The following is a 135,414-nucleotide window of genomic DNA, read 5'->3' as shown; positions in this document are numbered from 1 at the left end:
TCTCGTGGTTGGCCGTGGCATCGAGAAAAGTAAGGATCTCGTGGTTGGCCGTGGCATCGATCATACGATCGATATTAGGCAGTGGAAAAGAATATTTGGGGCACGCCTTGTTTAAATTCTTATAATCTACACACATTTTGAGTTTGTTCCCTTTTTTAGGGACTACAACTACATTGGCTAGCTATTCGGGATATTTCACCTCCCGAATGGACCCTATTTTGAGAAGTTTAGTTACCTCGTCCTTTATGAATGCGTGCTTTACCTCAGACTGGGGTCTTCTCTTTTGCTTCACCGGTTTGAACCTAGGGTCCAGGCTTAGCCGATGCGTCGTTATCTCCGGTGGGATCCCTGTCATGTCTAAATAGGACCAAGCAAAACAATATATGTTATCAATAAGAAATTGAATAAGCTTTTTCCTGAGTTCGGGGGTTAATCCTGTTCCCAGGTATACCTTTCGCTCGGGTAGGTACTCGATCAATATAACTTGTTCCAGCTCTTCGACCATTAATTTGGTGGCGTCAGAATCTTCGGGAACAATAAAAGTTCGAGGGGTCATAAAATCCTCCTCTTCTTCTTCTATCTCCTGCTTCCCTGATTCGGTCGAGGCTGGTGGCTGTGATTTCTATTTGACTTCATATTTACTTTTGATGTTCGACTTCTCCGAGGTTGACAGTGTCGATACCGGCGTTACCTCATCGACCGCAAACATTTCCTTTGCAGCATGCTGCTCCCCGTATACTATTTTTACATCAGCCGACGTCGGGAATTTAATCATTTGGTGGAGAGTCGAAGGGACTACCCTCATATTGTGGATCCAAGGAATTCCGAGTAGGGCATTATACCTCATGTCGCCCTCGATTACGTGGAACTTGGTATCTTGAATGGTTCCAGCCATGTTCACCGGTAGACTAATCTCCCCTTTAGTTGTTTCACTGGCCATATTGACGTCGTTTAAGACCCGAGCTGCGGGCACAATTTGATTTTGTAGGCCGAGCTGCTCTACGACCCTCGATCGGATGATATTCGTCGAGCTACCTGGATCCACTAAAACACGTTTAACTTGAACTTTATTCAACGATAGAAATTAGCAGAGCGTCATTGTGGGGCTGAGAAATGCCTTCTACTTCTTCGCCGTTGAATGATAAAGTACCTTCGGGCACATAATCTCGGGTTTATTTTTCTCTAGTGATTGATACCTTAGTGCGTTTGAATATGGGTCCCTGTGGGATATCGACCCCACCGACGATCATGTGAATGACATGTTGGGGTTCCTCCTATTCACTTTTCCTATTGACATCCCTTTCTCTGAAATGATTATTGGCTCGATCGCTGAGTAACTCTCGAAGATGGCCCTCATTAAATAGACGGGCTATCTTCTCCCTTAATTGCCTGCAATCCTCGTTCTTGTGACCATGCGTGCCATGATACTTGCACATCAAATTTGGGTTTCTTTGGGAAGGATCAGTTTGTATGGGTCTGGGCTACCTAGTATCTTTGATCCTTCTGATTGCGGATACAATGCCCGATGCATCGATGCTAAAGTTATATTCTGATTTTCGAGGTGCCTCTGTGGGACCGGCATACTTTTCAAAACCACTTTTGCCCATAAGTCCCTGAGAACTCTGTCCTCGATCACTTCTTCGATCGCTCTGGGCGGAATTGCATCCTGAACCATTGTTCCTTCGATCTGCGATATATGGTTGATATCGGTCTCTGTTCGACCTTGGCTCCATGTCGACGTCCCTCTGGTTTTAACTGCCGGCCTGTTTGTATGTACTAAACTGGAAGGGGTTTCTAATTGGTCGTCCTCGACCCTGATCTTCGATTGATATCGATTGTGCACATCTGCCCAAGTTACAGCTGGATACTCGATCAAATTTTGTTTGAACTGTCATGATGCTATCGAACTTCGCTCGTTGGGTGAAAGCTTGAACGGCCCAATCATCTGTGACCGGTGGAAACTCCATGCATTCCATTTAAAATCGGGATACGAACTCCCTCAGTGTTTCATTATCCCTTTGTCTTACCTTGAAAAGGTCAGATTTCCTCGTTGCGACCTTTATGGCCCCGACGTGTGACTTTACGAAAGAATCTACTAACATGGCAAATGAGTCAATGGAATTTGGTGGCAGGTTGTGATACCAAATCATTGCTCCCTTCGAAAGGGTCTCTCCGAATATTTTCGACAACATAGATTCGATTTCATCATCTTCTAAATCGTTACCCTTGATGGCGCATGTATATGAAGTAACATGCTCGTTGGGATCGGTGGTCCCATTATATTTGGGTATGTCTGGCATACGAAACTTCTTTGGAATAGGCTGCAGAGTCGCACTTGGAGGAAACGACTTTTGTACAAACTTCTTTGAATCCATCCCTTTCAAGATTGGCGGTGCCCTATGTATATGGTTAACTAGAGAGTTGTATGTATCCACTTTTTTATCGTTGGCTTTGATTCTCTTCTCCCCCGATTCAATTATTTTGGAGAGCTCCTCGAGCATTTTCATTCCCGTAGGATCAGTCCCCGATTCGTTACCATTCGACCTTTCCGGTACTGGCTCGGTACGATAATTAATTTCCGGCTCGACCCTGTTCGGAGCTCTATGTTGATTTTGTAATTGAGTAATAGCGGCTTGCTGAGCCTGAAGCATCTCGAATATCACTTGGAGACTGACTCTTTCATCTCCTCTGCCCTGTGTTCCTTGGTCACTAGATCGGCCTTCTCTGCGTACGCTCCCCTTGAGACCTGGGCCTAGGTCCACATTTAGAGCAACGTGCGAACTGACATCGACTGGGTTGGCAACCGGTGCTCCCTCGAAAGTAGTTTGTGGCACCTTGACTCCTGGAGCAATCACATTTTCGTTTTCACAGTGAAATCCGAGGCCATTGTCACCATGTATGGATGCGTTTTGTGAGTTTGACATGTTTTAACCTGAAAGCAAAGATACTTGACAAGAATAAGCGTACAATAGTGCGTTTTACCAGAATCAGTACTAAACAATCACTATTATCCTTAGCCCCACGGTGGACGCGAAACAGTTTACCCTCAAATATGAGTAATAATTAAACTTATATTGTGGTTTTAAGGATATGTGATTTAAACCAGCACCAATTGATAAACAACCAATTAAATAGATAAATTGGACAGTAAAATAAATCAAATCGATCTGCAAACAATGCCTCGACCTTGATTCAAGATAGTCTCAAGGTTAGTTAATAAGAACAACAGAGGATGGAACAAGCATTGATAAATAGTAAGGAAGACAAAGAAAGCAATGTATATGTATATTTTTATCAGTGAATCATGATGCCCTACAAATGATTAGAACTCCTCTTTATATAGTAGAAGAAACCTAATTATGGTATGTCTCTAATTTTAGAAGGAAATCGTATAAACAGCTAGTTAATCGCTTCTGATTTGGTCTGTTCCGAGATTCATGCCATGATCATCGGCCAATCACGGATTGTTGCTGGTCTCAGTCTCAACGTACACTTCGATCTCTAGGCTTGATATCTTATCTTCTAGCTCGAGTCTAATTTATTACGGGGCTATCCCCGATGCAACTCCCTTGTCTCGATCAAATAACAAAATCGGGTAGGCCCAATTTTGACCGTATACAATCTATATCTATTCAATCAAAATAATTTCATAGTTTACTTCTTCTTCGAGGCCTAGACACACGAGAATACTATCCATTATGCAAATAGATTTTTTATAGCAATTTAAAAGAGAGTGCGAGAGAGAATTAAAGTTGAGACTTGAGAGAGAGAGTTGTGTATGAAAAATAAATAGGGGGAGGGGGGGGGTATTTATAATATTCAAAAGGGTAAGGATGTAATTTTTTAATTTTTAAGGGTGGGGGTGTTATTTTTTTTAATTCTCGAGGTTAAAATGACCAATTTTGTAAAAACAAAATAGCCGTTGGGCAATGGCCAAACCAATTTTTGACCGCCACCAATGCTCAAAAATATAAAAGAAAAAAATAGTGATCGTTATACCGGGTCGGGGCCAGGCCAAAGACACGATAAGAAATTGGTAATTTCTTACGAGGTTTACCAGTTTCGTAGACACCGTAAGCTAATTTGAACCGACATGACCCTCGGTTTTCATAAAGGTCGACCCAGCCCCACTCCTTTTTTCAGGCCAGTCCGATTCGATCTCATCGATTAATACTGGGTCGACCCTACTCCTCAATACCTTTAATGCAAAAGTTGAAATCTATACCTAAGTTGCCCCATTACATCTTAACAAATTAAAAAGAGATATTTTACATGATAAAGGATCCTTATCTTGCAATGGTATTTTATTTGGTTTATTGAACCATTAGACAATAACAAACGTGTGTATCCAACTTTTAGAAACCAATAATCATATTTTATTTCTCATTCTTCTGTAAGTAGATAACTATGGCTGTACAAAATTTATCAATACAGTGGGGCTCTAATAGATTTTCTCTCCTTTAAATTAATGTTTTTTCCTGTCAAGTTGAGTATAATTTAAGAAATATAAGTAAAGGTTTTGACAATTCATGTGTATTAGGATTGCAATCTAATACTATATTACAAACGCTCCATATGGTGCATTTATGAGAAACTTTAACTTTCAACCTCAAGCAAAAGGCATTTTGTTTATAAAATTGGTATAAATATATTAACCTTTCATTCTAATGTGGTGCAACTTCAAGAAAGTACTCCTAGTATTGCAGAAGTAACATCCAAATTAATGGTGTAAGATTCAAGTGCAATACACTATAAACATTTTTGATCTATGTACGTTGAAAGATGTAGCTAGTCTCCTTAATGTAACTGATTTATTAAAGTTTCATAATTGTCGATGTCGTCCTTATGCTGGTGGGGGAAAAAGAATTGTTTTGTCTACTAGGTTGTTACCAAAAATTATAGAACCACTTAAAATTTATTCAAGTTAACGATGCTATTTACGGTAAATTTAAGTACAAACATAACATAAAAACTATTAGTAATTGTTAAGAAACTAAACTCAAAGTAACAATACGAAACAATAAAATAGATAACATATGTAGAGAGAAAGAGAGAACTATCTTATTTCATCAAGTGTTTTCCAAATAGTTTCCAAGTGTACACAATATGATGCCCAAACCCTTTATTTATAGGATGATATTGAGGTATTACAAATGGATGTCATGAAAAATCACACATTTGTTGTGTGTTGAGTCACTCACTTTATAAGTTGTTAATATTTTGGTATGACTTAAATCAATAATTGATAGCCTTTGTAGAATATCATAATAATATGACAATACCCTCACATGCAAATAGATTGCTTGAAGAACGAACTTCTGCATTTGCATAATCAACAAAACCTTAGCAATATTTGTTAGAATAAACAAATCTATATCAAGGATTCCTTTTGCAATATAATACTAATCGTATTCTAATATCTCCATATAGGAGTAAAACTATATCTCGCTAGCATATTGTTATATTCATGATTCTAGCAAGATACAAAAGTGCACCAATTGCACTAAAAATAAATTATGTACGCTATGATTGCTTCAATCCATATAAGGATTTGCTGAAATTTTATTTAATAAATTTCTTGAAACCCTTAATATTCTTCAAACAATGTAACTTCTTCAAAGATTTTCATTATATGCATATCAAATGTATTGTCAGACCAAAACCTAAAACGACTGTATCTACCATAGGAGAATATGTCTCCATATAATCAATGCATGATATTTACAAATCTTCTTGTGTCACAAGTTATTTTTATGTCTATCGACTTAATTTTTATTTATCTTTTGGCACAATAACTCATTTATACCTCTCCATTAGCTTTATACTTTCAGGTATTGGGACTATCCGTTCAACTTTACATTTTTCATGTGAAGTCAATTTTTATTGCGTACTTTTCATTGGCCAATCATTTATCTGTCCAAATTTCATGACAGATTTGAGCTCAAGATCCTCGTCAATATTATTAATATTGAGCATTATATTATATCAACAATATCGTCGACGATTATTTTACATCGGTTCCATTATCACTCAATAAAAATATAACTTATCGAGATCTCATTATTTTCATGTACCTGAGCTTCTTGTAGAGCACTTGCCTCCTTATTATGACCATCTTGATCATTTGCTCATCTCCTTCTTCAAGGAGTTCTATCATTGAAACCGATTAGTCTATTACGCTTCATGCATGCCATAGACTATGTTCATCATGAACTTTATTCTATTTGGAGCATTAGCAGCTAAAATATGACATTTAAATTTGGGTCAGCAAATGTGCCTGACAATATTTTGCAATTGAATTATCACTTGAATTTCAAGTTCATATTTTATTGTACGAGGATCAAGATGTACTCATAAGTAATTCATTTCATGCATTACTTTTTCAGCTGCCCATTTTCTCCCCCTAATATTGGGATCACCAACACATATCTCCAACCTTCTTTGGGGGACCCATCTTTGTGCATTGTGGTAGAATAATTAAATTATATAGCACATCCATATTAACTTGAAAACTGTTTACACTTATAAAGGCGTAATTTATTCAAAATTTTAGATTACAGATCGATTCATATACAAAATATTCTATTTGTCTTTTTATTTTAAATACAATTGTGCTTAGATAAGATAATTTTTATGATAAATATAATTTATTTTATGATAAGCATATAATCATAAGTTATAATAATTAATAAATTGACAAAAGTTTCTCGGTAAAAAATAAACATATATAGGACAAAAATATTTGAAGAAAAACAAGCATTGTCTTCGTCACCACAACACTTAGAAAGCAATACACCAAAATTTTTATGTGTCCTCATTTATTACATATAGTTCAAAGATTAATACACAATCACATAGATACAAATATGCAAAAGGAATAGAGAATTTTCTTATCTTAAATAGAGAATTTACTTATCTTAAACTATTGCAGACTTGAAAGGGGGGGAGGGGGGGTTGTAAAAATACTTGAGGCAATGAGTATCGATGTAATAGTTTTGTTCTAAAAAGGAATATTTTAAGGATAAAATAGTAAAAATTTTGGTCAAACTTAAAGTACTTATAAGCTAAAAATTCATAAGCTGAGGGTGACCAACTTATGGCTTTTGGCTAATTGTTGACTTATAAGAACTTGGCTTATAAGCACTTTTAACTTTACCAAACTCGTAGCTAAGCCGAAAAGTGCCTATAAGCTAGTTTGACCAGCTTATAAGCTTAGCCAAACACCCTCTATATTTCATGAACACATGGAATTTTAACATAGAAATTAGTACAAATTGGGAGATTTTGAAAGAAACCTAGAATTTGGTATTTTGGATTTTTGACCACAAAATTGGACATGGAATTGAGAATAAATTATATATTTGAGTTCGTAATCTTATGGGTAATGTTTATCTTCTAATATTTTCGGAATCCGGGAACGTGTGCCTGAGAGTTGACTTTATTGACTTTTCGAGCGAAGTTGAAAATTGTTCTAAATTGATTAATTATGGGTAATAGAGTATATATTTATGGATTTGCACATTTGTTTAACTAGTTTTGGAGAGACATGCATCGGTTTGAGGTGTTTGAGAGGTGTTTGAGCCGGTTATGGAACTTCGAAGCGAGGTAAGTCTATTGTCTAACTTTGTGAGGGGGAAACTACCCCTAGGTGATGTGTTTGATATGTGCTACCTATTGCGGGGGCTACGTACGCATGAGGTGACGGGAGTGCGTACACAACTAAATTCATGTTATTGTCTGGGTATACTTAGGTTCACACCATGCTATAACTGTACTATTTGAGTTGTCCCTTGTCTATTAAATTCCTTTATTTTACATTACGACTCGAGACTAGACTTGCGTAGAGTGATAGACTTACTATTGTAGAGATTTGACAGGCTTCATAATTAGCCGCGGAATAATTGTACTCCTCTTACGCATTTCTCTCGTGCTATGCGTTTTTATCGAAAATGTTTCCTTAAAGTTCATAACTCGCACGTTTATTCGTGAATGGGGTCAAGGACCCGTTAAAGCTTCTTATTCTAATGGAACCGGACTGTTCGCGTCGGCAATATAATATATACATCTATGGTTCGTGTCATTCGATCCTCGGCAGTGCGCACATTATGATGGGATCGGGCCGTTCGCCTCAACAAGATTACGTATCACACTCTCATGGGAGCGGGCCGTTCTCCTCGACAATATAATAGATGTATCTATGGTTCGTGTTGTTCGACCCTCGGCAGTGCACATATTATGATGGGATCGGGCCATACGCCTCGACATTTCTATAAAATACTCTTATGAAATCATGCGTAATATTTGACAAGAAGCCAGTGTATCTGTGAGTTTTTCCTGATTTGAATTGTGACGACCTATTTGGTGAGGTCCATTATATATATACTCTGGTTGAGAAGGTAACATTTTATATATACTCTGGTTGAGGAGGTAACTGCTAATTGAGAGCTTGCGTTTACCGTTCAGAGGAGGATTGTACCTCGTATTTATATTGGTTTATTTTCACGACCCGATATCCCACCTTAGTTACTTCTCCTGTATCTGTCTTATTGGACCACTAGTAAATGTCGATGTCGACCCCTCGCCACTACTTCTCTGGGTTAGGCTAGATACTTACTGGGCACGCGTTGATTTACGTACTCATGCTACACTTGCTGCACGTATTGATTTACGTACTCATGATACACTTCTGCACTGATTGTGCAGGTATTTTTGGTGGTCATTGGGGCGCATGAGCGCATCTATTGTGAGGACTTTACGGTGAGCTACATTCCATGTTATGATCTGCAGCATACAGAGTCTCTAACATGTTCATTTATGTTGTCTTGTCTATTTTTACTCCAGACACATATTGTATTTTATTATATTTATTAGTTAATGCTCATGCACTTGTGACACCGAGTTTTTGGGGTTCCTACTAGTTATTCGCTATTGTGGTTCACGTAGTTATTATCATTTTACCCCGTAAATTCTATTTTATACTATTTAATTATTGGAGATTATAATTTCGAAAGTAATAAAATGAGTAATTAAGTTTATCAATCACCGTTGGCTTTCCTGACGTCGACGTTAGGTGCCATCATGACCTTTAGTGGATTTTGGGTCGTGACAGATGGTGACAGAAGGGGGCAATTGTCGCAAATGTGACTTTCACTTCGCATTTGTGAAGGCAGCAGATGATGATTATGATGTTTGTACCTTCCACCCATCTGAATACTCGATTGGTAGGTGTTATTGTAGGCAAACTCCGCAAGCGGCAAGAACTGATCCCAAGAACCCTCGAACTCCATAACACATACACGAAGCATATCCTCTAATATCTAAATGGTGCGCTCGGACTATCCGTCTGTATGGGGGTGGAATACTGTACTCAACTCAACCCGTGTGCCCAAATCACGTTGTATGGCTCTCCAAAAATGTGATGTGAATTGCGTGCCTCGGTCAGAAATGATGGATACCGGCACGACATAAAGTTGGACGATCTCGCGAATATAGATCTGAGCCAGCTGCTCAGAAGAATAGGTAGTTACCACCAGAATAAAATGAGCCGACTTAGTCAACCTGTCCATAATCACCTATACAATGTCAAATTTCTTGTGAGTCCATGGGAGCCCAACAATGAAGTCCATGGTAATACGCTCCCATTTCCACTGAGGAATCTCAAGTCTCCGAAGAAAACCTCCTAGCCTCTGGTTCTCATACTTCATCTGGTGACAATTTAAGTACCGAGCTATATACTCCACTATGTCCTTGTTCATTCTCCTCCACCAATAGTGCAGCCTCACGTCCTGATACATCCTAGCGGCAACCGGATGAATGGATCACCCCAAACTGTAGGTCTCCCTGCATTTGCAACACACCGTCATCTCTGATAGAAACCTTCTTGGCATTGCCGTACTGTATCGTGTCCTTAAGGACAAGCAAATGGGGGTCGTCATACTGACGCTCTCTGATGCGATCATCTAAAGAAGACCAAGAAACTACGCAAGCAAGAACTTTATAGAGTACATGGGGTTGGTTGTAGTCATACTACACTTCTGCGCTTCTTATGCAGATTCCGGTGTTGGTCCTGGCGGCGCATAGAGGAGATTGCTCGGATAGGATCTATCCAGGAGACTTGACATAGAGCTGTACAGCGTTCGCAGTCCCTGATGTCCCCTTCCTATCTTATTTTACTGTTTATCTTGTTTCGGACAGTTGTATTTCATTTCAGACTGTCTTTGTAGCATTCTAATCGCTCATGTACTTGTGACTCCGAATTTATGGGATTAGTATAGAAAACATTACTTATGGATTTATTATATGTATTTAGAGTATTTTGGTCTTTAATTCTTAATATCTTGCTTTTAAATAGTTAAATTGGTTAATTATTTAGCTAACATTAGCTTGCCTAACAATCGGATGTTAAGTGGCATCACGGTCCCGTGGTTGAGATTTTGGATCGTGACATAATCTTAGCGCATGAATTGTGTTTTGTCTAATATTTTATTTACATTCAAATTAAGATTCATTAGTCGCCCTTAATGCTCCAAAACACCCTATCGCTTGCATGAGCAACGGCCCCTAGCGTCCAGAGCAAGCGCCTTTAGTGTTCCCGACCGCCTGCCTTCAATAAAGGTCTCTCATAAATTAAATTGTAGTGCTAACTTCAATCTGCGAGCCAAATTTTGTTGGAATACTCGTCTTGACCATAAATTCACAGGAAGAACAGAGAAACACTTATAAATACATAGGGGAGTTTATAATCATATCCATAATTAGGAAGAAAAGGGTAAAAAATGTGTCAAAAGAGAAAGAAATATTGTGATATATCACTTCTTCCAATGCAACTGTCATTGTTTCAATTACACGCCCACAACAAAAAACATATCCACATAATTCTAAACTAAATACACCAATAATCACCAAATATAACTAAAACTACTTATATGTCTTTTTACTTAATCATGATAAATTTTTTATGATTTGGTGTAAATACACAATAACCTACTAAATATTATTTTAATATTATTTTTTCTAATATAAATTATTTCTTCTAGACACGCATACTTTGAAGTGGAATATAATATAAGTTTAACTGTTTTTCGACATATTTAAATGAGCATGCAAATTGAGATTGAGTAGAAGAATGAAGAGGGTCAATCAAACACACAGAAAGTGAACAAGGTTAGTTTTTAGGCATGCACTTTCTAGTAGACAATATTAAGAGATGGGTACGTAATGTTTGATTTTTGAGTGCTCACCAAATGTTATAATTTTCAACGTCCCCGTTATGGAAGTTTCTTTCCCCCTCCCCCCACTCGTCCAAAATCCATGCGTAATTATCTTTTCTATTTTCGTTCGTCTTCTCACTTTCTTTTCTTTTCCTTTTGTTTCTCGTTTTTTTTTCTTCTTTCTAAAGTCTAAAACTATAGTAAAAACTAAAGAAAGAGTACTATCGATAAATAAGAAATTAACTAAGCACCTAATCAACAGAAAATTTTGGAAGGAAGCGATAATTACTCTAACCCTCCCCCTGACCTCCACTTGGAAAATAATTTTATAAGATTCAAACACTCAAAAATAACACACTCAAGAGTGATAATTGGTCTCGATATAAAGAAAAACAATAACAAGTTCGTATCACTAAGACACTTTACAAATCTATTTATCCAATTCTTTAATAAAATCTCCAGCAATAACAATACTGAAAAAAAGACACAAGTAGTTATTTCCAACAAAGAACAAGAACCAAACTTCTTGTCTGAAAATGAAAATAATGGCGATGGCCTATATGGTCATGAATCTGGTCATCTTTCTCCTTCCACCATCACTACTAATAGTATAGAAAACCCTTACAAATAAATCAACCTCGCCACCACCCTAACTAATAATATTCACAATAGCAAATACCTTCTCAAGAATTACAACACTGTGGCCCATGTCACCGTCTCAACGAACGACCACAACAACAATAACGATGAAGAGTACAAGAATACTGATAGTACTAATAACAAAAACAATAATAACAGGGAGTACTACAATGGCGGCAATACTAACAACAAAAACTACAATGGGGAGTACTACAATAGTGGTAGCATTAACAAATAAAATAACAACAATAGGAAGTACTACAATGGTGTCAATAGTAACAACAACAAGAACAACGAGGAGTACTACAATAGTGATAGTACTAGCAACAACAACAACAATGATGAGGAGTAAAAGAATAGCGGCAATACTAACAACGTAAACAACGACAAAAAACAATACTATAATGATGGTAATACTAACAACAACAACAATGATGAGGAGTACAAGAATAGTGGCAATACTAACAACGTAAACAATGACAAAAAATGAGCACTACAATGGTGGTAGTACTAACAATAACAACAATAAGGTGTACTTCAATGGTGGCAATACGAATGACAACAACAACAATAACAACAACAAGTACTTCAATGGTGGCAGTACTAACAAAAATAACAACAACTAATGCAACGATAACGAGGAGTATCACAATGGGGGTAGCATTTACTACAACAACAACAACAATAATAAGGAGTACTATAATGGTGGCAGTACTAACAACAACAACAACAAACAAAAATTAATGGTGACAGTACTAACAATAACAATAACAATAAGGAGTATCACAATAAGGAGAGAACTCATTATAACAACAACAACAACAATAACAACGAGAAGTATCACAATGGGGATAGCACTTACTACAAAAACAACAGCAATAATAACAACAAGGAGTATCACAATGGGGGTAGCACTAACCACTGTAACAACAATAACAACGAGTACTAAAGTGATGGCAGTACCAACAACAACAACAATAATAACAACAACAACAAGGAGTACTATAATGGTGGCGGTACTTAAATCACTAAATACAACCTTAATAAAAGTCATGTTATAAATATTATTTAAATAATGTGTTTGAACTATCAAAGAAAAAAAAATAAAAAAAAATTGAGTTTTTGAAAAGATGAATTATTATCGACCCTATTTATCTGAATCCTAAAAAATAGGTGTTATTATATTAATGTAGTAGTTGAATGAAAAGTAATTGAATATATATTGGAATGAATTTTGTTACCAAGTTTTCATATTCTACTATGAAATTTTCCCCAATTTGTTTTAAGAATTTATAGATAAAGTACGTTCCGAGCTAATGAATATAATTAGTTTTTTTATATAGTATTGAACGTTCAATTAAGAATATAGATAACTATAACGACCCTACCAGTCGTTTTGAGCATTTGTATTACGTCAGCTGTTTGAAGTCTTGAGTAGATTCATGAGAAGTCTTGAATCGTCGGTTTAGGTTTTCATGTGATTCGAGATTGATTTGGAGGAATGATTCTCAACTAGAAAGCTTTAATTGGAAGAGTTGACCAAGTTTGACTTTTATGTGTTTGACCTCGGATCAGAGTTTTTATGGTTCCTTAGGTTCGGATGGTGATTTTGGACTTGGGCGTATACCCGAGATGTTTCGAGAAGGTTATGGCTCTAATTGGTGAAAGTTGGCAATTTGAAGGTTTGGAATAATCGTAAGTTTGACAAGGAGTTAACTTTGATGATATCTGATTCAGATTTTTGATCCGAGAGTTGGAACATGCTCTTTATGTCATATGAAACTTGTGTGTATAATTTGAGGTCATTCCGAGTTGATTTGGTATGGTTCAGCTCGCGTTTTGGAAGTTGAAAGATCATTAAGTTTTATTTGAGGTGTGATTCATGATTTCGGTATTGTAACGAGTGATTTGAGGCCTCGAATAGGTATGCTTTATGTTTTGGGACTTGTTGGTATGTTCGGATGGAGACCCGAGAGGCTCAGGTGAGTTGCGGACAGGTTTCAGATCATTTTGGAACATTTTGGTTAAGGCTGGTTTGTGGCCATATCTGGTGTGATCGCACCTACGGAGCTCTTTGCCCAGGTGCGGTGTTCCCAGGTGCGGAAACGTGGCCTCAGACGCGAAAAGGTCTGAGTTTGGGGATCTCTGCAGATGCGTGATTTGTGACACATATGCGGAAGCGCATAAGCGGTCTTTTGGGCGTAGAAGCGGGAAGAGGCGCAAGAGCAGATTTTGGCTTGCACCTGCGATGTCACAGAAGTGGAAATGGTTCCGCATATGCGAGAGGTCGGGCTTCAGTGATTTACCGCAAAAGCGGCTGGGTGATCGCAGATGCGAAGATGCCTGGGCAGTTTGTATTTATTCGAGGGTTGAGTTATTTTATTTATATTTTGTGATTTGGAACTCGATTTGTCAGGCAATTTTGGAAGGAATTTTCACCACATCGATTGGGGTAAGCATTTTGGACTTGATTTTGATTATATTCCATGATTCCATTTTTCAATTTTAGAATTTGATTGATCATTTTAAAAGAGAAATTGGGAGGTTTTGTCTAAAATTTTCTAAAATAAATAATTATGATTTGGACATCGATTCGGAGTTAGATTTAAGTAAAGTTAGTATGATTGGACTCGTATTTAAATGGGTTATCGGAATTTGTGAGTTTTGTTGGGTTACGAGGTGCTGGACCGGGTTGACATTTTGGTTGACTTTGAGTATTTGACTAAATATTCGACCTTTATCGTCTGGGTTTGTTTCCTATGGTATTATTTGATATTTTTGAGTTTCTTTTGGATGGTTTCGTTTTGGTGGTTGAATCATGCGGGATGGCATCTCTAGAGTGTTGTTTGGATTGCTCGGTATTAGTTGGTTGAGGTAAGTATATTATCTAAACTTGGCTGAGGCACTAGTTGCCTGAGTTATTTGTGATAACTACGTGCTATGGGTGCGCATATGTATAGGGATTGAGTCTATGTGCGAATACCAGGGTATTTATCCATGCTCGGGGTAGTGCTTACGCTATGCTATGCCTTGAGTTGACTGTTAAGATTTAATCTATGGTGCTTTTCATATTTGTAACCTTGTTGTGAACTATTTGATCCATATCTAAGGTTACATAGAGGCTAATTCCCTGAATGAACTTGATAATTGCTATTTCTGTGATGAAATCGCCGATTGAACTATGATAGCACACTTTGCACATCCCTACACTTTAGCATGTCATTATACCAGTCTAGGAACATGAAATCTAATATTCATTCATTATATCCATGTGCTCTTGTATATTTGCTTCTGTGTGATATGAATTGGACTGGATGCCAGTAACCACGCCGGGCGGATTGAGTTGTTATGCCTGTGACCACACCGAGTGGATTGTATTGTTATGCATGTGATAACGCCGAACGGGTTGTGTTGTTATGCATGTGACCACGCCAGGCGGATTGTGTTGTTATGCTTATGACCACATCGGGAGTATTCCGATATTGAGACTGTGACCAAGCCAGACTGGTAGGACATTGAATTGCATGTGCTTGCATGTGGATACGGATCCATCCCCTAGGGTCTCCCTCTCATGTTTCTCTCTTGATGGTGTACACGCGGATTGTGAGAAACCGAAGGGTTTTTGGTTAATGTGAGCTCTGGGAGAGCTGGTTATTATTATTTGTATCGGGTTGCACGTCGTAACAGGACTTATTGGCTTATTGTTATTTGGATCGGGTTACGCGCCACAACAGAATGATATTTGGTTATTGCATTTCATCTTTACTTGAAATTTCCTTGATTGTTTACCTGATTTACTTGTATATATTCCTTATATGTTGGATTGTTGAATGAGTAGAACACTTAAAACAAAGAATTTTGAGCACCAAGGTGGTTTTACTTGTGTTTTCTTGATTTGCTCATATATATATGTTCTATACTTGTTGGATTTAAGAACTTGTACAGGTGATTGGCGAGTATCATTTATAATTCTTGCTTCTATTACCTCGCTGAGGTTAGTTATGATACTTATTGAGTACATGGGGTTCGTTGTACTCATATTACATTTCAGCATCTTGCGTGCAAATCTTGGAGCTGATGTTGCGGTACATGGCGAGAGTTGGCATTGAAGATATACCCCTTGTCCGGACATGGCTACCACTTGTTCTTGGTAGTCTTAGATTTGAGTCTATTTATGTATTTTCAAACAAATGTTATATTACTTCATACTAATTTTGTAAATCTAAGTCTTAGTGGCCTGTGAATTGTACTACTAGTCCTTGGTGTATTGTATAAAGTTTGAGTTGTTTCATTTATTGATCCCTTATTATTCTCAATTGAATTGTGTTGATTGTTAGTTGGCTTATCTAGCGGGTTGGGTTAGGTGGCATCACGACTAATGAATTTTGGGTAATGACAAGTTGGTATCATATCTCTAGGTTCATAGGTTTCTATGAGTCATGAGCAAATGTCTAGTAGAGTCTTGAGGACCGGTATGATGACGTCCATACCTATCTTCGAGAGTCTACATGGAAGTTAGGATAAACTTCCCATCTTTGTTTCCTTTTCGTGCGACATTGATTCAGCTTAAAGCGTATCTCTTGGAATTACTTCCACTCACTCGTATGTTATTGTAGGAAAACTATGCAGGCGGTAAAAACTATTACCATGAACCCCCGAAATCCATAACACATGCACGTAGCATATCCTCTAAGATCTGAATGGTGCGCTCGGACTGCTCATCCGTTTGAGGGTGAAATGTCGTACTCAACTTAACTCATGTGCTTAACTCACTACAAGGCTCTCCAGAAATGCGATGTGAATTATGTGCCTTGATCGGAGATAATAGACACCGGCACACCATGGAGACGAACAATCTCACAGATATAGATTTGATCCACTTGCTCTAAAGAATAGGTAGTCACCATCGGGATTAAATGTGCCGACTTGGTCAGCCTATCCATAATAACCCATCCTGCATCAAATTTCTTCAAAGTCTATGAGAGCTCAAAAATGAAATCCATGGTAATACGCTCCCATTTCCACTCGGGAATCTCAAGTATCTGAAACAAACCACCTGGCCTCTAATGCTCGTAATTCACCTGCTGACAGTTCAAGCACAGAGCCACATACTCCACTTTTACTTTCTTCTTTCTTCTCCACCAATAGTGCTGCCTCAAATCCTGATGCATCTTTGCGGTGCCCGGATTAATAGAATACCGCGAACTGTGGGCCTATTCAATAATCAACTCACACAACCCATCTACATTGGGTACACAAATCCGACCTTGTATCCTCAATACCCCATCATCTCCAATTGAAACCTCTCTGGCATCGTTGTGCTGCACTATGTCCATAAGGAAAATCAAATGGGGGTCGTCAATACTAACGCTCTCTGATGCGCTTATATAAAGAAGACCGAGAAATAACGCAAGCAAGAACCCAGCTGGGCTCCGAAACATCCAGTCTTACAAACTGCTTGGTCAGTGCCTGAACATCCATGGCTAACGGTCTATCACCAATCAGAATATATTCAAGGCTACCCATACTCTCTGCTTTCCTACTCAAGGCATCGGCCACCATATTGACCTTCCCCGGATGATACAGAACAATGATATCATAGTCTTTTAGCAGCTCTAACAACCTCTGCTGCCTCAAGTTTAGATACTTTTGCTTAAACAAGTGTTGTAGACTCTGATGATCTGTTAATACCTCGCAAGACACGCCGTAGAGATAGTGCCTCCAATTCAATGAGTGAACGATAGATGCTACCTCTAGATCATGAACGGTGCAGTTCTTATCATGGGGCTTCAACTGGCATGAAGCGTAAGCAATCACCCTACCCTCCTGCATTAAGACACACTCAATACTAATCCGCAAAGTATCACCATAAATCGTATATGAACCCGATGTTGAAGGCAAAATTGGAACTGGAGTTATAGTCAATGCAGACTTGAGCTTCTGAAAGCTCTCCACACACTCGTCGGACCACTTGAATGGAGCACCCTTATGGGTCAATCTAGTCAAAGGTGTAGCAATGGACGAGAAACCCTCTACAAAACGACGATAATATCCGGCCAAACCAAGAAAACTCCGAATTTCAGTAGCTGAAAACGGTCTGGGCCAACTCTAAACTGTCTCAATCTTCTTCGGGTCTACCTTGATCCCCTCATTATATACCATATGACCCAAAAACTCCACTGAGTCATGCCAGAACTCACACTTTGAGAATTTTTCTTATAACGTTTTCTCCCTCAAGGTTTGGAGTACGATCCTCAAATGTTGCTTATGATCCTCCCAACTCGAGAATATACCAAGATTTCATTAATAAACATGATGACGAATGAGTCAAAATATGGCTGGAATACATTGTTCATCATGTACATAAAATATTGTTGGGGCATTGGTCAGTCCAAATGACATCACCAAAAACTCATAGTGGCCATATCGAGTCTTAAAAGGAGTCTTCGGGATATTCGGGTCCCGAATCTTCAGCTAATGATATCTCGACTACAAATCAATCTTCGAGAACACTCTGGCACCCTGAATCTAGTCAAACAAGTCATCAATGCTCATTAATGGGTACTTGTAACTTTGTTCAACTAGCTATAATCAAGGCACATCTGCATAGTATCATCCTTCTTCTTCATAAACAGAACCGGGGCACCCCAACGTGACACACTAGGCCGGATGAAACCCTAATCAAGAAATTCTTATAGTTGCTTATTTAACTCATTCAACTCCACTGGTGCCTTACGAGATGGTAGAATAGAAATGGGATGAGTGCCCGACACCAGGTCTATACCAAAATCAATATCTCTATTAGGTGGCATGCCTAGAAGGTCTAATGAGAATACATCGAGGAAATATCTCACTATCGGAACTGACTCAATGGTAGGAGTATCAGCACTGACATCCCTCACAAATGCTAGATACGCTTCACACCCTTTTCCCAACCATACGATGTGCCTTAAGAAAGGACACCATCCTGCTAGAAATATAATCCAATGTACCCCTCCAATCCAACTGCGGCAAACTTGGTATAGCCAAGGTCACGGTCTTGGCGTGATAGTCCAAAATAGCATGATAGACGATAACCAGTCCATGCCCAAGATCACATTAAAGTCTACCATATTAAGTAGCAATAGATCAACCATGGTCTCATAACCACCAATAACAACTAAACACAACCGATAAACATGGTCCACAACAATAGAATCTCCCACATTTATAGACACATATATATGAGCACTCAAAGAATCACGTGATATATCTAGATACAAAGCAAAGTAATATGATACATATGAATAAGTGGATCCCAGATCAAATAAGACTGATGCATCCCTATGACAAACCGGAATCATACTTGTGATGACAGCACCCGATGTAACTACCACTGTCCTACTAGGAAAAGCATAGAAACGAACCTGACCTTCCCCTTTGGGGTGACCTCTACTTTCCCGATCTCCACCCCTAGCTGGCAGTGCAGGTGGAGCAGCAACCATGCCATGTGAACCCTGTGGAATTCGTGGAGCCTGTGTAGTCTGTAGAGGTGCACCTCCTAAGTCTGGGACAGTCCCTCACCATACGACTAGTATTACCGCACTCAAAACAAGCTCTTTGTGGGCGTGGCTGCAAAAACTAACTCTGGCCTGGTCAGCTAGACTGACCGCTGAAGGCACCCCATACATAAGTTGCACTGGATAGTGGCTGATCAAAATGGGAAACCTGAAACCTCGGATAAGATGGAGCACTGCTAGTAGAGGGAAGTGCTTAATGGACTGGCTGACTCATATATCCCCTGCCATGTCAGACTGTAGCTGCAGAGTGTCCACTACTAAATCCCCCTGTACCTCGAGGCCTCTTGGCCTCCCTATCCTCTCTATCCTAGCCTCGCATATGCTCCAACCTGCGAGCAATCTCCGTGACCTTCTGAAACGGGGCATCCATCTCCAACTCCCTAGCCATGCTGAATCTAATACCATAACTGAGCCCCTCGATGAATCTGCGGACATGATCTCTGACTGTAGCAACCAAATCATGTGCATATCCGGATAACTCACTGAATCTGAGGGCATACTCTAACACTGACATAGTCTCCTGATACAGATGGTCAAACTCTATGCGTCATGCATCCCGAAGGGTCTGGGGAACAAACTCTCTCCAAAACATCTCTGAAAACTAATATTGGGCTACCCTTCTCGTAAGCCTGCCACCACCTGTAGGTTGCTCCTAACAGCTAAAAAGTAGTAAAGGCAACTCTGCTCGTCTCCACAATATCCATGGTGCGGACAATGCGGTGGCACTTTTCTAGAAAACCCTACGCATCCTTGGTAGATTTGCCACTGTAAGTAGGAGGGTGATACTTATTGATCCTCTCAAGTCTGAGATGCTCCTCCTCAGATGCCTCCGCCCTAACCTCGGGCTGAACTGAAATAATAGGCTACACTGGCATAACTCCCGGGACTTGATCAACATGGACCCGCTGCTGTGGAGTACGTGCCACGGGAGTCTGAGCTCCTCCCCTAGCTTGAGATGTAGTTGGCATAAGGGAAATCAATCCCTCTTGAGATAGAGTGTCGAACATGCTCAAAACCTATGCTAAGGTCTCCTGAAGTACATGGGTGGCAACAGGCGCCTCGGGAGCCTATCCCCCAACCGGAGCTACTGGTGGCTCCTCAGTCACTGCTCGGACAGGTGCTCTGGTTGCAGCACGTGCCCCGACCTCGCGCTGCTTCAACAAGGGGCGCATGTGTCTGATCATCAGATCCAACAGTATGTGTCCTTACCATTTGTGAGAGAATACAAACACAAAGACTTAGATTTTGAAATCAACAATTCACATTATAAGGAATCAAAGAAGTGGAATTTTCCTAACATCCTCTAACCTCTCGAAAATAAGTAAAGTTGTCTCTATACTGATCCGCAACACTCTACTAAACTTGCTTATGACTCGTAACATCTTTGAACCTAGAGCTATGATACCAACTTGTCACGGCCCCAAATTCCCACCTTAGGATGTTGTGATGACACCTAGTCTGTAAGAATAGGTAAGCCTAACAAACCAGAGAATATGACAGAAATAACAACTGAAAACATGATATAAACTGATAAGTCTCATAATCATATTAACGTTGAATTGCAGCTATAATTGTACCAAACCCTGGTGAAATTGAACCATAAGCTCTACAAAAATTTATTAAAATTTATAATAGAATAATGTCTGATATTAGAATAAACAGTAATAAAGAAATGACGGAAGATGACTTCGAGGCCTGCAAGCGTCGGGCAGGTATATTTTGAAGTCTCCGGAATGGTTGAATGATCACTAACGTTCGAAATGAGCAGATGTACCTGGATCTGCACACAAAACAATGTGCAGAAGCGCAACATGAATACACCATAACGGAATCTTATAAGTATCAAGCCTAACCTCAGTAGAGAAGTGACGTGGCCAAGTTAAGACAACTACTATGACTAGAAAATCTAAACAAAGTATAGTGCATTCAAATAAAGGAAAACGAGGAAATGAATTACAATAAGGTAGTTCAATAACGTAAGCTAACAACAGAATTTGAAAGCAAATAAGGCAACTATAATGAACGTGTGATAAGAACAACAAGAAATCAACACGGACAAATACAAGTAAGGTAAATGAAGAGATAACAAAACTGTTCACCTAGCAAAACCTTTTTAACGTAGAAAGTACAACAAGACTCACAACTGAGGTACCACGTTTTATATCTACAATTCACAATTTAAAATCACAACCTCTTCTTATGCCGCCGCATGAGCCTTACATTTAGATATTTTTGAAAAAACATTTTTTTTTCGAAATAACTACATGCACTTTAGCACCCTTATGTCGTCATGTGGCTTCATGTAATTCCCTTACTAGCAACACGCACATAAATCCCACCTTATGCCGTTGCATGCATATTAACCCTTATCCTTATACCTCTGCATGCGTATCAAAATCACAACATAATAAAAACCTGCACCACAAGTGTCGATATGCCACAACTTGACAAATATCAACAATACCAAAGTTACCACAACATATAGCCCACGGCTCAGCCACAATGTGAACAAGAATCTCAATAATAACAAAATGAATGAGAATAACTCAACACAGAAAGATATATCCATAATCAACAACTTCAACCTCAATGTGATAATAGCTTTCATAACTTCAACTTCAACAACTAAAAACGAAGGCATTCCCACGAAAAGACAACTTCCAATTCAATTATATATCATAAGATTAACAATGAAAACAATACTATGAAATAGCAACTACGTCTAAATGCATGGGAATAATTCAACATGAAGAGACATCATGGAATAACAACTTCAAATGAGAATAAATTCACAATTAAAAAGGCACATGACGATGAGAGATATAACAATATCAATTAAGGCATATAAAAAGCATGTTTGACAATAAAAGATAGAGCATGTGATAATAACATCAAGTAAAACATGCAAGAGCAATTTAACAATTAAAGATATAACACGATATTATATTTTCTAATTAAATGCATGAAAAAGCCTAAGAGTCTAATCCGGTCAAACTACCACACATAATCATGTGTACACACTCTTCACCTCATGTACACATCTTTCACATGATTCAAATAACACAAATCAACCCGAGTCCTAAGGGGTATTTCTACCACACAAGGTTAGACAACATACTTACCTCAACTAGGCCAAATCAACCCTCGAAAATAGCTTTTTCCCTAAAATTTGCTTCCACGCGGCTCAAATCTTATAAAATGAGTTAATAACATCAAACAATGCAAGAGAAACCAATTAATATATATAAAGCTTTGATCTTTACTCAATTCCCCAAAAGTCATCAAAAATCAACCCCGAGCTTGCCCGATCAAAACCTGAGTTCAAGGGTAGATTCCGACTATCCATAATCCCACGATTTTATATATGTGTTTTGTTTTCAAATGCGAGTCCAAATCGACTCTCAAAACTCAAATCGTCATTTTTTAAACACTTTGACAAAAATCCCCAAATTTCCTCTTTGATTCTAATACAATTGCTGTTAGCTATAAAATATAATCATGAAATATAGTTGAAAATTGATTAGAATCACCTACCCAATATTTGTAGATGAAAATTTCCTCTCCAAATCGCCTCCTACCGAGTCTAGGGTTCTAAAATTAGAGAAAATGATTCAAAATCTCGACTCCTAGCCCTTTTGTTCAGTTATAGATGTCGCAATTGCGACAATGGGTTCGCAATTGCGAACCCTGTTCCCATATCAAATGCGACAAATTATGTCGCAATTGTGATTCTACCCAAATCTGCCTATGTACGCAATACAAGTGTGGAATCACAATTGCAATACCTTACCCTCCCCTGCTCACTTCACATTTACGAGGCTGGTGCTCGCAATTGCAACATTTGAGACACCAGCACACAAACAACCTGTTATCAGTCCAAAACTTTCTGAAACACGTTTGAGACTCACCCTGAGCCCTCGGGGCTTCAAACCAAACATCCATACAAGTCTAAAGACATCATACAAATTCGCTCACGGGATCAAAACACAAAAATAACATCTAAAACTATGAATTAGACATCAAAACGCATGAATTTCAAAGAAAAGTTCAAGAACCTCTAGAATTGAAACCATGCATCTGAATCATATCAAATCAACTACAAATAACACCAAATTTTGTAGACAAGTTTCAAATAAAATAACGGTCCAATTCCAAGTCCCAAAATCAAATTTCGAACCCGATAGTCAAAAATCAGCTTACGGTCAAACTTTGAAAATCTTCTAACCCTCAAATTGCCAACTTTCGGCAAACAAGTCAAATCAACCTAGGGACTTCCGAATTCGATTTTGGGCATATACCCAAGTCCAAAATTACGATACGAACCTATCGGAGCCATCAAAATACCGTTCCGGAGTCGTGTTCACAAAAGTCAAACTTTGGTCAACATTTCTAACTTAGGCTTCTACGCCAAGAATCAAAGGGTCCAAATAAACCCAAAACCTTCCCGGAACGAAACTAACTAACCCCGCAAGTCATAAAATTACATATACACATGTGTGAATAATAAAAAGGGAAAACGGGGCTCAAGTACACAAAACAACCGGTGGGGTCGTCACATTCTCCCCCTCTTAAAACAAATTTTCATCCTCGAATGTGCATAGAGACACACCTAAAGTGATGAAAAGGTGAGGATAACGACTGCACATGTCGTGCTTGGTCTCCCAGGTTGCCTCCTTGACCGTATGACCCCTCCATTAAACCTTCACTGAAGCAATGCACTTTGATATCAACTTCTAGACCTATCTGTCCAATATATCAATCGGCTCCTTAACATAAGTCAAATAATTATCCTATTGGACTGAGCTGAAATTTAATACATGGGACGGATCACCATAATATTTTTGGAGCATAGAAACATAGAACACTGGGTGAACTGCCGATAAATTGGGTGGCAATACAAGTTTGTGGGCCACCTCACCAACTCTCTCAAGGATCTCAAAAGGACCAATATACCTAAGGCTAAACTTTCCCTTCTTCCCGAACCTCATCACACCCTTCATGGGTGAAACCCAAAGCAAATACCTCTCTCCCACCATAAATGCTACATCACTAGCCCTCGACTCAGCATAACTTTTTTTTCTAGACGGTGTTGTACGAAGCCGATCCTGAATCAACTTGACTTTCTTCAAGGCATCCCGAACCTATTAGTGCCCAATAACCTAGCCTCACCTGGCTCAAACCAACCAACTGGATAATGAAACTGTCTCCCATATAAGTCCTCATAAGGAGCCATCTGAATACTCGATTGGTAGTTGTTGTTAAAGGCAAACTTTCCAAGCGGTAGGAATTGATCCCATGAACCCCCGAAATCCATAGCACATGCACGTAGCATATCCTCCAAGATCTGAATGGTGTGCTCGGACTGCCTATCCATTTGGGGGTAAAATGTTGTACTCAACTCAACTTGTGTGCCTAGCTCACACTACACGGCTCTCCATAAATATGATATGAACTGCGTGCCTTGATCGAAGATAACAGACACCGACATGTGATGGAGATGAACAATCTCAGGGATATAGATCTAAGCAGTTGCTCTGAAGAATAGATAGTCACCACCGGGATGAAATGTGCCAACTTTGTCAGCCTATCCACAATAACCCATACTGTGTCAAATGTTTTCAAAGTCCACGGGAGCCCAACAACAAAATCCATGGTAATATGCTCCCATTTCAACTCGGGAATCTTAAGTCTCTGAAGCAAACCGCACAACCTCTGATGCTCGTATTTCACCTGCTGACAGTTTAAGCACCGAGCCACATACTCCACTATATCTTTCTTCATTCTTCTCCACCAATAGTGCTGTCTCAAATCCTGATACATCTTTATGGTGCTCGGATAAATGAAAAATCGCAAATTATTGGCCTCTTTAAGAATCAACTCAAGCAACACATGTACATTGGGCACACAAATCCGACCCTGCATCCTCAACACCCCATCATCTCCAATAGAAACCTCCTTGACATCGTCGTATTGCATTGTGTCCTTAAGGACAAGAAAATGGGGGTCATCAAACTTACCATCTCTAATGGGCTCTTATAAAGAAGACCGAGAAACCTCGCAAGCAATAACTTGGCTAGGCTCCGAAACATCTGGTCTCACAAATTGGTTGGCCAATGTTTGAACATCCATGGCTAACGGTCTATTAATAACCAGAATATATGCAAGGCTACCCATACTCTCTGCCTTCATACTCAAGGCATCGTCCACCATATTTGCCTTCCTATGATGATACAAAATAGTAATACCACAAACGTTTAGCAGCTGTAACCACCTTTGATGCCTCAAGTTCAGATCCTTTTACTTAAACAAGTGATGTAGACTCTGATGATGTGTGAATTCCTTGAAAGACATGATGTTCCTCCAAATATTCAATGCGTGAATGATAACTGCCAACTCTAGATCATGAACGGGGTAGTTCTTCTCATGGGGCTTCAACTGGTATGAAGCGTAAGAAATCACCCTAACCTCCTGCATCAAGACACACCCAATACCAATCTGCGAAGCATCACAATAAACCGTATATGAACCCGATGTTGAAGGTAAAACCAGAATTGGAGTTGTGGTCAAGGCAGTCTTGAGTTTTTGAAAGCTCTCCTCACACTCATCGGACCACCTAAATGGAGCACCCTTCTGCGTCAATCTGGTCAAATGTGCAATAATGGATGAGAAACCCTCTACAAAACAACGATAATATCCGTCCAAACCAAGAAATATCCGGATCTCAATAGCTGAAGAAGGTCTGGGCCAACTCTAAATTGCCTCAATATTCTTCGCATCTACCTTGATCCCCTAACTAGACACCACATGACCCACAAATGCAATCGAGTCAAGCCAAAATTCACACTTAGAGAATTTTGCATTTAAATATTTTTCCCTCAAGGTCTGGAGTACGATCCTCAAATGCTACTCATGATCCTCCAGGTTGCGAGAATATACCAAGATGTCGTCAATAAACTCAATGACGAATTAGTCAAGATATGGTTGGAATACACTGTTCATCAGGTGCATAAATGATGTTGGGCATTGGTCAACCCAAATGACATCACCAAAAACTCATAATGACCATACCGAGTCCTGAAAGTAGTCTTAGGGATATCCGGGTCCCGAATCTTCAGGTGATGATACCCTGATCACAAATCAATCTCCGAGAACACTCTGGCACCATAAAGCTGGTCAAACAAGTCATCAATGCACGGTAATGGGTACATGTTCTTACTGTAACCTTTTCCAACTATCTATAATCAATACACATCCGCATAGTACCATTCTTCTTCTTCACAAACAGAACGGAGGCACCCCAAGGTGACACACTAGGCCGGATGAAACCCTTATCAAGCAATTCTTGCAACTGCTACTTTAACTTATTCAACTCTACTAGTGCCATACGATATAGTGGAATAGAAATGAGCTGAGTGCCCGGCACCAGGTCAATACCAAAATCAATATCTCTATCGGGCAGCATTCCCGAAAGGTTTGCTGGGAACACATCTGGGAAATCTCTCACTATTGGAACTGACTCAATGGTAGGAGTATCAACATTGACATCCCTCATAAAGGCTAGATATGCTTCACATCCTTTCCCAAACATATGTTGTACCTTAAGAAACGAAACCACCCTGCTAGGAATGTAATCCAATATAACCCTCCACTCCAACCACGGCAAACCTGGCATAGCCAAGACGGCGTGACAGTCCAAAATAGCATGATAGGGTGATAACCAATCCAGGCCCAAGATCATATAAAAGTCTACCATATTGAATAACAATAGATCAACTATGGTCACATAACCACCAATAACAACTAAACACGGTCCACAACAATAGTATCTCCCACAAGCATAGACACATATACAGGATCAGTCAAAGAATCATGTGTTATAACCAGATATGGAGCAAAGTAATATGATACATATGAAAAAGTAGACCCCGGATCAAATAAAATGGATGCATCCCTATGACAAACTGGAACCATACCTATGATGATAACATCTGATGCAACCAACTCCGTCCTACCAGGAAAAGCATAGAAACGAACCAAATCTTCCCCTCTAGGGCGACTTCTACCTGCCCGACCTCCACCCCTAGCTGGCGGTACAGGTGGTGCTGCAACTGGAGCAACAACCATGGCCTGTGGACCCTATGGAATCCGGTGAGACTATGTAGTCTACGAAGATGCGCCCCTCCTGTGTCTAGGACAATACCTCACCTTATGTCTGGTATCACCATACTCAAAAAGCTCTCGGTGGGCGTGGCTGATGAAACTGAACCTGGCCTGGTCGGCTAGACTGGCCTATGAAGGCACCCCGTGCAAGAGGTGCACTGGATTGTGGTTGAGCAAAATAGGCAACTTGAGACCTCTAAATATCTAGAGCACTGCTAGTAGCATAAAGTGATGAATGGACTAGACGACTAACATATGCCTTTCCATGTTGGGTTGTAGCTGCAACGTGGCCACCACTAAATCCTCTAGTACCTCGAGGCCTCTTAGCCTCTCTGTCATCCCTATCCTGGACCCGCATTTGCTCCAACCTGCAAGCGATATCAATGACCTGCAGAAATAGGGTATCCGTCTCCAACTCCCGATCTATGATGAATCTAATACTATAACTGAGCCCCCCGATGAATTTGAAGACTCGATCTCTGACGGTAGCAGCCAAAGCATGCGCATGCCGGGATAATTTACTGAATTGGAGGGCATACTCTGACACTGACATAGTCCCCTGATGCAGCTTCTCAAACTCTATGCGCCATGCATCCCGAAGGGTCTGGAAAACCTCTTAAGTCAGCTTCTCCTCCTCAGATGCCTCCGCCCTAACCTCGGGCTGAAATGGAATAACAGCCTACACTGGCATAATTCCCAGGACCTGATCAACAAGGACCATCTGCTATGGAGTATAGGCTGTGGGAGTTTGAGCTCCTCCCCCCAGCCTGAGATGGATCTAGCGCACGAGGAATCAATCCCGCCTGAGCTAGAGTACCGAACATGCTCAAAAACTATGCTAAGGTCTCCTAAAGTGCATGGGTGACAACATGCGCCTCGGGTTCCTCTACCCCAATCGGAGCTACTAGTGGCTCCTCAGTCGATGCTTTGACGGGTACTCTAGTTACAGCTCGTTCCCCTCCTCGGCCCCTACCCCGGCTCTGGCCTCCCGAGGATCCAGCAGGGGCGTGCGTGTCTGATCATCGGATCCAGCAGCATGTGTCCTCACCATCTATGAGAGAATAGAAAGACAAAGACTCAGATTTTGAAATCAACAATTCGCACAAAAAGGAATCAAATAAGTGGAATTTTCCTAACAGTTCTGTAGCCTCTCGAAGATAAGTACATATGTCTCCATACCAATGCGCAAGACTCTACTAAACTTGCTTATGACCCGTAACACATATGAGCCCAAAGCTCTAAAACCAACTTGTCATGACCCCAATTTCCCATATTTTGATGTCATGATGTCACCTAGTCTCTAAGACTAGGTAAGCCTAACAAACCAGAGAATATGATAGAAATAACGACTAAAAACATGATATAAACTAATAAGTCTCACAATGATCTTAATGTTGAATCACAACTACAATACACCCATAACCTGGTGAAACTGAATGATAAGCTCTATCAAAATTTACTAAAATCTCTAATACAATATTGTCTGATTATAGAATAAACAGTAATAAGGAAATAACGGAAGGTGACTCCGAGGCATGCGAGCGTGAGGCAGGTATACCTTGAATTCTACGGAATGATTGCATGATCACTAACGTCCGACATGAGCAAATATACATGGATCTGCACATAGAAAATATGCAGAAGCGTAACATGATCACACTACAACGGTACCCAGTAAGTATCAAGGCTAACTTCGGTAGAATAGTGACAAGGCCAAGTCAAGACACCGACTAGGACAAGAAAAACTAAACAAAGTATAGTGCAGTCTAATAATGGAAAGCGATAAAATGAATGATAATAAGGCAGTTTAATAATGTAAGCTAAGAACGAAATTTGAAAGCAAATATGGCAACCAGAATGAACGTATGATAAGCGCAATAACAAAACAACACGGACAAATACAAGTAAGAAAAATGAAGATATAACAAAATTGTTCACCCAACAAACCTCTTTAATGTAGAAAGTACAACAAGAATCACAACCGAGGTACCACGCTTCATATACAATATTCACAATTTAAAATCATAATTTTTCCTTATACCAGCGCATTACATTTGGATATTTTTGAAAACCATTTTTCCCGAAATAGCTACACGTACTTTAGCCCCTTATGTCGCTGCGTGGCTTCATGTAATTCTCTTACTAGCAACACATACATAAATCCCACCTTAGGTCACCGCATGCACATTAACCCCTATCCTTATACCGCCGTATGCAAACCAATATCACAACACTATAATAACTCGTACCACAAGTGCCCATATGCCACAACTTTCCAAAAATCAACAATACCAAAGTTACCACAACATATAACCCACGGCTCAACCACAATGTGAACAAGAATCTCAATAATAACAAAATGAATGAGAATTACTCAACACGGAAAGACATCTCCATAATCAATAACTTCAACCTCAATGTGATAATAGCTTTCATAACTTCAACTTCAACAACTAAAAACGAAGGCATTCCAACGAGTCCTAAGGGGTATTTCCCTCACACAAGGTTAGACAAGATACTTACCTCAACTAGGCCAAATCAACCCTTGAAAATAGCTTTTCTCCTGAAATTTGGTTCCACACACCTCAAATCTAATCAGAAATGACTTAATAACATCAAACAATGCAAGAGAAACTAATTACTATAGATAAAGCTCTGATCTTTACTCAATTCCCCAAAAGTCAACCCCGGTCTCACCCGGTCAAAACTGGGTCCAAGATTAGATTCCAACTAACCATAACCCCACAAGTCTATATATGTGTTTTGTTTTCAAATCCGAGTCCAAATCAACTCTCAAAAGTCAAATTTATATTTTTCAAAACTTCGACAAAAATCCCCAAATTTTCTCTTTGATTCTCATATATTTGATGTTAGATCTAAGAAATAATCATGAAATATAGTTAGAAATTGATTAGAATCACTTACCCAATATTTGTATATGAAAATCCCCTCTCCAAACTGCCTCCTACCGAGTCTAGGGTTCTAATATGATATGAAATCCCGACTCCTAGCCTTTTTGTTCAGTTGCAAATGTCGCCATTGCGATATTGGGTTCGCCATTGCGATATTGGGTTTGCAATTGGGTATTGGTTCGCAATTGAGAAGAAATTCTCACAAATGCGGCAACTGACAGCCTAAGGTAGAAATCGCAAATGCGATAATGGGTTCGCAATTGCGAACCCTGTTCCCATCACAAATGCGACTAAATATGTCGCAAATGCGAATTCTACCCAAATCTGCATATGTTTACAATTACGAGTGTGGCATCACAATTGCGATACCTGACCCTCCCCTGCTCACTTCACAATTGCGAGATTGGTGCTCGAAATTGCGACATCAGAGACACAAGCAATCCACTAACATGTTTTCAGTCCAAACCTTTCCAAAACATGTCTAAAACTCACTCGAGCCCTCGAGGATCCAAACCAAATATCTACACAAGTCTAAATATATCATACAAACTCTCTCATATGATCAAAACACAAAAATAACATCTAGAACTATGAATCGGAAATCAAAACACATGAATTTCAAAGAAAATTTCAAGAACCTCTTGAATTGCAACCAAGCGTCTGAATGCTATCAAATCAACTCCAAATGATACTAAATTTTGTAGACAAGTTTTGAATAGCATAACGGACCTATTCCAAGTCTTAAAACTAAATTCCAAACCTGATAGCTAAAAGTCAACCTACAGTCAAACTTGGAAAATCTTCTAACCCTCAAATTACCAACTTTCGGCAAAATAAGTCAAATCCACCTAGGGACTTTTGAATTCGATTCAGGGCATACACCCAAGTCTATAATCACGATACAAATCTATTGGATCTATCAAAACATAATTTCGGGGTTATTTTCTCAAAAGTTAATCTTTGGTAAATATTTCTAAGTTAGGCTTTTAAGCGAAGAACCAAAGGGTCCAAATCTACCCAAAACCTTCCCGGACAAACCTAACCTACCCCTAAAGTTATTAAACCACAAATACACACGTGTGAATTATAAAAAGGGAAAATAGGGATCAATTACACAATGAAAGGTTGGGTTATTACACTTCTTAAGGTATTTGTGTGCTAATGAAGCACGAGTCGTTCGGCCCGTTTGGGCGGTTCCTTTGAGATTTGGGAAGAGTCGATGAATCTCGAGGAGTTTCTAATGGGTTCAAGATTCATATGTGGTATTTGAGGAATTTTCAAATTTGTATATGGCTAAAATATGAGATTTGCAATGGATGGTATTGAGACTAGGGCTGGGCATTTATCAGGTAAAACCAATAACCCGAACCATTAATTATTTATTGGGCTATCGGTATTGGGTTATTGGGTTAACGATTTGGTAACGGTTTAGAATTTTTTCACTATTGGGTTATTGGTTCGGGCCTTGGTTTGGCAATTCTGTTAATGGGTTAACCGATAACCCAATAAGGATTAACGAAATTACTACTTTACCCTTAAGTATATACATATACAGATATGCTAAGGCTTCATTCTTTTGGTCTTTCCTATTCTTTCTCAGCCTCAGCCGCATTCTTAAGACTCTTCACTCTTCATTTGCTTCAAAGTACACATTTCTCAGCCGCATTCTTCAGTTGCCTTCATCTTCAGTTGCCTTCATCTTCAGTTGCCTTCATATTCATCTTTAGTTTATTCAATCGTTTATCAAGTGAATGACAGAGAAGAAAGAACTTATACCTAAATAATCACAAAGATACCTTGAGTATACAAGACTTCCATAAATTAAACTTCTATATATGCTATACGTGACATTCTTATTGAGCAAAATATATACTTAGGCTTCTATATTCCTTTTCTATATATGCCTAAATACTACATGTTGATGTTGTTGACGATTTTTCAGAAAATATATACTTAGGCTTCTGTATTCCTTTTCTATTGAGCAAAATATATATATTCCTTTTCTACTCTTTCAAACAATTGGACAACTGTTGTGTTTGAAGAATTGGACAACTGCTGTTGAAGAATTGCTACTACTTGAATTTGAACTGTTTGATTCTATCGAATTGGTACCATTCTTGACTACTTCAATATGTGAATATTAGTTGTAGATTTTGTGGCTTAGCAGCAACATTATGTTGATGTTTGTAGTGTTGGAAATTGAAAAGTTGTAGTAGCACCAATAGTGTTGGAAACTGAAAACTGGAAATGTTGTCAAATTATTTCAATACCAATAGTAGGGTTTCAATTTATTACGACAGTATTGAAGTGAAATTGTTTTACAACTCTCAACAAATTGAATATTAGTTTCTCCAAGAAGAAGCTTCAAATATTAGTTGTGTCCAGAACCGATATAAAAGTGTTTCACAAAACTGTTTTAGTTGTGGCGAGAAACGAGTTTTAAAACTGTTTTACTCTTCTCTTTTTTGCTTAACTCTAGATAGAGTTATCTTATCGGGTAAACCTATAACCAAACCGATAATGATCGATAACCAATTAACTGATAACCGATAACTGATATCTTATCGGTTTGGTTATCGGTTTATCATATTTGTAAACCGATAAACGATATGCTAAACCGATAATATTCATTACCGAACTGAACCGACCAATGCAGACCCTTAGTCGAGACTCACAATATTTATATACCATTATGGATTCTACATTTCAGTATCAAAGAGGTAAATGAAGTAGTTTCAGATTCAGATAAGGTCTCTTTGGAGTGGATATCTCGTATGTGGTATTTTTGGGTACCTAAGAGGAAAATACAATGGCTTATGGGCTTTAGAGTGATGTGGTTTCCTGCTAGGATCTCTTCTGGTGGGTGTTGGGTTAAGGATCATAGTGTACTAGCAATGAGATGTGTTAACTTGAAGGCAAGTCGAGAGGAACTCGATGAAATAGGTCATCTGGGTAGTGGTTTAGAACGGTATGGTAATGGGGATGATCGATTCATTAGGTTCTTATGATGTGGTGAGGCTTTACTGGTGTTTTGTGTCAATATTCTTGGGTTTTGGCGACCTGCATGACTTGGTTGAGTTAGAAGAATTCAGTGTTGATGGCTTGGTTATGTGCAAATGAATTTTAAAGAGTTCTTAATGATTTTTACCATGGCTTGAGATGTATATTTTCTACCGGTACGAGAAGTATGTTGCGTATTGGGATTTTCTCCTAGATGGATCAAGTGAAAGGTTTATATATGATTGAGTATATATCTCGCTTGTGAATCAGAATTGATAATAGGGTTCTTGTATTTTCGTATGATGGCATGATAGACGCGGTGCATCGTGTGGGAATGAGATTTGCATATACAAGTTTGCGGTTCAGTTTTAGATGGGAGATCATGAGTTCTAGATAGCATAGACGGTTTCTGATATTCAGAAGAACGTTAGCACAATTTTGATATCGCTTGAGAAGTGTGTGTAGTTTAGGAAGGCGCACTATGGTTGGACTTGCAGATGCTTGATTGATATTATGGTAATCGTCTGGTTGATCCACTACTGATGTTCAAATTTTTCTATGTGGAACAGAAGAATTATAAAGGTATTTCTCGTCGGATGATTGTGTATGAAGGATGTGTCGGTCACTTGAGTGGTCGAGTTAGGATAGGATATGGTGATACATGTAGTCTAGAGATTTGAAGACCATAAGGGTTCTCAAAGGCAGGTTATTCCTTGGTTACAGATAGTGAAGGCATGTTAAGAGGTTAACGGATGAGTGTATGTATTGTGGATGGGTTATTATGGAACTTTCAAAGGTTATCTATCAATTTCGGGAGGATCAGAATTGAATTGTAGGGCACTGGTAGGCCCATTGAGGATATGTATTCCATATCGAGCCGGATTTGTTTGCATAGCACGACTATTGTTGAAGGTTGTGTCATCGGTTAGAGTTGATCTTATTCGTGCCTGATATGTTCGGGGTGTTGCTCTGCTATGTTACGATGGGTTGTGAGACTGTTGGCTATTTACACTCATGATGTGGTTCTGTTTGGGCCTTGTGGCAGAATTCGAGTGAGATGGTTCTTAGGGTGTTGAATGGTTGATTGCGCCTTGGTTATACTTTTCCTATTTGTGGTATATTGTGTTATTCGTTTCTCTATAGTTATGATCATGCACATCACATATTTGTTATTGATATGCATATGGTTGATTACTATGAGCATCATGGTTCGAGGTATTTCATATGGACCAGTGTTTGGATTGGGTCATGCATCGCTGTGGAGTTATGTTGGGATATGATCCTTTTGGTAGATTTCGTATGTCTTGGTTCTCCTTTGTGTGATGACATGTCAGTCAAGCAGCTTGTACTGGGTGAGATGAGGTTATTGGACCTGGAGTGAGTGTTATCGGATTTTATTACAGTATGTTTGGAAGAATAATATCAGAAGTCAACTTAGAATTTGGGCTATGGTTCTTGTTGGGTGAGAGAGATCCACGACTTGTTAATCTGATGGGTGGTTATGAGTCTCTGCGTGTTTCTTTCATTATTAGCAATGTACGAAGAGTTAGAACAAGGTTTTATTGGATATGAGGTTTATTACCGGTACTGGATTCGTAATTGAGCATCTCAATTATGGTCGGGAGGTATTGCTATGAGTACCTGAGTCAGGTATTATATCATGTGACTACATCTTGAGTTATAGTTAATTCTTGATACATCTTGTTCAAACTTATACACTGTATAGATGTGAAAACCGGGTCTTATGATGAATTTCGGATATTGGAAACTGGGTTCTAAGAATAACGGTCTAAGGTTGAAGTAAGGATCTTCAGTTATGTTATGTTGTAAGGCTTGCATTGATTGGGGTGACGTGGAATTACCCACGGGTATGTGCATAGTGAGATTACACAGTGATTTGATGGCTTTGGAATGACTCTTGGCACATTCGAGGACGAACATATATTTAAGTGGGGGGGAATGTAACGACCAGACCAGTCATTTTAAGTATTTGCATTCTGTTCAACTGTTTGAAGTATTGAGTATATTCATGTGATGTATTATGACTTGTGTGAATCGTCGTTTTGATTTTCAGGTGATTCAGGATTGATTTGGAGGAATAATTCTCAACTAGGAAGCTTTAAGTTAGAAGAGTTAACCAAGTTTTACTTTTGTGTGTTTAAACTTGGATCAGAGTTTTGATGGTTCCGTTAGGTCCGGATGGTGATTTTGGACTTGGGCATATGCCAAGAATTTCATTTGGATGTTTCTAGAAGGTTCTGGCGCTAATTGGCGAAAGTTGGCAATTTGAAGATTTGGAATGTTTGTAGGTTGACCGGGAGTTGACTTTGATGATATCGGATTTGATTGTTGATACGGAAGTTGAATAGGCTCGTTATGTCATTTGGAACTTGTGTGAAAATTTTGAGGTCATTTCGAGTTGATTTGGTATGGTTCGGCTCGAGTCTTGGATGTTGAAAGTTTAAAAGTTTATTAAGTTTGATTTGAGGTGCGATTCGTGATTTCGATGTTGTTATGAGTGATTTGAGACCTCGAGTAGGTACTCTTTATGTTTTGGGACTTGTTGGTATGTTCGGACGGGGACCCAAGGGGATCGGTTGAGTTGGGGACGAGTTTTAGATTATTTTGGAACATTTTAGTTAAGGCTGGTTTGTGGCAGGATCTGGTGTGATCGCACCTGCGGAGCTCTTGGCACAGATGCGGTGTCTGCAAGTGCGGAAACGTACCTGCAGAAGTGAAAGGGTCTTAGTTTGTGAATCTCCGAAGATGCGAGATTTGGGACGTATCTGCAGAAATGCATACGCGGTCTTTTATGTGCAAAAGCGGGAAGAGGCGTAGGAGCGGATTTTGGCTCGCACCTGCGATGTCCCATAAGAGGAAATGGTTCCGCAAGTTCGAGAGGTTGGGCTTCAGTGATTTACTGTAGAAGGGGGATATTCGTCGCAGAAGCAATGCCGCAAAAGCGACTGGGCGATCGCAGATGCGAAAATGCCTGGGCAGTTTCTATTTATTCGAGGTTGAGTTATTTTACTTACATTTTGCGATTTGGAGCTTGGTTTTGGGAGATTTTGGCAGGAACTTTTACCACATGGATTGGGATAAGTATTTTTAACTCGGTTTTGATAATATTCTATGATTCCATCTTCGATTTTGGCATTTGATTGATGATTTTCAAAGAGAAATTGAGGGGTTTTGTCCCAACTTTTCTAAAGTGAATAATTGTGATTTGAACATCGATTCGTAGCCGTATTTGAGTAAAATTAGTATGGTTGGACTCGTATTTGAATGGGTTGTTGGAATTTGTGAGTTTTGTAGGGATACGAGGTGCGGCTCGGGTTGAAATTTTGGTTAACTTTGAGTTTTTGATTAATGATTCGACCTTTATCATTTGGGTTTGTTTCCTATAGCATTATTTGATATTTTTGAGTTGCTTTTGGATAGTTTCGGGACGTTCGAAGGTTGAATCGTGTGGGATGGCGTCTCTAGAGTGTTGTTTGTCTTGCCCTGTATTGGTTTTGGCTTACTTGAGGTAAGTATCTTATCTAAACTTGGTTGAGGCACTACTTGCCTAAGTTATTTGTGATAGCTATGTGCTATGGTTGCACATATGTATTGGGATTGATCCCATGTGCGAGTACCATGGTATTTATCCATGCTCGGGGTAGTGCTTAGGCTATGATATAACTTAAATTGACTGTTAAGCTTTAAGCTGTGATATTTTTCATATTTGTAACCTTGTTGTGAACTATTTGATCCATATTTGAGGTTACATAGAGGCTAATTCCCTGAATGAACTTCATAATTGCTATTTTTGTGATAAAATTACCGATTGAGCTATGATAGCACACTTTGCACATGCCTACACTTTAGCATGACATTTTACCAGTGTTCTTGTATATTTTCTTCTATGATATGATTTGGATTGGATGTTTGTGACCCTGCCGGGCGGATTGAATTGTTATGCATGTGACCATGCCTGGTGTATTGTAGTGTTATGCATGTGACCACGTCGAACTGATTGTGTTGTTATGTATGTGACCACGCCGGGAGGATTGTATTATTATGTATGTGACCATGCCGGGCGGATTAGGATATTGAGCATGTGACCAAGCCGGGCTGGTAGCACGTTGAATTGGTTGTGCTTGCATTTGGATACGGATCCATCCCCCTAGGGTCATCCTCTCATTTTTCTCTCTTGATGGTGTACACGCGAATTGTGAGAAACCGACGGGTTTCTGGTTAATATGAGTTCTGGGAGAGCTGGTTATTATTATTTGGATTGGGTTGCATGTCGCAACATGACTTATTGGCTTATTGTTATTTGGATTGGGTTGCGCGCCTCAATGGACTGATATTTGGCTATTGCATTTTATCTTTACTTTTAATTTCCTTGATTGTTTACCTGATTTACTTGCATATCTTCCTTATATGCTGGATTGTTGAATGAGTAGAACACTTTAAAACAAAGAATTTTGAGCACCAAGGTAGTTTTACCTATATTTTCTTGATTTGATCATATATATGTTCTATACTTGTTGGATTTAAGAACATGTACATGTGACTGGTGAGTATCATTTATAATTCTTGCTTCTATTTCCTCGCCGAGGTTAGTTATGATACTTATTGAGTATATGGGATCGGTTGTACTTATACTACACATATGCACCTTGCATGCAGATCTTAAAGTTGATGTTGCGGTACATGGCGGGAGCTGGCATTGAAGATGTATCCGTTGTCCGAACATGGCTACCACTTGTTCTTGGTAGTCTTAGATTTGAGTTATGTTTATGTATATTGAAACAGATGTTGTATTACTTCATACCAATTTTGTAAATCTAAGTTTTAGTGGCTCGTGACTTGTCCTACCAGTCCTTGAATTATTGTATAAAGTTTCAGTTTTATTTATTTATCCCTTATTATTCTCAATTGAATTGTATTGAATGTTAGTTGGTGTCATCACGACTAGTGAATTTTGGGTCGCGACAATAACACGCCTTAATAGTTTGATACAAGGCATTTGGAATTTAGCAATATCTATATCTGAAAAACCAATACGATAAGATTCTCAATAATTAATTACAATTCCCAAAATCCCTTCTGCTAATAGAAGGGTCAAGGCGTACATGCACAAACTAGATCTATATTCCTTGGCAGCTTTTTCTGCCTTCTCCTTGAACTGCATCTTTTCTTTCTCAAGCCCTTCAAATTCTTTCTTTGAAGATCCTGTAGTATTCTTCATTACAATCAGCTTCTTAAGGTAATTGTGCATACGATCAATTAAGAATCCAAGAAACAGAGAAAACCCCATGAGCGTGGCCTTTAGCAAGTTGGTCTCCACAAAACTAACATAATTAGTTTACATAGTAATATAGCCTGTAAAATACTTGCAAATTATTTCGAACGACCAAGATATCTAATTTAAATCCTACACTTCTTCTTCTATTTTTCTATTAGATGTGTTCGGAAAATGTTAAAGACACAGCGTGATGACAATAATTGTCAATGGACTGAACAAAAACCACAGTGTGAAATATTCACCCTTGCACTTTTCTCATATATGTGATGACCTGATGGGTAATTCTGAGTTCTAGCACTTATTTTAGTGTTTTGAGACCTCGATTAGCTTCGTTTAGTGATTCTTGATTTGTGTACACAATCCGTGTCTTTTTTCGAAAAGTTTTTATGTGAAATTTTGAAGAATATATGAATATTATCTTTAAAAAGAATTTGAGTTGACAACGGTTAACATTTTGGGTAAAGGACCCGGATCGATATTTTAATGATCCCGATGGATCCGTATCGTAATTTTGGACTTGGGCGTATGCCCGGAATTGAATTCGGAAATCCCTAACTTGATTTAACATGATTTCTTAAAAACTACTAATTTGAAGGTTTAAAGAATTCTAAAGTTTGATCGTAGGATTACTTTATTGCTACCGGATTTGGATTTTGGTTCCAGAATTTGGTATAGGTTTATTTTACTATTTAAGACTTGTCTGTAAAATTTGGTGCAAAACGGAGTTGATTTGATAGGACTCGAACGCTCGGTTGTGAATTTTATTGTTCTTGAGTTTCTTTGAAAATTTCATGCATTTTGATGTCCGATTCATAGTTTTAGGTGATATTTCGATATTTTGATCGTACGAGCAAGTTTGTATGATATTATTACACTTGAGTGCATGTTTGGATTGGAGTCCGAAGAGCTCGGATGAGTTTCAGACACGTTTCTGTCACGATCCAAAATCCCACCATAGGCGTCGTGATGACACCTAGTCTCTAAGACTAGTTAAAACGATTTCTATTACATTTTGAAGCCATTTTTTTTGAATTAAAATCTAACAACGGAAATAATTACAATATACAACCTCCCAAGACCGGTAGTACTGAGTCACGAACTCTAACTGAATACATGGAATGATCACAAGGACCGAATATACAATACTGTTTGATTACAAATTAACAGTACAATGAAATGAAAAGACTCCAAGGGACTGCGACGGCCAAGTAGCTCTACCTTGAATCCTTATGATCGCGCTTTAACTCTACTCAAGTCCGATATCTTCAGTACCTGGCTCTACACAAAAATGTGCAAAAGTGTAGTATGAGTACGCCACGGTCGGTACCCAGTAAGTATCAAGACTAACCTCAATGGAGTAGAGACGAGGTACAGTCAAGACAATCACTAGTCTAATAACCTGTGCAATATAATATACAAAATAATAGAAAACAAATAACAATAGGACAACATGGAACAACCAGTGATATGCACAGCAGACAACAAGAATACCATTAATATTACTCAACAATTAATAAACACAAGTACACCCAATTAAATCAAGTCCTTCAAATAAATGTGAAATTGTCTTTCACATATAATTCTTCGAGATAACTCTCTTTCAAATATAATTTTCTCAAATAATTATTTTTCAAATATAATTCTTTCAATAAATCTTTTGAAATATAATTTCCTCGAATAAATATCTTTCAAATAAATTTCTTTCATATAATACTTTCTAAGTAAAAATCCTTCCAAATAAATATTTTGAATATAATTCTTTCAATTAAAAAGTCACCATGTGACACGTCATTTCATAATCATAAAAATACGGGTCTCAGCCTATTTTTATATTTTCACGGAACCTCGTGCCCATAATTAAATCATCATATTTTCCCGGCACCTCGTGCCCTCATTTCATATCACAATTGCGCGGACAATTCACGTGCCAATTATTATTATCATTTCATCACAGCACTTCGTACCCACATTTCATATCACAACTGCACGGACAATTCAATTGTCAAATATTCTCATTATTTACTCACGACACCTCGTGCCCACATTTCATTTTATAATCCTCCTGGCAATAGCCACAGGCTCTCAAGTTCAACATAAATCATATTGTTATCAATTTACCAACAACAAGACAAGTTGCACAAGGTATAAAAATAAACACAAGAAAATCACAACATCACATGAAAATTATCAATACCACAACCCCACACCATCACATATCGTCCCTGACAATAGCCACCCTTACCTCTCCTATTTCTACCCTTATCACCCCTATAGCCACCATTATCGCTCCACCCAGAAAATATCAATAGCCACCCTTATCGCTCCTATTGCCACCCTTATCGCTCCTATAGCCACTCTTATCGCTCCGCCCAGACAATATTCCAACAAACACAACAATAATAAAATGCCACCCTTATACCCACATAATATCAATGGTGAAATGCCACCCTTATCTCCCCAAAATAATAACTCACACAACACAACAATTTACACGGAAAATTAACACGACAATATAATAAAATCAATTCATATCACAATTTGCCCAATGGCCACAACCAAATTCCAAAGATATAACAAAATCAATTAATTTCACAACAAATAGCCCAAGGCTCCACACAATGTATATAACACCCAAAAATAATCAATTGAGATAAATATTACTCAGCATAAAGCAAAACCTTCATTAATACAAATTTAGATAATTATATTAACACTTATTCTTAAGCTCACTTAAATTAATTATTTGCATAAGAAGATTCATATTGGAATTAATTTCCAAGAAATATTAAAACAACAATACTCACGAAATTTCATAAATATTTCAAGTAACAATCACATCAAATTATCACATAAAAACAATTTCAACAATAAGGATTTAGCTATGGCAAACAGATGATTTAATAGTTTTCCACAATTTCCCAATTTACTACGCAATAATGCCTAAGACTTTATTTCAATGAATTTTGCACATATAAGCCCGAGTACGTACTCGTCACCTCGCGTACACGGCTTTTCACGTTTCACAAATGCCATATAAGACTCAATGCCTAAGGGGTAATTCCCCTACTCGAGGTTAAGCCAGACACTTGCCTTTTTGAAGTTAGGCTGATATTCCAAAATAGCTTTCTTGCTTGAATTGGCCTCCGGATAGCTCAAATCTATCCAAATTAATTGTATATCTTCATTAAAATTCATCGAAAACAATTCCGGATAATAATACGTCGACTTAAAATTTTATTCCAAAAAGTCAACAAAAGTCAACGCGGGGCCCGCCCCTCGGAACCCGACATAATTTTCATGAAATCCGAATACCCATTCCGATACGAGTTCAACCATACCAAATCTTAAGTTTTCGTTTTTGGAAGATTTTATAAAAATCTTAATTTCTTCCATTTAAATCCGAATTAAACGATGAATATAATCATAGATTCATGAAATATAATCACTTTAGGATATAGAACACTTACCCTAGTCGAAGTCATGAAGAAATCCTCAAAATTGCCCAAAAACCGAGCTCCAAAAATCCCAATCGAAAATGAAGAAATAACAGATTTTCAATCCTTAAGTTTCTACCCAAGTTTGCATTTGCGGACAAAAACTTCGCAATTGCGAATGAACAGTACCTCACATGAACAGTGTTTTCGCATTTGCCATAAATGATTCGCAATTGCGAATGAACAGTGTTTTCGCAATTGCGAATGAACAATGTTTCACCAGAAATCAGCAAACTCAAACTTCTCCGAAATGATCCGAAAACCACCCTGAAACTCATCCGGAACCTCCCGGACACAAACCATTTATGAATTTCAATCATAAAACATGCTACTGACCTGCTCGCGCACGCAAAACACTAAAAGGAGGTCGTCTTGACCCGATATTGGCCATGGTCAAACTCCCAAATTTCTTTAACTTTACTAGTCTTTCAATCAATGATCCAAAAATACACCTAAGCCCCTCGGGACCCGTCAAATCATACCAACAAGTCCTAAAACATCATACGAACTTAATAGAAACTTCAAATTATATCGAACAATGCTAGAACCATGAATCATACCCCAATTCAAGCTTAATGAAACTAAGAAATTCCAACTTCTACATTTAATGCCAAAACCTATCAAATCACATCCGATTGACCTCAAATTTTGAACACAAGTCATAAATGACATAACGGACCTATACAAATTTTCAGAACTGGATTCCGACCCCGATATTAAAAAGTCAACTCCCCAGTCAAACGTCCCAAAAATTCTACTTTCGCCATTTCAAGCCAAATTCCATTACGGACTTCCAAATAATTTTCAGGGCACGCTCATACGTCCAAAATCACCATACATAGCTATTGGAACCATGAGAATTTGAATCCGAGATTGTTTTCTCAAAAGTCAACTCTCCGGTTAACTCATTCCATTTATACTTTTAAATAAGGATTGCTCTTTTAATTTAATTCTGAATCTTTTAGTAAATCAAACTCGACCACACCCGTGGGTCATAATACATATTGCGAAGCTGATCGAGACCTTAAGTCACTGAACGGGGCGTTAATTCTTAAAGCGACAAGTCGGGTCGTTACATTCTCCACCTCTTAAACATTCGTTCTCGAACGTTCTAAGAATTATTCTGAGGTTACTAAATTGATGATTTTACTTTTACACATATACTCACGGTTGATTCCACGCTACCACATTTGAGATAAGCCCGACAACATCATCTCATTTGAGATTATTTCTTTTATCCATATTTGTAAACTTTAAGATCAATTTCTTACACTCCAACATTTCAAAAGGTATGATTTTTTTTCACAACAACGCACGATATTAGTCTCAACTGGCTATAGCAACTCGTGCCTACGCACGCATCATTTTTCTTGACAGTGTTGAAGTACTTCAAAAAAATTCTGGGGTGTTTCATTCTTCCCCGCTTAGGGTCATTCGCCCTCAAACACATAACATAACTTATCTCTTCCTTTGCAAATCTCAATCCTTCAAATTTTACTAACTCCCAAATTTTTCAGAAATTCCGGTTGAGTCTCCCCTGTAATTGGGCTTATCCACCTGCCAGAGTAACACCAAAACAACTCCTAACAACACATCCACAATGTATATATCAATAACACAATCTCAGCATTACAAACACTACAATATCATAATGATATCAGGACATGAAGCACATTATATGTATGCTCATCACCACATCTCTGGTCTTAAAAGGTGCTCATAATTAATTCCAGCATCATCAATTAATCTCATATTAATCACCACCTCATTCCGAATTTTCACAACACTTACAATAGAATGTGAGGCATGAAGACCTCATGATTGCTTACTTGGATAAATGAGTCACATTTAACGCCACGTAGGCACTCATCTCATAGGTTAAAACTCAATATTTACAGCACCAAAATGGTTGAATATGCACAGAAAAATATACAAGAATTATCAAATACGCCTATAAGGCATGACTCCCGATTAATACTATTGTACAATTAAATTTTACAAAGGAAATTTTTTTTAAACTCATAAATATTTCACCACAAGGAACTCGTCCTTACATAACTTCCATCGCGGCTTGCAGCCCGGTTTAAATATTTCACATCATATATAAAATGCGAGGATCTCGTCCTCAACTCCGAATTACAAGTATTTTGCACATTGTGCCAACTGAAATTTTCAATTTCTTTTCTTTCTTCTTTTCAATAAATTTTGTAAATATTTTTCATAAAACATAACGAACCCTCATACCGGTAGGGAATATAATTTACAAAAATTGGAATCAATTATTCTGACACACATTAAACCCACTTTAATGAATAATAAAAATTACTTTTGGACTTATAGCCCTCAATGGTGTACAGAAATAAAATAACAGACACGGGCTCACATCTTTAAATCTCCCAAGATGGATAAACATATAAGTGGGTCACAAATTTATGAAGCTCACCATAAGTGGATCATAATATGAGGACTTGCCTCAATATTCAGGACCGAATAAAATTAAGAAAAATATCATTTTATAATAAAATCAGGATCGTACCTGTAACGACACCATCTGGTGTATTGGCCCTAGCCAAATCATAGTGATTATATCAACGGGTCGGGCCTCCACCTATTAGGCGCCCACTACCCGCATGTCCTCCACCTCTAGCTGACTGTGCATGTGGAATATCAACTGGAATAAAGCTTGTGGTTGGAGTGTTCAAATGAAATCAACCCCTCCCAAGTCTGGGACAATCTCTAATGATATGCCTAGTATCACCACACTCATAACAACCCCTCTGAGGTCGCGGATGCTCGTACTGAGTCTATGCCGGATAACTGGAATAACCACTGTAAGAATCTCATGTCGGTGGCGCACTGTAAACTGGAGCACTCCGAGTAATCTGATGTGCAGACTGAGATGACCGACTACTCGAACCTCTGCTATAATGGGTTCTAGCTGAAGAGTAAAACCCACTGAACCCTCCAGATCTTCAAGACCTTTTGGCCTCCTTACACTCCCTTTCATTGCCTAAAACACCCTCAATCTTCCTTGCAATCTCCATTACTTGTTGAAATGGAGCATCAGTTTGCAACTCTCTAGCCATGCATATTTTAATATCATAATCGAGCCCCTCAATGAATCTGCGGACCCGTTCTCTGATTGTAGGAAATAAGATAGGTGCATGACGGGCTAACTCACTCAACTTGATAGCATATTCTGATACTGTTATAGTGCCCTGACGCAACAGTTCAAACTCCGTGCACCACACATCTCAGAGAGTCTAGGGAACAAACTCTTTAAAGAACATTTTCGAAATTGAGTCCAAGTTGATGGTGTTGCATCGGCTGGTCTACCTTCTTCATAGATTTTCCACCATTGATACGCTGCGCCTGACAGTTGAAATTTAGTAAAGGCAACTCCGCTCACGTCTACAATACCCATGGTGCAGAGAATACTGTGACAATTTTCCAGAAATTCTTGGGCATCCTCTGTGGTTGTGCCACTGAAAGTTGGTGGATCATATTTCTTAAACCTTTCTAGTCTCTTTTGTTCTTCTTCTAATTCCTATGGCCTGACCTCAGGTCAAACCTGAATAACAGGTTGTACCGGTACTACACCTGGAACCTGACCAACGTGATCCTGTTGCTCTGGAGTTATTGTAGGAGTCTGAGCTACTTCCCCAATCTGCGGAATGTTTGGTGCAACACAGATCAATCTCGCTTGAGTTAATGTACCAAACATACTCAGGAACTGTGCTAAAGTCTCCTGAAGTCCGGGGGTAACAACAGGTGCTTCTGGTACCTGTCCCCCAACTGGAGCTACTAGTGGCTCCTCAACTGTTGTTCTGACAGGTGCTCTAGTCTCAGCACATGCCCTTCCTCGACCTCTTCCTCGGCCTCTATCTCGTCCCCGGCCTCTTGCAGCCCTAGCAGTATGAGCGGATGCCTGCTCAGCTAACCTGGTAGCACGTGTCCTCACCATCTATGAGATAATAGAGATACAAAGGCTAAAATTTCAAATTCAACAAATTTCGCATGCCAGGAATGAAAGAAATGGAAATTTCCTAGCAGTTTTGTAGCCTCTCGAAGATAAGTACAGACGTCTCTGTACCAATCCGCAAGACTCTACTAGACTCATTCGTGACTCATAGAACCTATGAACCCAGTGTTCTAATACCAACTTGTCACGACCCAAAATCCCACCATAGGCGTCGTGATGGCACCTAGTATCTAAGACTAGGTAAAACAATTTCTATTACATTTTGAAGCCATTTTTTTTTTTGAATTAAAATCTATCAGGGGAAATAATTACAATACACAACCTCCCAAAACTAGTAGTACTGAGTCACGAACTCTAACTGAATACATGAAATGATCACGAGGACCAAATATACAATACTGTTTGATTACAAATTAACAGTACAATGAAATGAAAAGACTCCAAGGGACTGCGACGGCCAAGCAGCTCTACCTTGAATCCTTATGATCGCGCTTTAACTCTGCTCAAGTCCGATATCTTCAATACTTGGTTCTGTCCAAAAATATGCAGAAGTGTAGTATGAGTACGCCACGGTCGGTACCCAGTAAGTATCAAGACTAACCTCAATAGAGTAGAGACGAGGTACAGTCAAGACACTCACTAGTCTAATAACCTGTGCAATATAATATACAAAATAATAGGAAACAAATAACAATAGGACAACATGGAACAACCAGTGATATGCACAGCAGACAACAAGAATATCATTAATATCACTCAACAATTAATAAACACAAGTACACCCAATTAAATCAAGTCCTTCAAATAAATGTCTTTCACATATAATTCTTCCAGATAACTCTCTTTCAAATATAATTTTCTCAAATATTTATTTTTATTATATAATTCTTTCAATAAATATTTTCAAGTATAATTTCCTCAAATAAATATCTTTCAAATAAAATTCTTTCATATAATACTTTCTAAGTAAAAATCCTACCAAATAAATATTTTGAATATAATTCTTTCAATTAAAAAGTCACCATGTGACACCTTATTTCATAATCATAAAAATACGGGTCTCAGCATATTTTCATATTTTTCGTAAACACGGGTCTCAGCCCATTTTTATATTTTCACGGCACCTCGTGCCCAAAAAAAAATCATCATATTTCCCCGGCACCTCGTGCCCTCATTTTATATCACAATTGCACGGACAATTCACGTGTCAATTATCATTATCATTTCATCACAGCATTTCGTGCCCACATTTCATATCACAACTGCACGGACAATTCACGTGCCAAATATTTTTATTATTTACTCACGACACCTCGTGCCCACATTTTATTTTATAATCCGCCTGGCAATAGCCACATGCTCTCAATTTCAACATAAATCATATTGTTATCAATTTACCAACAACAAGACAAGTTGCACAAGGTATAGAAATAAACACAAGAAAATCAAAACATCACATGAAAATTATCAACACCTCAACCCCACATCATCACATATCGTCCCTGACAATAGCCACCCTTATCGCTCCTATTGCCACCCTTATCACTCTTATAGCCACCATTATCGCTCCACCCAAACAATATCAATAGCCACCCTTATCGCTCTTATTGCCACCCTTATCGCTCTTATTTCCACCCATATCGCTCCTATTGCCACCCTTATCGCTCCTATTTCCACCCTTATCGCTCCTATAGCCACTCTTATCACTCTGCCCAGACAATATTCCAACAAACACAATAACAGTGAAATGCCACCCTTATACCCACATAATATCAATGGTGAAATGCCACCCTTATCTCCCCAAAATAGTAACTCACACAACACAACAATTTATACGGGAAATTAACACGACAATATAATAAAATTAATTCATATCACAATTTTTCCAATGGCCACAACCAAATTCCAAAGATATAATAAAATCAATTAATTTCACAACAAATAGCCCAAGGCTCCACACAATGTATATAACACCCAAAAATAATCAATTGAGATAGAAATTACTCAGCATAAAGCAAAATCTTCATTAATGTAGATTTAGATAATTATATTAACACTTATTCTTAAGCTCGCTTAAATTAATTATTTGCATAAGAAGATTCATATTGGAATTAATTTCCAAGAAATATTAAACCAACAATACTCACGAAATTTCATAAATATTTCAAGTAACAATCACATCAAATTATCATATAAAAACAAATTCAACAATAAGGATTTAGGCATGGCAAACAAATGATTTAATAATTCTCCACAATTTCCCAATTTACTACGCAATAATGCCTAAGACTTTATTTCAATGAATTTTGCACGTATAAGTCCGAGTACGTACTCGTCACCTTGCGTACACGGCTTTTCACATTTCACAAATGGCACATAAGACTCAATGCCTAAGGGGTAATTCCCTCACTCGAGCTTAAGCAAGACACTTGCCTTTTTGAAAATAGGATGATATTCCAAAATAGCCTTCTTGCTTCAATTGGCCTCCGGACATTTCAAATCTATCCAAATTAATTGCATAACTTCATTAAAATTCATCGGAAATAATTCCGTATAATAATACGTCAACTTGAAATTTTATTCCAAAAAGTCAACAAAAGTCAACGCAGGGTCCGCCCCTCGGAACCCGGCATAATTTTCATGAAATCCGAACACTCATTCCGATACGAGTTCAACCATACCAATTTTATCGAATTCCAATAACAACTCTACCTCCAAATCTTAAATCTTCATTTTTGGAAGATTTTGTAAAAATCTTGATTTCTTCCATTTAAGTCTGAATTAAATGATGAATATAATCATAGATTCATGAAATATAATTACTTTAGGATATAGAACACTTACCCCAGTCGAAGTCATGAAGAAATTCTCAAAATTGCCCAAAAATCGAGCTCCAAAAATCCCAATCGAAAATGAAGAAATGATAGATTTTCAATCCTTAAGTTTCTACCGAGGTTCGCATTGGCGAATGAACAGTACCTCACATGAACAGTATTTTCGCAATTGCCATAAATGGTTCGCAATAGCGAATGAACAGTGTTTTCGCAATTGCGAATGAACAGTGTTTCACCAGAAACCAGCAAACTTAAACTTCTCCGAAATGATCCGAAACCACCCTGAAACTCATTCAGAACCTCCCGGACACAAACCATATATGAATTTCAATCATAAAACATGCTACGGACCTGCTCGCACACTCAAAACACTGAAAGGAGGTCGTCTTGACCTGATATTGACCATGGTCAAACTCCCAAATTTCTTAACTTTACTAGTCTTTCAATCAATGATCCAAAAATACACCTAATCCCCTCGGGACCCGTCAAATCAAACCAACAAGTCCTAAAACATCATACGAACTTAGTAGAAACTTCAAATTACATCGAACAATGCTAGAACCACGAATCATACCCCAATTCAAGCTTAATGAAACTAAGAAATTATTCCTACATTTAATGCCGAAACCTATCAAATCACGCCCGATTGACCTTAAATTTTGCACACAAATCATAAATGATATAACGGACCTATACAAATTTTTAGAACTAGATTCCGACCCCGATATCAAAAAGTCAACTCCCCGGTCAAACTTCCCAAAAATTCTATTTTCGCCATTTCAAGCCAAATTCCACTACGGACTTCCAAATAATTTTTCGGACACGCTCCTACGTCCAAAATCACCATACAGAGCTATTTAAACCTTGAGAATTTGAATCCGAGAACGTTTACTCAAAAGTCAACTCTCCGATCAACTCTTTCTATTTATGCTTCTAAATAAGGATTGTTCTTTTAATTTAATTCCGAATCTTCAGTAAATCAAACTCGACCACACCCATGGGTCATAATACATATTGTAAAGACCTTAAGTCACTAAATGAGGCGTTAATTCTTAAAATAACAAGTCCGGTCGTTATAGTTTAGGAAGAGTTTTGGATGACTTGAACTGCTGGTGCAATGCCAGATCTGGTGTTCTGGTACAGATCTCGCATTTGCGAGGTCTCGCTCACAAATGCAAGCCCCGCTTTTGAGAACAATTGTTTGCATTTCCAAGCAAGGGTTAGGCTAGGTAAAACTCGCAATTGCGAGGAAAATGTTCGAATTTGTGAACTATCAGAGGTCGTATTTGCGACTCGGTGTGTTCTTGAGTTATCTTCGCATTTGCGAAGGAAAAGTCTGCATTTTCAAAAGTGGGTCTATTTGCAATTGCGAACCTTTTTTCGCAATTGCAACTTCTGGGCTTCTGTGACAAGGTTCGCATTTGTGACCCTTGTCTCGCATTTGCGGCGTTCGCAATTGCAAACAACACATCGCAATTACGATATTTGCAGCTAGGTAAAAGAGGAAAAAATAGGACTTAGCTCATTTTACACTATTTCTCAATCCTAAACACTCTAGAGGAGACTTTCCAATGGGTTTTTCTTCCCAAATTTATTGGTAAGTGACTTTAAACCATTTTCTTTCAATTACCCATTACTTTTCATGAGATTTCAACATCAAATTTAGGATTTCCATGGTAGAAATTAGGGAATTGGAAATTTTTGTAAAATTGAGATTTAGACCTCAAATTAAGGTTGGATTTCAAAATAAATCACATAACCGGGCTCAGGGGTGAATGAGTAATCGGATTTTGGTCCGAACCTCGGGTTTTGACCAAGCGAGCTTGGGGTTTATTTTATTGACTTTTTATAAAATCATTAAAGATTGAATCTTTTTCATTAGTGGGTAGTCTCTAAAGATTATTTTGAATTATTTGAACTATATTTGGTTAGAATTGATTGGTTTGGAGGCTAATTCTAGAGGCAAAGTTGTGGTTGGGTGATTCCTTTGATTGCGGAGCGAGGTAAGTGTCGTGGTTAACTTTGATTTAAAGGATTATGACTTGTTGGTCTATTTGCAATATTTTTTATGTGTTGGGACAACGTATATGTGAGGTGAAAAGTACCTATGCGTTGTCATTGGGTTAAAGCATACGGGCACAAATTATTTCCTTGTATTTCCAAAGTTGTTGATTATCGTTGGAAGTTGAAGTTTGATATCATGTCACTATATTTGAAGTTAAATTATTCTCCGCGCTGTTTATTATTCGAAATCATATTATTATTATTACATGGTGAGGAAGAGAGTAAAAGTACGAAGGGTGATGCCGTGCCATTTCATTCATATTATTATTACATGGTGAGGATAAGAGTAAAAGCACGAAGGGTGATGCCGTGTCATTATATTCATATTTGTCACGACCTAAACTCTCACCTGTCGTGTTGGTGCCTATCTCAATACTAGGAAAGCCGACAATCTCAATAAACCACCATATCTATTAAGTTTGAAAACATAATATTTAAATTCAATGGAAGAAATCTCACAATACAATTATAATTACTCCCAAAACCCGGTGTCACTGAGTACATGAGTATCTAAATTAATACAAAGTCCGTCTGATAAAATCACTATCTGAAAATATAGAACAATACAATAACTGAAAGAAAGAGAGTTAAGGTCAGCGGACTCCAAGCAGCTACCTTGATAGTCTCCAACAGAAATAATTCTGAAATCAAGCAGCCGCCGTATCCGGGAGCACCTGGATCTGCACACGAGATGCAGAGTGTAGTATGAGTATAACCAACTCAATAAGCAACAAGACTAACATCTGGGCTGAAAGTAGTGACGAGCTCTGCAGGTACAGCCCAATATAAATAATGGTACAAAGATGTAGGCATGCTTTCAAGTTCAACAGTTAAACTTAGTACAAGTGAAATAGATCAATGATGCATGATATAAGGAATATGACATCTCAGTGGGAAGACTTCATGTAATACTGATCACTAATCATTCGGTCACACGGTACTAGGGTGGGCGTTCGGTATTTCGGTACGGTATTTAAAAATTTCTGTTCGGTATTCGGTATATCAATTGTGAATACCAAATACCGTACCAAAATAGTTCGGTACGATTTGGTATTTTCTTGTTTGGTTCGGTACGGTTCGGTATCGTACCATATCTTTGTTAACTAAAAAGTGCTAAGCTAATTCATTAAAAATTCCTAATTACATGATAATGAGTATAACAACAACAAAATGTAAACAGTACCTTCACTTCTTCTAATAATTTCTAATAGAAATCACTACATGAGCATAACAGTAGAATGTGAGTAGTTTCTTAATTTCTTTACTTCTAATAATTTATACTAGAAATCACATCATTAAAATTTTTTTAATAAAGTGATAAATGAGCATAACAACAACAGATGTGAGAAGTTCCTTTACTTTTTTAATAATTTCTAATATTAGGTTGGGGAGTTGGGCTTAGTCTCACTGGGTTACAGGCTAAGGGTAAGAATTAACAAGTTAGAAATGTTGGGCTGAAAATTGATAACTTGGGCTGGCAGTGAAGGAAGGTGTAATAAATAATTCGGTATACCAAAAAATCCAAACTTCAAAACCGAGGACCGTACCGAAATACCGAAAAACTAAAAATCTTATACCAAAGTAGGACCGAAATACCGAATAAACCGATACCGAAATACCGAATTAATTCGGTCCGGTTCGGAATTTAGTTTTTCGAATTTTATGCCCACCCCTACTCGGTACTGTTTATGGCCAATCCAACACAAGGATATTCCATCCCGTAAATATATACACATCGAGTGACAGTCACTCACTCAGGGATTCATGCCCTTAGAACCAAGTTTAGAAGTGTTACTTACCTCAAACCATGTAATTTCTTACTCTGCTATGCCCTTGCCTCGTGAATTGGTCTCCGAAATCCCCGTATCTAGTCACAATTAATTCAATTCAGTCAATACAAATTATTAAAATTAATTCCATAAGAAAATACTAATTTCCAATAAACTCTGAAAGTTAACTCCAAAAAATCGTCTGTGTGGCCCATACCTCGGAACCAGAAAAAAGTTACAAAATCCGAAAGCCCATTCAACCACGAGTCTAACCATACCAATTTTACCAAAATCCGACCTCACTACACTTCAAAAATCGATCCGTTAACTATCTGAAACTCATGCGAGACCCTCGGGACTTCAACTAAATTCACCAACAAGTCCTAAAACGTCATACGAACTTAGTCGAGTCCTCAAATCACACCAAACAATGCTGAAACCACGAATTATACCCCAATTCAAGCCTAATGAACTTTGAAACTTCCAATTTTTACAAACGACGCCGGAACTTATCAAATCACGTCTGATTGACCTCAAATTTTACATACAAGTCATAAATGATATAATGAACCTATTCAAATTTTTTGAATCGGATTTCGACCCCGATATCAAAAAGTCAACCCCCGGTCAAACTTCCCAAAATTTTAACTTTCGCCATTTCAAGCCTAATTCCACTACGGACCTTCAAATAATTTTTCAGACACACTCCTAAGTCCAAAATTACCATACAGAGCTATTGAAATCATCGGAATTCAAATCCGAGGTCGTTTACACATAAGTCAACATCCGATCAACTTTTTCAACTTAAGTTTTTAATTATGAGACTAAGTATCTCATTTCACTCTGAAATCCTTCCGGACCCGAACCAACTAACCCGGTAAGTCATAAAATAAATGTAAGGCATAAATTGAGCAGTAAATGGAGGAACAAGGTTATAATACTCAAAACGACCGGCCGAGTCGTTACAATATTATTGCATGGTGAGGTCAAGAGTAAAAGTACAAAGGGTGATGTCGTGCCATTTTCATATCATTGATTTGACTGATTTCCGGTTTTTGTAATATACTTGGTTATTTTGTGATTTCATACTTGCTGTATGTATTATATCTTCCCATTTTCGCATGCCGCCTCCCAGTTAGTACTTTATCATTCTTTGTTATCGTTGTTGCTTTATATATATTTGTACATGTTTATTTACATAGGTATCTTGTCATAACCTTCGTCACTACCTCGTCGAGGTTAGGCTCGATACTTATGGAGTACATTGGGTCGGTTCTACTCATATTACACTCCTGCACTTCTTGTACAGATACTGGTATTGGTCTTAGCGATGCGTGAGGTGCGTCGGCTCAGATCATTTCATATGGAGACACGAGGTAGATCTGATGGCGTCGGCAGACCCTGAAGTCCCCTTCTATTTCCCATTTTTACTATTTATTTCTTTCGAAGCAGTTGTATTTATTTCCGACCTTGTTTGTAGACTTCTAGTTGCTCATGTACTCGTGACTCCGGATTTACGGGAATAGATAATATCACGTGATTTATATTAGTAATGTGTTGGAGTTGCCTTTTATTCTTGTTGAATATCATTATTATTTTTAAACCGTTAAAATTGGTTAATTAATTATTTCACGCCGGCTTACATAGCAAGTGGATGTTAGGCGCCATCACGACTTAAAAGTTGAGATTCCTGATTGTAACAATATGCAGTATTTTAAAAAGGTATTTTTTGCCTTGGGCGAGGCATACCAAAAATACACTGAAGCGTACTGGTGGGACGTAAATATCGTGGGGCGTACACCCCAACCTTCTGGGTGTTCGCCTAAGCGTAAGCCCCAATGTGGGCGTTTATTTGTGGCATACGCTTAATAAATTCATTTTTTCAACTTAAATATCCAAAAATTGACTCATAGTAATTTTTCAAACTAAAAATCTCAAAAGTTAACATTTTAAAAATATTTTTATCCTAATTTCGTAATGTTTTCACTTTGTCGTTTGCTGAGTAATAAATACATTTTAGACATTTGCCTCCAAATACAAAGTACAAAAAAAAAATCCTTTAATACTCACTCTCTTCCACGTTTGTATTTTTCTTCTTGACGCTTAATTTTCTTCAAGTTATTTTTTTGTTTGTATTCTTTGTTTTTCTTTTCAAATTAGTTTTTGGTTTTAGAATTTCTTTTAATATCGCTCTAATAATAAATTAAAGATTAGAGAGGCACATTATAATTGGCCCGCATGGGTAGCCCCTCGCCATTGTCTAAACTTTCATCCTAAAGTATGCATCTTTCTTACGTGGGGAACCATGACTTTAGTATAGTATTTAATTTATTATCAACTTCTTGTGATATTCTTGGAAATTACCAAGCAAGGATGAAGTATCTGAAAACTGCATAATAAATTAGCCATAAGATTAGTTTGGTTGATGAGATAGGAATCCAAGAAAAGCAAGAGAGGGTAAATCCTTTTAAACTTTTCGTGCTTTGTATAATCATTTCTCAGGCAAAAAGAAAAATAACAAAAGGCTTGTTTAAGAAAAGTCTTTTTTTTTTGTTAATGCTGCAAAAAATATTTGATATTTGGAGAACATTTAATTATTTGTTTCCTATTATCTATAACTTTCTTTTCATTACACAAAACTATCCAAATTTCTTTTCTTTTTCTTCGGTTCGTTTTCACATTCAATTAAAATAGAAATTAAAGTACAATATAATGTCACTCCCTTCTCTTATTTTTCTTTGGTTTCCAATATCTAAATTTTCTTATTATTTAAAGATAAGACAAGTCAAAATTTGAAGAAAAATAAAATAAAATCTTCCATTTATTTGCAACAGACAAGGAGGAACATGATGATAAACGATGCGATCAGCTTGCCTTTTTGAGGTGTTATCAAAAGTTTACTTATTAAAGGTTAAAACTTGAGGTCCTACAGTGGAGCAATCCAAATTTACACATGATTGGTGAAAAGACTAAAATCAAAAAGATGATCCAAACATTTCTTTAGATGATTATATTATTTGTAAGCTACTACGAGCTCAACCCTCTCTACTCTTGCAAAATAATAATTAAAAGAGATTCTCCCTAATGTTTTAGATTAACATTTGAATGGCACTCGGGAAACTCTCATAGGGGATTAAGGTAATTAAGATAAATAATAACATAATATATCATATTACTAATTAAAGTAAAACATTAATGTCGATTAACTTACAAAAATTATGACAAATCCATTTAACACGAAATGCGATAATAACAAAGGGCCCACATAGATTCCATGTAAGTTAACAGCTTGTTTGGACAATTGTTATGTATCGTATAATATTGTATTGTATTGTATTGTTCTGTATCGTTTTGAAGTATATATAATGTTTGGATAGATTGTATTATTTTTTGTCGTTTCATGATGTCACAGACCTATAATATAAAGAATAAACCCGCAATATTATAAAAAAAAGGTAAGGTACGATGTATAATTATTATATAAAAAGATAGGTTAAAGAATAAAATAGGATTATTTAATAATAAGGAAGGGGAAGATGAGACCAAAAAATAAGGGAATGGCACGACCACACCAAATCGATCATTCCAGAAAATGAGGTTTTTCGTCGTTACATAACGACGGATTTAACAATACAATACAATAAAATTTAAATAACAATCAAAATAAATATTGTATATGAAGTAATAATACTATAACAACCCAACCAGTCGTTTTGCTTTCTAGATCCCATTTTCCCTAAATAAGACTCCTCGTATGTGCTTTTATTGTTTTATGACTTATCGGGATGGTTAGATCGGGATTGGAAGAGTTCGGGTTGAAATCGGAACACTAAATTCCTTAATAATGGCTTAAAGGGTTAAGTTTGACTTGGGTCAACATTTCTAGTAAACGACATCGGAACCGAGATTTAACGGTCCCAATAGGTTCGTATGATAATTTTGGACTTGAATGTGTGTTCGGATCGGGTTTTGGATGACCCGGGAGCGTTTCGGCGCCTAAAGTTGGAAGTTGGCTCATTGAAGATTTTAAAGTTCTTTAAATTTTGGTTTGAAGTAGGTTTTGGTGTTATCGAGGTCCGTTTGGAATTCTGAGCCTAGGAATAGCTCTGTATGGTGATTTAAGACTTGCTCGCAAAATTTGGTGTCATTCCGAGTAGTTTAAGTATGATTTGGCGCGTTCGAAGCGAATTGAAAGAACTTGAAGTTCATAAGTTGATTCAATTTGATTTGGAGTGTGATGCTTAGTTTTGGTGTTTTTTTCGTGTTTCGTGAGGTCGAGAAGGTCCGTTTTATGATTTCGAACTCGTTGGTATGTTTGGACGAGGCCTTGGGGATCCCGGATGCCATTCGGATGATGCGCGGAACTCGTTTGGACTTGGAGAGATGGCTGAAACAGCACAGCTTCTGGTGCAATCACACCTGCGAGGAGCTAGCCGCAGGTGCGAGCGTGTGGCCACAGAAGCAATTTTGGGTGAGTTGGTTGTGAAGAGGAGAGATTTCCGCAGGCGCGGCCTCGCTTCCGCGAGGGAAGGGCTGCACGTGCGAAGAGGGTCAGCCAAGCCTGGGTCGCAGATGCGAGAGGCGAGCCACAGAAGCGGTCTCACAGGTCCGGTGTCCTTTCCACAGGTGCGCCCAGTGGTGGGCTTGGAGCGTTCCGCAGAAGCGGCGCCGCAGATGCGGCCCATGGTCCGTAGAAGTGCGTTGTAGATGTGACCCATGGTCCGCAAAAGCGAAAACGCTGGAGGCAGTGAGATTCATTTAATACGGGACTTAGGCCATTTTGGCTCATTTATTTCACTTCTTGAGCGATATTTGGAGCTTCTTAGAGAGGGGTGTTCACCTAGCTATAGAAGGTAAGTAATTTCCATCCAATATAAGTTAAATACAAAGATTATGTGTATATTTTAACATGAAAGATTGTGAAAAATTATGGGTTTAGTTGAAAAACCTAGGTTTTGATAAAAATGGGATTTAACCACGAAAATGATTATGAAATTTGGTGAAAATGATATATTTGAGTTCGTGAGGTTATGGGTAACAATTATCTTCGAAAATTTTCAGAATCCGGGAATGTGGGCTCGGAAGTGAATATTAGGAATCTTCCAATTTGGGTTGGGTAATTACTCTAATAGTTAAATTATGAACTCTTGGACATGTATTGATTAATTTATATAACATTTTACTAGTTTCGGGTTCTTTGGCACCGAGTTGTGGATTTAAAGCATATTTGTGGATCGGGAGTGATATTGAGAACGAGATAAGTCTCTTGCCTAACCTTGTAAGAGGGAACTCATCCACTTAGGTGTATTCTTGTTGCCAATTACTTGTGTGGGGAGCTACGTACGCATTAGGTGACGAGAGCCCGTGCGTAGCTATATTCCATGAGATGTACGGGTAGTCTTAGATTTACATCATGCCTTGATTATATTGTTATGTTTATTATGCATATTAATGGTCTTAAATAAAGCTGAGATTAGGGATTGTAAGGTTGAAACTTTCTAATTTAGATTTCTTATTTCTGGGAAGAATTGAGGAATATATAATAACTTTGAGAAATCCATGCCCACTCATGTCGTAAGTACTTCCGCGAGTGAGGTAAACTTCTCTACTCTTATGGGAGTGGGTCGCTCGCCTCAGCAGGTTAATAGATGCATCTATGGTTCGTGTCGTTCGACTCTCGGCAATGCACGCAGTATATTTTTGGATTGGGTTGTACGACCTCGGCATAACTCGTGCATAATGGCTCGAGAGGTTATAAATTTATTAAATGATAAAAATTGATTCGGGGTTAATAGGTGTTGGTTGGAGACTTTGAAATTTTTCCTCAGTTAGTGGGTCATTTATTCCCTGCTTGAGATTGTATTATTATCATTATTCCCATGTCTCATACCTGTTTAGAATTTCTGTATTTTATTGTTGGCCCATAGTAAATATCGAAGACGACCCCTCGTCACTACTTCTTTAAGGTTATACTGGATAATTACTGGTACATGTTGTTTATGTACTCACGCTACACTTCTATACTAATCGTGCAGGATTTGAGGCAGGTGCATCTGGCAGTCATCCCGGCGCTCACCCTTGATTCTTCTAGACTCACTCGTGAGCTGCTTTACGAGTCCGTTCTGCAGCACCCAGAGTCTCTCTTTTGCATTTATTTTATATCTACTCAATTTCAGACAGTAGTTTAGTGTTTTGTATATTCTACTAGTAGCTCATATACTTGTGACACCAGGTCTTGGAAAATATGCTAGTAGAATTCGATGGCTTTTGAGTATTTATTTTACCACATTTGTTCTTATATTTGTTTACGCTTTGTTTTATTAAATATTTCACCTCTTACTTACTTAATAAATAAAGAAAATAACTAATTCGAAAGTGTTAAAAAGAATAAAGACATGGCTAGTTCACAGTTGGCTTCCCTAGCGGCGACATTGGGTGCCATCACGGCCTATAAGTGAAATTTTGTCGTGACAACATGGTATCAGAGCAATAGGTTCATGTAGGTCTCATAAGTTATGAGCAGGCCTAATAGAGTCTTGCGGATCGGTGCGAAGACGTCCGTACTTATCTTCGAGAGGCTATATGGTGTTAGAAACTACTCTTTCTTTATCTCCTATAGTTTTGTTGATGTTGTGCTAAGTATCTTTCTCTTATTCTATCACATATGGTGAGAACGCGCGCGATAGATGTACCCGATCATGGAGGAGTTGTTCTCCCTGTTGGTAGAGGTCGAGGTAGAGGTTAAGGGAGGGCTCCATCCGTGGTAGAGGACGAGGATGTCCCAGAGTTGCTCCAGTTGTGCCACCAGTGGGTCCTGTTGAGGATCCTTCTATTGAGGAGAAGGGGTGAGGTGCCTGCAGTAGAGCCAGCCCCAACGGATTTCGTGTCCGCACTAGGATTTCAGGAGATCATGAGTTGTATGTTGCAGTTCATGGATTCTATGACTCGGGCTGGTTTATTTCCAGCAGACTCAGCCACATCTCAAGCGGGAGGGGGAGCACAGACCCCTACCGCTCAGGCTCCAGGGCATGCATCTGTCATATATCAGACCCCGGGTGCAGTACCCGTTGGCGGAGCTCAGCTAGTTGCAGCAGCTATACCTGAGCCCATACCAGTTGTGACCAGCTATACTATTTGGGACCAGTTCACACGCCTCTTCCTGGACATATATATTCTACCCTCTCAGAGGGAAGAGTTGTGATTTTAGTTCGAGCAACTCCAGCACGGTCAGATGTCAGTGACCAACTATGAGGCAAGATTCTCTGAGTTGTCTCGCCATGCATTTATGATACTTCCCACCGATGCAAAGAGAGTATGGAGGTTTGTTGCCGGTATGCACTCTGGTATCCAAGCCACTATAGCCCGAGAGGTTGAGATGGGGACTTCGTACGAGCTAGTTGTTGAGATAGTCACCGGCGGAGCTGAGAGCAGGCGATGAGGGATAAGAGGTTTCGATATTCTGGAGAGTTCAGCGTTGCCCTGGATGGGGGAATAGGTCAGTTTGTGAGGAGTTAGCCTAGTAGACCCACATATCCAGCACCACCGCCTCCTCGGGGTGCTCCAGTGAGACCCTATTTCAGCGCAATGCCAGAGAGTTCCTACTGCCCACCCGCTATTCAGGGTTCCTCCAGTGGGTATTCAGGCCATCAGGGTCAGACTTCATATCAGCAGTCCACCGTTCTGAGGGGTTGTTACGAGTGCAGGGATCCTGGCCACATGAAGAGGTTTTGTACCAGACTTTGGGGCAAGGCAGTACAGCAGGGTCATCAGCCTATGATTACAATACCAGTTATCGCACCCGCCATCCGGCCGCCCAGAGGCGGAGGGCAGGTGGGTAGGGGTCATCCTAAAGGTAGAGGTTAGTTAGGTGGAGGCCATTCAGGTGGCGCTCCAGCTAGGTTCTATGCTTTTCCAGCCAGACCAGATGCAATGGCCTTAGATGCCATGATCACAGGTATTATTTGTGTCTGCGGTAGGGATGCTTTAGTACTATTCGATCCAGGGTCTACATATTCATATGTTTCATCTCTGTTTGCTAATTTCCTTGGTGTTCCTCGTGAGTCCTTGGGTACTCTTGTTTATGTGTCCACTCTAGTGGGCGATTCTATTATTGTAGATCGAAACTACCAGTCCTGCATTGTTACTTTTTGTGGTTAAGAGAATAGAGCGGATCTTCTGTTGCTGGATATGACCGACTTTGAGGTCATCCTGGCATGAACTGGTTATCTCCATATCACGTCATCCTTGATTGTCATGCCAAGACTATTACCTTGGCGATGCTAGGGTTGCCTAAATTGGAGTAGATGGGTTCATTTGTCATTACATCTAGTCAGGTTATCTCTTATCTAAAGGCTCGACACATGGTCAAGAAGGTTTGTTTGGCTTATCTAGCTTATGTTCGGGATACTACTACAGAGACTCCGGTGATTGATTCGGTGCCCGTGGTCCGGGAGTTCCCTGATGTGTTTCCTTTTTATCTTCCAGGCATGCCACCAGATCGTGATATCGATTTATGTATTGATTTGGCTCTAGGTACCCAGCCTATCTCTATTCCACCGAACCACATGGCTCCGAAAGACTTGAAGGAGTTGAAAGAACAACTTGAGGAGTTTCTAGCAAAGGGGTTCGTCAAACTGAGTGTGTCGCCTTGGGGTGCACCAGTATTATTCGTGAAGAAGAAAGATGGGACTATGCGGATGTGCATTGATTACCGACAGCTGAACAACGTTACCATTAAGAACAAGTACTCGTTGTCGTGTATTTATGACTTGTTTGACAAGTTGTAGGGTGCTAGGGTTTTCTCTAAGATTGACTTGAGATCGGGGTACCATCAGTTGAAGATTCATGATTCAGATGTTCCGAAGACGGCTTTCCAGACTAGATATGACCATTATGAGTTTCTAGTGATGTCCTTCAGTTCGACTAATGCCCCAACGGCATTTATGGATTTAATGAACTCGGTGTTCATGCCATATATTGATTCGTTTGTCATAGTCTTCATTAATGACATTCTGATCTACTCGCGCAGCATGGAGGAGCACGAGCAACATTTAAGAGTGGTGCTTCAGACCTTGCGAGAACAAAAGTTATATGCTAAGTTATCCAAGTGTGAGTTTTGGTTAGATTCTGTAGCATTCTTGGGGCATGTTGTATCAGGCGAGGGTATTAAGGTAGATCATAAGAAGATTGAGTCAGTTCATAGTTGGCCTTGTCCTACCACAGTGACCGAGATCAGGAGCTTCTTGGGGTTAGAAGGTTATTATCGTCGGTTTGTGGAGGGCTTCTCCTCTATTGCAGTACCTTTGACTAGATTGACCCAGAAGGGTGCTCCGTTCCGATGATCCGATAATTGCGAAGTGAGCTTTCAGAGGCTCAAGACCGCCTTGACTTTAGCACCAGAGTGAGTTGGGGACCCGGGTAGAGCTCAGCACAGCCTTTCATCTGCAGACCGACGGGCAGTCAGAACAGAAGGTTCAGATCTTGGAGGATATGCTCAGAGCATGTGTGATTGACTTCGGAGGGCAGTGGGATAAATTCCTGCCTTTTGCCAAGTTTGATTACAACAACAGTTATCAGTCCAACATCGAGATGGCTCCATTTAAGGCTTTATATGGTTGGCGATATCGTTCGCCCATCAGATGGTTTGATCCGGGTGAGGCTAAGTTATATGGTACTGATTTGGTAAATGATGTCTTGGAAAAGATAAAGTTGATTCAGGAGCGACTTTACACCTCACAGTCCAGACAAAAGAGTTACGTGGATCAGAAGGCGCGTGATTTATCATTTATGGTGGGCGAGAGGGTTCTCTTGAAAGTCTCGCCGATGAGGGGAATCATGAGGTACGGGAAGAAGGGCAAGTTGAGCCCAAGGTTTATAGGTCCATTTGAGGTGTTTAGGCGAGTTGGGGAGGTTGCTTATGAGCTTGCTTTGCCTCCTAGTCTATCGGGAGTTCATCCAATTTTCCACGTGCCTATGCTCCGGAAGTATCATGCCGACAGGTCGCATGTGTTAAACTACAGCAAGGTTCAGTTAGATGAGAGCCTGGGTTATGAGGAGGAGCCAGTTGCCATTGTTGACAGGCAGGTTCACCAGTTGAGGTCCAAGAAGATTTGGGCGGTAAAAGTTCATAGGAAGGGTCAACCAGTCGAGGAGGCGACTTGGGAGACCGAGGAGGACATGCGGAGCAGATATCCACACTTATTTGGTACTCCAGGTATGATTCTAGACTCATTCGAGGACGAACATTTGTTTAAGAGGTGGAGAATGTAACAATCTCACCGGTCATTTTGCATTCTAGATCCCCATTCCCCTAAATAAGACTCTTTGTATGTGCTTTTACTGTTTTATGCCTTGCGAAAATGGTTAGATCGGATTTGGAAGGATTCGGGTTGAAATCGGAACACTAAATTCCTAATATTGGCTTTAAATAATTAAGTTTGACTTGGGTCAATATTTCTAGTAAATGATGAACCGGGATTTGACTTGGGCATGTGTTTGGATCGGGTTTTGGATGACCCGGGAGCATTTCGGCGCCTAAAGTTTGAAGTTGGCTCATTGAAGGTTTTAAAGTTCTTTAAAATTTGGTTTGAAGTCAGTTTTGGTGTTATCGAGGTCCGTTTGGAATTCCGAGCCTAGGAATAGCTCTGTATGGTGATTTAAGACTTGCTCGCAAATTTTGGTGTCATTCCGAGTAGTTTAAGTATGATTTGGCGTGTTCGGAGCAAATTGGAAGAACTTGAAGTTCATAAGTTGTTTCGATTTGGTTTGGAGCGTGATTCTTAGTTTTGGTGTTGTTTTTCATGTTTTGTGAGGTCGAGCAGGTCAGTTTTATGATTTTGCATTCGTTGGTATGTTTGGACGAGGCCTCAGGGGCCCCGGATGCCATTCGGACGATGCGCGGAACTCGTTTGGACTTGGAGATATGGCTGAAACAGGAGAGCTTCTGGTGCAATCGCACATGCGAGGAGCTAGCCGCAGGTGCGAGCGTGTGGCCTCGGAAGCGGTTTTGGGTGAGTTGGTTTTGGTCCGCAGAAGCAGAGAGATTTCTGCAGGAGCGGCCTCGCTTCCGCGAGGGAAGGGCCGCAGGTGCGAAGAGGGGTCGGCCAGGCTTGGGTCGCAGATGCGAGAGGCGAGCCGGAGAAGTGGTCTCGCAGGTGCGGTGTCCTTTCCGCAGGTGTGCCCAGTGTTGTGCTTGGAGCGTTCCGTAGAAGCAGGTCTTCGTCTGTAGATGCGGCCCATGGTCCGCAGAAACAAAAATGTTGGAGACAGTGAGATTCATTTAATACGGGACTTGGGCCATTTTTGGCTCATTTATTTCACTTCTTCAGCAATTTTTGGAGCGTCTTAGAGAGGCGTTTTCACCTAGATATTGAAGGTAAGTAATTTTAATCTAATGTAAGTTAAATACATAGATTGTGGGTAGTTTTTAATATGAAAAATTATGGTTTAGTTGAAAAACCTAGGTATTGATAAAAATGGGATTTAACCACGAAAATAATTATGAATTTGGGTAAAAAATTATATATTTGAGTTCGTGAGGTTATAGGTAACAATTATCTTCGAAAATTTACTGAATCCGGGCACGTGGGCCTAGGGGTGAATATTAAGAATCTTCCAATTTGGGTTATGCAATTACTCTAAGAGTTAAATTATGAACTTTTGGATATGTATTGATTAATTTATATAACATTTGACTAGTTTCAGGTTCTTTGGCACCGAGTTGTAGATTTAAAGCATATTTGTGGATCAGGAGTGATATTGAGAACGAGATAAGTCTCTTGCCTAACCTTGTAAGAGGGAACTCATCCACTTAGGTGTATTCTTGTTGCCAATTACTTGTGTGGGGAGCTACGTACGCATTAGGTGACGAGAGCCCGTGCGTAGCTATATTCCATGAGATGTACGGGTAGTCTTAGATTTACATCATGCCTTGATTATATTGTTATGTTTATTATGCATATTAATGGTCTTAAATAAAGCTGAGATTAGGGATTGTAAGGTTGAAACTTTCTTATTTAGATTTCTTATTTTTGGGAAGAATTGAGGAATATATAATAACTCTGAGAAATCCATGTCCACTCGCGTCGCAAGTACTTCCGCGAGCGAGGTCAACTTCTCTACTCTCATGGGAGCGGGTTGTTCACAATGGCAGGTTAATAGATGCATCTATGGTTCGTGTCGTTCGACCATCCGCAATGCACACAGTATTTTTTTGGATCGGGCCGTACGACCTCGGCATAACTCGTGCGTAATAATACTCGGAGCCTGATTACACTTGATATTACTTTATGGCTCGAGAGGTTATAAATTTATTAAATGATAAAAATTGATTCGGGATTAATAAATGTTGGTTGGAGACTTTGAAATTTATCCTCAGTTAATGGGTCATTTATTCCCTGCTAGACATTGTATTATTATTATTATTATTCCCATGTTTCATACCTGTTTAGAATTTCTGTATTTTATTGTTGGCTCATAGTAAGTGTCGAACTCGACCCCTCGTCACTACTTCTTCGAGGTTAGACTGAAAACTTATTGGGTACATGTTCTTTATGTACTCACGCTACACTTCTTCACTAATCGTTCAGGATTTGAGGCAGGTGCATCTGGAAGTCATCCCGACGCGCACCCTTGATACTTCGAGACTTAGTGGTGAGCTATTTTTCGAGTCCGTTCTGCAGCATCCAGAGTCTCTCTTTTGCATTTATTTTCTGTTTACTCTATTTCAGACAGTAGTTTGGTGTTTTGTATAATCTACTGATAGCTCATACACTTGTAACACAAAGTCTTAAAAAATATGCTAGTAGACATTCGTGGCTTTTGAGTATTTATTTCACCACACTTGTTCTTATATTTGTTTACGCTTTGTTTTATTAAATCTTTCACCTCTTACTTACTTAATAAATAAAGAAAACAACTATTTCGAAATTATTAGAAAGAATAAAGACATGGCTAGTTCACAGTTGGCTTGCCTAGCAGCGACGTTGGGTATCATCATGGCCTATATAAGTGAAATTGGATCGTGACAGATACGATACAATACAACAAGTAACAACCGTCCAAACAAACTGTCGAGGACATGATATTGTATTTAATCTTAGTTATTTAGTACTAAAAGTGTTTCTAAGTCTTGGATATTAGTTTAATGTTACTCTTAGAAAATGTTACTCCCTCCGTTTTAATTTATGTGAACTTGTTTGATTGAGTACGGAGTTTAAGAAAAAATGAAGACTTGTAGAATTTGTGGTTCTAAATAAGTCAAAAAGGGGGTCCAGAGTAATTGTGTAGTTATAAAAGTTTCTCATTAAGGGTAGAATTGAAAGTTTAATTTAAATTGTTTTCAAATTTAAAAAGTGGTCATTCTTTTTTAAACGAACCATAAAAAAATATAGGTTCACGTAAATTGGAATGGAAGGACTAATACATTATATCCATAGAAAAGGTTGATATATCTATAGGCTCCACTTACACTGAGGACGATGGAACAGCATCAATCCTAGTTAGCTTCTGTCACTTTATTTCTTTAGCGTCTGTCACAATAATGATCTAAAATTATGTAACTCCTATTGTTACAACAATATTGGGTCAACCGAACTTTATTTTCAACCACTGAGCCAAGCTCTAATTGTGTTGTGGCTGGATTGAACTTGATTTTGCTCGGGAAAGTTACACATATAGCTGCTTGACAAAAGTGTTTACTTTCGCTAATAAATATACATAAATTATACATTAATTACACATACATAAATTATATATATACCGGATATTTTTTCGGTGAGCGGTTATATCGTGTATATATATATATATTCTATTTTGGGCTTCACAGAGATAAAGAGGCTAGTTTTGCTTAGTATTTGATTATTGGTATTATGTAGTCCAGAATAAAATAAAAGACACACATGATTACTAAATTAAGTACATAGTTATAGTTATGTATTTCGCCTAAATTGTAATATAGGAATGTGTACTAAATGAAAATTAGTAGGCATTTGACAGCCTAAATGAGCATTATTTCATAGTTTAATACTTTAATTAGGTCGAGGTTGAGTTATCAGAATTCTCAACAATAAAATGAGTCCAGGGAACATGTAAACCCCTAAATGGCTCATAACCCAACCCAGATCGACAAGCTTCCCATGCACACGTGGATGATGTTGTTATGTTAAGTTAACTTTCACATAAATTTTATAACTTTATATAAATTCTTAAATTTGTTTGGGGCTAATGAGTCAAACCTTTATGATATCAACTATGGAATCTTAGTTATCATGTTTTATGTATAGTTTATGAATCAATAAATATTTTTAGTTGGTTCGCTCTGCATTCTTCCAGTTTTGAAGCGTGATAAGAAAATATTATAGTGTGCTCCTCACATGCGATATATCACTATCTATCCTTGCTTTAACATAATGTTTAACTTCTTTTTATGCGAAGATATTAAAAATGTATCATTGCCATAGGTCATCCAAGAGCAATACATCATGAGTAAACTACATCAAAAACTTAGTACAAACCATACGTTAATATAGTTATACAGACATATTTCTAAAAATTCAATGAGAGTTATTAATATATAGAAAAATATAATTCAAGGGAGTTTTTAGGATACAAGATAGTTTAAGTTAGTAACTAACAAAAAAATAATTTAAGACGAATTTTATGTTGAGTTAAATAGCTACGTGTAGTGTCACATGTCAAAACTTTTAGTTAATTAGGAGCATGTACCAGATTGACATCTAAGAATTCAACGCAAGATGTTTTAATACATAGGAGAATAAAGTATAAGAGATTTTGGGAATACCGAATAGTTTAAGTAATTAACAATAACGTGATAGTTTAGGGGATTTTAGGGTATTCACGCAAAATTAAATGATCAATGTTAGCATAGAGGAATTGCAATTCCGACCTCAAATTAATTCCTTCAAATCATCAAATCCCACTTTCCAAAATCATAGTCGAAAATTCCCAAATCTTACCTTAAATTCATATAATAGTGTAATAAACCATGTGTAATCAGTATCTATCACCAAATTAAATAAACTTCACTTACCTTTTCAATTGTAGTGAAAATTCTCCCAAATTTCGCCTCCAACCGAGTTTCATAACTCCAAATAATTAAAAAAAAAAAAAAAACTTTGATATATAGGTATGCCCAGTGATTCTGCATTTGCGGTCACTTAACCGCATATGCGATGTCACTTATGTTGTCAACTCATCGCATCTACAATTCCCTTCTCATAACTGACCTTTCGCTTCTGCGGCTCAACATGTGCATATGCGCTTCCGCTTTTGCGGACAGTTCATCTCACCTGCGGCCCCTGCTCAACCAGCCCAAATTCGCTTCTACGGAGGATTCTCTGCTTCTGCGCTTGCGCATCGGCGCTCTCTTGCCATAACCTGCAGACCCAGCCTTCCCCAACCAATCACTATATTTGTGGCCAACCAGTCGCTTATGTGGTCTTGCACCTGCGTCCCAACCATCATAGGTGCGGAAGTACCAGAACTCAGCAAACTTCAGTAATGCAACCAAGTCTCAAACTAGTCTGAAATTAATCGGAAACACACTCGGTCCCTCCGGAACCCCGTCCAATTGCACCCCAATTCAAGCATAAGGAACTAATGAACTTTCAACTTCCAAAACTCGTGCTGAACCATATCAAATCAACTCGAAATGACCTAAAGTTTTGTATGCAAGTCCCAAATAACATAACGGATCTATTCCAACTCCTAAAATCATAATCTGATCCCGATATCGATAAAGTTAACTCTCGGTCAAACCTATCAACCTTCCAGACCTTCAACCTTCTAACCTTCGCTAATCCATGCCAAAATTACCTAGGAACTTCTAAATTCAAATCCGTACATACACTTAAGTCCAAAATCATCATTCCGACCTAACGAAAGCATCAAAACTTCGATCCGAGATCAAATACATAAAATTCAAACTTGATCAACTCTTCCAACTTAAAGCTTCTAAAATGATAATCTTTCTTCTAAATCAATTTTGAACCGCTCGAAAATCGAAATCGATCATACACGCAAGTCATGATACATCATATAAAGCTACTTGCGGCCCCCGAACTACCGAAGAGAAATGCAAATAATAAAAATAACTTATCGGGTCGTTACAATTCATTGTGCCACTTACCCACTTAAACTATTTGGTCCCCAAATTCCTTCCAATCTATTTTTCCCTATATATTAAAAAATTGTTAGTTATCTGGAAAAATGTGTTAGATGACTCGCAAAAAGGCGTGTGGTCAATGAAAATAGCCATTAAAACAACCTCACCTGAATGTGTGTGTATATATATATGTATATATATTCTAGTTTTTTTTTCAGTTCTCAATATTGGTTCCCTCTTAAATATTCTTCTTCTTTTGTTTTCTCTGTAATTTTTTATTCTCCTTCTTATTTTAGTTATCTTTTATTTCTTACCCATATAATTGAAAGAATATCCATTTAAATCTTTTTATTAAACCTAATCCTTATAGAGAATAAAGTTGAATCGATTGAACCTTGTTTATGTAATATAGAATTAGAAAATATAGTTGTTGGCCGATTAGTTTCTTGTTTGTAGAATATTGCTTTGTATAATCTTATTTGTATAATATAAGATGATTTTAGAATGCAATATCATATCCCTTCATTTATTTATTTTTTTCCGGCAAAGTGAATGCAAACAAGGGCTTATTCAACTGTAATCTAGCAAAAAATACAATCTCAATTAAAATTACAAATAACACATTGCATTAGATCCTATTTTAGACAAAATACCTAGAATTTATCAGTCATCCGAGAGTAATATACCATGAGTAAGCTACACAAAAATTTAGTGCTAACCATAATTTAATATAGTTATACATACACACCCAACGAGAGTTATTAATATATACAAAAATATAGTTGGGGAGAATTTTTAGGATACAAGATAGTTTAAGTTGGTAACTAAAAAATAAGTTTAAGGAGTTTTTTAGGTTGTGTTAAATAGCTACGTGTAGTGCCACATGTTAAAGTTTTTAGTTAATAGGAGCGTATAAGAGACACACCTCTAAGTATTCACATTCAAATAATTTAAGTAAGTAACGGATAAAAATGTGATAGTTTAGAGGGTCTGAGGATATTCACCAAAAGTAAATGATCAATGTTTAGCATAGAATAATTGCAAAATCCTTCATAACTCAACAATATTGTAAAGCAGAGCAAGCAAGCATGCAACACATTGTCTTTATACATATTGGTTACAAATTACTATTGAGATGGTTGTTTGACAGGCTTCCCTTTCTCCCTTAGCTTGGCTATGGATTCTTTCATAGCCTCCTTTCTTCTCTTGCTAGCTAATACTTTAGCTATGACACCACTCATATTTGGGTCCTTTTTCTCCTGATCTGATGTGGGTGGGGGTGGTGGAGGCCTTCTTGCAGCAGCATTTGCCTTGTTGTTACCTGCATTTAGCGCAACTCCGGCCAAGCCCAAGGCAAGACTCCTGCGAGAGAGAAGAGTTGTATCCAATCCTTTTTTATCATGAAAAGCCAAAAGGATACTCTTATTGGTTGATAATGTAGCTGCTGCAATTGGAGACAATGACTGAGCCATAACTTTGCTTGGACTGTTTGCTCTCTAAATGAATTGATATATTTCTATAACTCAAGAAGACGAAATATTCTTCTGTGGATAATCAAGCAATTGGGATTCGAATTTTTATTGGTTGGTTCTTGATAAGTTGTTGTTTTAGTGGGCCCTTCTTTCTGTCTATCCGAATGAATGCAGTTAGTTTTCTCTGTTTTCTTTCCTATACAATATTTGAAACTTATTTATCAAAATTGTTTTAATTTTATATATTTTCTGCCCTAACAAAGATTTAGTTATAATTTATATACAATCCATTATTAGTGCCTTAAATTAGGGGATTCGGTTACTCTCTTTTCTTTTCTTTTCTCATCTCCTCTTGCCCTATTCTCTGTTGCCTCTCTCCGCTCAAAACTCTATTAATTGAGTGCCAAATTATGTGGGTACTGAAGCCACGCTACATATTTTACCATGCAGTAGGAAAATAGGAGTTACCAGTCAATTTTATATTTGATGTAAACATTAATACCTTGAAATTGAAGAACACATAGACGTCCAAAAGCAATGGCAATCAGGAGTGACCCATTATTTTCCTTAATTATACCACTGACCGCTTCTTCTTTTGCAATCCCAAAAGTGTTAACTGTTTTTCTACTAGTATTTGTAGTTATTCCTTTACGAAAGAACATCCACATCGAGCACTAATCATTTGATAATGAGATTCAAGGCATTATTTGTCTGATTCACCACATCTGCCTGATACCCAAATATTTTTCCTTATTTTTTCACACTTTCTTTCTAACTAGAATTTATTTTCAAAATATATGGAATCTTGCAAATAGCTACAGATTCAAGGCAAGTTATTTGTAAATAAAACTCATGTATCGACATTTACCAGGAACTTCTAAACTAACTCCCTTTCTTCTTGCTTCACTCCACCCAAATCATTCAGTTCTCATCAATATTCAAGTTTTTCCGTTGAAATAATTATGAATCGGTGTACATGTGTCGATATGGTATATCAACATACAAATTAAAAATAAATTTCGTACAAATTTAATGCAAATTTGAATATCTACAACATCATACATAGTAAAAATAAATTTCATACAACTAATTATATATTACTGTACAACTTTCATACATTATTTATACCCAGTTAAATACAACTACAATATCATACAACTTAAATACAAATTTTATATAATATGTCTTTTGTATATTTTGTATCTGATTTATATATATATTGTATGTGGTGTGTGCTTTTTTCTCTCTAAAATTGCAATCAAAACTTACTCTCTTAATACAATTTTGATACATATCAACAACTTTATGTAAAAAGATAGTATTGATAACTTAAATATAAATTTTATACAACGATTCATACATTATGCAACTATGTTTTAACTTTCATACAATATTCAAATAAAAATTAACTACAACAGAATATAATTTACATACAATTATAATACAACTTTACAACAATTTCGTAAGTATATTGTATATCATGTGTTCTTCTTCTTATTATTTTTCGAGTTTCAATCTGAAATTAAGCCAAATAATATTCCCAATTGTTTGTAACAACACTCAATCTAAACAAATAATAGTTTTTGAAAACCCAAATTCGATTTCAACGCTTCAAAACTTTTTAATGGCTGTCAATGGTGGAAAGTGAAACACCTTCAAAATTTATTGATTGACAATTTCAATTTGAACATTAATTGTGCAACATGAAAGGAAATTGCTAAGTTAAAACGATTAAAATCTATTGATGAATTCTATTAAAACTCTATACAACAAGAAAGCATAAAAAACAAAGAACATCAAATGAAGAAAAATTGGGGAAAAAAACAGAGAAGGAGAGTAGAGACACGAAGAGAGAGAGAGAGAGAGAGAGAGAGAGAGAGAGAGAGAGAGAGAGAGAGAGAGAGAGAGAGAGAGACAAGTATAAATAGATAAGAAAATAACTGATATTACTTATTCAATTCCTAATATAAAGGGATACTCATTTAATACTTATTTGTATATAATTGGTAAAGTGTATATGATCATGTAATTAAATTAAAATTTGGCTAGTAAGGGTAATAAGGTTTCAAATAAGTTTAAAAATGGGAACTTTTCATAATTGCAAGACTTAGAAGACTATATCACAGAAAATACAACAAATTCTTATATTACATTTCATACAACTATTGATTGCCATATATATCAAGAAAGATATCCATCTCCCTTTATTTGTGCGAAACTTAATAAATTGAATTAACATGACCCAAAAATTTTGGCATACTTTAAGGAATTAGGAATGGTATCAGTTTATATATATATAAATGAAGAAGCAAACTTTGGGGTGGGGGTAGGGGTGGCTATTTTTGGATGGTGTATAGGGGTTCTTAGAGGGAGAACATGAAAATCTTGTAAAATTTAAAAAACCGAAAAGGCATGTTTTAGGTGAGACGGAATATGAGAGATATATTAGGATACTTTTTAGGCGAGAGAATCGCAATAGAGATATATTAGAGATATAAAAAGTTATAAATTTTAAAAAAATTATAATTTATGTAATTTTATAAAAGGTGTTGTAACTTATTAAAATAAGTTATAAATAAGTTGTATTCAGCATAAATTTCACTTTAAAAAATTCCGTTTACAATCGATCCACGACCCAAGTTGAGGCAAGACGAAACGAGTCCGCATCTGAATGGATTGTCTATTATACCCTACATTTATGTTCTGTTACGAGGATAAATTAGTAATTGTGACGAAATATTTAGGACTTTTGCTTCTTTTTTTTTAAAATCAAATTCAATGTACAAACACATTTTTCTTCGAACCAATATTCACCGAACTCTAGCTTACAAGCTGCTCCTTTCTCTCTCTCTCAATTTCTTCAAATTTTTGCTCCTCTGTTTTCCTCTCAAAGTTTCTCCATTTAGGGCTCGATGTGTGTCCTCTACTTCTCAATTCTGGTGAGTATTTTTGCTCCATTCCGATTGTTGCTAATGGGATTTTGCTGTTTTAATCCAATGTATGTCAGTAATTGCATCTGATTTACACATAATAGATACCCAATTGCATGATTTTGAGTATTTGGTGGATACAAATCTGACTTTAACTCCTTTTTCCCGATGCTTCTCAAATGGTGTGCTTTCTAAACTGCCTATCAAGTGTGCGAGTTGCTATGTTTTGGTTTGTTGGTTTTCAATCAAAAAGTAGGAGCTATAACTTGCACAATTCAAGTTATTTAATTTGCTTAGGTATCTGAAAGAAACAGTAAGTTTGATGTAATAGCTATAGACACAACTGTCACCTGGTATTGAAAGAAGTCTGTCTTGTATGCCAATCTGGTTTTGAACCGACTTTTTGACTTCAAATCTTCATGCCTTAAGAAAAATGTGCTTTTCTTATTTGGTTACAAGTTCAAGGTGTTTGATGGTATGCCTGAAACAGTAGAATACTATTTTTTCCCCAGGTGTTCTATGATATACTCATCTATCATTCAGGAAATATTAAGTACATTATTACTTACAATGGACAGTATTGCTAAACAATATAATAGCCTATTTATCTTGTGTTCCCAGTGTTTTCATTTTTCTCTTTTGGTTGGAACCCCCAACCCTTTAAATCCTGATACCATAACAAGAGAATTTTGATTCAAAATATAATAGCATAATAAGAGAATTTGGAATTAAATAATGAGGTATCAATTCTTTGGGTGGTTTTCGGTATTGAGAATTGCATTTGAAGTTAATAGAAATGTACTATAAATCTAAATTTTCAAGAATTATTGTCTCTCTCTGTGTGTGTATAGATTTTGAAGGATTACATATATGAACCAACTATGATAGCAAATGTTTTGGGAAAGCAATCAATCCTCCCAAGCTCTCCGTCATCTTCATACATCACTTAAGGCTCTGAATATGTGTGATTTACTTTACACGGTTTCTGTTAGGATTTAGCCAATCATCTCATGAAACTTGCATTAGTTAGTGGAGCGCGTTTTTATTTTCCCACTAATAAGAGGCATGTATACTACGGAAGTTTGTTTTGAGAGATATAAATTTCAGGTTCATGTCTGAGAGCAGTTGATCAAGAAAAAGCGAAGGTGCCTAAAATTTTTGAACCTGCAATACCTGTCAGAATACCTGTCGTTGAAGAAATAGATGAAGCAAAAATGAGAACAAAACTAAGGTCCTCAACTATATCGAAGTTCTTTTCTCTGCTGTTGGTAATACTCATGATTGCTTTTGATGTATCAAGTACTGATTCTCCATTAGCTGAGGTAAATGAGGTTGATAGCTCAGAAAATGATCTAGAACTAGGGCAGCATGAGAAAGTTTCTTTAGTTCGCCTAGCAAAGGGGAATGAATACTCTGATAGCTCAGAAAGGGATCTAGACCAAGGGTGTCTTACAGCTTCATATCTTCAGCTTGAGTTGGCCGAAACAACTATCAGTTTTGATTCTGTACTTGAGTCAGTGAACCACATTAATACTGAAAGCTTAAGCTTTGTGAAAGACGATTCTGCTTTTGAAGATGCCCAACCTTTGGAAATGCTGCAGAGATCTCCGATTGATAGAAATGGAGGTAATGTTGGAGCATTCCATGTCCTGGGAATTTCCTCATCCTCACTTGTCCTGGGTCTGCTAGCTGCTACAGTTCTCCAGATCTATCTAAAGAGAAGAAGTGATAAGATCACTCTGCATCCAGTAGATGAAGTCTCAAGTAAGAAAATTGTAGATGAACTTCAAATTCACCAGCATCTGCCTGCGCTTATTATCAAATTGATAGTTGACAGAATATTATATGTAGATATACTATTGAAATCATACAGTAAATGCACCCTATTATCATACTTGCAATAACTCCTAGTAATGTGATTTTCTTTGTCCAAGGTTGGACTCTCGTCGGGCTCTCCAATAATTGTTCCTCCTAATGTGACAGAACATAATGTTGTCAAAGAGAAAGAATATTCCTCTCAAAACTGGCCAACAGAGGTTGATGTCGCAGGAGAGTACTCTTGTACTTCAGAAATGAGCTGCAGCTTTCAGATGAGTTCAACTTATAGAGAGAAATACCCCGAATCAGTAAATGATGAAGCTCAGAGCATAGAGAAGAAACATAGAAAGAGTAATAGGAGAGAGTCCCTGGCTGCATTTGATGAGTACTCAATGGGTTCACCTTCTTTTGGAAGTATCACTACATACGAGAGGATTCATGGCAAGCATGAAAGTGGAAGGGAAGAAGTCATCATCCCGGTAAGGCGCTCAAGCAGAATTAGAAGTCATGTCCCTTCTTCAACGTTTAGATTCTGAAGATGTTTTGCTTGTTTGCTAGAGCAGAACCAGAAGTCATGTCACAAGCATACAACACAAGCGAACATTTTTTTAGGCATAGTCATTCCTACCTAATACCTTCTGATGTAATTGAAGTGATTCAGACGTAGTGATTTGTGTTCTTTTTTATGTTTTACTTAGCTGATGTCTTTGATAGTGCAACTTTCTACATGCTGTTTGTGTAAGTTGGGAAATTTCTAGTGGTTTGTGCTTAACCCATTTGGGAATTTCCAGAGGTTGGTGCATAGCCCATTCTACATGCTGTCTCTTTGAGTTTAGGATTTCCGGTGGTCTGTGCATAACACTTTGCTTGACCTCCTAGTAGTAGCTGGGGCATTGAAGATCAACGTTGAGTACCATTATGGTGGTCTCTAAAACAACCAAATATGGACGTATGGTCTGGGGTTATCGGTCAAGTAAGCACGTTATTAAAGCTCTTATAAATATAAGTAGAAAATGCAGAGGACCAGATGCAAAAATATGAGCTGGTTTATTGTGTGGAAGTGAAAAGAAATTAGGAAGAAAATAGAGTTGTGGAAGATCATAACTTTTCCGTCTTGTTGCATTCATCGCGGTGAGGAACCAGGGGAAAGGCAACTAGTAACGGAAGAGATGAGGAAAATAGTACACTACATTTTTAATATAGTACTAGTCTTATGATACGTGTCTCGCGCGTGTACTTTAGCTCCAGTGAGTAAATTGTTTATAAAAGTCATAAATATTATTAGAAATTATGTTTGAGTAATAAATTGGAAGTCTAATTAAATAAATTGGAATGAAGAGGTTGGAGTTATTGATACTAATGGACAATGTAAGCAAAAAAGATTTCTTTTTTGTTGGTCTGAACGTGAATATGCATTTATCAAGAATTGTGGTTAGTACTTATGGCAATGAAAGATCGCAAAGAATATTAAAATTAACTTTCTAAATAATAGTGTACATGCTTTTAACAATAAAACAATTTTTATATGGCAACGCGAAGAAGCATTAGACGGCAAATTTGTAGAAACGATAACCTTTTAACATAAGTTGAACACTATGCATACCTGACGTGCCAAACCTAGAATGCCTTTTCGGAAGAAATTTATTCATTATGAGATTCTCTTTGAAATACTTTATATAGTTAAACACAATTAAAACAATGAGAAGATCTATATAAGTAAAATTTTGATTGTTAAATTCCGAAATTTTAGAAGAGATTTAATAACTGAAATTTATCTTACTGTAAAGTCCTAAATAATAGAAACATACTTAAGTAAATATTCCTAAATATTAGGAAAATAATTAAATAATTATTTCAAAATATTAGAAAAATAATCAAATGACTATTTTGTCTAGTGTGAACTCTATTTTAAAAGGGTAAATAAGGCAAACGACATTTCGCTAAGAGTCTTCGTGCTTTTAATATAGTACTAGTTTTAGAGTACGCACACATACTAATAAATTTAAACTTTTTAGAAATCGCATAAATAAATATTGTAAGAAATATTTTGTGTGCTATAAAATAAAACAAAAGGAAAAAAGTCATTATTACAAGATTGTCCTAAAAAATTCTCAATCAAAGTCTCTTCCCTCTCCGCCTATTACGTATAAGCAATTACGTGTGATAACAAAAATAATAATATTTAACTTTATGTGTGAAATACACAATATTGTAAATATATTTTAGAACTAATTTCAAAAATAGGAACAAATAATAAAAAATATTGAATTTGAGAATACAAAACAGTAGAGAGAAGAAAAAACAAGATGTTATGTAAAGCAGGACACTAACGAAAAATTGAAAACTAATTAAATCACGCATCAAAATAATAAAAAATATAAGATGGCAAGTGGTTAAAAGGACAGAAGCAAAAATAAAGAGAAAGAAGAAGATACCTATGTGCTGTAATGGAGATGAATGTAACCTGAGAAAAGTATTTAGTTCCCTTAGCTCTCATATACAAGAGAAGAATTGGAATTGGAAATCCAAAAAAGATGTGTCTTTTGGGCAGTGTTATTGTGCGGGGTGGGATTAAATATTAGGAGTTTCTAATAAGGAAAGATTTAATAATTAATATTTTAATTGATTTCAAAGTTCAAAATATTTGAAAAATAACTTAAATTACTATTTTGTTCAGTCTAAAAATTTATTTTTAATGGTAAAAAAAGCGAATGGCATTTTGCTAAAAGCCTTATAATATAGTATATAGAGTATAGATAAATAGATGCTTGCATAGCGTATTTTAGTAATAATACAAAGATACCCCAATCTTTATTTTAATTTAAAACGAGAGCAAAAAAAAAAATAACTTTTCAATGCTAATCTATAAATTGTAATGTTATCATTTTGACCCTAAATATTTTCCCCTTCATCTAAGAATCTTTAACTATTTTTTCCTCCTATATTATGTTCGTTTTCTTTTCTACAATTTCTCTCATTTATGCCTTTTAAATTATATCCTTTAATTTACTTTCATTATTTTACCTGGTGCTATTTTTTATATTTGTATTAGATATTGTTAGGTATAATCCATCGTCTGTTTAGCACAAGTTGCATAGTGAATTGGTATAATGATGGTTAATATATGCTCTGGATGATAAATTTGTAAAATAATTATTATAATATTAGTTTATAATTCGAAAATATCTCACCCAAACAAAATTGATTTGAAAGCATACACGTTTGCAACAAAAAAGTAGTGACAAACTTTAGAAAGATATTTCTAAAGATTATGAAATCCAAAGAAGCTCTAACTTTTCTTTGGTTTCACCTCTGTAATATATCGATAGCCAAGGCCTTGATGTAGCAAGATAGAGAAAAACCAGCAAGAAGGTGCAAGAGAAATTATGGCATAAATCAACCAAATCTTTGAGAAAATAAGAAGATAATCAATTGCACATATATTTAGCTACCATGTCCTCAACCTATGTGAATTATAAACAAATATATAATACAAAAAGAATAAAATAAAATAAAAACTATATTGAGATGTGTAGTATGTGTATATTATATATTATCAAATCTTCTTTACTAATCCTTGAGTGATATCCATCAAAATCATAGCTACCATACCACGGGATAGAATACTCGGCATAAACCCTTTCGCGAAACCCTACTAACTACTAACATAGATCTATTCATTATAAGATTTATTCAAAGTGATTATTGTCAAACTATAGCTACCAATCCTCCTCTTAGATCTCATCATCGGGAGAAACACCAAACAATATTGTCAACATCAAACTTTGAGAACACATATTAAGCCTCCGATCTTTGAGAAACTTTTACAACTATTCTTTATACTAATTTGTTAGAATTTATAGAAGTAAAATCCTATTTGATTTTAAATTCCTAATATAGTTCGTAAATCTATCATATAAGGGAAGATTTAGTAGGGGAAATTTTAGTTGATCTAAAATTCTAAAATAAGAGAAATAATTAAATAACTATTTTATCTAATGTGAAATTAATTTTTAATGGGTAAGAAAGGGAATGACATTTCGCTAAGGGTTTTCATGCTTTTAATTATAGTACTAGTCTCTATATACGTGCGTTGCACGTAAATCTTCAGTCAATTATTTTTATGATATAACAATAAATTAAAGTTATTAAAATATTTTATATACAAGAGGAAAGAATTGCTTTGAATATCAATGTTATTACATTAACATAAAACTTGAATTTCAACGATTGGATGTTCGTCTTAACATGCAAAGATGATCTATTTGTTATTATGCTATAAGAACAAATACTATCTAAAGTACTTAACATTTGCAGGTTAAGACGATATCCAACAATTGAAACATAGTTCTTGACGATGCTATAACAATTTGCAATTTTTACCTTTTCATGTAGTACATTAAGTATAAATATTAGTTATAATTTGCATATTTGGTTATTTATAAAAATTCAAAATAAAGTTGACTTTCCGATATAATTTTTACCCAATTACTTATCAAGGAGATGTAATTAAAGATTTATTGACTTAGCTTGATGCATGGCTAAATATCTTTAACTTTATGACATCCACTTATAAATAAGATATGTATTCAAGTTAATAAAATACTAAAAGTATGTATTAGCTTGTAGTCCGATTTTCGTTGTATAAGATAAAGACGAAGGTAGGAATTACAAAATCAAGTTTGCTTAACCTTCGGAAAGAATTATATAATAATAATATTAAAAGAATTGACTATTTAGTAGCCGAGTAATTATAAAACACATTTGGTGGCTATTATATATGCTTTCCGTAGCTTTTATGGCTTCTATAATTTAATTTCTTTATTTATCTTCTCAAAATAAAATACCAACGACGTTTATAATTTTTTATTACAGCATTCTTATTTTTTTCCTTGTGTAATCCAGATGGAACTTTGATTTATAAAAGAAAAAGGATAATTGTAAGTTTTTGGGTTAATTGAAATGAAAAAAATTGTCAATTTGAATTGGAAACGATTTCAAATTCATGGCCAGTTGACCAAAATTTAGGGAAGCAAAATTTTAGTTGAATCAGAATTCGACATAGTTGATGAGGTTAATATTACTATTCTATCCAATACCTTATCTTTTTGAAAAACAAAATTTAAATTTTAGGGACATAAAAGTCAATCAATATTTCGATGATATTTTTATCGTTCAAGATTTAACGCTTAGCATTCATGCTTTTATAATAATATAGATATATATAGATAGATGGATAAAAGATGAATGAAAAATTGTAAACCTAGTAAAACAGAACTGAAATTCATGATATCAGCAAAATTGATAGCGTCTAGACTGTGCTTGTGTGGGTTGTGGGGTTGCCTATGATATATATATATATACTCTCCTTTACTCTTGATCAGTGGAAATCATATTACGTATAGATTCTTTTTGCATGTGTAGAAGGTGAACGTTGAAAAAACTAGCACCCATTAAAAAAATCACACGTATTTTACGAATAACTTTCTCATGAAAGTGGAGTACCGTTTTACTAAATCAATGTATAGCAACACTGTCAAATTTATGTTTACTTTTAGCGTGTGGCAGCTAGGCACGATAACTCCAATTCCACCTAAAATATCCACATTGAGGGATTAGTTTTAGAGAGAAAACAAATGGATGCATAAAGATGAACACTGGTATATAGTAGTACATGCTACAGCATAGGCGGATTATATATATATATATATGGTCTTGCTAATCTATTATAATAGTTACGGTAGGTTAGCATTGTATATATATTTATTTTTCCTAAAAACCCCGTAACCAACAAACAAACCACACATTAATAGGAGGGGCATTATTGTCTTTTTATTATAATCTAAACCCAATTCTCCCTTCCGTATTCTCTTTTCTTTCTCTCCCTAGTCGAGGCGCCCCCCTCTGTTCTCTCTCTTCTGTTTTTCTTTTTCTTTTTCTTTGTAAGAGAACTTGTCGACTAGGATTTATGATTCATGGATAATATGTGTTTGGAATTTGGATTGTGCATCTCTTCATTTTCAATTGAACTGCAACGAAGATCTCGTTGAAAATTTGCAGTAGCCATTGCAAGAAAAAAAGAGGCGCTGGAAAACAGAGGAAAGAAAATTATTTAGCTCAAATATTTAAATATTTTCAAGAAAAGAGATTATGGTTTATCTTTAATCGGTTGACCAATTTTATGCTTGTGACTGCGGCTTATTTCATATCTTTTTTACTCAAAAAATCTTGACAGAAAATATATATCCAAATTATTCACACTAAATCTAAAGAATTCAAATCTTAATTTCTATGGAGACTATCTAAATTAAAAAGAGAAAGAAAATGATAGAATGCAAACAATTTGTAAGACACTCAAATGCCTCAAGTTTTTATTCGCAGATGGAGAGAGCAACGTGTAAATGAGAAAGGGGAAACGGGAACTATGTTTAGTTTTTGATGGAAAGACAAAAACATCCCTCTCATTTATTCATTGGTGGAATGGTGCAAGGGTTTTTTTATGGAAAATAAATATGTATACAGTGCTAACCTACTATAACTACGTAGTAAGTTAGCAAAACTCATATATATATATATATATGATCAAGCGCAAATATTTTAATGAATATCAAATTTTGAGCCCATAATTGTAAATGTGTAATTGTATCGTATTGCAAATGTTGACACCCAAAATGATATAAGTTGAAGTTTAGTGCCGAAAACCATATATAGGATTATAGGTTAGGAGTAGGCAGGGAGAAGGTTGAAATTATAGTGTCCAAAAGCGAATATGGGTAAAGAGTTGGTAAGATGCGGGTTCTTTAATATCCTACCCACAACCTACTCTTGCACCCTTGAGATCCATTCACAGTCCAATTTAAATGAAGTTAATTAAACATGTACGACAAGCAATACTTTTTTGAAAAATGTTTGTGTTTGCATGGTGTATGGAGCAACAACCATGTTAATTCATCACAATGACAATTCAAAAAATAAATAAATATTATTTAACTATGAAAATTATAAACTTTATATAAGCAAACATGTCAGATATTTATTACTTTGGTATATATGTATTTGCCTATTTGGTGTAGCAGTATAATCCGTGATCCCCCGACCCCTTTTTATTTAAAGTCTATTCTTAAGCAACAAGCACTTTGTTATATACTCTACTACTTTTTTTTTCATTATAAAATTAATTCTCGATGAGACTCCATTTCTTCTAAGTTGATCTTCTTATTTTGTCACTTAATTTAGTTAATTAATTTTTTGTACTCTACTGGACCACATCAAATTTCAGTAAAATGTTGATACACACTGAACAAACAACTACAGTAAAAACAATAGGAGTTAAGATGAACCCCCCCCCCCCACCACCCAACCCAAAAAAAAACATACGTAAATATATTAAGCAAATATCGTTTTTGTTTGATGGGAAATAACACAATCACTTAAAATAAATTATATGAGAAAGTAACATATCAAGATTTAAATTTTAATAGTAAATTAATTTAATTCTTTTTAAATTTGTAAAGTTGTATTAGAGTATATATCATTCATCAATTGATCCTCCATTAGATATTTTAGAGATGCCCCTGGAATTAATCGTTGTTTAGTTGGGGAATAAATTATAATGACAAGATTATAATATAAGAATTAAATAGTGATTGGATTATTTCAAGGATATATTTTTATTGGAGATGTTTGGTTCATTGGACTAAAAATAAAATTTATGGGTTATAATATAAAATATGTATTTGGTGTATATTATATAAGCTGGGATACATTTTTATTTTAAATTTTAACCTTTAATTTTTAAAGGGCTTTGGGGGAAAGCCTTGCAAAATGGCATCTTTGTCATTGTAGTATTTTGTCCCGAGATTAAATAATTCTAAAATTATTATTTCACCCTCAAAGTGGATAGAATAATATCACAATTGTAGTATAAGACTATAAATTAATCATGGGTTTGCTAATTATTAGATTTGTAATTTTAGCCAAACGCGGGATAAAATAATCCCGCATCTAATTATATAGTTATTATCCCTTATCCTACATTCCTACTAACCAAATAACTCCTTAAAGGTGTGGGATAAGGGTTAATAATTCCGAGATAAAATACATGATTATTTTATCTCATGTTTAATTCCAAATATTAATTAGTTTCGAAAATCATTTGTAGTATAAATGATGAGATTAGCTATAGAGAAGTTGGGATATCCCAATTCATGGATCTATCCAAGACAACCAAATAAAGAGGTTGCCCTGTTCCAAAATATGAGGATCCAAATTATTAGCACGTTTAACATTTAAAGGCGTGGTCTAGTGAGAACCGAGTTCGAATTCCGACTAAATTTTAATAGGTAAAATTATGTGGTAATTATACGAGTAAAAAGTAATAATTGAAAGACGCATAAATTGATACTAACACTATAACTATTAGAAGAATACATATGATTTTCTTGTAATTTAGTACTACTTCAGCAAAAGAGGGTACAGATATGAGTATCGAGTAAAGGACAAATATTTGGACATATTCTTTTTGTAAGAAATATCAGTGAAAAAGCAGAGATATCCCCTCTTTAACTGTCCCCACTCCATTCTTCAATTCGAAGAAACAAAGTACTTTGATGTTTGTTTAGTTGTTACGACTCCCCAACTTTACTAACCTTAAGCAGCTGTCGCCTATTAGTAGTAGTATTACTACAACATGCCCGGTGGTCTTAAACTCAACGTTGTGACCTCTATTTATTCTCACAAGACCTACAATTTCTTCCGCTCTTTTACCTCCGTCACCGGCACCTCTAACTCCGCCACCGCCGCCGCCGCCGTAAGTGTGCCCACTTATACGCGCCGCTGTTGGTGGGGTTCTTCAATTTCAATTCCGGCGTCCGGTGATTTTCGTCACCGTCAGAAATTGTTAGGTTTTTTGGATAAGGGATATGCTAATTTTCCATTGAGAAGTATTTCTACTACTCAGATGGGCCCCGCACCTGATCACAAGGAGGATGATCTCCGCCGTGAAAAAGCATCTCCACCACCGCCGCCATCGAAGTCTGAGAAGTTACTGACATTGCCCACGATTTTAACAATTGGCCGCGTGGCTGCTGTTCCGCTTCTTGTAAGCAGTAAGTTTCTCAACTATTTTTGCTGTATGAATTTTTATCTGATATTTTTGCTGGATGAATTTTAAAAAATGTATGCTCTTTGATGATTGATGAATTTAGATTTCCCTTAATTAAATACTTGTGGATAAATTCATAATTGGCTTTAGTGGGAGAGACGTTGGGTGAAGTAACTAAAATCTGGTCTTTTAGTTGTGGATTATATGTGGAATGTAATATAGAAGGTTATAACGAGATGGATAGATGTGGGGGATACTGGAAGTAATTAAAATTGGGATTGTTGAAATGAGAACGCCTTTGGCCTAAATATACTCTTCCCATAATTTTGGTCCTTTTTACTGTAGGAGGATCAATTGATTGCTTTTGGTCTTACATTTGCCATAATTTGTTAAGTGTTTTCTGAAGCTTAAATAATGTATTAATACACCGCATGAAAAGTGCTATAAGTTGTAATTCTTTTTATTTCAAAATAGCGACATAATAGATTTAAAAATTTTAATCAAAGAGCACCACCTTTGACTCTTAGTAATCAAAAAGGACAACAATTTTGTGATTGAGAGAGTGTCGTTGATTGACATTCTTATTCCAAATACATTCTAAAAGCACCTAATTGATAAACGTGAAACAAGACCTTCAACTCTGGAAGCACCCGAAAGAGTGGCCTGGCAGTTAATGAAGTGGGTGAAAGCCTTGGAGACCAGAGTTGAAATTCTAGCGAAGACAAAAAACACTAAATGATTTATTCCCATTTGCCTAAATCTTGGTAGGTAGAGACGTAGAGTTACCCGGTCCCTATGATGGCAAAAGGTGGTAATACCTGATAGAATAGTCGAGGTGTATAAGCTAGCGTAGACCAGTGGGAGAACTAAATAGTATGAGGGGTGTTCAACCGAACCCGCTTCGCCGAAAAATTGCACTATTTAAGTAAATAGGGTAAAAATGATAGTTTTGGATGTATGTGAGCTGTTGGATCCCCTTGATATGAAGAAAAGTTCAAGTATTTTAGTGAAGGGGGTTCAAAAGTTAATTTAGGTTATAGGTTTAAATCCCAATTGTGACATCCTGATTATTTTTTGAATCTCCTTGCATAAATTTCTAGTTCCGCCACTGGCCTAGACACCACCGGTATAAATAGTAAAGAGAATGCTTCCACTGGAGGGGTCTATTTCGGTGTTGAGCAAGGAATAAACCTAGCATTATCGTGATTTGCTAGTCCCTTGAAAAATCACAAATTTTGTTCATGTCCGAAAACAATGCAGTAGTTATTTGGAATATTTACTCGAAGTTTGTTGAAGTATGGCTGCTTGTGGTCTAAGACACTGGAAAAGCTTACACCTTTGCAAATTTTGGTATAAGTTCAGTAGAAAATAGCAAACTCGGTCTGATTCCGCAAATTGATGATATTTATGCACTACGTTGTGCAGGTCACTTCTGAGTTGTTACAAAGCTTTCCAGTAAGCAACTAAGTATAGCATTAATAAACTACGTTGGCTACTGACCGGAAGATATGAGGATTCATATCGCCCGACCCAAACTTGTTTGGGACTAAGGTGTAGTTGTTATTTCTTGTTGGCTATTGACCGGAACCATATAGGTGCATCTAGTTTCTTCCACTTGCATAGTTCTGTTTGATTTGGTATAGCTTTATAAGTTCCTTTTGGAAATTTGTTGGACATGGTCTAGTTAGGTCACAAGTTAATTGAACAATCAAGCTTCAAGCTCAAACTAGTTAGGCGAGCTATATAAGTCCTTTAATCTATTTCATAATGTTTAGCCCCTTCCTTCAAGTTTGAGCTTGAAGCTCAAACTAGCTTTATAAGTTTGAGCTTGAAGCTCAAACTAGTTAGGCCAGCTATATAAATCCTCTAATCTATTTCATAATGTTTAGCCCCTTCCTTCAATATTTAGAGACTCATCATTGTTAGGAATTTTTATACACTGACCATCAACCTATCACAGACCTCGTCTTTATCTGGGTTTGGGACTGGCTATGCATGAAGCTAATATAGGTGGACCTCCATAGGTCACAAGTGCCAGTGTCAATATAGTGTCTGGTGGCTTCATGCATGAGTAGGTCATTGAAATGTTTACTGATTGACAATCCTTTGTGCAAGTTCTTTCTATTTATCCAGCCGTCTTGAAAATGTGATGAAATAGAAGATTTGTTTTTCTTTTTTTGATTGAAGGTAATAAAAACATAAGATCTGTTTTAATTTGTATAGTAGCATTCTTCGATTCGTGGCAGAACCTCAGGCTGATAAATGAGAGTATACATTGTTTGCAATTGGTATTTTGTATGAAGAAAACTGATCTTGTACTCTGTTTAATCTAGCATTCTATGTTGATAGCTGGTGGGGCCCAACTGCTACAACGGCTATATTTATTGCAGCAGCAATAACTGACTGGCTTGATGGATACCTTGCTCGCAAGGTTCTCATTTCTGCTGTTTTGGGTTTCATATTATCATCTCTTCTGGATTTCTTACTTCCCATATTTTGGATATCACAATCTTAGATTGTTTGACATGCCCAGATGAACTTAGGAACTGCCTTTGGTGCATTTTTAGATCCAGTCGCTGACAAGGTATTCTCTATTGTTCTGTTTCAATTGGATTGTCATGCTTGCCTGCAATTTTGGTTACTAGCAAAATTGCAGGTTATAAGCATGAGACATGGTGGTGTATTTTCTTGTAAGGATGATGTTAGGATTTTTTATATAACTGTCTTCTCGACTGCAACAGCTAATGGTTGCTGCCACCTTGGTCTTGCTGTGCACCAGACCGTTGGAGTCCAGTGTGTTTGGACAGTTGCCATGGCTATTAACTGTCCCTTCAATTGCGATAATAGGCAGGGAGGTGAGTGATAAGCTGTATACGTCCCTGTAATTGTATTTTCTTTGACCTTCTTTAGTTACTTATGGTTAATTCCGTAATAATTTAGAGTCACTAGATTAGGATTACATGTGTGCAAGACATAAATTTCTTTCCACTGTGGATTTGCATCTTTCATTTCTTTTGTTTTAATAACAACTAGCGTTAGAACCCACGCGATGCGCGGATTAATTGATAGAATATTAATCTTATAAAATTATGAATTATGATCTGATATATCATATTATTTTAATAAATATTAGTTATTATTTTATTATTTTATGTAGTGTACATAAATAGAACAAAATCTATACAAAATCAAAGGATACACAACATATAGTAATCAAATAAATTGTTTATTCTTTATTAAATTAGCAAGTAGTTAGTATGATACATTTACTAATGTGTCTTTTTAAGGCCAAATATATAGATAGCCCCTTAAACTTGTCACTATCTTTCACTTAGGCACTTTTAACTGAGTCTATTACATGTTAGACACTTTAACCGTGTACAAAATGTGCCAATTAAACACCTCATGCTGAGGTGGCACAAAGAGTGATTTACACTTGCTCTTGAGCACGTGATTAACTAAAATATTTAAAAGAATTTCTTTCTTCTTCTTTCTTCGTTGCCAGTGACCTCTGATGCAGCAAACCTTGTAATTCAACACTCTCAGGCTATGTGGACCAATAATCTACAACAAATTAGAACTTTATATACCCAAAATATTGTTCAAACTATGTTCAATAATATATACTATACTCTTTTGATTACAGGCGCATGCCATTTTTGAAGTTCAAACTATTTTGCTTTGTAATGGTATAACTACATAGTATCATTCGTCTGTAAGAGATCAGAACTCTTTCAACCAAAAGTAGCAACAACTTCTTCTATACCTACTTCCTTGTATGTATTTTAATTTTATTTGCAGCTAGAGCAAGATTATTCTTTATTGTGTTCCTCAACCATTTTTGTTCGGAAACCCAGATCCTTCCTCCTTAAAAGATAGTTGTATCTCGGTGACTTCTTGACTTTTCGGTGGTTTGTATAACGGTCTTCGGTGACTTTCTGTTGCTAGATTGCTACTAAGACAAACCTCTTGATGACTGCGGGTGTCCCGCTAGTCCGTTGATCCGTCCATCGACTCACCATTGATGGTCGTGTTTGGATTTGTGAAACTCTATCCCTGTCTCTATCACCGGCGACTTTGTCCAAAAAGCTATCTTTATCAAAACCGGAGGCATATGTTTGAAGGTTTGTTAATGGAGAGTTTTAGAAAAAAGAGAAAGTATGGGAAGAAAAAATTAAATAAAATCAGAACAACCATGTGTCCTCTTTCAGTTTGGTGTTATTGCCACATCGCCAAGTGTAACTTTTTATTGGCAACTTTTTATTTTTTTTTTAATTTCGTTTTTTATTTTAAAATACTTTTAAAACTCCAACTTTGTTGGAGCTTTTTCCTAAAAATCTACACTTGTCGTCTTATGGTTATGCCACTTGGCATCATATAATTATCTACTACTCTTTATATATATATATATATATATATATATATATATATATATATATATATATATATATATATATATATATATATGGAGAGAGAGAGAAGAGACTACTATATTAGGAAGAAATTACTCTATTTGAATTGGTAATTTTTTATTTTTTATTTTAAAATAATATTAAAACTCCAACTTGAAACTACTCCCCAATCTGAATGAGTTGTTTATTTTTTTTAATATTTTTTTATAAGATATTTATATTTATTAATTCAAGTAGAGTAACTAATTAATTCAAAATTTAAAATTCAAAAAACATTTTAGCTAGAAAGGTAGTTTATTTGCATTAACAATGCCACTTGTCGTAATATAATGCTTTTGCTTCTCCTATTCTATATAGATAGATATAGATAGATTTGGGCAAATTAGTTATTTGAGATTCATAGTTCTTTTCTCCAAACAGTTTTTGAAGTAAGTTGCTATATTTCTGTCTCTTAAACTCAAAATAAAGGTGTTTTCTAAAGTAGAAAGAGTGAGTGTTCCTCTAGAAAGATTTTGATCGTATTAGCACTCTACATTTCCTCTCTATGAAGCTTTACTTAAGTAGAAATTTATCTGTCACAAATGGTTTTTTTGGTGCAAAAGAGCAAATAATTTCTGTGCCCCCTCCCCATATCTCAATTTCTTTGTGTTAACAAAATGGAAGATTTTATGATTTATTCCGGGAAAAGAAGGTAGTATCATTTTTGATATATCTAGGTTATCATTTTTGATTCCGGGAAAATATGCTTTTCTTCAAAGTCATGTGGATGGGTAAGTTAATTAGCAAACACTCTTGAGAATATGGATGTGAACTCTTATTGTACAGTTTGAGAAACTTAGGTAACAGTTAAGTTGAAATGTTCATCATATCTTGGCATTTGAATTTTAGGTCAACAATTATTTCTTTCCTTAGGACACACTCTAACACTTTGTCATACACGTTTGTATAATTTAACATGGAAGTTGCTGTAACTGAAAGGGTGATATACTAAATAAATCTTGTAATTGGAGATACATTTTTCTTTTTTCTTTCCATTTGTCTCTTCCTTGTGCCTCAGAAATCTATCTAATTGCAAAATTGTTTCGCAGATTACTATGTCTGCAGTTCGAGAATGGGCAGCTTCTCAGGGTGGTAAACTTTCAGAGGTTCAAGACCCACCTTCCATGGTATTTTGTAGACTAATACTTTCCTGCTTTATTTGTTGCATTAGTAACTGATAAAGTTTTCAGGCTGTAGCTGTGAATAACCTGGGGAAGTGGAAAACAGCAACTCAGATGACTGCATTGACCATCCTCCTGCTAGCCAGAGATATCAGGTAACTTTCTGTTTTCAGTCTCTTGCATGAGCCGTGATTGAAATCTAATAATTCTTTGACCTCTTTTAACTTATTTCTCTCTAGTTTATCTGGGGTTGGAACTCTTGTGGGTTCTGGTGTGATCTTGCTATATATATCAGCATGGCTCGCTGTATGGTCTCTGGTCGTGTATATGAGAAAAATATGGAAAGTATTGTTAATGTAGCAATTTTGGCTTATGCTTCTTGCTGTTGACCACTAAGCGATACATACTGATGATGCGTGCAAGGAGAAGCTGTCTTCCTGAGGACGGTGGAAGAAATTACTGACTCAATTCTAATGTCCCAAAATATATTTGGTTTAGACATAGACAGAAAGATAAATGACGATGCAGGATGTCATCACTATTCGGTTTTCCTCTACATTCTTTAACAGAGAGACAATGAAGTCTCTCAACAGCAGCGTGTAATCTGGATTCTAACTGGAAAATATACTTCTATGCAATAATGCACTTACTATTGTATTTTTTCTTATGAAAAAAAGTGAAACTAATACCTTTATGATATAATTAATGCGGGAGCACTAATATATTTCCTCCATTCCTAGTTGTATTAATTCTTTTGAGATACATATTCCTAATATTGTTACAATAACATGCAACTCTGTGTGATAAACCTAATTTTGTAACAACTGGTGATACATTGATAGGTAAAAGTTGTTTATATTGTCAAGACAATAGTTTAAAAGTTACTTTTTACCAGTTACTAGAGCGGAAAGCTAACTTTATAGAAATGTTATTGAGTTTTCTAAAATTGAGTCCTTTCTTTTATCGAAAAATTGATGTTCATAAAACTTTCATTGTTTTACAAAGTGGAAAGAAAGTTTTTATAATGGCAAGAAACTTACTAGTCCCTAAGTACACATAGGAAAGGGATGAGAAAATAAAGTACACATAAGAAAGGAGTGAAATAGTGGTGCAATTTATATCACCTTCTAATACGGAGAAATTCAGGACTCCTAACAATATTTGGCTATTTTGTAAGAAATTCTTTTCCCAACACCCAATACCATTCAAAGTTTGAGTTATTTTTCATTTTCAACTAGAAATCCGGAAGCTGGTTCAATATTTTATACTACCAATTATATATTAAGTCATTGAAAAGAAGTTTCTTAATTAGTAATCCAATTTTTTGATTTTTTACAAAGTGGACAGATTGTTCCAAATACGCATAGGAAAAGGAGTGGACAAGCGGCGCTATGTACTTTTTTATATTTCTCGATACCACCTGATAACAACAGAAAAGTTGAAGAAACTAAACAAAAAATTTCAGTTCTTTTCTTTTTCCTAACACCGAATTCTACTCAAACAAGGAAAATATATAGGAGATTGATCAGCTACGTACTATAAAATCTTCTTTTTTCCCCACTATTAGGCATCACAATGGTGATAAGTCATTCATCAAGAGAAATAATGAAAAACAGACCAACAAAATATAACAAAAAGCTAAAAAAGAGAGTTGTCAATTCCTCCAATATCAAATCTCTTCCGAATGAGCTGCTCTCTGAAGTTATTGCAAGAGTTGCTTTCTCTTCTTTTACAGATTATATCAATGCCAAGCTGAGGTTTGTATTTCGTCAACATTAATTGTTTCTACATGTTGCATTCTATATATTTTCTTATTTGTTTTTAATTTTCTTTTGACATGTATATTATATATATATATATATATATATATATATATATGCATTGCAAGATTAGCTGTAAAATCTTCAATGGAGTTTCGAACGATCAATATATTTATCGTCACATGTCAATGGAGGAATTCCCTCTAGGACCTCCATGGAAAAGAGACAAGGAAGAGAAGGAAAAAAAGGTTTCTTTGTTCATGAGAATGTGTAGAGAGAATGGGAATGCTGAAGCGTTGTACCGAAAAGGTGTGGTAAGTAATATATTCTTTCGCGTAATTCATTCTATACTTCTTTTGATTTCTTTCGTCCAATTAATATTTATTGTGGATGAATGTATTTTTGCATGGTATATGTGATATGTTTCAGGGGAATATTTAAAGTTTTTAGCATTGAACTCATTATATTTTTAAAGTTATGAGAGTTTATATCTACTATTTATAATAATTATAATAATTTTTACACATAAATTTACACTTTGCACCAAAAGTATTGGGTTCAGCTGAAACTATATTACATCCCAGAGGGAAAGAAGAAAAAGAAAAAAAGAAAAAGGACAATAAAATTGTATTATTACTTAGTTATATCGATGCATGGAAAGTAACAAATCGATTTTTAATTTTTTTAATATTCAGAATACATAAGGATATTAACATGCAAAAGTACTGCCGTGTACTCAAATTAACATTATTGTTCTAATTTTCCTAAATATTGCGGGAAAGAAAAATATCGTTCTAGTTGTTTCATCCCTAATTAGTTAGCTAATTAATCAATTAATAGAATCATTTCCTATTATTTTTTATTTCTGTTAAAAAAAGGCTTTTGATTACAAGATATATATCAATATATTAACTTATTCTTCCTTTGGATATTTAAGTATTTTTTTCTGCGACTTTAGATTGATTTCTTTCGGAAAGAAAGGCCAAAATATGCAATAGAATGCCTAGTTAAAGCTGCAGAAGGAGGACACCTTGGAGCAGAATATGTAATAAGCATAATCCAAGTTTTGATAGGTGGAGAATTAAAGGAAAATGGCATAGCTGCGATTGGCAAAATGAAAGCAAACAAGCCAATGAGGAGAGCATTAGGAGAGTACCGAAAAAACTTGGTTGAAATATTGAATAGTATTTGGGTAGTGAATCCAATTTTCTTGGCACAAAACCCATATTGCTGCACCCTTCATTATAAGCGCTCTTACAAAAATAAGTGGCGTCAATGGCCTTCTTTTGACAGTGACGACGAAGATGATGATGATTTTCGTTGTGATGCTTGTAGTTGTGATGAAGAAGTTGCACACCTCCTCAAAATTCTGCCCTTGTATTAGTATTTTTTTAACAAAAAATTCTTTCCTTTTGTATTTACTAATGTGTACTCTGGGTGTGGGATGGTTTTTTGTCAAATATAAGTATCTCATATATATTAAAGCTGTTTTTTTAAAGTCTAATTCTAGTGAAGTGATGATAAAACAATAGTGGCGTCCATGTATATCAACCCTTAGAACATCGTAACATATATATATATATATATATAAGCACGAGCAAATACAGAATTTCCTTCTCCTTGAAGTCCAATAAAATGTGACATTCAAAGGACCTGCATATATATATTCTGTTAGCTTTTCATGATTTTGGGTTAACAAGGTATTCTCGAGTTGATTTTCGTGCAACAACTAACGATAAATAGCCTCAATCTCAAGTTAGTTGGTTTTGACAATATGAATTATCAATGTCATATTGATTTTTTAGGTCCATAATATTTTGTAAAAATGACACTGTATAGCCGCTTTCAAAATAATAGGCGAAAAAATATATATATTTTGTATATATATTTTTGTATGTTATATAAAAAATACTTCATATTTAAATTTTATCAAGTACTTATAACTTTAATATACTAAGAGTCTTCTAATAAACAAGTTTTTTAGTAGGTATCATCTATATAAATTTCAACTTCTATCATTTTCTATATTTTGTTTGATATGTCTGAATTTTGAGATATTATAAAATTTTTCTTTCATGTAATTTTAACATTACCTCTTCTTCTTTTTACATCTTCAATCATCATATCTTCACATAAAAAAACCCAGTGCATATCGAGGCTTGCTTACACAAAGGATGGCTTGCGGGGTCCTATAATTTGGAATATTGTTCTTTTATATCATGTTACTCATAATTTTACAAAATAATCATACCTTTTTTTCACAAGGTTTTTGCTTTTTATATTTACCCCACTCCCCTCTTCTTATGAGCTCGTCATGTATTAAACATGAAAATTTTACCTCCTATAACAAAGGTATACCCTATTTATTATAAATCAAAATTATTTTAAAATATTATTTTCTATAGTTACCTTTTATATTTTATAGCAAAATAAGTATTTTATGGTATATACTACCATTGAGGCATGAAATACGCTATTTATGTTTTTCCTCTCTCTTAGACAGCTGGACATACCTATTTTTAAGGGATTGCCGTTACTGTATTCATGTGAATACATGCGTGTACATCTGTACTCATGAATACAGTAGCGCGAATACATGTGAATACATGCGCGTACAGCTAGACTGCCCTAATTTTAGGCACTTTTTGCTGCTGTATTCATGAATACAAGGCGCGAATACATGTGTACACATCTGGACTGCCCTGATTTTAGGCACTTTTTAACTGTTGTATTCATAAATACAGCAGCGCGAATACATGCGCGTACAACTGGACTGCCCTGATTTTAGGTATTTTTTTACTGTTGTATTCATGAATACATGGTGCGAATACATGTGAATACATGTGCGTACAACTGGACTCCCCTGATTTTAGGCGCTTTTTGCTGCTGTATTCATGAATACAACAGCACGAATACATGTGAATACACTACTGTAACAACTGAATAGTAATTATAGGAAGTAATTATATATATATGGTAGCTATATGAAGTTAATAGCCACTAAACAATAGTGATTTCTGAAAATTCACTAATTAAACATACCTGAAAAATAGGGAAATCATTTGCTGATTTTGGCACCTAATATTCCACAGCTATGGATTTCCAATAATTTCTACACAATGTTTGAAAGCACAGAACAGTACAAGCCAGATATACTTCTAAATCTACCAATCATTTGGCTGTAACTTATTAACACCTAAAAAAAGAATAGGAAAAAAAAAAAACTAGGTATCCTTAAATTTCACAAGTAGGGAAAAAGCCATTTGACAGGAGTTTCACTTATATACACGAACGATGTACAAGAATTACACAATCAGGTTACCTAAATGTTACATGTAGCAACTCATAACAACTGGGACTGGAAAATAAGGCAATAAACTAAAAATTTGCTGCAATAGGTTAAATTACACCTGTTGTGTAACTATCTTTGAGAAAAGAAAAGAAAACATTTCGGAAATAGGTCTTTGGCTGACAGGGCCAAAAGTATATTTCTACCCAAGAACATCCCCATAGAACATATCCAAATACCATACCATTTCAGTGTGGAAATAGTACCTATGACACACTATTGTGCATAAAAGAATTAAGTAATATCGATAGAAATGATAAGTAGCTCACCTTACTTTCCAAGATATTGGAATAAGACCTATGCATATACAGAGATACAAAGAAATTCCAAGTCAAATAACTGCGAACATGTATATATATAGAGCGCAAAAATTTGATTTGCAAAAGATTTTTTTGACAGAATACCGGTTTAATTCAGGAAATGAAATTCAAGTATTAGAATTTTTGAGTTTTAAACATCTCTTCAAAAACTGAACTTGTCATTTTCTGCTTTCTACCTCACCACTTTAGTCCATAACATTCCAGGTTTCATATGCCAATCAGCAGAGAGTTTTGACAGAATCTTTTTCCAGGCATAATCATCAACTTACCATTTATGGTGAGATTCCAAGAAGCAAAAGCTTCACATACTACTACTTTTGTCCTTTTCTTTTCTCCTTTCTCTTTCTGTTTTAAGAGAAATGTTTCAACATATATCAGCCCAAGTGGATTAAAAGGTAGGTAACTCATTCTAGATATTGGAATCTCCAGGATGTCCACCTCCTTTAATTGAGATCACTGGCCCGTGGAAGGAACTTCGACTTATCAAATGGGAATCTAGAAACAAAACTATGACCGTGATATCATCATGAAAATGCCGTCTCACTCCCCGATCTATCTTTTTCAAGTCCGAGTATCTCATTTCTCTTTTCTTTGCTGCCTCCTGAAGGGCAGCTTTGACAAGTTTTCTAGCAATACCCTGCACAATTTTGAAATACATTAGTCCACTCGGAAAATAACCAACTTTTGGACACAATAACATTATGCAAGTTTAAACAGTCGGCCAATCGCTTTTCCTTGAAGAAGACAGGTTTTCAAAAAAGAAAAAAAAAAAGAAACATTAGTCCACCTGGAGTAAATAACCAACTTGTACACAGAATAACCATAAGAAAGTTCAGCAGTCGGTCAAATGCTTTTCCTTGAAGAAGACAGGTTTTCAAGAAAACAAAAGAAACATACACAACCACATTTATAGCCATAGTGGATACTATTGCAAATTATTTTCGTCTACTAAAAATATAAGCATGGGCATTATGTCTAGAAACTGGAAACCATGGCAGACAACCTCTGCCGATTACTTCTTTTTCTCTTTTGCTGAAACCAAAAATAACAAAATTGATTGCCCTACCTGTTATTTTCCTCCACAAATTCCTTGGTATACTTTCCTTTCTTTCTTTCCCTTTTTCCTGAAAGTGGCTTGTTAAATCATTAACCAACTTTTCAATTGTACTTTTTTTTTTCTCCAAAACCTTTATTTAAAATAGAAACATAATTAAGAATCTCGTCCATTGAGCCAAAATAGCAAGCCAGATTAACCATTGAGAAGAAAAGAGAACAAGAAACAGAGAGTTTAACTTTGACAACACATAAGTAAGACCGTACATGATGTGGACAGCTGTTTACAATGTCAATGGCCTCTTGATTGCTGAGATGCTCCCATAAGCCATCTGATGCAAATATGAGAAACTGATCAGAAGGAAGGAGTCTGTGCACAAGTACTGATGGCTCGGCAAGAAGGATTGGCTTCTCGAATGTTCCAGGAGTTCTGAACTTAGGAAGCAAAGGCTCTCTATTAAACTCTGCTCTCTTCAAATATGCATCACCAATCGATCTTGAAACCTGTAAAAGTGCATTAGATAATAACCATCATATACAGAAGAACTAATATTATATCTCTTCCATATTTTCCACATCGTGCAAATCTATTTGCTTAGGATAAAAGCAAATAGATTTCCGTTTTCCCTCCAGAAGTTTAGCATAAGAGCATTCCCTTTTTGCTTCTTTTAGAAGAAATTAATATTATTTTCCCTCAGAAGTTTGTGAGATGGATCATGGTATGCCTAAGAACTGTCACTTATTCAGTAGTAATTAATGGGAAGCCTTCAAGACTTTTTGAAGCTAAGAGGGGCCTGAGACAAGGAGACCCTATGTCTCCTTTTCTCTTTGTATTAGCCATGGAATACTTTAGTCGATTGCTGAAGACTCTGAAAGCAACACCTGAATTCAGGTACCACCCAAGATGTGCCAAAATGCAACTGGTGAAATTAGGTTTTGCTGATGACTTATTACTGTTTTGCAGGGGTGAAGCTAAGTCTGTCAAAATATTGTTCCAATGCTTCCAGGAATTTTCAAAGGCATCAGGATTGATAGCTAACAGTGCCAAAAGCTTAGTCTATTTCAGTGGGGGTATATCCAATGGTACAACAACAAATACCGGAGGTGCTTGGTACCTACCTTTTAAGTATCTTGGAGTGCCACTTAGCACCAAGAGGCTATCAGTAGCTCCGTATGCCAGCTGCTAATTGAGAAAATGATTGGAAGAGTAACTAGTTGGACAGCAAGGTTCTTATCTTATGCAGGCAGAATTCAATTAATAAAGAGTGTCTTTTTTAATTCAAACATTTTGGGCACAAATCTTTATCTTGCCAAAGAAAATAATCAAACACATTGAGACTATATGCAGGAAATTCTTGTGGATTGGGGAAGTTGGTATTTCCAGGAAAGCACTAATAGCATGGGATACTTTATGTAAGACCAAGGCTACTGGAGCGATGAATATAACTGACATAACACTCTGGAACAACACTGCCATTTGTAAGTCATTGTGGAATCTTTGCAAAAAGAAAGACATATTGTGGGTTACATGGGTTCATATGTACTACATAAAGGAAAAGCCAAGTGAGGAAGTTCAGGCTAAGCAAGCATCATGGGTAATTCAGAAGATCATGAAAGCAAAGACCAATGTGGAAGCTGCTGGATATACTTTACCATATCTCCGACAGGACTTCTCAACAAGTAAAATGTATAACTTTATGAGGGGGTTCTTTCAAAAGGTGGACTGGAGAAGACTAGTATGCAACAACCAAGGGATACCTAAATAGACCTTTGTTTTCACTCTAGCATTGCATGGCAGGTTATCTACCAAAGACAGGCTAGCAAAAGAGGGATAGTCAAATATATCCTTTGTGCAACATAGAAGAGGAAAGTATTTCCTGTCTATTTTTTGAGTGTTCATTCTGTGCAAACATTTGGAATAGGATACTAGAATGGCAAGGAGTCTAGCAATTGGCAAGACATTGGATGAAATTAGCTGAACGGTGGCAAATGCATGGGGAAGATCTGCTACAAATTAAGTATATAGAATGGCAACATACCATATATGGGAGGAAAGAAATCACAGATGCTTTCAGCATACACAGAGGAGCAGTGATGCTATTAAAAGGCAACTAATCCAGTTGAATTTTTATCCATCGTGTTTATCATCGTGTTTATCTGTTAACTAGATAGTGGAGTCCAACAGGAGTAGGAGGGGTAGATATTGTTTCTCAGGTGCTAGTTAGCTCAAGTCTGGGACCGTTTGTCCAGATTTAGTCTAGGTTGTGTCTTGTTCTCTTTTCTCTTGAGTGTACAACTTTGGTTAATGACATTCTTTTATTTTCCGAAAAACAAAAAAATTATATTTGGAGCTGTAAGAGGTCCAGACTTGAAAGTCCCAACAACAACAACATAATACCCAGATATAATAAAATGGACCCACATATTCAAGATGCCATTCCTATATTTATGCCATAGAGAGAGAGTGAACCATTTTGTGGTCCTAAGTCCAGAGGCATAATAGCGATCGGTGCATCAAACCTTATAACTAAGACAAAATTCCATTTAATTAATATCTACACAATTAGAAGTATGATAAGATGAAAGTTTACAGCAGTTAAAAGGAATTCACCTGTATAATACCCTTCACACGCCAAACCTTGTGCTTTAATACCACTACCTGTGGATCATCAGGATGAAGAGAGCGTAGTTCCTCCCGGACAGATTCCAAATTCGCATTGTGTTCAGACGACAATTGAATAGCTTTGACCTCTTTCAGATCCCCCTCTTCTCTTCCTAATACCGCACGAGAGTCTCCAGCATTTGCAATGTATAACATCCCATTGCATATTATACCCACTAAACAACATGATCCCACAGAAGCAATGTGGGGTTTAATTAGCCATTGCTTTCTCACTAGAGAAAGAAACTCCTCTTCTGTAGCCAAATATGCCTTGCTTATGACATCAGCTGACATTCCTTGATCCTCTGAGGTGAATTCTGCAATACAAATAGCTGTTAGCTGAGTAACATATGCATCAGTAATCTTCAAAAACTATTCCAAATGCCAAACAGAACATTCTACTAATGCTTCAACTTTAATCAGATAATATTTCATGGACAAGGAACCTGAAAATTCTACATTATTGATCCTAAGAGCACAAGCTTCTTCTCTTGCAACCATATGTGTTATCCGCTCTCTTTTGATTTCCAAAAAGGTGAGTCAAACCAACAGAAGCTACTAATGCATACATACAGACAGCATTCCTTCTTCAAAATTTACATATATTATCATTCGAGGAAGTTAATGTTTACAAAATATCTAACTCTCCAAGATTTTTAACAATGAAAATGTTGGCAATTTGGGTAAAAATGTCCAGATTCCACTGCTAAATCATACATAATAGTATGTTTTATATAAAATAAGTATATTTCTTTAATAAGGTTTATAGAAGAAGAATCTGTTGATGGTCTTTGATCCAATATTTATAAAACAGTCTTAAAATACTGAGGGACTTATAAATAGTGATGTTGAGACTCAATTTTTTTTTTTTTTTTTTGACAGTGTAACATGTATCAGTATATTAATCAATCTTCAGCACAAGGCCAAAAGATGGAGATTACAAAAACCTACAAGGCTCACTATTACAATCCTTGCACTTCTTACAAGGAGTCTAGGACTTGTAAAATTGACTCTAAATCATCACTATACTCTGCTTTACACCAAAAACAAAAAAGAAGAATACAATTCATCTTAATTTTCTGAGTAGAGCTAATTGTATCCTCAAAGCATCTTGAATTCCTCTCCTTCCATACTGTCCACCAAATAGTTGCAGGGACAATTTTTCATCTGTCTTTGTTTGAAGTAGTACACTTCCCCCCTACATTCCAGCATGACAAGAGTTCAGATGTTCTTCCTGGCATTGACCACCTAATACCCCTGAGGTTGATGAAATCCCACAACGGTCTAGTCACTCTACAATGTAGAAACAGATGGCTGATTGTCTCTACCTCTTGACCATATAAGTAGCACCTCGAGCAAATTGGTATTCCCCTTCTCCTCAAATTGTCATGTGTTAAAACAACTTCTCTAGCTACCAACCAAGATAAACATGCCACTTTATATGGTATTTTAACCCTCCAAATGTGTTTCCAAGGCCATAAATTGACTTGTCCTCCATCCTGGTTTAGGTACTCATAGGCTGAACTGACTGTGTACTTCCCACTGTTATTTTGGCTCCATCTAAATGTATTTTCTCCCTCCTGCAGTCCTTTGCATAGCTCCAGTGTGCTAAAGAAATCTGTTATTCTAGGCAACTCCCAGTCATATAAAGGTCTTCTGAATGTGAGATTCCATACCTGTGCCCCCAAAGTTCATATATTGTAGCTCTATGGTGTTGATTCAGAGCATAAATATCTGGAAAAAGATTCTTAAGACAACCAATTCCCAACCAGTTGTCTTCCCAAAAAAGAGTTTTTCTGCCATCCCTTACATTGAATTTCAGCTTGTCCGCAAAATTTGGCCACTGGTTCCTTATAGTTCTCCACAAGCTGGTCCCATAAGCATTGTTCACCTGTTTAGTCATCCAAAATTCTTCCTTTTCATATTTAGCCTTTATCACCTTGCCCCACAAAGCTTGTTCCTCCCCGGTAAACCTCCAAAGCCACTTCATCAAAAGACTTTTATTCTGCATTCTTAAGTTTCTGAACCCCAGACCTCCCTTCTTTTTGCTGAAGGTCAAAGTTTTCCATTTGACTAAATGAAAACCCTTCTTCTCTTTATTTCCATGCTAGAGGAAATTTCTTCTCAAGGTGTCCAGCCTTTTCTCTACATTTGCAGGTATAGGAAATAAGGACAACATATACGTAGGGAGAGCATCTAGCACAGAGTTAATGAGAACTAATCTACCACCCATAGAAATGTAATTTAATTTCCATCTTGCTAACTTTTTCTCACATCTTTCCAGGACTCCATTCCAGATGTCATTGAATTTGCTCTTTGCTTCCAAAGGCATCCCCAAATATATGGTTGGAATAGTACCAATTTCACCTCCCAAAATCTCTGCCAGCAGCTGAATATTTGGCACCTCGTTAACTGGAAAAATTTGACTTTTTCTCCAATTAATATGAAGCCCAGAAATGGCTTCAAAAAGTATAAGAATAACTCTTAAATACTTTACTTGGTTCTCATCTGCATCACAGAAAATGAGGGTATCATCTGCATATTGAAGATGAGTAACCTCCAACCTGTCATTTTGGATCTTTGCCACATTGAAGCCCCTAATCCATCCATTGCCTTGTGCAGTTCTTACCATATTGTTTAACCCTTCCATGGCAAGTATGAATAAGAAAGGTGATAAGGGATCGTCCTGTCTCAAGCCCCTTTCAGAAGGAAAGAAGCCTTCAGAAGATCCATTGATCAAGATGGAGAATCTGACAATGCTTACACAGAATCTAATCCAGCTTATCCATTTCCTACCAAAACCCATCTTTTGGAGAATTCCAAGCAAAAATTCCCAATTAACATGGTCATATGCCTTTTCAATATCTAACTTGCACATAATTCCTGGCCTGTTCTCCTTGATTCTGGAATCTACGCACTCATTCGCAATCAAAACTGTGATTTGTCTTCCTTTTATAAATGTCATTTGCTGTGAATCTACCAATTTGTGCATCACCCTTTTTAATCTTTCAGTGAGTAATTTGGAGATCAGTTTATAAATGCTATCTATGAGACTGATAGGCCTAAAATCCCTTAACTCCTTGGCACCACTCTTTTTAGGTATCAATGCCACACAAGTGGCATTAAAACTCTTTTCAAAGAACTCCTGAGAATGAAAATTCTGGATAGTAGCCATTATGTCTGACTCAAATCTTTTGAAAGATACTCTATGCATGCATAATAGACCGTCACACCATTAGCTTTCATCTCTAGTCAAACACCTATAATTTTCTTTCTTTTGTCTATTCTTCCAGGTAATTGAACAAGAAGAACATTTTTCTCCTAAGTTATCCCCCATACAGCTCGGATATGCGGAACCCATATTAGTTCTCTGTCAGAACTTGCAGAGGACATTCTAAAAGGATGTTATTCCTAACAAAAAAAAAGTCCCAAATGTCCTAAACTCAATCATGGTCTTGATTATGCCAGAAATAGCTAAAAGCAGTCTAAAGTTGTCCTAGTTTCTTCGATAGGAATTAGAATAAAAAAGTTCCCGCTGCTAAAAGCTTTCCTTTCAGTAAGCACGTTATATGGAAACCATACAAAGGTTTTAACCTGAAATTTCATTTAAAATTTATGTAAAAGAAACTCAAAAGTATGTAACAAACCTAAAAATTCAATACAATCATTCAGAAATACATATATCAAAATGAGCCTATGTATATCAAAATCAAAAGGCATGGCATATATGGGTCCGTACATATACACAAACGGGATTACAAGAGTTACTGCAAGAAACAAAGAGAAATTGCTTCTGGAGCACATACATGTAGGTCAACATAAGAAACGGAATGGTTATATTTTATGATTGAAGCAAAGCATTGAAAAAAAGAAGAAGAAAACCATACTCTTGAGGTTCTCAAAAAGGCGGTCATTTATGAAGCGGGCAGCTTCTGGACCAGCATGGCCATCATAAACTCCGACAAAGGTCCCTTGAGGACCTGTATCCACCAAACTCAATGGCCCGGATTCAAGCTGGCACTGATCCTCTAACACACTATTTGCTTGAATTACAGCCATTGAAAACTCGCCATTTACATGATGCCCCGAATCTTTGTACCACCACAATCCATCAACCCGGCCATCTGGATCTCCACCTCTAGTGCTGCTATTCTCACCTTCATTCTCTATCGAAGGCTTCCAACAAGGGTATACAAACTTTCTCAATGTAGTTGTCACCATCCCTTTACATATTATTGCTATAATAATTATAACTCAACCAAAAGAACTATCACTCAAAATATTAATCAAATTACTACTATTCCAAAATCCAAACCCCAGTTTCAGACCTATTCTATTATGAGGACTGCCACAAGTTCCAGACTTTGTGCATATATCAATCAATGCAGACACCATTAATCTGCGTAACCACAATATAGCCAAAAATCAATTTGCATTGTAAACACATTAGATTACCAATCTATACTAAAAAGAATAGTGGGTTTTCAAGAAAATACACAAATATGCAAAAAGTCAAAGAACTCCAAATAAGAAGAATAGGGGATCAAATTAAATACCTTGAATCGAAGATTTTCAACAGTGATGGCAATGGAAGACACCCATTATCAGATTATTTTGTTTTTTATTAAATAAAGATTGGAACTTTCACTCACGAGGAAAGAGAAAAATTCTCTATGTAATGTGGAAAGGGGTAGAACATAGAGGGAGAGAGGAGGCCACTGTGGTTGTGAATGTCTTGTTTTTTTCTTTTTCTTTCTTATTTCTTACTTCTTTTTTTATTTTTCTTGTTGTAATTGTAATTAAGAAAGAGTAATTATTAGGACTTTGAATGGGCTACTTTCGGGCCCTTAAGAAATTCTGATTTGTTCACTTTTTTTTTTTTAATATCCTTTTTCTTCTAAGAAATTGTTTTTCTTTTCTAGATTCTTTTTTCGGCATTGGGGTGGTTCTGACTTTGACCATCAACAAACCACCATTCTTTTAGGCATTTTTTTCTCACTCTCCGTGTTCTTTCTTTCGTGATTTTCCAGCAAAAACAATGAGAATTATTAATTCTAGCAAAAAAGTCTAAATTTATCCAACAATTGCGAAAGGATTCAACTTTGCTCCAACCGATGGGGTTACATCTATTCTTGTCTTTATCTAACTGGGATGAATTTGCCCTTATTAATAATGTCGGAAGCTTTACAACAGGGGAGTTTATAAGAAAAAATAATCAAAATTTTCCTTGAATTATGTCAAATGATCTAAATTTACGTCTAAACTTTGTGAAATTATTTAGAATCCATCATTTTTCTAGGCGGCCTTCATTCATCCTCAAAATCGACTCTCAAAAACATCACTTGAAGATCATTATTACTTTACCGCCACTTCTCACTCTTATGACCCTCTAAAATGAACACAGAAAAATCACCTTATACAACGATTTCTATCCCATCTTCATTTTTACCATTTTTTTCTAATCACCATTTTACCTTTTTCTAGAGGACCACTCCCTCAACCACTATAACCCTACCTTGATCACCACAATGCTGTTGCAAATGGTTTATGAGTTAAATTCTCTATACCTAGGTTTGTTTAAACATCAAGAGGTTGGTGTGGAGCTTTGGTATTGTTATTGATGATTTAAGAAGGATTACTGATGAGTTGTGACAATGGAGTTTCGACAAAGTTGGAAATTCAACTTGATGGTGTAATTAGTTATTGTTTGAGTTCTATTTAGGGTAATTTTTAGCCTTGAGATGATAAATTTGAGCTTGGAGATAGAGACCTGGCTGTAGGAGGTTTTGAGTGTAAAAAAAATAATGATTCACCATCAGAATAATGACCCTGTTCTTCAAAGTATTGGGGAAAATATGGATAATCTTGTATTATTCAACATCAAATTTGACCACTTTTTCTTGTAAGAAAGGCCCATTTCATAATTGGTATGAAGAGTGGGGCTCACCAAAAGAATAACACAACTGAAAGGCCCATTTCATAATTGGTATGAAGAGTGGGGCTCACCAAAAGAATAACACAACTAGCTCATCCATCTGTCACCTGGAGTACTAGTAGTATTTGAAAAGAATAAAGAAGAAAGTGGTCATATGCCTAATAAACTGACACAAATTAGTAAGTGTCACTAATTTTATCTTTAAGAGGTGTGACAAGTATTGACAAAATATGCCTAACAATATACTTGAAACAATTTAAATAATCACGTCATATCATAGTGATGTAAAGATTCACAACATGTATCATACTTTGTAGTTTCAAATATCAAACCAACAAGTTTCAACTATCAAACATCGTTAATCTCATTTCCTTATTCGCTTCCTCATTTCCATAATTTACTTTATGTATATACATACGATATTACTCACATTGGTTACGGCGATCAGCCCAACCTCCCAACTGACAGGGCTATTGTAACACCCATGACGGAGGACGGGCCAACGAGAGCAGGTCAAGTAGGATTAACATACTTCTAGGCTGACAAGTTTCTGAAGAAGATGTGCATATGCCAGCTTAGACAAATCATACATCGAAATGGAAAAGGAAAGTGAAGAGCTTTATAAGGCAAAATATAAATTCACATGGAGCGCACACTTTTGGGCTCGATGCGGCGTAGTCTGAAAGACAAATTCGTATGGGCCTGGGCCTAAAGCAGACAATACGTGCTATAAGCTTGGGTCGTGATAAATATGATACCAGAGCCTGACTCTCTCTTAGTACAATGGTGGGACAAACCTCAGCAAAAATGTCGAGTCCCAATGGGGGGATAAGTATGATGCCTGTGATAGAGAGCGTGCTAATGAGGTCGGGTCAAGCAGGACTAACATACTTCTAGGCTGGCAAGCTTCTGAAGAAGGGGTGCACATGTCACCTTAGGTAAATTATATATCAGAATAAGAGAGAAAAATAAAGAGTTTTATAAGGTACAATATAATTCTATATTACGCGTGACTTTGGACTGGATGTGGTGTAGCTTTAAAGATAAATTTATACGGGCTTAGGCCCAAAGCAAAAAATACGTGTCATGGACTTGGATCGTGATAACTATGATTATTTGATTCGCCATGGTGTTTATTGCGCTCAAAGAATCTTCTCCCTTGCCAAGGCTAAATACGCCATGTGGTGTTGACGATGAGCAAGGCATCCTCTCCCTGCCAAGGCTAAGCATATTATCGCGCTCGTAGCATTACTGTTAATGTAATAATTCAACCTTCCATCTTAAGTAATTATATACCATTTCATCTTTTAAGACTTTAAATAGGTTCATATAGTAGTTTAAGATTTATTGTTGTGATTTAGTTGGGCACCGAGGAGATCAAATGAGTTCTGACGCATCCGAGAGAAGTTAAAAAATTGGAGAATATTACAACAGTGTTCCTTGGTGCATGCGTCACGTGAAAATCGTACTAGAAAAGTCTTGTGCGACGGGCATGCACCATGCAGCCGGCACACAAGTACCTTGGCATGCGTTTGGCAGCAGCATAAGAGTAAATTTTTAGTGTATTGTAAATAACCTCATTTGTGATTTTATTTTATTCTTCACTATTCTAAAAACTTGGGAGCACGGCCTTAAGGGATTTTGAGTCAGATTTTTTTTATCTATAAGCTTAGGATATATGATTAAATATAACTTTGAGTTCATATCATGGATTTTCTTTTAGATTCAATATTCGAACAAGGAATTTGAATGATGAAATTAGGCAATTTTAACATAAACCCTAGAATTACCTAATTAATGATTTAAGTGCCTTAATAAACTTCAAATAAAAATCTAAGCATGGATTTGGACTCGTGGCTTTATAAATAACCTGAATTTGACTTTAATTTTTAAGTTAGACCACGAGGGAATAGGGGTTGACTTTGATTATGACCAAATAGTAATTTAGGAAATTGAGTCTAATAGCTTTGTATGACATTGAGTAATCTTTTTAATATATTGAAGTCTTTTGGTGAACTCGGGACGTGAAAAGACTATCTTGGAGGGCAAATCTTGCTTGGATCGGGTTAAGTTAAATCTTTAACTCCAATAAGAGAATTTTCAAAAATTAGAATATTTTACATATACAACGTACATCAAAATACTATATATATGAGGTGACGGGTATAATATATTCTTGCTACTTATTGTGCATAACTTTCTATATTTGTGACATCACTAATTGAGGCAACTTTCACATGGTAGTTTAATATTATAGATTACATATATGTGTAAATTACATTGTTAAAGTAAACTGATTAGTCATGCACTGGGCATATGTTTGTCAATTTTCTATGTGATTCACATTTGTGGTATTTGGCGTATGAGTTGGCTACGCGAAATAGGATTCAGGCGTGTTAAGTTGTCTACGTACTAGATTGAGATTTAAACATGTTGCGTTGTCCATGATCTAGTGACTGAGCCTCATGCTCCAATTATGGTGCGCGAATCTAATTATCCCTCATGAGTCACTTGTCTTGGCACCTCCTTTGGTAGTGTATGCGCAGGTTTGAGACATTAGAAATGTCTGTTTATGAGTAAAGTTTTAATTTTTAGACTTGATTGTACATTTTTTAATTATTTTTTGCGTTTGAAACATGCAGAGAACTTGGATATTGAAACATTATGAATATTATCATATGCTTTATCTGTTCATATTATTATATGAAATACTTGTGGTTACGTGCATATTATTATTACTCGAGAGATGTGTATTGGTGGTAAGCTGACAAAGCATGACACATGGTATAATGGCGTAGTGACAAGTGACACGCTCGATTAGCGGAATTAAGAATACAAGGAAGGTACGAGGGAAACACCCACGAAATAGTATATAACAGAAGATCGGGCCTGAACAGTTGTCAAAGAAGAGGCGCGAACAGAATGAATCAAGGTCAAAAAGAAGGGAAGATACATGAACCAGAGGTAAATGAGGAAGGGGAATCGGAACCATTGTAAGGCATTTATAGCTATAAATGTGTCAGTTATGGTTATCAATGATAACGGGCAATCAATACAATTAATGTTCATAATGAATTCATCTTAAATAGGAAAAATGTTATGATTGTACACCCCTATATAAGGATAAAGAATTTTACTTGTAAGGACAAGTTCCAAGTACTACTGAAGTATACTCTATAATTTCTTGCTTTATCAAAGTTTTCTACCTTGATTTTAGGGATTGTCCGTTGTTTCATTCCTTATTTCTTTCTGTCAATTTACGCTATTGCTTTTACTATTTTCCCAAAGAGGTTGTTGAGGAAGTGAAGTAAAACTTGGTTATCAGTAATCCGTTTTCTTCTAAATATAGGCTTTGATTGAAAATTCTATTTTTTGGTTAAATAAATTAGTTCTGTTACCGGGAAACTGATAATCTTTTCACTTTCCAAATTCTTCTTTCTCACAACCAAACTATGTCAACTGATAATGACAATAACCAACTGAACCCACAAGAGGGAACACTACCACACCTCTCTCCAACAGGATCCCCCCGTCAATCCCGTGAAGGATCACCTGAGAGATCTACATCACATGCCAATGATCAACAAGGGGATGAACAAACTGTCGAACAAGACGTTTTAAAACAATTGATTGCAGAACACGTGAATAATGCTCTTCAAGCCTTTGTTAGGGGGTTGCCTAACGCGCCACAAACTCCTCCACCAGTCAATACGGCGACTTTAGAAAACCCACGCTCGAGGCTCGACAACTCTGGTAGTGGAGGAATTCCCAATGAATCTCGTGATGGGAGGTCAGGTACATCAAATAACTCTGATTTACAAAGTTTGGTACTAACTTTATAGAAACAGTTGAAAGAGCAGAATGGTCTCATAGAACAAATACCTGGCGTACCTCCCGTGATAAAATGAGTAGATATTGATAAATATTCACAACAGTCCTGGAAGCCAAGTGCGGCTCCTTTGCCAATTCTTAAAAAATTTAAAATGCCTGATATTCCAAAATATGATGGAACAACCAACGCTCGAGATCACGTAACTGCTTTTACAACTGGCGTGAAGGGAAATGATTTAACCAAGCAGGAAATCGAATCAGTTTTGGTTAAAAATTTTGGTGAAACACTCATAAAAGGGGCATTAACGTGGTATTCTCTTTTACCTGAAAACTCTATTGATTCTTTTGCTGAGCTTGCAGATTCATTCATAAAAGCGCATTCGGGAGCTCAGAAGGCTGAAAAAAGGATGGAAGACATCTTTAAGGTAAAACAAGGAGATACATAATTACTCAGGGAATTTGTGGATAGATTCCAACTGGAGAGGATGATGCTACCACGAGTACCTGACAATTGGGCAGCTATGGCATTCACGAGCAATTTAAACGAGAAAAGTTCAGAAGCTACAAGGAGACTAAAGGAAAGTTTGCGAGAGTTTCCTGCAACAACGTGGAATGATGTGTACAACAGGTACATCACGAAGCTGCAGATAGAAGAAGATACGGTTTCACAATCAAGGGTTGACGAAAGAGCAGGATCGAGACGTTCAGAATCCGAAAAAAGGTCCAAAAAAATAGGTACGAACCTTACATGGGACATGCGGGGCGAGATTCATGGTCTAAACAGGAAAATATACGATCTGAATCCAGATCAAGGCAAAAAGATGCGGGTTCATCATCTAGATTCAGAAAGGAACGGGATGCGCGAGGCAATGATTCCAATACATATGCAAGGATCGGAAATTACAGTTTCAATGTCAGTACCTTCGAGTTAGTAGCTGTTTTAAGAGGTATGAGAGATAAGGTGTGGTGGCCTAAAGAAATGAGATCAAACCCGAGAAAAAGAAATCCAGATTTCTGGTGTGAATTTTACAACGATCATGGCGATAGAACAACAGATTGTAGGTTATTACAAGGAGAAGTTGAGCATTTGTTGAAGCAAGGTTATCTAACTGACCTGTTCAGCGAGAAAGGTAGACAATCATATATGAAGAATATACAAGAGCCTCCGAAACCCCCGTCTCAAAAGAGAACAGTCAATGTGATAACCAGGGGAGATGAGGTCAACGGTGTGACATATACAGCTACAAAAAAGACGTCAAAAGTCACGGTCACTCATGGAAAGTGAGTTCGCCAAGTTTTGGATGAAGACATTATAACATTTGATGATGAAGATACAGACGACTTATTAATTCCTCATAATGATGCGCTGGTAATATCTTTACTTGTACACGATACTAACGTTAAACGAGTTTTGATTGATCCAGGTAGCTCCGTAAATATCATTCTACTAAGGGTGGTGAATGAAATGCAAGCTAGCGACAAAGTGATACTAAAGACACGATCTTTGTCTGGATTTGATAATTCAAGCATTATCACAAAAGGAGAAATAGTGCTTACCACGTTTGCAGAGGGAGTTATCAAGGATATAAAGTTCCAGGTGATAGATGCAGACATGGCTTATAATATGATTCTAGGAAGACCATGGATTCACGATATGGATGATGTACCGTCCACATTGCATCAAGTTATTAAATTTACTTCACAATGGGTGATTCGACAAATCTGTGGAGATCAACAGGCTTCTAAAAGTATCAATACAGTGGTGGTTACAAGCACATCGAACGATGTTGCAAATGAGAAATTGCAACTATAGAATTCCGTTGAGGATATAGTAATACAAACCTCAATTGAAGGCATTTCAGGATAGACGGATGTAGATTCAAGACCCGATTTATTCAAGAGCCAGAAGAAAATAAAAACATCAAAACAACTACTGAAGAACTCGAAGCTATAATGTTATTTAAACACTGGCTAGACAGAAAAGTTTACATCGGAGCAAATCTGAGCCTAGAAATGAAAGGTAAATTAATTGAATTTTTAAAAGCTAACACAGATTATTTTGCTTGGTCGCATTCAGTTATGACAGGTATACCACCGGAGATGATGACCCACAAACTGAATGAGGATCAATCATACCCACCAGTCAAGCAGAAGAAAAGGAAGCAATGATCCTTCAAAAATCAAGTGATCCAGGATGAGGTACAAAAGCTTTTGAATATTGGGTCAATACGAGAGGTAAAGTACCCAGAATGGTTAGCTAATATTGTGGTAGTTCCAAAAAAGAATGGAAAATGGCGAGTTTGCATAGATTATACTGATCTAAATAAAGCTTGTCCCAAATATTTGTTTCCTTTGCTGCATATAGATCAACTAATTGATTCTACCGCGGGTCATGAGCTGTTAAGTTTTTTAGATGCATATTCAGGTTATAATCAAATAAAGATGGATCCTCTAGAGGAAGAAAAAACTTCATTTATCACAGACAGGGGGACTTACTGCTACAAAGTCAAGCCATTTGGTCTAAAAAACGCTGGAGCTACGTACTAAAGATTAGTGACTAAGATGTTCCAAGAACATCTGGGAAAAACTATGAAAGTCTATATTGATGATATGTTAGTCAAGTCAGCACAAGCGGGGGATCATTTTCAACACCTGTCAAGCACTTTTGAAATTCTCTGCAAATATAATATGAAGCTAAATCCAGAAAAGTGTGCTTTTGGCGTGGCTTAAGGTAGGTTTTTAGGTTTTCTTATTTCTAACAGGGGTATTGAAGTGAATCCTGCACAAATCAAAGCTATTGAGGAAATACCAGACGTACTCACGAGCAAAAAAGAAGTACAGAGATTAACAGGAAGAATAGCAGCCTTGGGGAGATTTATTTCAAAATCATCAGAAAAGAGTTTTAAATTCTTTTCAGTATTGAGAAATCAAAACCAATTTGAGTGGAATGACGAATGCCAACAAGCCCTCAAGGATCTAAAATCATATTTGTCAAATCCGCCCATGCTAGCCAAACCAAAAGACGAAGAAAGGCTGCTTATTTATCTTGCCGTATCGGAAGTGGCGGTAAGCACGGTGTTGGTATGAGAAGATAGAGGTAAACAATCTCCAATTTATTATGTTAGTAAATCTTTGTTAGATGCCGAGACTCGATATCCTCACTTAGAAAAACTTGCTTTAACATTAATCATGGCATCTAGAAAATTGAGACCTTATTTTCAATGTCATCCTATCTCTGTAATAACTGGTTTTCCTCTAAGGAATATATTGCATAAACAAGAACTATCCGGTAGGTTAGCTAAGTGGGAAATAGAACTCAGTGAGTATGATATCATATATCAGCCCAGAACTGCAATAAAATCGTAGGTTTTAGCAGACTTTGTAGCAGATTTCAGCACGAATTTAGTTCCTGAAGCAGAAAAGGAACTACAAGTATTTACCGGATCTAATCCGAGGACTTGGATTCTATTTACCGATGGTTCTTAAAGGAGAGGGTTTAGGTATTGTACTAATTTCGCCTTCAGGAAAAATCATAAGACAAGCAATAAAATATTATCCCATCACTAACAATGAAGCAGAGTACGAAGATGTGATTGCAGGTTTGGAACTAGCACGAGAACTTGGTATAGAACAGATTGTAATCAAAAGTGATCTAGTAGTTAACCAAATACAGGGGACTTACATAGCAATAGAGGCACGAATGCAACAATATCTAGAAAAGGCACGGGAATTAGTCAGACAATTTAAGTCATGGAAGGTCGTACAAATACCCAGGGGGAGAATGCAAAAGCAGATGCGTTAGCCAGTGTCGCGTCTGTTGCAGAAATAACAAATGCAGAAAATGCTATTGTAATACATTTGTTTCATTCGACGCTCGACCAAGACAAGAATGAGGTAAATTTTAATAATCTGACTTGGGATTGGAGGAATTTAATTTGTTAACTTTTTGCAGTACGAAATTTTACCCGAAGACAAGAAAAAGTCTCAGTTACTCCGCCAAAAAGCAGCCCGGTATTGCTTGATTCGTGGAAACTTATACCGAAGGATGTTCGATGGGCCTTTAGCATGGTGTCTCGGACCTTCACAAACGGAATATATGATGAGGTAAGTACATGAGGGGCACTGTGGCAATCACGCTGGGGGAAGATCGTTGGTAAAATCACTAATAAGAGCAAGATATTATTGGCCAAAAATGGAAGAAGAGGCGGAAAGCTTTGTATCCAAGTGCGATAAGTGTCAACGATATGGGAATAACATGCATCGCCCAACAGAACTGTTACATTCAGTTGTTTCACTGTGGCCTTTCATGAAATGGGGCATGGATGTCGTAGGTCCGTTACCTCAAGCTAAATGAAAGGTACGGTTTCTATTAGTTTTAACAGAATATTTTTCAAAATGGGTAGAAGCAGGAGCTTTTAAACAGGTGCGAGAAAAGGAAGTCAGGGACTTTATTTGGCAAAAATTATCTGTCGGTTCGGAGTTCCAAAAAAAATCGTGTGTGACAATGGCCCACAATTCATAGGCACGAAAATCACAGAATTCTCAGAGTTGGCATATTAAACGGATTACATCCACACCTTACTATCTTGTAGCTAATGAGCAAGCCGAGTCAACAAACAAAGTTATTATTAATAACTTAAAGAAGAGATTATAAGAATCAAAAGGCAAATGGCCAGAAATGTTACCAGGGGTATTGTGGGCTTATCGAACGACAGCAAAAACAAGCACGGGCGAGATTCCATTATCACTTGTCTATGGCACTGAAGCCTTAATCCCAGTAGAAATAGGTGAACCAAGTACAAGGTATACACATGCTACTGAGGAGTTAAATGAAGAAGAGATGCGCACGAATTTGAATTTACTGGAAGAAAGGAGAGAAGCGACGCTGATAAGGATGGCGGCTCAGAAACAAATGATTGAGCGATACTACAACATGAAAGTTAATCTGAGATACTTCAAGATTGGGGACTTCGTCCTCAAAAAGGTATTTCAATCAACAAAAGCGGCTAATGCGGGAAAATTAAGATCTAAAGAAATATTACTTTTAGACAAAGAAAGTACCCATGGGCAGGTATCACTCAGCTACGATTTTATTTTATTCTTTTGAATTTTATTAACAATTTTAGATGATAGAAGAAAAGCTAGCCCGTACCAAATGATGATATTAGACCCGAAAGACACGCGAAATATAAAATTATTTCCGGTCTAGGTTGCAACCTTTCTGATGGAAAAAGGGGTTATGCAGTCATCATCTAAACGTATATCTCCGAGTCCCGTTTGTATTTTTCTTTTCAGGGAATGGACCAAAAGGAATGAATAATCCAGTGTTCGAGATTTCATACTTCAAAGCTCTAACACTGGGGGGACTATGTATATAGAAGGAAGCAAAAAGCCTGAATCAAAAACCTTGAAGTAACCTTGGAAAGGTGTAAGCTTGCGAAAAGGATACGAGATACATTCCATGTTCCTACGAGTTTTAGGTTAAGGCCAAAAAATAGTCATTAGATAATAGACCCGATTTTGTACCTCAAAATCTGTTGCAAAGAAAGCAGTTATGAAAGTGTTGTATGAATGATTATGAAAAAGATGTACGAAATTCATTTGAAAGTTCAAAGCATAAAACTTTCTCAAATTATTTCTTTTTCATGTCTACTTCGTCATTCATATATTTACACCAATATGAAGATGAGATGTCATCTTCATCAGGGTCGTTAACATAAAAGGGCCATCTTTTATGAAAATCCGTGTTTGTTAAAGTCACGGACTGTTAAAGCATTTATAAATGCAAGGAATAAGCTCAAATATCAAAGAGCAGAATAAACGGTAAAAGTAGCCACAATATATATAAATATTAAACCTTGGGAAAACAGGGGTATTATTTTATTATTCAACCCCAAAAGAAATCTGGGGTAACCAAAACTTCCCCAAAAGTTGTTAAATCAAGTGCAAAGCAACAAAATAAAATTTTACAAAAAACAGGAGAAAACTAAGGAGCATCATCAATGGAGCATCATTCACGGGAGCATCATCAACGAGAGAAGAAGGATTAACTTGACAAGAAGAGTTGTGAGCACCTAATTTTTAACCATGCTTGAATTTTTTCCCACTCATCTCACCAATACCTCACTTTCCACTATATCATTCGTGCTCCCATTTTTCCACGTGTGTCCCCACTCCGCTTTCCCACTCATGTCCCCCACTCCTTGTCCCCCATTCATGTCCCCCACTCTTTATCCCCCACTCATGTCCTCCACTCCTTGTTCTCTACTCACAACCCCCGTATCCCCATTTTCCTTCACGGACACACATAAAATATTCATTTACTTTCCCTCATCTCTCTTATAAAACAAAAACCACACTAAAAAAAGAGGGAGGAGAACGAAAAGAGTAAAAACCATTAGCTGAACATTCATATACTAAGCTGAAATTATGAGCTTTGGGGGGAGTATCTTGAGTGTAAAATCGTTTCAGAGAAATAGGATAACACTTAGAGCTTTTGCTGGGTTCCTTCTCTTTCAAAAAATCTGTTGTTCCTTTGGGTTTCAAGCACTGCTTCTCTGTTGTTTCTGTCACTGTCAGTGCGGGTTCTATTTGTTGATTTCAATTAGCTTTGGTATCAAATTTTTTCTCGTTGGTTCTTCTCATTTTTCCACATTAGGTATTTCTCTTTACATTTAAGAGTATAAATTTTGAATGAAGTTATGAAACATGCGTTTGTCTTAGCTGTCTAAATCTTTTTGGACTGTTTGAAACATGCTTTAACTGACTGATAAAGTGTATGTTTAAATGCTGAAATCCATTTGCATGAACTTTCCTTCTTATAGGTCTAAATAACGAAGGTATAGAAGCTTTGTAATTGTTATGGGAAACTTTATTTCTATTGAATCTCAAGAGCAAAAATGGAGGGGTACGGTAGGGGAATATGTATTTGATTCTAATGAGCTTTATCATACTTTAATGGTGGATTTTTTTTTTAAGTGCAAAATTATTTATTAGTAAACTCTTGTTGGTCTTTGTGTTTAACAGGTAGGTGGTAGATATAGAATTTTAAAAAGAATTCATCTTTGTTTCCAAGATTTAAGATCTGAAGTTAGCGAGGAAATAGTTTGCTCATAAAAAGTCTGTTTTGTACTACTATACTATTTTAATAAATATGCTTTCTGTTTTGGTGGATTCTCCTTAAAAGTCTAGCCACTTTTCACTTTTTTTATAGTTGAGACCATAAACAACTGAACATGAAATATTCACTTATGCTGCTAGGTCATATAAATTAAACGGGGTTGGACTTTTCAACGTTTTTTGGTACTTCAAGAGAAAATATCATATTTTGAATTAAGAACTTGATCACTTAATTAATTTAAACGTTAGGCAATTAGTAGGCGCGCTTTAACTTCACGGACTCGCTTGCGTAGCGTGATATTTAATATTTAATTAATCCATTAATTTTATACCATATCCGATAACTTTAATTAATTTTTATTTTAATTAACCCCTTGCTATAACCGCAGATTCGCTTGAGTAGCGCGGTAGTTGACATTTAATAGATTTCAAAATATATTAATTAATTTTTTTAAATGTAGTAATTTGTTTCAAAAGTAATAACGTACTAAATAACTCTTTGTCATGACGGCGGATTCGCTTGCGTAGTGTTGTTATGACAAAATTAATAAATCTCGTCTCGATCACGTATTCGCTTGCATAGTGTGGTTATGACAATGAAATATTATCCAAGTTTTCTTTAATAAATCTAATAATTAAGCAATAAAAGCGGATACAGGTAAAACATGGAAACCAATAAAACACAGTTTATCCAAAATTAATTCAAGCCAAGTTTAAGTCGATAGAGCAATCGTGGTTGAATATGATGAAGATGAGGCTATTAAGGAAATAAAAAGAGAGTTGGAACAATTTGAAAACAAGCCTAAGCCCAACCTTAATGAGACTGAGCCAATTAATATCGGAAGTCATGAAGAAGTTAGAGAAACAAAGATAAGCATTCACACTGAACAAAAAAATAGAGATGCCTTGATTCAACTTTTATTTGAATACAGAGATGTGTTTTCTTGGTCTTATGATGATATGTCAGGTTTAAGTGTTGATCTAGTGGTTCATAAGCTTCCCACGTATCCTGATTTTTCACCAGTCCAACAAAAGCAACGAAAATTTAAAACGGATATGAGTGACAAAATCAAAGAGGAAATAATGAAGCAACTGAGCGCCAATGTGGTTAGAGCTGTCCCATACACTACCTGGGTGGCATATGTTGTGCCTGTGCCAAAGAAGGATGGAAAAACCAGAGTCTTTGTTGACTACAGAGACCTGAACAAAGCAAATACAAAGGATAATTTTCCTTTACCAAACATCCACATTCTTGTAGATAATTGCGCAAAGCATGAGATACAATCGTTCATGGATTGCTATGCTGGGTACCACCAGATTCTAATTGATAAGGAGGATGCATAAAAGACCGCTTTTACCACTCCATGGGGCACTTATTGCTACAGAGTCATGCCATTCGGTTTGAAGAATGCAGGGGCAACTTACATGATGACCGTGACTACCATGTTTCGCGACATGATGAACAAAGAGATTAAAGTATATGTCGTTGATGTCATCATAAAATCAAATACACAGGCTGATCACGTGCGCGATTTGAAAAGGTTCTTCGAACGAATGCGAAGGTATGACCTTAAGCTCAATCCAGCCAAGTGTATATTTGGGGTTATGTCTGGGAAGCTCCTTGGTTTTATAGTCAGTCGAAGAGGCATCGAATTGGATCCGTCTAAGATAAAGTCCATTCGAGATCTGCCACCCTCGAAGAACAAAACTGAAGTCATGAGTTTGCTCGGGAAGTTGAACTATATCGGTAGGTTCATTGCTCAACTCACAACCACATGCGAGCCCATATTTAAGTTGTTAAAAAAATATGTCGCTGTTAAATGGACATACGACTGCCAAAAAGCATTCAACAGGATCAAAGACTATTTGTCGAAACCCCCTATACTCGTTCCACCTGAACCGGGTAGGCCTTTATTTTTATATCTATCGGTGATGGATAATTCCTTCGGATGTGTTCTGGGGTAACATGATGCGATAGGCAAAAAGTAACAAGCAATCTATTATTTGAGCAAGAAGTTCACCAATTTTGAGGTTAAGTATACCCTTATAGAAAGGACTTGTTGTGCCTTGACTTGGGTCGCTCAGAAGTTGAGGCATTATCTTTTGGCCTACACTACTTACCTCATATCCAGAATGTATCTTTTAAAGTACATCTTCCGATAGCCAATGCCCACTGGCAGGCTCGCAAAATGGCAAATCCTGCTCATAGAGTTCGACATCATCTATGTTACTCGCACCGCAATAAAAACACAGGCTTTGGACGATCATTTGGCAGAGAATCCAGTTGATGATGAGTACAAACCACTTACCACATACTTCCCAGATGAAGAGGTCAACTCAATAGAGGAAGTAGTTCCAGGCGACAACCCTGTATGGAAAATGTATTTTGATGGAGCTGTCAATATCAAAGGAGTTGGGATTGGGGCAATCCTCATCTCACCTATTGGACAGTATTACCCTGCAACGGCCCGACTTCGGTTCTTCTGTACCAATAATACGGCAGAATACGAAGCTTGTATCATGGGTTTGAAAATGGCCCTCGATCTGGATATGCATGAACTATTGGTTATGGGAGATTCTGACTTGCTTATCCGGCAAGCCCAAGGTGAATGGGAGACTCGAGACATCAAGCTTATTCCATACAGACAATGTGTGTAAGACCTGAGCAAAAGATTTAGATCCATCGAGTTCAGGTACATTCCCAGGTTTCACAACGAGCTAGCCGACACTTTGGCTACCTTAGCCTTGATGCTCCCTTATCCAAGCAACACTCGTATTGATCCATTAGAAATACAAGTTCGGAATCAACACGGTTACTGCAATACAACTGAGGTAGAACAAGATGGTGAACCATGGTATCATGACATAAAATGATTCCTGAAAACAAGGGAATACCCAGAGCATGCCAAAGGAGATTTTGTACAAAAGGACCCCAAATTTGAACTTGCTGAGATGCATAGATGCCACAAAAGCTGAGCGGATCATGAGTGAAGTGCATTCGTGGGTATGCGGACCTCACATAAATGGATATGTTTTGGAGAAGAAGATTCTGCGGGCAGGGTATTATTGGCTTACTATGGAGCGAGATTGCTTCAATTAATTTCGCAAGTGTCACCAATGCCAGATTCATGGTGACTTGATTCACTTGCCTCCTTCGGAGTTGTATCCCATGTCCTCTCCTTAGCCTTTCGTTGCTTAGAGAATGGATGTTATTAGGACAATCAAGCCAAAGGCTTCAAATGGTCATAGATTCATTTTGGTCGCCATTGATTACTTCACCAAATGGGTGGAGGGAGTTACTTTCAAAGCAGTCACTAAGAAAGTAGTGGTAGACTTTGTTCATTCCAACATCATCTGTCGTTTCGGTATCCCAAAGACTATTATCAGTGACAATGCAGCCAATATAAATAGTCATCTGATGAAGGAGGTATGCGAGCAGTTTAAAATTATACCTCGCCATTCTACCCCTTTCCGATCAAAAGCCAACGGAGCCGTTGAAGCAGCAAATAAGAACATCAAGAAGATTCTCAGGAAAATGATCCAAGGGTCCGGGCAATGGCATGAAAAGTTGCCTTTTGCTATTTTTGGATACCGCACAATTGCTCGCACATCTATTGGTGCAACTCTTTATCTGCTGGTATATGGGACGGAAGCTATAATACCGGCTGAAGTCAAAATTCCCTCTCCGGGTCATTGTGGAATCGGAGAGTGAGGATACAGAATGGGTAAAGACCCGATTAGAACAACTAATGCTGATTGATGAAAAACGGCTAGCAGCAGTATGTTTCGACCAATTATACCAGCAAAGAATGTCACGCGCTTACAACAAGAAAGTGCGTCCAAGGCACTTTGAGGTAGGCCAACTGGTTTTGAAACGCATTCTTCCCCACCAAGTAGAAGCTAAAGGAAAGTTCACCCTGAACTCGCAAGGACCCTACATCATCAAGAAAGTGTTACCAAAAGGGGCCTTGCACTTGGTAGATGAAGAAGGACGGGTACCAAACATGACTATTAACGCAGATGCAGTCAAAAGATATTATGTTTAATACATACCCACTACGGAACTTTCACGCATGATTTTCTCAGATTGAGATGACGAAGGCTATCATTGCTCACTATCCCAAATATGTGTCACCATTTTGAGCCGTATTTGTCTTCTTTGTTTTCCCTCATTTTGGAACCTGTGTACTTGTAAAAAAAGATAAAGAAAAAAGAAAAGAAAAAAAAATCAAACAACAGATCTTCCGAGTCAGTGAACTACGTTCGACCTGATTCTGAAAGGATACGTAGGCATCTTTACCCTGGGTTCGGTCCCATCACAACAAAAAATCCATATTCACAATATTCCAAAACTGGGGCAGAAGTTTGTTTTATTTTATGATTTTTCTGTAAAAATGGTTCCAAAAGTTGTAATTCAGTTCAAGGTTCTTTTCGCCTTTTCCCCATTAAGACCTTCTGATCGATCTTTGAGAATGTTTGAAGTCATTATGCCAAGGGCGTTGGACAACCTTCCAATGCAGTATCTTAATAAAAAAACGAAGAAAGAAATGAGAGAGTCTTATCAGTGAAAACCCGTATGGGCACTGTAAGGTGACAGTGAGCAGAGAAATGAGAGAGTCTTATTGGTGAAAACTCGTATGGGCACCATAAGGCGATGATGAAGGTCAGTTAGCGAAAACCCGCAAAGAGAGCCACTAGCCGAATGAGGGTCTTCGATACTCCGATATGAGCACAACCAAGACAGTTTCAAGATGAACATTTGCGACGGATTTTGAGAATTAGACAGCTCAGACAGGTCAAGCGTCCAGTCCAAAATGCATGTCATAATTCTTTAAAGTCGGTATATACCTCCAGATAAGTCTTCCTATTCCTCTCCCCCAAAAGGGGCACCTTTTGTTTAGACATAATTCCTTTTTTTTCACTTTCAATTGCTTTTCTATTTTAACCCATAATTTTTCTTTGAGTCCTTTTTTGGTCTAATCTTGCATCAAAAGAAAAGAAAAGAAAAGAAATGGCTGCAAAACTGACTACTGTTTCCGTGTAATACCAAGCATAATTTGGGGCATATGCGGCATTGATGAAGGCACGAATCCATCTGTGATCTCTTTTGATAAGACGAACAAAGTGTCTCAAAGAAACTGAAAAGGTCGCCTAAGCAAGTCTTGCTTCGTGGGAAAATTGACAAGCAATACAGACACGAACTGGTACTAGGTGCAAGACAACTAAGTTTGATTTTAAAGGAAATTTGCTTTGCCTTAGGGACAAGGGTTAGCGGTACCATGGACATCCGTATATGGAATAGTTGGGGGTAACATTGGAGATCCAAGGTCTCCAGGAAGCGATACAGAGTATCCAAGCATCCCGATACCGCACTGACAGAGTCATTTCTTCGACAGCAGTGGCCGTGAATTCAAATTACTCGACACATGAAGGCCATAATCGACCACCACTTTGAAAACTCACAATTTTTCTTTGTTTTGCAGCAGGAACAAAGCAATGCAGAATGACGGTTCCCAAAGGATGAATATCACCAAAGGTAAGTTCCTCAAAATCTCCTTTTTATTTTATTTTCAGCATGCATCACTATTTTTCATACCTCTCATTTTCGTAGCTTAACCCAGGTAGAACCTTTTCGCCTAGGGGGATCTAGCTCCTAGTTCCGTGTAGAAGTACTCTTCACTCAGGATGTTTTACCTAGCTTAACCCAGGTAGAACTTTTTCGCCTAGGGGGATCCAGTTCATAGTTCCGGGTAGAAGTACTCTTCGCTCAGGATGTTTTACGTAGCTTAACCCAGGTAGAACCTTTTCGCCTAGGGGGATCCAGCTCATAGTTCCGGGTAGAAGTACTCTTTGCTGAGGATCTTTTATGTAGCTTAACCCAGGTAGAACCTTTTCGCCTAGGGGGATCAAGCTCATAGTTCCGGGTAGAAGTACTCTTAGCTCAGGATGTTTTACATAGCTTAACCCAGTAGAACCATTTCGCCCAGTGGGATCCAGCTCATAGTTTCGGGTAGAAGTACTCTTCGCTCAGGATGTTGAACGTAGCTTAACCCAGGTAGAACCTTTTTTGCCTAGGGGGATCTAGCTCATAGTTTCTAGTAGAAGTACCATTTGCTCAGGCTTGCTTTTTGTAGTTTAACCAGGTAAAACCTTTTCGCCCAGGGGGGATTCAACATTTTATCAGTAATACAGGGCGCCAACCCCCGATTATATTTCCTTTTCAGTAATACAGGGTGCCAACCCCTAGTTACACTCATTTTCTGTAATATAGGGTACCAACCCCTGGTTACATCCCTTTTCAGTAATACAAGGCGCCAACCCCTGGTTACATTTCCTTTTTCAATAATAAAGGGCACCAACCCCTGGTTAGATCGCTTTTCAATAATGCAGGGCACCTACCCCTGGTTATATCCCTTTTCAGTAATACAGAGCGCCAACCCCCAGTTACATTCCTTCTCAGTAATATAGGATACCAACCCCTGGTTACATTTCCTTACCATTATAGGGTACACCAATCCCTAGCTGTGTTTTCCAACATAGGGTACACCGCTCCCTAGTTGAGTCGAGCTGAAATGTAGGGTACACCACTCCCTGATATCCTTTCCAGCATAGGGTACACTAATTCCTAGCTGTATTTTCCAATGTAGGGTATAACAATCCCTTGTTGATCTGATTTTAAATGCAGGGTACACCACTCATTGGTATCTTTGTTAACACGGGATACACCATTCCCTAGCCACATTCTTAGTTAAGACACCATTTGGACAATCAGGGTACAACATTCCCAAAGAGTCATGTTTTTCCGTGGTACACCAATCCCGACCTTTTATTGTTTTGAATAATGAAGTAGTATAGAGTTTTGTTACAAATAACTCGCGATATTTTCCTAGAGAAAACTGGGGCAGAAAAATTTCGTTCTTTTGTTTGTTTTGGTGTCTCAGCAGGTTTTACCTTGAGGCACATGATTCGAGATGACCAAAAGTAGAATCCTCAATCCAGAATAAAGAAAAGAAAAGAAAAAGAAGTGAATCCAAATGCAGAAGCAGATTGAAAAGAAATGGACTGCTCAAGACATGACTGAAGACACGAGCATTGCATTCCCCATTTTGATTAGAAGAAGCCGTAGAAGAATGAACTAGCACCTACAGCTAGCAATCATCAAGGTTCAGATTAGAGTCTGTGTGAAGAACCAGTCAAGACTCAAGATCAAGTTTTAGAAGACTTATAAATAGGAATCTTGTAACTCATAGCTGATAGGCTTGTTTAGTTTCTTTTGATTTTGATGTAATAACAGGACCACAGACCGGAGCCTACCATATACCGGAGCCTCCAACTCATTATTCTATCACTCTTCTTAAGCTACACATGACCTGATTCTCTTATAACCCGGGATATGTAGGTTGTCCATAACCAAGACTCGGTCGCACTCTTTTCTCTTATCTCTTTCTTTTTAAATAATGGTATGGCCAAAAATTAGTCATATCGCTCATCTTTTCTTTGCCTGAAAACTCTTCATATTTTCAAGCAAAGAGGGGCATGTTGTGAGCACCTAATTTTTCACCATGCTTTATTTTTTTCTCACTCATCTCACCAATACCTCACTTCCCACTCCATCATTCCTGCTCCCATTTTCCCCTCACGTGTCCCCACTTCACTTTTCCACTCATTCCCCACTCCTTGTCCCCCATTCATATCCCCCACTCTTTGTCCCCCACTCACAACCCCCGTATCCTCATTTTCCTTCACGGACACACACACAATATTCATTCACTTTCCCTCATTTCTCTTATAAAACAAAAGGCACACAAAAATAAGAGGGAAGAGAACGAAAAGAGTAAAAACCATCAGCTGAATATTCATATACTAAGCTGAAATTGTGAGCTTTGGGGGGCGTATCTTGAGTGTAAAATCATTTCAGAAAAATAGAAGAACACTTAGAGCTTTTACTGGGTTCCTTCTCTTTCAAAAAATCTGTTGTTCCTTTGGGTTTCAAGCACTGCTTTGCTGTTGATTCTGTTACTGTCAGGGCAAGTTCTATTTGTTGGTTTCAAGTAGCTTTGGTATCAAAAGTTTTCTCGTTGGTTCTTCTCGTTTTTCCACATTAGGTATTCCTCTTTACCTTTAAGAGTATAAATTTTGAATGAAGTTATGAAACATGTGTTTGTCTTAGCTGTCTAAATCTTTTTGGACTATTTGAATGCTTTAAATGACCGATAAAGTGTATGTTTAAATGCTGAAATCCATTTGCATGAACTTTCCTTCTTATAGGCCTAAATAACGAAGGTATAGAAGCTTTGTAATTATTCCCGAAAACCTTATTTCTATTGAATCTCAAGAGCAAAAATGGAGGGGTACGGTAGGGGAATATGTATTTGATTCCAATGAGCTTTATCATACTTTAATGGTGGATTTTTTTTTAAGTGCAAAATTATTTATTAGTAAACTCTTGTTGGTCTTTATGTTTAACAGGTAGGTGGTAGATGTAGAATTTTGAAAAGAATTCATCTTTGTTTCCAAGATTTAAGATCTGAAGTTAGCGAGGAAATAGTTTGCTCTTAAAAAGTCTATTTTGTACTACTATACTATTTTAATAAATATGCATTCTGTTTTGGTGGATTCTCCTTAAAAGTCTAGCCACTTTTCACTTTTTTTTTTTTATAGTTGAGACCATAAACAACTGAACATGGAATATTTACTTATGTTGCTAGGCCATATAAATTAAAGGGGTTGGACTTTTCAACGTTTTTTGGTACTTCAAGAGAAAATATCATGTTTTGAATTAAGAACTTGATCACTTAATTATTTTAAACGTTAGGCAATTAGTTGGTGCACTTTAACTTCACGGACTCGCTCGCGTAGCCTGATATTTCATTAATTTATTAATTTCATACCATATCCGATAACTTTAATTAATTTTTATTTTAATTAACCCCTTACTATAACCGCGGATTCGCTTGCGTAGTGAGGTAGTTTACATTTAATAAATTTCAAAAAAAATTTAATTTTTTTAAATGTAGTAATTTTTTCCAAAAGTAATAACGTACTATTTAACTCTTTGTCATGACGGCGGATTCGCTTGCGTAGCATTGTTATGACAAAATTAATAAATCTCGTCTCGGTCACGCATTCGCTTGCGTAGTATGGTTATGACAACACAATATTATCCAAGTTTTCTCTAATAGTTCTAATAATCAAGCAATAAAAGCGGATACAGGTAAAGCATGGAAACCAATAAAATATAGTTTATCCAAAATTAATTCAAGCCAAGTTTAAGTAGATAGAGCGATCATGGTAGAACCACGGAACTCGGGGAGTGCCTTACACCTTCTCCCCGGTCAACAGAATTCCTTACTCGGACTTTATTTTTCGAAGACTAAATAATAAAAGAGTCAAACCTTTCTTTGACTAGGGATTCAAATAAAAGGTAACTTGGAACGCCGAAAAAAAATATTCCAAGTGGCGACTTTGTAAATGAAATAATCCATACTTAAACTTGACACTTTAATTGAAAAAACTCTTTAACCCACAATCCATAACACACATGTCTTTTGGGGGGTAGAAAAGGGGTGTGACAAGAGGCTTGAACATCAGCCCCACCAGGAACAAGTCCATTTCCATCATCTTCGGGACCTTCGTCTTCAGGTGAGGAAAAGCTTTGACGCTGCTGAGTTTTCTCAAATTCTTCTTTAGCCTTAGCAATCTCAGCATTAAGGTCAAAACCCTCATGGTTGGCTTCAACTAGAGTCTCAAGGCGAGTGTTTAGGAAAGCCCAACTCACATCAAATAATAGCTTATCCTCGAGAATCTCATAATCCTTCTCCCACTGGTCAATCTCGGCTCTCAGCTCTTCTTTTTTCTGCTTCAGAGGCATCATAAGCTGTCTTCAAAGGAGCAAGAGAACTTTTCAAGAACTGAATCTTATCAGTAGAGGCGCAGAGATCTTCCCGAACTTGAGTAAGTGTTTGAACCAACTCTCCCATATAAACCTCCTTTTGATTAAGGAGTTTCTTCAAACTCCTTATTTATTCAGTTGCCTTGGAAAGTTTTTCAGTAAAGGAAGATTCAAGGATATCCTTGTCCTTTCCGACCTGACTAGAAGAAGCTTTTTCAACTGCTAATTCAGCGGCAATCACTCCCATCTGTTGTTTCAAAGCATTCTTCTCTTCCTATAGAACTTCTTTTTCTAATTGAAGACCTTCGAATTGTTCTTTTCAGTTATCAGCCTCGGTGCGGTAATCTATAACTTGTTGGTCCGCCTAAGAAACTCTTTTTATAAGCTCTGTACCAATCAAGTTGATCTACAAAAAAGGAGAAAGAGTTATGAGTAAGAAAAAGAAGATAAAGAAAATATAATTAAGCTTGTACCTTCAAGGAAGAATGAACAATATCATTCATTAAGGTTAGTGAGCTTTGACTTTCTAACTTTGACTTCTCTACGGGACCTAGCAGAGGTTTCAACCACACGTCGGCTTGACCAGATTTTCTTAATAAGTTTCCACCTTCAGGAACCTCAACAACAACTCTTTTGATTGTCCTCCTGCTGCTAGAAGGTTCGGCTTCTACATGAGAAGCAGTCACGGGAATAACAGACAGAGTAGAAGCAGCCACGGGAATAACAACAGGAGTAGCATCAGGTAAGGACACGGGAGGGTTAATGGAAACTGAGATTGGAAGGGAGGCAAGGGGCAATTCTTCTCCTGACGTGTGACCATCGCACCAAAGAACCCTCCTCTTTTTCTTCTTCACCATCAGAGCCACGAGCTCCGTCGGTTTTCCTTTTTGAAGAAGAAGCACTTAAAATCCTTTCCTGGGTGAAAGTCATGAAAAGCCTAGTAGATAGAACAGACGCGGGACTAATGCCATGAATAGGAAACCCTAGCAAAGAAATGGGAAGAATAAGAAACCCTTGAACCAACAAGGAAGAGAAAAGGAAATACAATAAATGGAAAAAGTACCGTGCGTCTTTTCTTTCAACCCAAATCTTTGAGAAAAAAATTTCTAAGACCTTTTCTTCATAGGCGCAGCAGTTAACATCTTATCTACCCAAGCATGGAAGTTGGAAATTTCATCAAAAACTTCCATAGTTGCTGAAAAAGTAAGCATGTGATCACATGGGGTTTTTCTTTTAAGGCATAAAAAAAGAAGAAGAAAGCTTACGTGCAAAGTTCCATTTCTTCGGGAAAGACATGTTTTCTTCACCCACTAGTGCACTAGTGGGAGCAGCAACGAAACGAGCGATCCAGCCACGGTCCTGGTTATCTTCAGGACTAACCAGTACTCTCTTACTTCTAGCCACGAGAGAAAAAACTCCTTCACGAAACAGTTTAGGGGAATAGATATGAAGCAAGTGTCGAAAAGTGAAAGGCATGGAAACCAAATCTGATAAATAACGAAGGCATGCAACATCCCTCCATACTATGGGGTCAATTTGGCCAAGGAACACGTTGAAATAATGATAAAATTCAATGATTACTGGGTCGAAAGATGATTTGAACCCTAAAGTAAAAGGGTAGGTGTAAACAAAGGAAAAACCAGCTTGGTATGAGGTAATTCTCTGGTTGGCACTAGGGACTAAAACTAGGAAATCTGATTTTTAATAACATTCTCTTCGAACTAGTGAGAGAATGCCAGTAGTGATCGAACATGGATAAAGGTCAGCAGGATTAAGGGAGGTCATAGAAGAGACTTGATTTCTTATGGTTTCGCGATTAGTTACAAAAGAAAATTCCCGAGGAACAATCTCTGAAACTGTGGGTTCGCGGACTGGTTTATTTAAATCTCTATTCCTAGAAGAAGATCTAGGAGTTAAAGGAGCCCTAGGTTTAGAAGAGGAAGGCTTAGCAGTACTGCCCTGGGAAGAAGAACCATGATTAGATAGCGAGTCAAGACTACGAAGTCTACCACCTCTCCTACTTCTAGTAGGGACAGTAGAAAGAGCAAGTTCGTCGACAATCATAACCTTACGAGGGTCTGGTGTAGAAGAAGACATGATTGACCAAAGTGATAATGATAAAATGGATGTGAAAATACAAAGAAAGAGTAATATGGTGGATACTGAAGAAGGAAGACTTCAAGAGATAAAAAAAATGAAGTATTTGTAAGAAGACACGGCCATAATTAAAAGTAAGTCATTATGAAGCATCATAATGGAACCGTCACTTCGTGACTGACGCAGTCGCAGAAAAACCCTAAAAAGCGCTAAAAAACTGCAAAGCCAATCGTTAGAAGCCGCGTGGCATGGGCATTAAATAGACGTGACATACGTCACATCGGTTCTGAAGGGGACACGATATTCGAAAAATGGCGGCAAAGAATTTCTGCCATAAAAGCTTACCACTTCCCGAATATTCAATTGAAGAATATTCAGAAAGTGGGGGGAATATCTGTATTGGTGGAAAAAAGATGTCACACATGGAATGTTAGTAAGCTGACGAAGCATGACACGTAGTATAATGGCGTAGTGACAAGTGGCACGCTCGATTAGAGAAATTAAGAATATAAGGAAGGTACGAGGGAAACACCCACAAGATAGTACATAACAAAGGATCGGGCCTGAACAACTGTCAAAGAAGAGACACGAACGGAATGAATCAAGGTAAAAAAGAAGGGAAGATACATGAACCAGAAGTAAATGAGGAAGGAGAATAGGAACCATTGTAAGGCATTTATAGCTACAAATGTGTGAGTTATGGTTATCAATGATAACGGGCAATCAATACAATTAATGCTCATAATGAATTTATCTTAAATAGGAAAAACATTATGATTGTACACCCCTATATAAGGATAAAGAATTTTACTTGTAAGGACAAGTTCCAAGTACTACTGAAATATACTCTATAATTTCTTGCTTTATCAAAGTTTTCTACCTTGATTTTAGGGATTGACCGCCGTTTCATTCCTTATTTCTTTCTGTCAATTTACACTATTGCTTTTACTATGTTCCCAAAGAGGTTGTTGAGGAAGTGAAGCAAAACTTGGTCATCAGTAACCCGTTTTCTTCTAAATATAGCCTTTGATTGAAAATTCTATTTTTTGGTTAAACAAGATGATACTCGTGCTAATGCACGGACCCAACATACTAGGTATTTAATAGTTTTAACTGCAGTGGTGCTAGTAGACATGGTGCGACCTATCGGAATCTGAACGAAAAATTAAAATTAGAAAGTTTCTTATACAATACGGGTATAATATAGGTTTTATTATTTATAATATTCCACAAAAAATAATTGATGATTTGAAGGCCGATTTGGGGTCAGAATTGGATGATTTCTTTATATGGTTAGACTCGTATCGGAATGGATATTCGGATTTTGTAAATTTTGTTGGATTCCGATGTGCGAGCCCAGGGTTGACTTTTTGTTTTTCGTTAAAGATCGAAGCTTTATTATCCAAAATTAATTTTTTATGGCTTTTATTTATGATATTAATTTATTTTGGCTAGATTTGAGCTGTACGGAGGTTTTTTCACACGGGAAGGGCTTTTTAGAGTATTGATTTTTGCTTCTTTGAGGTAAGTATCTTTCTTAACTTTGTGTAAGGAAAACTACCCCGTAAGATTTAGTCTAATTGCACAATTTGAATTATGTGAAAGACGTGTACATGAGGTGACGAGCGTGTACCCGAGCTTATATGTGGAAAATTGACCGGTTTAGACTCTTAGGATACTTTTATGCATTTAATTAGAAGTTGTTATTACTTGTTACATCATTTGTTATTGAATTTTATATGGTTAAATAGTTGTCATTATTTATTGTTTGGGCGGAGCGATGCGGTGGCTATTATGATATTGTCAGCACAGTGGAATAAGGGTGGCTATATTAGGGATGATACGTGATGGCCTGGGTGCATATTGTTGATGATATTTATGTGATGATGTGATTTACCTTGTGTGGTTTATGCACCTTACGTGACTTGCTGTGTTGCTTTCAATGAGCTACTCGATATCTTTGATATTACTTGTTGACTTGGGCTGTAATAGTACACTCGCACAAGCATACACTGTAGCATGCCACTTATACAAGTTTAGGAGTACGAAACGTAATATTTATTGATCATGCCCATGTTCTTGTATATCTGCTTTCATTATGATATTGAGCATGTGACCACGCCGAGCGAATTGTGATATTGTGCATGTGACCACGCCGGGCAGATTGTGATATTGCATATGTGACCACGCCGGGTGGATTGTGATAGCAAGCCTGTGACTATGCCAAGCGGATTGAGATATTGGCACATGAGTTGTCCGTGTGGTTGTGATTGATAATGTGGGCATGGGGTGCCATGTGTATATGAGTTGTGATTTGGCAGTTGTGGCTTGTGATTAGGAGGAGTGGTGCCTCGGAGTAAATTTTGTTATGAACCTTGTGTTAGAACGACTTGATTATTTGGTTGTCATATATTTTCCTGTAATTATTTTCACTAGTACTTTAACCGTGTTTGGATTACTTTACTGTTTTACTATTGTTTATTCTTTGATGCCATTTGCTATTTCTTGCTTCCATTATTAGCCTTATATTGATATACTGCACATGTTATTATGTCTAGTAGGTGTCTCTACTTGTACCTCATCACTACTCCACCGAGGTTAGTCATTATACTTACTGGGTACCAATTGTGGTGTACTCATGCTACGCTTCTGCACATTTTTATGCAGATCAAGGTGTTGGAGGTTGTGGACCTAGGCAGTGTTATCAGGATGATTGCGAGGATTCAAGGTATAGCTACATGATCGCCGCAGTCCCTTGGAGTCCTTTTCCTTTTGATTGTACTGTTAATTTGTTATCCGAATAGTATTATATTTTATTTTGAGATACTTCTATGTATTCATATAGAGTTTGTGACTCTGTAGTACCTAGGCTTGGGAGGATTGTTGTGATTATTGTCGCGTAGGCATGTAACACCTTTATTTTAGTATTTATATTGAACTCTGTCTTTAAAAATATCATGTTAATTGGTTAACTATTGTAATTGATTGACTTACCTAGTTGTATAGACTAGGTGCCTTCACGATCCTTAAGGTGAGATTTTGGGTCGTTACAAGTTGGTATCAGAGCTCTGGGTTCATAGGTTCTACGAGTCACAAGCAAGTTTAGTAGAGTCTCGTGGATCGGTACGGAGAAGTTTATGCTTGTCTTCGAGAGGCTACGGAACATTAGAAAGATTCCACTTCTTTCATTCCTATCGTGCGGATTTATTTATTTTGGAGTTTGAGCCTTTGTATTTCTATTCTCTCACAAATGGTGACGGCACGCGCTACTGGAACAGCTTAGCAGACACTCGCTCCTCTACTAGAGTTACGAGAGGTCAGGGCTGAGGTAGAGGCGGAAGAAGAGCACGTGCCACAGCTAGATCACCTGTCAGAGCAGCAGCTGAGTATCCACCAGTAGCTCTGGTCGGGGGACATGCACTAGAGGCTCATGTTGCTACCCCCAGACTTCAGGAGATTTTAGCGCAGTTCCTGAGCATGTTTGGTACATTGGCAGGCGAGGTTGATTCCAGGCGAGCTCAGACTCCTGCCACCCATACTCTAGAGCAGTAAGCTCATGTTGGTCATACTCCAGGTGTTGTGCCAGTATAGCATGTTATTGCGGTTCAGCCTGAGGTCAGGTTATAGGTATCAGAGGAGGAGCAAAAAAGGCTTGAGAGGTTCAAGAAGTATGATCCTCCCACTTTCAGTGGCGCAATTACTGAGAATGTGCAGGGTTTTCTAGATAAATGCAACCGTATTCTCCGCACCAGGGGTATTGTGAAGGTGATCAAAGTTACTTTCACTACATTTCAGCTGTCAGGAGCAACGTAAAGGTGGTGGCAGGCTTACGAGGAGGATAGTACAACTGATGCAGTCCCACTCACTGGGGTTTAAGTTTTAGAGATTTTCTTGAGGGAGTTTGTTCCCAGACCCTCCAGAATGTGTGGCGTACGAAGTTCGAGTAGCTGTATAAGGGTACTATGACGGTGTCAGATTATGCCATCAAGTTCAGTGAGTTATCCCTTCATGCACCTATTTTGGTTTTCACTGTTAGAGAGCAAGTCCACAGATTAATCGACGGGCTCAGTTATGGTCTAAGATTCAGCATGGTAGGGGAGTTAGAGACTGACACTCCGTTTCAGCAGGTTGTGGAGATTGCCAAGAAGTTAGAGCGCGTTCGGGGCCAGCAGAGGGAGGATAAGGAGGCCAAGAGGCCTCGAGGTCCTGGAGGATTTAGTGGATTCTACTCTTCAATTCTGACCCATCACGGCGGAGGCTCCGTTGGTCGACCAGTCCAGTCCGCTTTTAAGATTACTCGTAGTGCTCCAGCTAGTCAGGAACCTTAGGGTACTCATATGGGGCAGTCATCGTTTAGTGTACCTCCTGCACGGGGTTCTTACAGTGGGTATTCCAGTCATCCAGCACAGAGTCAACACCAATAGCCATGCCCACAGATGAGTTGATATAAGTGTGACGATACTAGTCACATCATGAGAGGGGTGGGCTTCATCAGAGCACTCAGGCTATGGGCTCCACTCCAGTTGCTACTCCACCTACACAGCCAGCTAGATGTGGAGTACATGCAGGTAGAGGACGTCCTAGAGAGGGGAGGCCTGGCCCGTTGATCTTCTTTCCCTGGTAGGGCAGAGGCCGCTGTACAAGATGATATCGCTACAGGTTTGGTTTCGATTTTCCATAGAGAAGCATTAGTCTTATTTTGATCCGATCCTTTTTATCGGTATGAGTCCTCCTATCTTTCTTCATATATGGATGTGATTCATGATTCTTGTACTCTGTTTATGTAATTGCACATGTTGAGAGATTCTATAGTGGTAGCCCGTGTCTATCATTTTGGATTGTTCACTATTCAGAGCTATGGGACTAAGATGAACATTCGGTTACTTAACAGTAGGTTTTGATGTGATTTCTGGATGGTTTGGTCATAACTTGTGATTTAGGTGCCTTACAGGTATGGGAAGTCTGTTACGTGTTGTGATTTTGTTTCGCGGAATTTAGTGAGTGAAAGGTTTCAGTTGGTAGATATGTATTCTACTTGTGATTCAGATGTGAGGATGGGATCCTTATATGTCCGTGTGGGTTTGTATGTTTGGACTGGGCTGCGAGCCGTGGTGGAATTATGTTAAGATGAGATCCTTTGCGATTAGTTTGTATGTTTTGTTTCTTCCTTGTGAAATGGATTTGTAGTATGATACTGATGGGGAGTTGTACCTGTTGGACTTGTTCGATAGTTCTCTCATGTGTTTCTCTTTTCATATTCAATCATATTTGAGTTGTGCTTGTTGAGTTTATTTTGCGAGGTAAGTGTCCAGGTGGCGTTCGATGTGACTTGTTGATTTGGGTGAGTGGTTATGAGATATTCATGTTTCTTACATCATTAAAAGTGTTGGGAAGGTTTGGTACAAGGTTCTAGTTGATATGAGTTTATTTACCAGTGATGGATTTGATTATGGGCAGCCATTATGGGCTGAGATAGTTCTATGGGCATATGGGTGACATATTGTGTTATTTAGTTATACCGTGCGAGCATACTTATGGTTTGTTGCAGTTGGTGGGGGATGATGTAGGGTGTATATGTGGAAATCGGGACTTTGGGGGATGCTTGGAGGTTGAAATTTTATTTTTGGGCTTATTGGTTAAGGTTGAAGCGATAATCTTTAGTTGAGATGGTGTTGTCGGGCTTATGTGGATTGGGGTGACGTGGGATCACCTATGAGTATGTGTATGGTGAGTTCATTTAGTGATTTGATGACTTCGGATTGGTTCTTGGCACGTTCGAGGATGAACGTTTATTTAAGAGCGGGATAATATAATGACCCGACCGGTCGTTTTGAGCGTTACATTCCGTTTGGTGGTTAAAGGTCTCAAGTAGTTTCGTATTATGTATTTTGACTTGCGCGTATGGTCAGTTTCGATTTTTGAGCGTTTCGGTATTTATTTAGAAAAATGATTCCTACTTTAGAAGCTTATGTCGTAAGAGCTGACCGGAGTTTGACTTTTATGTAGACAACTCCGAAATGGTATTTTGATGATTCCAATAGCTTTATTTGGCGATTTTGGACTTAGGAATATGTTCGCATTTGGATTTTGAGGTCTTTAGGTTGGTTTGGTACGTTTAGGCAAAAGTTGGAAAGTTTAAGGTTTGGAAGGTTGAGAAGTTTGACCGAGAGTTGACTTTATAGATATCGGGTTCAGATTTCGGTTCCGGGAGTTAGAGTAGGTCCGTTGTGTCATTTGTGACTTGTGTGCAAAATTTGAGGTTATTCTGATGTGTTTAGGCTTGTTCGTCGTTAGTTTGAATTTGGAAATGTTCATTAGTTCATTAGGCTTGAATTGAGGCGTGATTCGTAGTTTTGATGTTGTTTTGTGTGATTTGAGATCTCGAGTAGGTTCTCGTTATTTTTTGGGATTGGTTGGTGTGTTTGGATGTGGTCTCGGGGGCCTCGGATGTGTTTCGGATGGGCTACAGGGCCATTTTCTCATGTTTTGAACTACGTGTTCTACTATCTAGTTTTCATCATCACGATCGTGACTATGTAGTCACGTTTCACTTAGGGTAATATGGTAAAAGGAATTTTTTTGCATCGCGTTCGTAAAGCTTGAGAGTTGTGGCCTTCGTGATCGCGAAGTGGATACCGCGATCACGTATAAGGAAAGCTGGAAGGCGGCATCAGGAACATGTTCTCCACGTTCGCAAGAGAATGATTGCGTTCGCGATGTTGCTGGGTAAGTGGTCACCGCGTTCGCGAAGAGGAGTTCAACAGCTGGTCATCATTTGTTCTTCGCGATCGCTTGGATAGTTCCGCGATCGCGGATGTATAAATACCTGGGCAGACTATATAGTACTCTATTTCGAGGGCTTTTGTTATTTTATCACTTTTTGAGTTAGAGAGCTCGGTTTTGGGAAATTTTGGAGGGGATTTTCATGATTTGGATCGGGGTAAGTATTTTTGACTCGGATTTGTCCATTATTCATGATTACATCTTTGTTTTAATCATTTAATTAGTGATTTGAATTGAAAAAATTGGGGATTTTTGTAAAAATTTCTCGAAAACATAAATTGATGATTTGAAGGCCGATTTGGAGAATTAGATGATTTTGGTATGGTTGGCCTCGTAAATGAATGTTTGAATTTTGTGAGTTTTGTTGGATTCTGAGGTGCGAGCCTGGGGTTGACTTTTTCGGTTTTCATTAAAGATCGAAGCTTCATTATCCGAAATTCTTTTTTATGTCTTTTATTTATGATATTAAGTTATTTTGACTAGATTCGAGCTGTTCGGAGGTTGTTTCACACGGGAAGGGCTTCTTAGTGTGTTGATTTAGCTTCTTTAAAGTAAATATCTTGCCTAACTTTGTATGGGAAAAACTACCCCGTAGGATTTGGTCTAATTGCACTATTTGAATTATGTAAAAGACGTGTAAATAAGGTGACGAGTGTGTACCCCGGCTTATATGTGA

General features: G+C 37.2%; 5 protein-coding genes across 7 annotated transcripts; 4 read left to right on the top strand and 1 right to left on the bottom strand.

The window, feature by feature from the left end:
* The first annotated feature begins 73,314 nt into the window (after positions 1 to 73,314).
* LOC107779151 (uncharacterized) lies at positions 73,315 to 76,054 on the top strand. Its single transcript, XM_016599504.2, has 3 exons — positions 73,315 to 73,453; positions 74,552 to 75,208; positions 75,428 to 76,054. The coding sequence occupies exons 2-3, from the start codon at positions 74,659 to 74,661 to the stop codon at positions 75,796 to 75,798; spliced, it is 921 nt and encodes a 306-aa protein (XP_016454990.1). The 5' UTR covers positions 73,315 to 73,453; positions 74,552 to 74,658; the 3' UTR covers positions 75,799 to 76,054.
* Positions 76,055 to 83,785: 7,731 nt separating this feature from the next.
* LOC107779153 (CDP-diacylglycerol--glycerol-3-phosphate 3-phosphatidyltransferase 2) lies at positions 83,786 to 90,639 on the top strand. 2 transcript variants are annotated; one of them, XM_016599509.2, is made up of 7 exons: positions 83,786 to 84,369; positions 86,699 to 86,796; positions 86,899 to 86,949; positions 87,107 to 87,220; positions 89,866 to 89,943; positions 90,007 to 90,092; positions 90,177 to 90,639. In XM_016599509.2, exons 1-7 carry the CDS (start codon positions 83,952 to 83,954, stop codon positions 90,295 to 90,297), a joined length of 966 nt encoding a protein of 321 aa, XP_016454995.1. In that variant the 5' UTR covers positions 83,786 to 83,951; the 3' UTR covers positions 90,298 to 90,639. The 2 variants fall into 2 exon arrangements, with proteins under 2 accessions (XP_016454995.1, XP_016454996.1); XM_016599510.2 differs by having other exon boundaries at positions 83,792 to 84,369; positions 89,866 to 89,922.
* Positions 90,640 to 90,771: 132 nt separating this feature from the next.
* LOC107779154 (putative F-box protein At1g67623) lies at positions 90,772 to 93,176 on the top strand. The gene is made up of 3 exons (XM_016599511.2): positions 90,772 to 91,694; positions 91,831 to 92,011; positions 92,656 to 93,176. The coding sequence occupies exons 1-3, from the start codon at positions 91,513 to 91,515 to the stop codon at positions 93,079 to 93,081; spliced, it is 789 nt and encodes a 262-aa protein (XP_016454997.1). The 5' UTR covers positions 90,772 to 91,512; the 3' UTR covers positions 93,082 to 93,176.
* A 2,209-nt stretch (positions 93,177 to 95,385) lies between these two features.
* On the bottom strand, positions 95,386 to 103,867 carry LOC107779152 (putative protein phosphatase 2C 38). Of its 2 annotated transcripts, XM_016599508.2 has the most exons (6): positions 103,638 to 103,867; positions 102,969 to 103,480; positions 99,031 to 99,398; positions 96,687 to 96,923; positions 96,433 to 96,490; positions 95,860 to 96,003 (listed from the first exon to the last, which is right to left on the bottom strand). In XM_016599508.2, exons 2-6 carry the CDS (start codon positions 103,300 to 103,302, stop codon positions 95,993 to 95,995), a joined length of 1,008 nt encoding a protein of 335 aa, XP_016454994.1. In that variant the 5' UTR covers positions 103,303 to 103,480; positions 103,638 to 103,867; the 3' UTR covers positions 95,860 to 95,992. The 2 variants fall into 2 exon arrangements, with proteins under 2 accessions (XP_016454992.1, XP_016454994.1); XM_016599506.2 differs by lacking the exon at positions 96,433 to 96,490 and having other exon boundaries at positions 95,386 to 96,003; positions 103,638 to 103,861.
* A 9,658-nt stretch (positions 103,868 to 113,525) lies between these two features.
* On the top strand, positions 113,526 to 115,963 carry LOC142168230 (uncharacterized). Its single transcript, XM_075228888.1, has 2 exons — positions 113,526 to 113,831; positions 115,874 to 115,963. The coding sequence occupies exons 1-2, from the start codon at positions 113,526 to 113,528 to the stop codon at positions 115,961 to 115,963; spliced, it is 396 nt and encodes a 131-aa protein (XP_075084989.1).
* The last annotated feature ends 19,451 nt before the right edge of the window (positions 115,964 to 135,414 follow it).

Source organism: Nicotiana tabacum, chromosome 13 (genome assembly GCF_000715075.1).
Source record: "Nicotiana tabacum cultivar K326 chromosome 13, ASM71507v2, whole genome shotgun sequence".
Taxonomy (NCBI): Eukaryota; Viridiplantae; Streptophyta; class Magnoliopsida; order Solanales; family Solanaceae; genus Nicotiana; species Nicotiana tabacum.
This window is presented reverse-complemented; position numbering and strand designations above follow the sequence as displayed.

Excerpts from the sequence above, each read along its gene's own strand:
- LOC107779151 (XM_016599504.2), top strand. The coding sequence starts at position 74,659 with ATGAGAACAAAACTAAGGTCCTCAACTATATCGAAGTTCTTTTCTCTG. Across the intron at positions 75,209-75,427 it reads TCCAGTAGATGAAGTCTCAA|AACATAATGTTGTCAAAGAG; the intron begins GTAAGAAAATTG and ends CTAATGTGACAG.
- LOC107779153 (XM_016599509.2), top strand. The coding sequence starts at position 83,952 with ATGCCCGGTGGTCTTAAACTCAACGTTGTGACCTCTATTTATTCTCAC. Across the intron at positions 89,944-90,006 it reads TTCAAGACCCACCTTCCATG|GCTGTAGCTGTGAATAACCT; the intron begins GTATTTTGTAGA and ends TAAAGTTTTCAG. Across the intron at positions 90,093-90,176 it reads CTGCTAGCCAGAGATATCAG|TTTATCTGGGGTTGGAACTC; the intron begins GTAACTTTCTGT and ends ATTTCTCTCTAG.
- LOC107779154 (XM_016599511.2), top strand. The coding sequence starts at position 91,513 with ATGGTGATAAGTCATTCATCAAGAGAAATAATGAAAAACAGACCAACA. Across the intron at positions 91,695-91,830 it reads TATATCAATGCCAAGCTGAG|CTGTAAAATCTTCAATGGAG; the intron begins GTTTGTATTTCG and ends TTGCAAGATTAG. Across the intron at positions 92,012-92,655 it reads CGTTGTACCGAAAAGGTGTG|ATTGATTTCTTTCGGAAAGA; the intron begins GTAAGTAATATA and ends CTGCGACTTTAG.
- LOC107779152 (XM_016599506.2), bottom strand. The coding sequence starts at position 103,302 with ATGGTGACAACTACATTGAGAAAGTTTGTATACCCTTGTTGGAAGCCT. Across the intron at positions 99,399-102,968 it reads CCTTTTTGAGAACCTCAAGA|AATTCACCTCAGAGGATCAA; the intron begins GTATGGTTTTCT and ends TTTGTATTGCAG. Across the intron at positions 96,004-96,686 it reads TAAACAGCTGTCCACATCAT|GGTATTGCTAGAAAACTTGT; the intron begins GTACGGTCTTAC and ends AAAATTGTGCAG.
- LOC142168230 (XM_075228888.1), top strand. The coding sequence starts at position 113,526 with ATGTTACCAGGGGTATTGTGGGCTTATCGAACGACAGCAAAAACAAGC. Across the intron at positions 113,832-115,873 it reads GGGACTTCGTCCTCAAAAAG|GTAGGTGGTAGATATAGAAT; the intron begins GTATTTCAATCA and ends TGTGTTTAACAG.